This window comes from Trachypithecus francoisi, unplaced genomic scaffold, assembly GCF_009764315.1.
Source record: "Trachypithecus francoisi isolate TF-2019V2 unplaced genomic scaffold, Tfra_2.0 Lachesis_group6, whole genome shotgun sequence".
NCBI lineage: Eukaryota > Metazoa > Chordata > Mammalia > Primates > Cercopithecidae > Trachypithecus > Trachypithecus francoisi.
Window position 1 is genome coordinate 92,425,857 of NW_022681471.1, and position 144,179 is coordinate 92,570,035.

Sequence of the window (144,179 nt, forward strand, 5' to 3'; positions counted from 1 at the left end):
GGGTATTTCGTTACAGTAGGCTGAGCTAAGACAGAAACATGCCAGGTTTTAATTTTTTTCTCCCCCTTGAGTATCCTAGACTCATAGATATTATATAGTTTGAAGGAAACCTACTAAGCATCTATTTTAATTTTCTCACCTTAGAAATGAGGCAACCCAAGTTGTTTTCTATTTTAACTGTCATCAAGTCCTTTTCTTTCCTCTCCTCTCCTCTCCTCTCCTCTCTTTTCCTTTTCTTTTTTTCTGAGACAGAGTCTCACTCTGTCGCCCAGACTGGAGTGCAGTGGCATCTGCAACCTACGCCTCCTGGATTCAAGTAATTCTCCTGCCTTAGCTTCCCAAGTAGCTGGGATTACAGGCACCCGCCACTGGGCCTGACTAATTTTTGTATTTTTAGTAGAGATGGGGCTTCGTCACGTTGGCCAGGCTGGTCTCAAACTCCTGACCTCAAGTGATCTGCCCACCTCGGCCTCCCAAAGTGCTGGGATTATAGAAGTGAGCCACCATGCCCGGCCACTGTCATCAAGTTCTGCATATCTTTCTTGGCAATATGACAGATCTATCTCCTCTTCTTTATGTCCACTCCTGACACAACTTAACAGCTTTCACTACCTCATTTGTGAACTCCACTAGATCTCATTGTGTAAAATCCTATACAGCTCTACTTTGAGAATAAACCCCACAAAATACTACTTTTTTCCCATTGGCTTCCCTTTTAGGACACTTTCAGGGAGGCCCAATGGTCTCATCAATCAATTGCAGTCAGTCACACTTTTCCTTAGCTCTAAATTTTACCCTTCCATGTTTGACGGTGCCCAGAGAAAGCACTTACATCAATCTTTACTATCTCAATGGGCTCAATCATCTCAATAATGGATCCATCAGATTTAGCTGTCCTCTTGTACACTCAGGCAACATTTCAATTTGCTGATGCCAAAATGATATCTAGTTGTAAAAGATGATCACAACTGTTAGGAAGCCTTTTTAATGGAAGAGAATGTACTTGAGTTGTCTCTGGGTGACTGAGAACCAAGTGGTGGATGAACACAGCTGCCAGACAAGGCTTTGATGAGCCACGAAGGGGCAAATAAGCAGGAGAAGGTTGAGGCAGGAAGAAAAGGGCATAAAACAGTGGAAGTGTGTGTAAGAACTGCCACTTCCAGAGAGAAACAGGATTCACTACACTTGCCTTTGATTACGCTTTGTCTACCAGGTGCTCGTTTCTCTCCTCTGCCAATTCAAATTATGTGACATCTACCAAGAAGAAAGTCAAGTCCTACTCTTCTCTCCATTGCAGCTTCAGGTATTTAGCTCTTCCATTTTCTTCCATTCCATAGTATATTTTGACTGTAGGAAACATTTGACTTGGGGTTTTATTCAATTTACTATTTTGTTATAGAGACTTTTTTTGCAGCATTATTGTTTGAGATATGCAAAGCCCATTTCTTTCAAACAACGTTGAAGTTTATGAAGTCTGGTGGTGTGTCATGTAATTTTTTGGTATCACAATATGGTTTGACATTAAGAAAGTGCCAAAAGGATAGGCTGAGATTATCGAAATGTACTTGAGATTATCTCAATACAGACAAGATATATTTAACATATATAAATATATACAGGTGTAAAAATTTGCTTCAGTGTAAAATTCTCTTCAACATAATAAATTTAATATGTGAAGTATTTTATTAATAAAATTTAGCATTGTATAGGTGTTAAAAATATAAACACCCAAATTGTTTTAAAAAGCAGACATTATATTTAACATTATTTTCACCAATAGGTGGGCAAGGACTTAGGGACTCTGGTCACACACGATTTCTCTTCCATGAAAATTTATTGTATATATATCACCAAAGCAGTTTCAAATTAGGTGATCAGTCAAATCATGAAAGTAGCCTTGTTATGTAATTTTAACAGTTTGATGGTACTCCTTAAAATGAGATTCTGCCTGGAATACTACATTTTATAATGTCTTCTTTGCATTATTAACTACAACATCTGTGGAAGCATATTCTATGAATTGATGTTAATGAGTCTTACATTTAAAAGGAATTTCTTAGGTCAAACATGTTTGGGAAAGTTGAATAGACATCTCAGTGCCTTTTATATATTCATGTGCATTTTGATTCTCCAAGAAGAATATGTTACGTTCCTCAAACTACTTCAAATCATGGCTTGATGGAGCCTAAGCTAGTCATGGGGACAGGCTGCATGTAGAGACAGAGATACCTAGAGAAATCCAGTTGTTCTAGCTATCCAAGCACTGACACCGGACATGTGAGTAATGAAATCATCTTAGACATTCTAACTCCAGCTGAAGTGATGTGAAGAAGAATCAAGTAGTCCAACCAATAACTAGAGCTATATTCCCAGAATTACGGCCCCAGAACAGCCGTGCCACCCTTCCTCAGCCATTCAAGCCACTTAAGCCAAGACCATGGACCAAGAATTTGTGGAAACCAGAGAAAATAATTTTCAAGATGGTGCTATTCATGTTTTTCTTTTTTGATTCTTATCCAGGATAACATGAACTAAAGCACTTTTAAAAAATCTGTCTCTGTGCCATCTACTTAGCCTACCCTGTATGGCCAGTGAAAAGGAAATATTTTGGAGGCCCTTGAATGAAAGGAATTTCAAGGGAGGGTAGATAGATACTTAAGGTCCATAAAATCTAGACTCTTGAATGCTTATCTCTTTAATCATGTTTCTTTTCTTCTTCTTTTTAGTTATTCAGTTAATATCCAAGCTATATTTCTCTCAAGACTGATATATACATAAATCTTTGGCAAGATTGATGATAAAAAGCAAAGATACAAAAAAGATGATAAAGAATGCAGATATTAGAAAAATTATAAAATGATGTTTTGAAAAACTTTGCCAATACATTTCAAAATTTAGGTAAAATATTTACATTCCTAGAAAGTTGTCTTAGTTCTTTTTTTGCTGCGATAACAGGATACCTGAGACTGAGTAATTTATGATGAACAGAAATTTGTTGTCTCACAGCTCTGAAGGCTGGGAAGTCCAAGACTGAGGGGCCGACATCTGCCAAGGGCCTTCTTGTCACATCATCCCATGGAGGAAGGGCAGTGAGAAGTGAGAGAGAGCAAGAGGTGGAACTCACAGCCTCAAGCCTTCTTTATAGTGACATTAACCCATTCATGAGGGTGGAGCCCTCATGACCTAACCATCTCTTAAGTTCTTACTCCCACAACACTGTTGCATTGGTGAGTAAGTTTCTGACACATGCTTTTTGGGGGACACATTTAGTTTAAACCACAGCAGAAGATATAATCACTAAAATTGACTCAAGACATAAAATGCCTAATTTGTAGGTACAAAACTCTTCTCACAAAGAAAACACAAGGACAACGCAGTTTTATAGGTCATTTCAATAAACTACAAATAACAAATACACTTATATAACCAGTTCCAGGGGGAAATTTTCCAATTTTTTTAAGAGACTAGTATAAGCTTGATATCAAAACCTTACCCTGATAACATGAGAAAGGAGAGTTACAGTGCTATCTCATTGATTAATACAGATACCAAATCGTAAATAAAACATTATTAAATAGAACACTATAATATGTAATAAAGATTATACAATATGACCAAAGTTGACTTATCCCAGCACTGTAAGGTTGGTTTAAATCTAATAAAAAGTTCATATTAACAGATTAAATAAAAAGTTTTTTAATCCTCTGAATATATGTGAAAAACTGTTTAATGTAATTCAAAAACCATTCCTGATATAAAAAATTATTAAAGTAGAAACATAAGATAAGGCCGCTAATCCCATAAAGGGCATTAAAGAAAACTGAGAGCAAACTTTATACTTAATATAAGAATGTTGAAAGCATATTATTAAACAGTAGGAACAAGATAAAGGCCTCCGTTATCACCACTTCTATATTTAGAATTATTCCAACCAGCACAGTAAAGAAAAGGAATTAAATATGTGAAGACTCAAAAAGAAAAAAAAGAAAATCATTATTTCTCTGAGATGAGATTATTGTCTTTATTGAAAACCTAATTTATTAGAATTTATAAATAATTTAGCAAGATGCCAAAATCTAAAATTAGTACTCAAGAATAAATTGCCATTATACAAAATGTATTCAAGATGAATAATAGACTTAAATGTGAAGCATAAAACTACAAAACATTTAGAAGAAAACATAAAAGAAAATATGCATGGCATTAGGTTTGGCAATGAGTTTTTAGATATGATATCAAAAGCATGACCCATAAAATAAAAAATTGATAAATTAGACCTTTCCAAAATTAAAAACATTTGCTCTGTAGAAAACATAGTTAAGAAATGCCATAAAACATAAAAAGAAATGCCACAGAAAGGGAAAATATTTGCAAATCACATATCTGATAAAGAAATTTTACCTATAATATACTTAAAGCACTTAAATTTGACCATAAGCAAACAAACAACTGAATTTTTAAATAATGGACACGCCTGTAATCTTAGCACTTTGGGAGGCCAAGGAGGGTGGATCACCTGAGGTCAGGAGTTCAAGACTAGCCTGGCCAACATGGTGAAACCCCATCTCTACTAAAAATACAACTTAACAAGTTGTTAAGTGAGTACATGTAGAATCTGATTTTCTATTCCTGCATTAATTCACTTAGGATAATGGCATCCAGCTGCATCCATGCTGCTGCAAAGGACATAATTTTGTTCATTTCTATGGCTGTGTGGTATTCTATGGTGTATATATATCACATTTTCTTTATCCAATCCATCATAGCTGGGCACCATTGTTGATTCCATGTCTTTGCTACTGTGAACAGTGCTGTGATGAACATATGAATGCGTGTATCTTTTTGAAAGAATTATTTATTTTCCTTTGGGTATGTACCCAGTAATGAGATTCCTGGGTTGAATGATAGTTCCATTTTTAGTCCTTTAGGAAATCTCCAAACTTCTTTCCACAGTGGCTGAACTAAACTACATTCCCACCAGCAGTGTACAAGTGTTCCCTTTTCTTCGTAACAAAAAATCTGTTATTTTTTGACTTTTTAGTAATAGCCATTCTGGTTTGAGATGATATTTCATTGTGGTTTTGATTTGCACTTCTCTAATGATTAGTAAATTTGGGCATTTTTTCATGTTTCTTGGCTGCTTGTATGTCTACTTTTGAGAAATGTCTGTTCATGTCCTTTGTCCACTTTTTTTTATTATTATACTTTAAGTTCTAGGGTACATGTGCACAACGTGCAGGTTCGATACATAGGTATACATGTGCCATGTTGGTTTGCTGCACCCATTAACTTGTCATTTACATTAGGTATTTCTCCTAATGCTATCCCTCCCCCAGCTCCCCACCCCCTGACAGGTCCTGGGGTGTGATATTCCCCACCCTGTGTCCAAGTGTTCTCATTGTTCAACTCCCACCTATAAGTGAGAACATGTGGTGTTTGGTTTTTTGTCCCTGTGATAGTTTGCTCAGAATGATGGTTTCCAGCTGCATCCATGTCCCTGCAAAGGACATGGAACTCATCCTGTTTTATGGCTGCATAGTATTCCATGGTTGTATATGTGCCACATTTTCTTAATCCAGTCTATCATTGATGGACATTTGCATTGGGGTTGCCTTTTGCTTATTTATTTGTTTGAGTTCCTTATATATTCTGGATGTTAGATCTTTGTTACATGTATAGTTTGTGGGTATTTCCTCCCATTCTGTAGGTTGTGTGTTTATTCTGTTGATAGTTTCTTTTGCTGTGCAGAAGTTTTGCAGCTTAAATAGGTCCCACTTGTCGGGCAAAGGATATGAATAGACACTTCTCAAAAGAAGACATTCATACAGCCAACAGACACATAAAAAAATGCTCATCATCACTCGCCATCAGAGAATTGCAAATCAAAACCACAATGAGATACCATCTCACACCAGTTAGAATGGCAATCATTAAAAAGTCAGGAAACAACAGATACTGGAGAGGATGTGGAGAAATAGGAACACTTTTACACTGTTGGTGGGACTGTAAACTAGTTCATCCATTGTGGAAAACAGTGTGGCAATTCCTCAAGGATCTAGAACTAGAAATACCATTTGACCCAGCCATCCCCCTACTGGGGATATACCCAAAGGATTATAAGTCATGCTACTATAAAGACACATGCACACGTATGTTTATTGCAGCACTATTCACAATAGCGAAGACTTGGAATCAACTCAAATGTCCATCTGTGACAGACTGGATTAAGAAAATGTGGCACATATACACCATGGAATACTACACAGCCATAAAAAAGGATGAGTTCGTGTCCTTTGTAGGGACATGGATGCAGCTGGAAACCATCATTCTCAGCAAACTATTGCAAGAATAGAAAACCAAATACCGCACACTCTCACTCATAGGTGGGAACTGAACAATGAGATCACTTGGACACAGGAAAGGGAGCATCACACACCGGGTCCTATTGTGGGGAAGGGATGGGGGGAGGGATAACATTAGGAGATATACCTAATGTAAATGATGAGTTAATGGGTGCAGCACACCAACATGGCACATGTATACATATGTAACAAACCTGCACGTTGTGCACATGTACCCTAGAACTTAAAGTATAACAATAAAAAAAATAGGTCCCACTTGTCAATTTTTGATTTTGTTTCACTTGCTTTTGAGGATTTGGTCATAAATTCTTTGCCAAAGCTTATATCCAGAAGGGTATTTCCTAGGTTTTCTTCCAGGATTCTTATAGTTAAGTGCTTACATTTAAGTTTTTAATCCATTTTGAGTTAATTTTTGTAAGTGGTGACAGGTGGGGGTCCAGTTTCATTCTTCTGCATATAATTAGTTAGTTATCTCAGCACCATTTATGGAGTAGGGAGTTCTTTCCTCACTGCTTATTTTTGTTGACTTTGTCAAAGATCAGTTGGTGGTAGGTGTGATTCTGGGTTCTGTATTCTATTCCATTGGTCTATATGTATGTTTCTGTGCCCGTACCACACTGCTTTGGTTACTGTAGCCTTTAATGTCGGGTAATGTGATGCCTCCAGATTTGTTCTTTTTGATCAGGATTGCTTTGGCTATTTGGGCTCTTTTTTGCTTGCAAGCGAGTTTTAAAATAGTTTTTTTCTAATTTTGTGAAAAATGATGTTGGTAGTTTGACAGGGATAGCACTGAATCTGTAGGTTGCTTTGGGCAGTATAGACATTTTAATGATATTGATTCTTCCTATTCATGAGCATGGGATGTTTTCCCATTTGTTTGTGTTATCTCTAATTTATTTGATCAGTGTTTTATAATTCTCATTGTAGACATCTTTCTCCCCTCTGGTTAACTGTATTCCTAGATATTTTATTCTTTTTGTGGCTACTGTGAATGAGATTGCATTCTTGATTTGGTTCTCAACTTGGACATTGTTGGTGTATAGAAATGCACCTAGTTTTGTACATTAATTTTGTATCTTGAAACTACTGAAATTGTTTATCAAATCTAGGAGTTTTTTGGCAGAGACTATGGGGTTTTCTAGGTACAGAATCAGATTGTCCGCAAACAGAGATAGTCTGACTTCTTCTCTTTCTATTTGGATGACCTTTATTTATTTCTCTTGCCTGATTGCTTTGGCTAGGACATCCAGTACTATGTTGAATAGCAGTGGTGAGAATGGGCATTCTTGTCTTGTTCTGGTTCTCAAGGGGAATGTTTCCAGCTTTTGCCCATTCAATTTGATGTTGGCTGTGGGTTTGTCATAGATGGTTCTTATTATTTTGAAGTATGTTCCTTTGATGCCTAGTCTGTTGAGGGTTTTTATCATGAAGGGATGTTAAATTTTATCGAAAACTTTTTCTGCATCTATTGAGATGATTATGTGATATTTGTTTTTTATTCTGCTTCTGTGGTGAATCACATTTATTGATTTGCATATGCTGAACCAAACTTGCATCCTAGAAATGAAGCCTACTTGATTGTGATGGATTGAAGTTTGATGTACTGCTGGATTTGGATTTCTAGTAGTTTGCAGAGGAATTTTGTATCTGTGCTCATCAGGGAGCAATATACGACTATATTGGCCTGTAGTTTCCTTTTTTCATTGTGTTTTTGCCAGATTTTGGTATCTGGGTGATGATGGTTTCATAGGGTGAGTTAGGGAATAATCCTCCTCCCTGATTTTTTGGAATAGTGGTGTAAGTGGTCACTAAGAGGGGCACCAGCTCTTTATATATCTGGTAGAATTTGTCTGTGAATTCACCTGGTCCTGGGCTTCTTTTGATTGGTAGGGTTTTTAAAATTATTATTACTGACTCAATTTCAGAACTTGTTATTGGTCTGTTCAGAGTTTTAATTTCTTCCAGATTCAGTGTTGGGAAGTTGTGTGTTTCCAGGAATTTATCCATTTTCTCTAGATTTGTGTGCACAGAGGTGTTCAGAGACACTCACATCTCTGAGTAACTTCTGTGTTTCTATAGAATTGGTTTTAATGTTGTCTTTGTCATTTATGATTGTGCTTATTTGAATCTTCTCCTTTGTTTCTTTGTTAATCTAGCTAGTGTTCTATTGGTCTTGTTTATCCTTTCAAAGAACCAATTTTTGCTTTCATTGATCATTTGCATAGATTTGGGGGTCTCAATTGCATTCAGTTCTGTTCTGGTTTTAGTTATTTCTTTTCTTCTGCTAACTTTGGGGTTAGTTTTTGTTTTTCGAGTTCCTCTAGGTATGATGTTAGACTGTTGGTTTGAGGTCTAACTTCTTGATGTAGGTGTTTAGCACTATAAACTTTCCTTTTTACGCTAGTTTTGCTGCATCCCAGAGATTTTGGTATGTTGTGTCCTGGAAAATAGTAAAATGGTTTTTGACTGGAAATTTTATATATAAAGACAAAAAGAATGTTATAAATAAACATTGTATTCTGGTTGGGAATTTTTTTCCCATAAGGTTAAGGGTTAGCATTTCTGAAACCACTTCATATGCATAGTAGGATTGATCAAATAAGTAACTATATTAAAGCAAATGAGCCCACAAAAAAGAGCCTGCATTGCCAAGACAATCTTAAGCCAAAAGAACAAAGTTGGAGGCATCACGCTACCTGACTTCAAACTATACTACAAGGCTACAGTAACCAAAACAGCATAGTACTGGTGCCAAAACAGAGATATTGACCAATGAAACAGAACAGAGGCCTCAGAAATAATACCACACAGATACAACCATCTGATCTTTGACAAACCTGACAAAAACAAGAAATGAGGAAAAGATTCCCTATTGAATAAATGGTGCTGGGAAAACTTGCTAGCCATATGTAGAAAGCTGAAACTGGGTCCCTTCCTTACACCTTATACAAAAATTAATTCAAGATGGATTAAAGACTTAAATGTTAGACCTAAAACCATAAAAACCCTAGAAGAAAACCTAGGCAATACCATTCAGGACATAGGCATGGGCAAGGACTTCATGTCTAAAACAAGAAAAGCAATGGCAACAAAAACCAAAATTGACAAATGGGATCTAATTAAACTAAAGAGCTTCTGCACAGCACAAGAGACTACCATCAGAGCAAACAGGAAACCTGCAGAATGGGAGAAAATTTTTGCAGTATACTCATCTGACAAAGGGCTAATATCCAGAATCTACAAAGAACTCAAATAAACTTACAAGAAAAAAAACAAACAACCCCATCAAAAAGTGGGCGAAGGATATGAACAGACACTTCTCAAAAGAAGACATTTATGCAGCCAACAGACACATGAAAAAATCATCACTCATCATCACTCACTGTCAGAGAAATGCAAATCAAAACCACAATGAAATACCATCTCACACCAGTTAGGATGGCGATCATTAAAAAGTCAGGAAACAACAGGTGCTGGAGAGGATGTGGAGAAATAGGAACACTTTTCACTGTTGATGGGACTCTAAACTAGTTCAACCATTGTGGAAGACAGTGTGGTGATTCCTCAAGGATCTAGAACTAGAAATATCATTTGACCCAGCCATCCCATTACTGGGGATATACCCAAAGGATTATAAATCATGCTGCTATAAAGACACATGCACATGTATGTTTATTGCGGCACTATTCACAATAGCAAAGACTTGGAACCAACCCAAATGTCCATCAATGATAGACTGGATTAAGAAAATGTGGCACATCATATACACCATGGAATACTATGCAGCCATAAAAAGGATGAGTTCGTGTCCTTTGTAGGGACATGGATGCAGCTGGAAACTATCATTCTCAGCAAACTTTCACAAGAACAGAGAACCAAATAATGTGTGTTCTTACTCATAGGTAGGAATCGAACAATGAGATCACCTGGATACAGGAAGGGGATCATCACACACCGAGTCCTATTGTGGGGGGCTGGGAGGGATAGCATTAGGAGATATACCTAATGTAAATGACAAGTTAATGGATGCAGCACACCAACATGGCACATGTATACATATATAACAAACCTGCACATTGTGCACATGTACCCTAGAACTTAAAGTATAATAATAATAAAAAAAAAAAAGAAAATGTGGCACATACATGCCATGGAATACTATGTAGTCATAAAAAGGATGAGTCCATGTCCTTTGTAGGGACATGGATGAAGCTGTAAACCATCATTCTCAGCAAACTATTGCAAGGACAAAAAACCAAACACTGCATGTTCTCACACCTAGGTGGGAATTGAACAATGAGAACACTTGGACATAGGAAGGGGAACATCACACACCGGGGCCTGTCATAGGGTGAGGGAGGGGAGGGATAGCATTAGGAGATATACCTAATGTAAATGACGAGTTAATGGGTGCAGCACACCAACATGGCACATGTATACATATGTAGAAACCTGCACATTGTGCACATGTACCCTAGAACTTAAAGTATTAAAAAAAAAAAGCTAATGAGCCCAGATTTCACACTGTCAAAGAAAGAAGTTACAAGTAAATGGAGGGGTGGGGGAGGACAGAATGAATCCTGTGGTGCTACAGTAGAGTCAGAGATATCAGTATGAGCTCATGTTGATAGATAGATATACATAAAAATAGAAATAAAAACAAATATAGATGTATATTTGTATACCTGGGTTTGAGTGTGTGGGGGTTTGTAATTTTTTAGCTCTGAGCGATCCTAGAAGCAGTAACATTTCAATAGTAACAGGTATACCTAGCACCAAGATCTTCGTTTTAAAATACCACCCTTCACTAAAAGGAACCACAGCTCATTGGAGAATGGCTAATTTTAAAGCTAAAGGAAGGAAAATACCTTATCCATTTTGTAGTATTAGAAAGTAAGGAAGGGCTAAAAAAAGGGAGGGGGTTAGGAGTGGAGGCATGTCATAAGAACACAGGAGCCAAACTGAAAGAGGGTCAATAACCAATTGAGGAACACAAAAATAATGATAATAATGATAGTGTTGGGTTATAACTCTAAGGATAGAATTATCCATGAGTCCGCCTTGATATAAATAAATGATCAAAGATATGAATAATGGGGAAGAAAGGACAAATCTTCATTAAAGAATAATTCCAATTAATGAGTATAAAAGAAATGAAGAAAACAGATTATCAGCATTAGAAACATCACAGTGATAACTGCTATAGGTAGTATCTGTTGATGAATGCTAAATTGGTGGACAAAACTTTAAGGAGGAAAGTATTTGTATAGTCTCCAAGTATTTCTCCCCAACTTAGTATTACTCTGGTGGACTTAACACATTACCACAAATTTTTTTCATACTCCTTCCTCAAGGAGGTGGAGTTTAATTTCTTCCCCTTGAATGTGACTGAACTTAATGACTCACTTTTAACAAACTGAACACGGAAAAAAAACAATGAATTTACTGTGAAGAAACCTGGCAGACACCACCTTAACCAAATAATCAAGTCTAATATCACCAATGATAAGTTAATGCCATGTACTCCTTGAAATGAGGTAATGAGAAGGGCACTTTCCCTTATGCTGAATTCTTCCTCCAAATCTATAACTCAAGTCTAATCTTGAGATAACATCTTACAAACCCAAATTGTGAAACAGTCTATAAAATATCTAGCCAGTACTCTTTCAAAAGGGTTAAGGTCATGAAAGAGAAGCAAAACCAAGAAGCTGCTACACATTGGAAGAGACTAGGGAGACAACGTGATTAAATACAAGGTGGTACCCTGCATGTGATCTTCAAACAGATAAAAAGACATTGGCAGAAAAACTGAGAAAATCTAAATAACACATATAATTTAGTTGACAGTACTGTACTAATGTTAATTTCTTAGTTTGATAATTGTGCCATGGTTATGTAAGATGTTGTATTAGTCTGTTTTCATGCTGCGGACATGAAAGCATTTCATGCTTTCTGACATACCCGAGACTGGGATGAAAAAGAGGTTTAATCGGACTTACAGTTCCACATGGCTGGGAAGGCCCAGAATTATGACTGGAGGCAAAAGGCACTTCTTATATGGCAGTGGCAAAAGAAAATGAAGAGGAAGCAAAAGCAGAGACTCCCGATGAACGCATCAGATCTTGTGAGATTTATTCACTATCACGAGAACAGCATGGGAAAAAGACGAACTCCTATGATTCAATTGTCCCTCCCACAATATGTGGGAATTCTGAGAGATACAATTCAAGTTGAGATTTGGGTGAGGACACAGACAAACCATATCAGATGTGAACATTAGGCAGGGTGAAGAGTATATGGGAATTCTATATATTATCAATGTAACTCTTCTATAAATCTCAAATTATTTCAAAATAAAAAGTTTAAAATTTCAATAACATTTCTATATTCCAGTGACGGAAAATGAACTTAGCATTAAAACCCTGCAGTTCCTAGAAAAAAAAGTAGTTAAAAGGATGTAATATATTTATTGTGAAAATAAAATACTATATTGAAAGTCATTTAAACAGTTCTAAGTGGAAACTGTAGTCATGGGTAGGAAGACTTAATATTGTGATGATATCAATTTTCCTCCAGTTGATCAACAGATTCAGTGGAATTGCAACCCAAACCCAGCAGGCATGTGTGTGTGTGTAACTTGACAAAATGATTTAAAACAAATATGAAAAAACGAAGTATAAAAATAGCCAAGACACCCCTAAAGAGAAAATATCCTTACTAGATACCAATAATTAGCTATAATACTTATGGCACTGTACATAGTATTGTTAAAACGATAGGCTAATAGACAGAATAAGATGCCTAGAAACAAACCCTGCCCAACTTTATACTGCCTAAAAGGAAGATATCAATATAAAGACACAGAAAGATTTATAGCAAAAAGATTAAAAAGTATACACCAAAAGAAAATAAGGTAGCCAAAATAATATTATATAACATGCAATTCAAGGCATGAAGAATTGTTTGAGATAGAGACATTTCATACCAATAAATAGGAGAAGCGAATAAAAACTATTATTGTATATACCCAGTAATATATCTGAAAAGTATATAAAGCAGAAATGTACAGAAATAGAAAAATCCATAACTAACATTAACAAATTTATCAGTGCCTGATAGTACAAGCAAATGAAAAATAAAACAGTAAAGATATAGCAGTTGCTCACCAAGAAGCAGCTTCTCTGCTCCTTCTGGAATCTCCGCCTGGTTCAGCCTGCCTGCTTCCACTCCTGCCTCCACCATGTCCACCAGGGTGACTCAGAAGTCCTACAAGATGTCCACCTCTGGCCCCCGGGCCTTCAGCAGCTGCTCCTAGACAAGTGGGCCCAGTGCCCACATCAGTTCCCCAAGCTTCTCCTGAGTGGGCAGCAGCAGCTTCCGGGGTGGCCTGGGCAGAAGTTATGGTGGGGTCAGTGACATGGGAGGCCTCACCACCATCACAGTCAGCCAGAGCCTGCTGAGCCCCCTTCACCTGGAGGTGGACTCCAACATCCAGGCTGGGCACACCCAGGAGAAGGAGCAGATCAAGATCCTCAACAACAAGTTTGCTTCCTTCATCAACAAGATACAGTTCCTGGAGCAGCAGACCAAGATGCTGGAGACCAAGTGGAGCCTCCTGCAGCAGCAGAAGATGGCTCAGAGCAACATGGACAACATGTTCCAGAGTTATATCAACAACCTTAGATGGCAGCTGGAGACTCTGGCCCAGGAGAAGCTGAAGCCTGAGGCGGAGTTTGGCAACATGCAGGCATGCAGGGGCTGGTGGAGGACTTCAAGAATAAGTATGAGGATGAGATCAATAAGTGTACAGAGATGGAGAATGAATTTGTCCTCATCAGGGATGTGGATGAAGCTTACATGAACAAGGTAGAGCTAGAGTCTAGTCTGGAAGGACTTACTGACGAAATCAACTTCCTCAGGCAGCTGTATGAAGAGGGAATCCGTGAGCTGCAGTCCTAGATCTCAAACACGTCTGTAGTGCTGTCCATGGACAACAGCCGCTCCCTGGACATGGACAGCATCATGGCTGAGATCAAGGCGCAGTACCAGGACACTGCCAACCGCAGCCGGGCTGAGGCTGAGAGCAGGTACCAGATCAAGTATGAGGAACTGCAGACGCTGGCTGGGAAGCACGGGGATGACCTGGGGCATACAAAGGCTGAGATCTCCGAGATGAACATCAGCCGGAACATCAACCGGCTCCAGGCTGAGACTGAGGGCGGGCTTCCCTGGAGGCCGCCATCGCAGATGCCAAGCAGCGTGGGTAGCTGGCCGTTGAGGATGCCAACGCCAAGTTGTCCGAGCTGCAGGCTGCCCTGCAGCGGGCCAAGCAGGACATGGTGCGGCAGCTGCGTGAGAGTACCAGGAGCTGATGAACGTCAAGCCGGCCCTGGACATCGAGATCGCCACCTACAGGAAGCTGCTGGAGGGCAAGGAGTGCCGGCTGGAGTCTGGGATGCAGAACATGAGCACCCGTAGGAAGACCACCAGCGGCTATGCAGGTGGTCTGAGCTCTGCCTATGGCGGCCTCACAAGCCCCGGCCTCAGCTACGGCCTGGGTTCCGGCTTTGGCTCTGGTGCGGGCTCCAGCTCCTTCAGCCGCACCAGCTCCACCAGGGCCGTGGTTGTGAAGAAGATCGAGACCTGTGATGGGATGCTGGTGTTCCAGTCCTCTGACATCCTGCCCAAGGGAACAGCTGCGGCAGCCCCTCCCAGCGTGCCCCTCCTGTGGCTGTCCCAGAGCCCGGGAGGGAGGTTGCTGTGCAAGGGAGTACAGGGAACGGGAGGGAGGCCCATCTGAGGCTCAGCCCTAGCCCAGCCCTCAGCCCACTCACGGGGGAGTTTACTGCCTGAGGACCCCCCCCTTGCCCATGCCTCCAGTTACAAAACAATTCATTTGCTTTTTTTTTTTTTTGTCCAAAATAAAACCTCAGTTAGCTCTGAAAAAAAAAAAAATATATATATATATATATATAGCAGTCAAGTATAACAAAATTAATACAATTGAGTTAACTGACATGTATACAAATCTGTGGCAAACAATAGAATACACATTTTTATCAGTGAACTTGGACTATACCAAAAGCGACCATATTCTGGGTTTTCAAAGTTCCAATAAATATTAAATAATTGAAATCATTCAGAATGTGTTCTCTGACCCTAGGTAAGACAGAAATCAGTAATAAAAGATAACTATAAAAATCCTAAATTTGGAAATAAAACAATATACTTGTTTATGAGTCATGATCCCAAAAATAGCAAAAGAAATTAGAAAGTTTTACAAAAATGACTTATAATGAAAACATGACAAATAATAATTTGGGAGATGCAGCTATAGAGTTTAGAGGAAAAGTTGTAGCTTTACTTACATATATTAGAAAATAATAAAAGCCAAAATTCATGATCTAAGCTTTTATCTCAAAAAGCTGGAAAAAGAACATCAAATAAAATCGAAGGGAAATAGAAGGAAGTAAAAATAAAGACACTAGGAAAATGTTGTGAAATAAAAATTAATATAGAACAGAAAACATCAAAATAGGCAAAAGTGATGTCTGAAAAGATTAACAAAATTAATAATGCCAGTAAAACTGTTCAAGAGAGAGGAAACACATTACTAATATTAAAAATAAAAAAGTAAACATTAACTATAGATCTTACTAACGCTAAAAGAAAACTTACTACTAATATATTTGACACTTAAGTGAATAGTAAATTCCTTAAAAAACATCAGGTGCCCAAACCGACACTAAAAACATAAGAAAATTTGACTAGTTTTATACTTGTTAAAACAATTGAATCCACTAGTGAAAGCCTTCCCATAAAGAAAACTCTAGATCCAAGTGGCTTCACTGGCGGATTGTGCCAAATATGTAAAGAATTAATAATACCAATTGTAACCAAACTCAAAGAACAGAAAAAGAAAAACTGCTTCCCACTTCATTCTGTTTTTGAAAGTCAGACATAATATAAATAGTCCTTTAGTGTAAGCTTTTATATTAATCTGGCTGGGAGTTGGGCTATCTTTAATGTTTATGGTGGCTATAGGTGACAAAGGCTTCAAATTCCGTTAATGTCCTTGTTCCTGTCTCCTTTGTTGACTTTGGGTTTCCCTAAGTACTCCTGCTCAGAGAGAGTCTGTATCTTACAGCTTTTTCTGCTATAATGTATTTTACCCATATTTGTTTTTTATTGAGGTATAATTTAGGTAAAATAAAATGCACAGATTTAAGATGACAGTTCTATGTGTTTTGATGGATTTATACACCCAGAAAATTGTCACTCTAATTAAGACATGAGACATTTCCATCACCTCAATAAATTTGTTTTGTGTTTCTCTATATTCAATTCTTGTCCATATAATCTACGTTCATTATTGGGGAGCATATTAGTATATAGAATGAAAGTATTCTATAATCTTATGATGAAATCTCAGCCTTTCGGTGGGCCTGTGTTCCTGGACACTGTCCTTCACAAGTGTTTCTTCACTTTTCCCTCCCTGTTAGGTGAGACAGGAAGGTTAGAGGAAAATAGAGTGGGATCAATGCCCTTTTCCCAGGTGGGATAAGGCTCTGGAAAAGCCTATTTGTCCCTGGAGATGCCTTTGCTATGGAGCATACCTTGGGTTATTTCATAAAGATTTATTTTCTCCCCCGCTCTATCCCACCAGAACCAGTAAGGGAGAAACTAATGAGGTTTTTGGAAATAGAATCCATGAAAATATGAGGGCCCTACTAAGACGGTGGCCCCAGAAGTTTCTCAGTCTCATGCTAGTTCACACTCAGCTTCTAGCAATTTGTCAAAATTACCATCAAAATTACTATTTAAGTGTTCCTAAGAATTTATGGTTCCAAGTGGCTTCTGCTCCAGATACACAAATATTAGCTGTACTTCTCTGGATTTGCCTGTCTCTCCCAATTTCAGAGTGGTGGTCTACCTTGCAACTTCAGCTCTCTGATAGGTCCAGGAAAAATCATTGATTTTCAGTTTGTTCAGGCTTTTCTTATTATAAGGATGGAAGTGACAACTTCTTTTTTTTTTTTTTTTTTTTTTGAGACGGAGTCTTGCTCTGTCGCCGGGGCTGGAGTGCAGTGGCCGGATCTCAGCTCACTGCAAGCTCCGCCTCCCGGGTTCACGCCATTCTCCTGCCTCAGCCTCCGAGTAGCTGGACTACAGACGCCCGCCACCTCGCCCGGCTAGTTTTTTGTATTTTTTAGTAGAGACGGGGTTTCACAGTGTTCGCCAGGATGGTCTCGATCTCCTGACCTCGTGATCCGCCCGTCTCGGCCTCCCAAAGTGCTGGGATTACAGGCTTGAGCCACCGCGCCCGGCCGGAAGTGACAACTTCTAAGCTCTTTACCTGTTGGAGCTGAAACCAGAGGTTCCCAATTCATTTTATGATATGAATATAACTATGATACAAAAAACCTGCAAAAGACTTTACAAGAAATGAAAATTAATGTCAGGCCATCTCCATGAACATGAATGCCGACATTCTAAACAAAATATTAGCAAATAAAATCCAGATATATGTATAAAAGTTAATGCGCCATGACCAATGAGACTTATTCCAAGAAAAACAGACTTTAACATTTAAAAACCAATGTAATTCAACATATTAACGAATAACTGAGAAAGTAAAATGATCGCTACTCCTTAAAAACCTAAGTTCTTGAAGCCTTTCCCACCTTCAAGTGGTGTTATTTCGTACCTTCTCAGAGGACATTGGCTTCTCTTTTCTCCAAAAAGATTGGTTGCCTTTGGCTGGGGCGCCAATCCAGTTAGTAATGGTCAGGATGAAAGGTTTGGTTACCATTGGCACACATGGCATGGACCAGAGCTACATGATGAGGAAAGAACTGCTTGAGGAAGTTACAACTTAAATATCTGTAGGGGTTGGGGTGGAGGAGGTCCTAGTGAAAAGTGAGCTTATTTGCATCCCAGAGTCCCTGAGAAGCTCAGCACTTTTATTGTTGTATGACATCCCATATAACAGTAAGATGTTTCCAACAAAATAACAGCCAAATGTTTATAACAGACTCTTGGAAAAATCCACATAGACTTCATGCCAGGGTCTCAAGCAAAACATGCTCAAAACTGTCTGCACCTCTCCTCAAATAGATCCTGCCATCTGACTTCTCTCTTCCTCCCACTCACCCAGGACTGCAGACTTGATCTCTTCTACATCATCTCCCTCCTACCCTACATACAATCATTTGCCCTCAAAACTTCTATATTCATCAGCTTTTTCAGTCTCCGTGCTGGTATCTTCATTTAGTTTCCTATATGATTAAGTGAACTCATTCCTAAAGGTATATGTTTAGAATGTAACCAAGTCAATTGTACTCAGGTTAATTTGTTTCCATACATTTGTAATAGGTTAAGAATCATTGTGGAAAAATTATTATGGCAGAAGCAATATAGCAGGTTAGCATCTGTCAAGTCAGTTGGGAATCACTGGTTGGACTGGAAAAAAAAGGACAATCCTCACCATGTAAAGAAATAGTAACCTCTTGTTCCTTAACAATTCCCTAGGTCATCCCCAGGCTATCCCCTGAAATAGTGACTCAATCCTAGTCCTAATCTCCACATCTCTTGCCACCAAATCCTAGACAAATCCATATCAGAACCCACAACTACAAATCACATCTGAGGACACCCCATTCTGATGAACCTGTGAGACAAAGCAGGGACGCCTCTTAGGGGCCTGCCATGGACTCCCACCCCCCCCCCCAAGCATGGAAATAAAGGAAAATCTTGAGTTCCTTCAAAGGAAGTTCTGGAAATTCTACCTAGCTAGCCCTGAGAGTTAAATGAGCAACTTGATAAGCAAAAAGGTAATAGTAGCTTAAAACAATCGCCAAGGAAGTTAGAGTCATGAGATGTTTGTTTCCCTATAGAAACTAAAGGTAATATCTTAATATATGTCCCTAAGCTGTTTTTCAGAAACCCAGATCCCCACAGACCTCCATCAAACAGATGTGCTGGCAGGCAGACCTCAGATAAAGGGGAACTAGGGACTGAACCCTGACCACCATTCTATGTTCTGAAGTCCTTCCTGAGGGTCTGAGTCCTCGTGGGTGAGGAAGTTACACCCATGAGTCAGAGCTAACATTCCTTTTGGGTGATCACAAATTTTTAAACAAAGCTTCTCTTCCTTAACCAATTGCAAATCAGAAAGTCTTTGAATCTGCCTATGATCTATAAACCCCTGCTTAAGCTGTCCCCCCTTTAAGGCCAAACCAGTGTATAGTTTCCATGTAGTAATTTATAAGTTTGCCTGTAACTTCTGCTTTCCTGAAAATTTCCCCTGCCGTTGAAAACCCTTACTTGCAAGTCACCGAGGAGGTTGGGTCTTAAGCACGAGCTGCCCAATTCCTCCTTGTGTCCTGCAAATAAACACCCTCCTTTTCCTGCTGCAAACCTCAGTGTGGATGTTTGGCCTTACTATGCTGGATGGGAAGGCCCCAGTCCAATTCATTTCAGTAACACCTATAAGTTTTACACCTTGGAATTATTGCAACTGACTTCTCCCTTGATTAATAGTACCACTTTTATCTCTATTAAAGGTCAAGCTTTTAAAAAGTTTCCACCTTGTACATTTTCTTCATTCAGACACTTCTTTTAATCCTGACATTATTACATTTTAGCTAACTAATTATTGATACTCTCTTTTCCTGACATTGTTCACCTCTGGTTTTCCTCTTATCTCTGTAGGAGATGGATTCTCCTCTATTGGCCCATTGATAGAGTTTCCACAGGTCCAAATGTGATCTTATGCTTTCTCTCCAATATCTGACTCTCTTTTAGTGTGTGTGTGTGTTTTGTTGTTTTGCTTTTTTTTTTTTTTTTTTTTTTTTAGTTAGTAGTTCTACCAAATTGGACATGATAGAAACCCAGGAATAATCTTTGGCACCTCCATCTGTGTTACTCTCCATGGTCAATCCTTCAACAAGTCCTGTGAATTTTCCCTCCTATACTCATCCACTTCCATCTGTCTCCTCTGCTCCCACATTAGGCCAAGCTATAATCATTTCTTGCCTGGACTAATAGAGTAGTCTCTTGAAAAGTCTCCTTGAAGAACTACAAACCACTGTTGAAAGAAATCGAGATGATACAAACAAATGGGAAAACATTCAATGTTCATGGATAGGAAGAATCAATATCATTAAAATAGCTATACTCTCCAAAGCAATTTATAGATTCAATGCTATTTCCATTAAACTACGATGACATTTTTCACAGAACTAGAAAAAATTATTTTAAAATTCATATGAAACCAAAAAAGAGTCCCAATAGCCAAGGCAATCCTAAGCAAAAAGCAAATCTAGAGGCATCATGCTACCCAACTTCAAACTATTCCACAGGGCAATAGTAACCAAAAAAGCATGGTACTGGTACAAGAACAGACACATGGACTAATGGAACAGAGAAGATAACCCAGATATAAGACTGCACACCTACAACTATCTGGTCTGACAAAAACAAGCAATGGGGAAAGGATTTCCTATTCAATAAATGGTGCTGGGATAACTGACTAGCCATATGCAAAAGACTGAAACTGGACCACTTCCTTAACCATATAGAAAAATTAGTTCAAGATGGATTAAAGACTTAAATATAAAACCCAAAACTATAAAAGAAAAAACAGCAACAACTCTGGAAGACAACCTAGGCAATGCCATTCAGGACATAGGCACAGGCAATGATTTCATGACAAAGACGCCAAAAGCAATCACAACAAAAGCAGACATTGACAAATGGAATGTAATCAAACTAAAGAACTTCTGCACAGTGAAAGAAACTATCAGCAGAGTAGAAAGACAACCTGGGAGAATGGGAGAAAAAGTTTGCAAGCTACGTATCCAACAAAGATCTAATACCCAGCATCTATAAGGAACTTGAACAAATTTACAAGAAAAAAAAAAACAACCACATTAAAGAGTGGTCAAGGACTTGAATAGACACTTCTCAAAAGAAGACATATGTGTGCCAACAATCATATGAAAAAAAACCCAACATCTATATACCCAAAGGATTATAAATCATGCTACTATAAAGACACATGCACATGTATGTTTATTGCAGCACTATTCATAATAGCAAAGACTTGGAACCAACCCAAATATCCATCAATGATAGACTGGATTAAGAAAATGTAGCACACATATGCCATGGAATACTATGCAGCCATAAAAAAGGATGAATTCATGTCCTTTGCAGGGACATGGATGAAGCTGGAAACATCATTCTCAGCAAACTATCACAAAGACAGAAAACCAAACACTGCATGTTCTCACTCATAGGTGGGAATCGAACAATGAGAACACTTGGACACAGGGTGGGGGGTTGGAGAGGGATAGCATTAGGAGTAATACCTAATGTAAATGACGAGTTGATGGGTGTAGCAAACCAAAATGGCACATGTATGCCTATGTATCAAACCTGCATATTGTGCACTTGTACCCTAAAACTTAAAGTATAATAATAATAATAATAAACCAACATCACTGATCATCAGAGAAATGCAAATCAAAACCACAATGAGATACCAGCTCACACCAGTCAGATGGCTATTTTTAAAGTCAAAAAATAATGGATCCTGGTGAGGTTGTGAAGAAAAAGGAGCACTTATAGGCTGTTGGTGGAAGTGTAAATTAGTTCAGCCATTGTGGAAGATGGTGGTGATTCCTCTAAGACCTAAAGACAGAAATAGTATTCCAGCAAGCAATCCCATTACTGGATATATATCCAAAGGAATATAAATCATTCTATTATAAAGACACACACATGCGTATGTTCATTGCAGCACTATTCACAATAGCAAAGACATGGGATCAATCTAAATGCCCATCAATGATAGACTGGATAAAGAAAATGGCAGATATACACCATGGAATACTACATAGCCATAAAAGAGAATGAGATCATGTTCTTTGCAGGCACTTGGATAGAGCTGGGGGCCATCATCCTTAGCAAACTAATGCAGGAACAGAAAACCAAATACTGCGTGTTCTCACTTATAAGTGGGAGCTAAATGATGAGAACACATGGACACAAAGAAGGGAACAACACACACTGGGGCTTTTCAGAGGGTTGAGAGTGGAAGGAGGGAGAGGATCAGGAAAAACAACTAATGGGTACTAGACTTAATACCTGGGTGATGAATAATAGGTGCAACAAACCTCCATGACACAAGTTTACCTACGTAACAAACCTGCAGTTGTAGCTCTGAACTTAAAAGTTAAAAATAAAAATAAGAAGAAAAAAAGAAAAGTCTCCTTGAACCTAGTCTCTCTCCACCTTTAATTTATTCACCACAATTCATACAGACCAATCACTAAATGAGAATCTGGGCATGTAGTGTCTCCCCAAATAACTTTCACTGGCTACTCATTGTTCTGCATATAAAGCTATACAAATGAAAGTGACATGGTTTTCGGCCGGGCGCGGTGGCTCAAGCCTGTAATCCCAGCACTTTGGGAGGCCGAGACGGGCGGATCACGAGGTCAGGAGATCGAGACCATCCTGGCTAACACGGTGAAACCCCGTCTCTACTAAAAAATACAAAAAAATTAGCCGGGCGAGGTGGCGGGCGCCTGTAGTCCCAGCTACTCGGGAGGCTGAGGCAGGAGAATGGCGTGAACCCGGGAGGCGGAGCTTGCAGTGAGCTGAGATCCGGCCACTGCACTCCAGCCTGGGCGGCAGAGCCAGACTCCGTCTCAAAAAAAAAAAAAAAAAAAAGAAAGTGACATGGTTTTCAAGGCCCTGATGATCTGACACTTCAGTTACCCTTCCAGCCATTTTCTCCCTCACTTCTTGTAGTCTAGCCACACTAACCTTATTTCTGTACCTGGAATGTGCCATAATATCTCTGCCACAGAGCCTTTGCACAGCCTGTTTGCTTTGTCTGATACATTGTTTCTTTCTTCCACATACTTCAGAGCTCAGGCCAAACTTTACTTCCTGAGGGAAACCAGGTAGAAATGCTTTTCACATCAGAATATAAGCCAGAAGAGGGCTACAGAGCAGGGAAGGGGTCATTTGTAGGATCTTTGTTGTCTTCTTCTTTACGTATCTTTTATTGGCAGCTCCATAGCTCTACTTTCCAAAACCCTCCGTGTCTCCTCATATCCATATTTGAGAAGCACAAGTCTGCAGTTCTGCATCATTGCCAAGCTCTGGTTGACAACCGACTTGAGTTTGAGACATAAAGAAAAACAATGAATTCGTTCGTTGTTCCTATTGACCCTGGGATCAAGGAGTTTTTATTCTTTTTATTTATTTATTTATTTATTTTTGAGACGAAGCCTCGCTCTGTCACCCAGACTGGAGTGCAGTGGCGTAATCTCGGCTCACTGCAAGCTCCGCCTCCCGGGTTCACGCCACTCTCCTGCCTCAGCCTCCTGAGAAGCTGGGACTACAGGCGCCCGCCACCACCCCCCCGGCTAAGTTTTCTGTATTTTTTTTAGTAGAGACGGAGTTCACCGTGTTAGCCAGGCGGGTCTCGATCTCCTGACCTCGTGATCCGCCTGTCTCAGCCTCGCAAAGTGCTGGGATTACAGGCGTGAGCCACCGCACCCGGCCGAGTTTTTATTCTTATAGGCTCTGGGAGTGAAAACCAAGAAGTTTCCTTTTTCAGCCCTTGTGGACACAGAACTCCAACAGTTCAAGGTTTTATGGACATAGAACTCCCACAGTTCAACGTTGGTTCTAAATTTAGAATTGCTGAAGTTCGAGTGTTTTGTTAGTCTGACAAATACAATATTCTCCTGAGTCTAACATTTAGAGCTTACATATTTTTTCCCATTCACAACATTCTATAGGCAATGACTGCTATTTGGTTTGGGACTTTTAGTAGTGAGTTTTTAAAAACTCTCAAGTCATTCTGACTTTGACCCTCTCCAGTCGACGGCATGACCAATGCATTTTAGTTCACCAGAACTTACCATTTTCCCCATGCTGTTCTGTCTTAGATTTCATTTGGATTCTCTCCAGAGTTTAGTGTTTAAACTGCCATTTATGGGAACACATTTTGCTAATTGTGCTCCTATTTGGATAAGTCACATGAGCCACATTGCTAAGTTGTGACTACAACCTCAGCTGCTGCTGAACTGCCCAAGACAGGAAAATAAATTGCACCAATCTGCTCCAGAAATGAGAGCATGGGGGAAAATCCTTAGATTTGATTAGATGTTAGCTTTCAACTATTTATGTGGGGTTTTTTCCTTCTTAATGAAAACATCCTGTTAGTAAAAATGTAACCATCTCAAGAGCTTTGACAGGGTGTGAACAAAATGATGTCCTCCTAATGTAGGCTCCTAGAATATCCATCCATCATTCTACTCATGTCAGCAACACCCACATTTGTTGCTTGATTTACTGATTCAGTGGTTCCTTAAGCTATGTATGTATGTATGTATGTATGTATGTATGTATCTATCTATCTATCTATTATCTACCTATCTATCTATCTATATTATATCTCTTTGCTATATCTCTCTCCATTCTTTTGGTTTTAAAGCAATTGGTAGGTCAATATATACATCCATGGGTACCTATAATATGAACCCATTGTGAGAAAGATGAAATGTAGTGGTCGCAAGCAATAAAACCTTTGGGGGGACAATTGATGAATGAGACTCATTCATGACACATGGACTTTATTAAAATAATGGTGCATGTGTCATCCTCTGATGGAAGAGCTGGACTGGGATGAACTGTGAGCTTGCTTGTTTGCAGATGCGGAAGCTCATAGGCCAGATTCCTCATTTCTCACAAGTCCACATAGGTATGCCTGCAGCATGGCATCTACAAAACATGCTGCCCTAAGCACAAAAGTGGATTATCTGCTTCTTTTGGTTGATGGCAGTTATTTCAGGGAGGGACTATCAACAAGTTTCTACCTGCTACAATCTAGGGCTTGAATCCATAGGCCATACTCACCAGGCTGCAGAAAAGAACCTTGCCTTAATTAAAATGTTAAAATCTCAAGAGTCTTGCATAAGGGAGGAGGAAATAATGGACAGAGTATTCTCAAAACTGGCTTTCTGCTTACTAAGTAAGCATACACACATAAAGGTAATGTAAATATATTTTCTCTAAAGGTGAACTACTGTTACCAATGCCAGAGTGGAAAGCAAGACTGAAGTTGTTGAAGAAAATAAAGAACTAGAAGTAATAATAGCGCCACTAAAACTAGAAATGGTGCCAAGCTCCAGGTTATAAGTGCGACTTCACATGAAGCCGTAAAGCGTGTATCATTACTTCAGATTCAAGTTCCGAGCAGCTTTTAGAAAATAGAAATGACACCTTTTACAGATTTAAATTTCAACATTGCTTTTGTTTTTCATGCTGATTCACCCAGAACTTGCCAAAGAAAGTCCCAGTAAACATGTTCATGAAGTTTTTAGTAAAGTAAAAGACAAAAAAGATTTGTTTCTGAGGCTTTCCTGAGCAATTTCTCTAAATTCTTCTTGAATCATCATTCTTTGGAAAATGAGTCTGTACTCCTGCAGGCTCTGAAGGTCAGGATAGACCAGCTATGACTTTTCCAGGAAGTGAGTAATACTAAGACCAGGGGACTCATTTCTGGAGGCCTGGAGGAACTTTTCATTTCAGAAGCCGTAGGTGTGGTTTTCCCCTCCAAATGGCTTTAGAGAGCTCCAGAGGCGTGTGTACACTTGAAATAGGAACAGCCAACCTAAAGTAAACTTGCCCTGGAGGTTCTGCCAACCTCTCTCAGCTCTTACCCTGGGTTTCCCCACCCATAGTGGCTGGTCCTTTATATTCCTTCTCACTCCTTTCTTCTCTAACTATCACCCATTCCTCCAACCTTTCCTCCCCACCAACTCCAAATCTTAATACCCATTCAAAAACCTGAGAATTCTTTGAATACGTATCACTTAGAATTCTTTCTTCCTGGAAAATACGGAAGGACACTGCTACCAAATGTTGTCTGTAAGACTCACACCCAAGCTATAGCCATGGAAAATTCATAACAATCATTTTTGGGAGGGGGACACATTCATAATTCTTTAAAGATTCATATTCTTTTTGGAGAAAAATTTATAGTTTTAGTGTAAAAATGCAGGTAAGTGGCTTCATTTTCTTCATTCATTCACTCAATAAAAATTTATTGTGCACCTACTATATGCCAGATGTGGTGTTAGAAGACACAGTCACTGCCCATAAAGATTTTATGAGTTGGTGAAGAAGAGAAGTAAGAAAAACAATAATTACAATATAGTGTTATAAAGACTATGAGAGATGTTATAGTCAGTATGCCATGGGCAGTTAAAAATGGTTGAAGTCCTCAATGATGACTATGACTTAGTGAGGAGACTGTGTGTATGTGTGTGTGTATATATATATATATGTTTGTGTGTGTGTGTGTGTGTGTGTGTGCGTGTGTGTACTGGACTTGGGGAAATTGCTGGTGCTGTCCAGCTTTAGACTGGCTAAAGTTACCACCAAAAACCACTTTCTAAAGCTTCTTACACACTAATAAGGCAGAAGAGGAAAGCAGACCAAGCTTTCTTCAGTATTCTCTTTCCTCTCCATGGTGTTTCCAGTTTCTCCTCTCCTTTTCCCCATATGCTTGCTTCCAACTTTCAGGAAATAATCAATAGACTCAATTCTTCATGGTTAAGTTTCATTGCTTGTTTCCCACAGGAGCATATGCATTTCAGTAAATGTCAGTGTCTTCATTCAAAAATCTGAATCTGTAATGGAATGTGTTTGGAACTTAGGGAGGAGATGGAAGGCTCACGGCAAACACCTATTCTACTCATCCTACCCATTTCTGCAAGAAATGATCCTGGCATTTATGACATTAAGGAGTAGGGCAGAAATCTACACCATCAACTATAGCTCAAATTCCATTAAGGTGAATTTCAAGAGCTGCCCATATTCTTTAGCTCTACTGGAATGTGGTTTTATTTACTAGCAGGTGAACTGAGCAAACTCAACACTAGTTTGGAAATAGTTAATGTAATACAACAGATGATCTTAAAAGTCCCCAGTTCTAAACTGCTGTGAATTCTATGCATTAGATCTGTATTAAATTCTGCCTGTGACCAGGGGAAATGGTTAACAAAGTGGCAGAAGCTTAGCTTTACTTGCTGGCTTTCAACTATTCTTTTTTGTTAAAGTAATGCATTACATGTTATAAAATCCATTATATAATGAATATATAAAATACGAAGTAAGTCTCCCTGCCAACCCTGGATTCTCTTTCCAGAGTCAACACTGTTACTATTTTCTTATACATCTTCCCAGATATTTTCTCTTCACATATAAAATCTTGGTCTTTTTAAGATAATATATTTTTCATAATATATTACTGCTAGAAACAGACACAATAAGCACTATACTTTATATTTTGATGTATTTAACTGATTTCTTGTATCTCTTGTTAAAAATTTGTTTTAAAAATATTTTTCTCAAAATATACCTATAAGCAAGACAATATTATTCGGTTATTTAAATAAACTTGAGAATTTTTGAAATATTTGATTTTTATTGGTAGTTAAGCTCTTTTAATCCTTAGTCAAAGACATATTTACACTAAATTAAAAGTAAACAAGTTAATGACAAGAATATGTTTGTAACCTGTCCTCAGATAGGGGCACACATATCAGGTGTTTTGTATTTTGTGCTGTTTCATTAATGGAGTTCATATTATTTTATACAATACATAGTTTCAAAAACTCCTTCAGTATGGTTGATGTGCCTCCTGGAAGCTGTGACTATTTGAGATATTAGTAAGTTCCTGGCAAAACGATTTCTGAAAAAACCACCCCCAGCTCTATTCTGTGTCTTGCAAATGACAAATTGGATAATAGTGGGAAGACATTACAGCATAGTTAATAGCAATGGTCAAATAAGAAGATCTGTGAGATTTTAGCTTTGTTGATTTTTGAAGAGAAAAATCCCAGGGAAGTGACTATTTAACTTCCTGAAATGTCTCTTAACAAACTATATTTAGCCTTGCAGAAAACCTAGACTCCAAGCTCTTCATTGTTGCTAAATGCTAAGCTCTGTAAGTCAGCCAGACCTCCTGCTGTCTAAATTGATCATGTTAACCAGATAGTTGCTAGGTTTCCACTTCAACCTGAAATAATTCTTCCAGAGACCAGATGGAACATGTTGAGATGAAAAATCCAACTCTTGCACAAAGTTATTATATCAGTAGTGGATTATGTCCCTGAAAACGGTGTAAAACAGCTTGTTCTGATGAATAGTGGTTTGTTGCTTCACCTTTGTTGCACATGGAACATTTTCCAGCATAGATCCATATGCTAGGCTATAAAACAAGCCTTCATAAATTTAAAAGTATCAAAGTCATACAAAGTATGTTATCTGACCTAAATGGAGTGAAAATAGAAATCAATAGCAGAAAAATGTGGAGATATTCACAAATGAAATTAGAAAATACTTTGAGATGAACAAAAGCGAATACATAATATAAAAAATTTTATAGGATGCAGCTAAAGCAGTAATTAGAGATACAATTGTAGCTTTAAACACCTGTATTGAAAAGAAGAAAGATCTCAAATTGCTAACCTAATTTTCTACCTCTAGAAACTAGAAAAAGAAGAGAAATTAAACCCAAAGAAAGCAGACAAAAGGAAAGAATAAAGATTACAGTAGAAACTAATAAAATAGAGAATTAAAAACCAATGGAGAAAATCAACAAAAGCAAAAGTTGGGTCTTAGAAAAGATTAACAAAATGGACAAGCCTTTAGCTAGACTGACCAAGATAAAAAGAGAGAAGACTCAAATGACTAAACAGGATGAAAGAGGTGATATTACTGTCAACTTTATAGAAATAAAAAGGATTATAAGGAAATACTATGAGCAACTGTATGCCAACAAATCAGATAGCATGGATGAAATGGAAGAATTCCTAGAAAGACCCAAACTATCAACACTGATTCAAGATTAATAGAAAATCTGAATAGATGTATAAGAAGAGATTGAACTAGTAATCTAAGCTTCCCACAAAGAAAAGATCATTCCCAGATAGCTTTACTAATGAATTCCACCAAACATGTAAAGACAATTTGATACTATTTTTTCACAAAATCTTCCAAAATATAGAAGAGGAGAGCCACTGGCTAACTTATTCCATGAGGCCAATATCACTATGATACCAAAATGAGACAAAAGATCATAAATAAGAAAAAAACTACAAGCCACTATTCCTTATGAATTACATTAATCTGTTCTTACACTGCTATAAAGGACTACACGAGAGTGGGTAATTTATGAAGAAAAGAGGTTTAGTTGACTCACAGTTCCACAAGATTTACAAGAAGCATGACTGAAGAGGACTTAGGAAACTTACAATCATGGCAGAAGATGAAGGGGAAGCAAGGACATCTTCACTTGGCCAGCAGGAGAGAGGGTGAAAGAACGGGGAGGTGCTATACACCTTCAAACAACCAGATCTCATGAGAACTCTATCATGAGACAGCACTAGGGGATGGTGCTAAACCATTAGAATTCACCCTCATGATTCAATCACCTCCCACCAGGCCCCACCTCCAACACTCAGTATCACAATTCAACATGGAATTTGGGTGGGGACATAGAGCCAAACTGTATCATAAATATAGATCCTCAACAAAATGCTCACAACATATAAAAAGGATTATATCATGACCAAGTGGGACTTATCTCAGGAATTCAAGGTTAATTTAACATCAATCAATCAATGTATTACCACGTATTGACAGAATAATGGACAAAAGCCACATGATCATGTCAATAGATACAGAAAAAGCATCTGATAAAATCCTACAACCCTTCATGATAAAAAAGAACCTCTCAACACACTAGGAGTATAAGGAAACTTCATCATTCTGATAATGGGCATCTACAAAACACTGACCACTAACATTATATTTAATAATGACAACTTCTCCCCAATATCAGAAACAAAAGGAAGATGCCCACACTAACTACTTTGATCCAACATTGTGCTGGAGTTTATAGCCAGGATAACTAAACAAGAACAAGAAATAAAAGACGTCTAGATTAGAATGGTAGAAGTAAAACAATTTCTATTTTTAGATGGTCTGATCTTGTATATTGAAAATCCTAAAGAATACACCAAACAACCTATTGGAACTAATGTTAAAAATTTAGTAAGGTTTTAGGGTACAAGATCAATATATATAAATTGGATTGCTATGCATTAACACTAAACCATCTGAAAATAAAATTAAGGAAATAGTTTCATTTTTAATAGCATCAAAAAGAACAAAATACTTAGGAATAAATTTAACAAAATAAGTGCGAAACATATACTCTGAAAACTATAAAAGATTGCTAAAATAAATGAAAGAAAACCTAAATAAATGGAATGTCATTCCATGTTCATGATTTGAAAGACTAATATTGTTAACATGGCAATACTCCCCCAATTTATCTACAGATTTAATAAAATTCCTATGAAAATCCTAGCTAGCTTTGCAGAAATAGGCAAGTTAGTTCTAAAATTCATATAAAAATTCAAGCTTCTCAGAATGGTAAAACAATCTTGAATAAGATCAGAGTTAGAGAACCCACTAGCTCCAATTTCAAAACTTACTATAGAGATGCAGTAATTACAACAGCATGGTACTGGCATAAAGATAGATGTACAGATCAATAGAATAGAATTGAGAGTCTAAAGAAAACCTCACATTTATAGCCAATTGACTCTGGACAAGGGTGTCAATTCAATAGAGAAAGTATAGTATTTTTAACAAATGGGACTAGGACAATTGGGTATCCATATGCAAAAAGAATGAAGTTAGACCTCTACCTCAAACCATATACAAAAATTAATTCAGAAGGGAGCACAGACCTAAATGTAAAAGCTAAACCTATAAAACACTTAGAGGAAAATAAGGAGTAAATCTTCATGACCGTGGGTTAGGGAAAGCCTTCTTAGATATGAAATCACAAGCATGAGCAACAAAAGAATAAATAGACAAATTAGATCTCATCAGAATTAAAAGCTTTTGTGCTCCAAAGGACAGTATAAAAAAAGTGAAAACATAACCCACTGAATGGTAGAAAATATTTACAAATCATATATCTGATAAGGAACTTGTATCTAAAAAGTATGAATAACTGTTAAAACTCAACAAAAACACAAATAAACCAGCTAAAATATGGTAAACAGATTTGAATAAACATTTCTCCAAGAAGATATACAAATGTCCAATAAGCACATGAAAAATGCTCAATATCATTAGCTTTCAGGGAAATGCAAATCAAAACCACAATAAGATACTACTTCACACCCACTAGGATGGCTACAATGGAAAAGATGAATAAGAATGAGTGTAGATGAATATGTGGAGAAGCTGGAACCTAATACACTGCTGGTGGAAATGTAAAATGGTACAACTGCTTTGAAAAACATGTTTGGCAGTTTCTCAAAACATTAAACATAGAATTACCATAGGTACTAGTAACTCCACTTCATTTTTTTTCTCATTTATTTTAAAACAAATATCCAGTAGTAAGACGGATTAGTCGTTGCCTTGTGAGGAAGGAGATAGTGTGATTGAAAAAGAGACACAAAGAACCTTCTGTGAGAACTGAGTGGAGATAATACGGTATGTCCGTTTTTGTGATAATTTTCTTACGATTTGTGCAGGTACCTTTCTGTACATATGATTTACTTCAATTGAAAAAAAGGAAGGACTGTGTATGGAACACCAGACACTCTTCCATGTACCTCATAAATGTTGGCATTTTTCACAACCTTCTAAGTTAGGTACTATCGTCATCCCTATATTACACATGAGAAAATAGAGATGCAGGAGGGTTAAGGGACTTGCCACAACTGATGAATCATAAGGCTAGTATTAAAACCTGGCACCTGACTCAAGAGACCATACTTTAAACCATGAACTACACTGCCTCCCATACAAAAATAAAATATTTGACACATTTTAATAACAATTAGTCTTCCTTCAGGGACAACTAGACTTTCTTCAGGAAGCCTTTCAACACTGCTTTTCTTTCATTAGTATGTTTTATTAATTAATTACTTAATTAAAAAAAAATTTATTAATAATATTTTTTCTCACTTTTAGTGAGGTACAATTTATAAATAAAATTGTATATATTTACAGTATACATGTAATGCTTTCTTATACACCATGAAATGATTACCACAATAAAGCCAATTAACATGTTCATCACCTCATATATTTACAACATTTTTAATGGTAAGAACACTTAAGAATGACTCTTTTAGCAAATTTCAAGTATATAACAAAATATTGTTAATTATAGTCACCATGCTGTACATTAGATTTACAGAACTTATTTATCCTGCATAACAAACATTTTGTACCCTTTGACCAACATCTCTGCATTTCCCTTAACCCTGAACCCCTGGCAACAACCATTCTACTGTCTGCTTCTATGAGTTCAACTTTTCAGATTTCACATATAAATGAGATCATGTAGTATTGGTCTTTCTGTTCTTGGCTTATTTTACTTATCATAATGTCCTCTAGGTTCACCCATCTTGTTGCAAATGACAAGATTTCTTTCTTTAGAAAGGCTGAATAATATTCCTCTGTGTGTGTGTGTGCGTTTGTATCACATTGTCTTCTTTTTTTATTATTATACTTTAAGTTCTAGAGTACATGTGCACAATGTGCAGGTTTATTACATATGTATACATGTGCCATGTTGGTGTGCTGCACCCATTAATCATAGGTGGGAATTGAACAATGAGAACATTTAGACACAGGATGGGGACCATCATACACCGGGGCCTGTTGTGGGGTGGGGGGAGAGGAGAGGGATAGCATTAGGAGATATACCTAGTGTATCACATTTTCTTTATCCAGTCATGTGTTAATGAACACGTAAGTTGATTTTATATCTTGTATATTGTGAATAACCCTGCAAAGAATACGGGTGTGCAAATAGCTACATAAGATACTGATTTTATTTTCTTTGGCTATACAGACAGTCCCCAACTTATGATGGTTCAACTTAGGATTTTTCAACTTTATGATGGTGTGAAGTGATATCTATTCAGTACACTCTTCTATTTATGATGGGGTTACATCCCACAGGTGTAACTTCGCAGGTGTAACCCCATCATAAGTCGAGGATCATCTGTGTACCCAGAAGTGAGATTACTGAATCACATGGTAGCTCTATTTTTAATCTTTTGAGAAACCTCCCTATTGTTTTCTAGGACGACTGTAGCAATTTACATTTCCACCAACAGTGTACACAGGTTCTCTTTTCTCCACATCCTTGCCAAAACTTGTTATCATTTGTCTATTTGATAGTAGCCATTCTAACAGGTGTGAGGTAATATCTCATCGTGGCTTTGATTTGTATTTTTCTGATGATTAGTGTTGAGCACTTTTTCATAACCTGTTGGCCATTCATATGTCTTCTTTTGAGAAAAAACTATTCAGATTATTTGCCCATTTTTAAATTGGGTTATTTGTCTTCTTTCTATTATTTGAGGTCCTTGTATATTTTGGATATTAACTCTTTATCAGATGTATGGCTTGAAAATGTTTTCTCCCATTCCATAGGTTGTCTCTTAGCCCTGTTGGTTGTTTCCTTTGCTGTGCAGAAGCTTTATAGTTTAATGTAATCTCAATGGTCTGTTTTTGCTTTTGTTTCCTGTGCTTTTTGTGTCATATTCAAAACATCATGACCAATACCAATGTCAAGAAGCTTTTCCCTTACGTTTCCTTCTAGGAGTTTTATGGTTCAGGTCTTATGTTTAAGTCTTTAATGCATTGTAAGTTGATTTTTGTGTATGATGTGAGATAAGGGTCCAATTTCATTCTCTAGTTTGTGAATATACAGTTTTTCCACCCCCATTTATTGAAGAGACAAACCTTTCCGATTGTGTGTTCTTGGCAACTTTGATAAAGATCAACTGACTATAAATGTGTGGACTTATTTCTGGTCTCTCTATTCTGTTCTACTGGTTTATACATGTGTTTTTGTACCAGTATCATACTTCTTTGATTATTACAGCTTTGTAGTATATTTTGAGATTAGTGTGATGCTTTGGCTTTGTTCTTCTTGCTCAAAATTTGAGTAAGCTTGAGCAAGAAGAACTTGCTCAAGCTTTGTTCTTGCTCAAGATTGCTTTGGCTATTCAGATTATTTATAGTTCTATTAACATATGAATTCTAGGATAGCTTTTTCTATTTCTGTGAAAAATGCCATTGCAATTTTGACAGAAATTGCATTGAAATCTGGGGATGTGGGGACTGGTCTGGCTTTGGGGTAAGCCTAGAACTTGGGTCTGTAGGTGCCAGCTTGAGCCTGAAGCTGTGGAGACAGTCTGGCACTATGGCGGGCCTGAAGCCTGAGTCTGCAGGGGATGGCCTGGACCATGTGCTCATAAGTACTGGTCTGGTGGCTGGGGCAGCAGGGCCTGGCCTGGTGCTGGTGTGGGCCTGGAGCTTGGGTCTATGGGGGCTGGCCTGGCATTGGGATGGGCCTGGGGGTTGGGTCTGTGGAAGCCTGCCTGGAGCCTGAAGTGTCTCAAGATAGTGTCTTATTTCCCTTTGAGTTCTTTCTTGCTGCGTTGGTTGTTCAGAAGTGTGTTGTTTAATTTCTATGTATTTGTAAATTTTCTGATTTACCTCTCATTATCGATTTCTAGTTTAATGCCACTGTGGTCCAAAAAACATACTTGATATAATTTTAATCTTCTTAAATGTGTTAAGATTTGTTTTGTGGCCTACATATTATCTACCCTAGAGAATGTTTCATGTGCACTTGAAAGAATGTGTATGCTGCTGCTGTTGGAATTACCACTGCTTTTCAACATCATACTGGAAATCCTAGCTAATGCAATAAGACAAGAAAAAAATAGAAGGTATGCAGACTGGGAAGGAGGAAATTAAACTGTCTTTGTTCACTAATGAGATAATCCTCTATGTAGAAAATCCAAAAGAATCAACAAAAATCTCCTGTAACTAAAGAGCAAATATAGCAAGATTTCAGGATATGAGGTTAATATATAAAAGTTAATCACTGTCTTATATACCAGCAATGAACAAGTGGAAGTTGAAATTAAAAACATTTTGTCATTTATATTAACAGCTCCAAAAATGAAATACATAGGTATAAACCTTAAAAATGTATAATATCTATATGAGGCATACGACAAAGCTCTGATAAAATAAATCAAAGAAGAAAATAGATATCCTGTGTCAATGGATAAGAATATTCAATATTGTCAAGATATCAGTTCTTCCCAACTTCATCTGTCCAATAAATACAATCCCAATAAAAATACCAGAAAGTTATTTTGTGGATATCAACATAACTGTTTTAAAATTTATACAGAGAGGCAAAAGACTTAAAATAGCCAACTCAATATTGAAAGAGAAGAATCAAGCCAGAGGACTGACATTACCCAATCTCAAGACTTAATATAAGCCTACAGTAATCAAGACAGTGTGGTATTGGTGAAAGAACAGAGAAATAGATAAATAGAACAGAATAAGGAAGCTAGAAATAGATTCATATAAATATAGTCAATGGATATTTGATAATATAGCAAAGACAATACAACAGAACAGAGATAGCCTCTTCAAAAAATGGTGCTGGAACAACTGGACGTTCACATTCAAGGAAATGAATTTACACACAGACTTTAATATCCTTCACAAAAGTTGATTCAAAAGGATCAGAGACCTAAATGTAAAAAGAAAAACTACAAAATTCCAAAACATAACATAGGAGAATTCCTAATCGAACTTGGGTATGGCAATAAGTTTTTGAATCGAACATCAAAAGCATGTTCCATGAAAGAAAGAATTGATAAGTTAGATTTCATTAAAATTAAAAATTTCTGCTCGATGAAAGACAATGTCAAGTGAATGAGAAGACAAGCCACAGATTGGAAGAAAATGTTTGCAAAAGATACATCTGACAAAAGATTGCTATCCAAAATATACAAAAAACTCTTAAAGCTCAACAATAAGAAAATAGGAGATGCTGGGCTGAAGCAGGAGGAGGCTAGGAGCACTGCATGGGGCAACCGAGCACAGGGACTCATTCCTGGCCCCCAGAGACTCCTGGGGAAGAGGTGAGCTGAATAGGTGAGGAGCAGACTGCTCCTGACACAAACCTCTGAAATCCAGGCAGCAGGAAACCCCATGCCTGTGTGGAGCCCAGAGGGCTTGGTACTGGAATGTCTGCAGTGGAGCACAACCAGGGACACCCATTCCCCCAGGCTTACCATGCTCCTCTAGGAGAATTTGGCCATAGGATGACTGTCATAACTGAACAGAGCAAGGTGGTCTTGCCTGTGACATAGGACTAGTCCAATATCAGCTCCTCACCGCCTGCTGGCCTTTCCTAGAGTCACAGCCTGTTGTGCTCACTGGCAGGTCAGCATCAGATGCCCAATCAGGGTGCTTCCTACGGGCCCACATCATACTTCCTTCACCAGCAGACAGTGCCTGACAATCAGAGAGATCCAACAGAGCAGCTCCCACTGATGTGCACCAGCCCACCCACACCCTCCTTCCCCTGTGCCACTTTGCCAGCATGCACTCTCCTAAGGACATGCCCCTACCACTTTGATGGTGTGCACACATAAGTGGACCTAGCTTCCCCTCTCCAACTGGTGTGCATAAATCCATGCACCCTACCACTGGTGCTGGCAAGAGGGCAACTTGTTGGTTACCCCTCACTAATGTGAGGGCACTCAACTGAGCCACGGTAGCCAGCATGAACGTGCACACAGATGCTGGCAACTTCATGCCCCCCAAGAGCCATTGCCTATGTGAACATGTGCATGGATGCTGGCAACCCCACCCACTCCCATGCTGCCAGTGCTGATGGTGTAAATGGATGCACAAAGGCCAGCAGTCCTGTGCATGCCAGCACCACACTCCTGCCACTGCCAGTGCAAGTATGAACATGGACACTGGCAACCCCACTCCCATCTGTGCCCTATGGCCGGAATGAGCATACACAGAAATGACCCAACTTCACTTCTACCAGTAACCTACCCAAGCTGATGCATGTGCACTCTGCTGCACTGCTGCTGCTGCTGCTACTGATACAAGCGAATGAGCATGGATCCCACTGCCATCACCCTGACAAAATGCTTTGATTGGTACTACCCATCAGAGTGTCGCTGTCAGTGAACCTGGAACAGTCCAGCCCCTCCAATGCAGCAGGTTCCTAACCTCAAGGGGCCAGAAAATGAATCCAGGGGTCTGGTACCAGCTCCCTAGAGTTACACCACACAGACAAGGGGTGCCAACTTGAGCCTTGGCTCCCTAAAATCTTCCAGAAATGAAGCCAGTCAACTGAAACCATCTTACACCACGATCAAACAAACCCCCAAGGGCAACAAAGCTTAGTTATAAGTGAAGGAAAAATAAGATCTTTTTCAGACAAGGAAATGCTAAAGGAATTTATTACCAACAGACTTGCCTTACAAGAGGTCCTGAATGGAATGCTAAATATGGAAAGGAAAGAGCATTTCTGGCAATTACAAAAACACACTTAAGTACATAGACCATTGACACTACAAGCAATCACACAATCAATCCTGCATAGTAATCAGTTAACAACATGATGACAGGATCAGGTCTGCAAATACCAATATTAGCCTTGAAGGTAAATGGTCTAAATGCCCAAATTAAAAGGTACAGTGTGGCAAGTTAGATAAAGAAGCAAGACCCAACTGTACGCTGCCTTCAAGAGACCTGTCTCACATGTAATGACACCCAAAGTAAAGGGAAATCTACCAAGCAAAGAGAAAACAGATAAAAAGCAGCAGTTCCTATTCTAATTTCATACAAAACACACTTTAAACTAACAATGATAGAGAAAGACAAGGAATAATGCATTAAATAATGGCAAGGGTTTCAGTTCAACAAGAAGGCCTAATTATACTACGTATATATACACCCAACACAGGAGCACCCACATTCATAAAGCAAGTTCTTAGAGACCTATGAAGAGACTTAGATAATCACACAATAATAGTGGGAGACTTCAACTCTCTACTTGACAGTATCAGATAGATCCTTGAGGCAGAAAACGAATAAAAATATTCAGTACCTGAACTTGACACTTGACCTGGGCTTAATAGACATCTACAGAGCTCTGCACTCCCCCAAAACAGAATATGTATTCTTCTCATCTGCATAAGGGACATACTCTAAAATTGACCATACAATTTTCCATAAAACAATCTTCAGCAAATTAAGCAAAACCAAAATCATACTAAACACACTCTCAGACCACAGTCCAATAAAAATAGAAATCAATAGTAAGAAAATCACTCAAAACCATATAATTATATGGAAATTGAAGAACCTGCTCCTGAATGACTTTTGGGTAAACAATGAAATTAAAGCAGACATCATAAAATTATTTGAAACTAATGAGAACAAAGACAGAACATGCCAGATTATCTGGGACACAACAAAAGCCGTGTTAAGAGGAAAGTTTATAGGGCTAAACACCCACATCAAAAAGTTGGAAATATCTCAATTAACAACCTAACATCACATCTCAAAGAACTAGAGAAACAAGAGCAAACCAACCCCAAAGCTAGTAGAAGACAAGAAGCAACCAAAATCAGAGCTGAACTGAAGGAAACTGAGACGTGAAAAACATACAAAAGATCAATGAATACACCAATTTATTCTTTGAAACAATATTTAAGATAGACCACTAGCTAGACTAATAATGAAAAAAAGAGAGAAGATTCAAATAAACAGAATCAGAAATGACAAAGGGGACATCATTACCAACCCCACAGAAATACAAAACCTCTCAGAGACTACTACAACTGCCTCCATGCACACAAACTAGAAAATCTATAAGAAATGGATAAATTCCTGGAAATTTGCAACCTCCCAAACTTGAACCAGGAAGAAACTGAATCTCTAAACACACCAATAATGAGTTCTAAAATTGAATCACTAATAAAAAGTCTACCAACCGGCAAAAGCTCAAGACCAGACGGATTCACAGCTGAATTTTGCCAGCTGTATAAAGAGGAGCTGGTACCATTTCTCCTGAAACGATTCCCAAAAATTGAGGAAGAGCGATACCTCCTTAACTCATTTTATGAGGCCAGCATCATCCTGATATCAAAACCTGTCAGAGGCAGAACAAAAAATGAAAATTTCTGGCCAATATCATTGATGAACATAGATGCAAAAATTCTTAACAAAATACCAGGAATCCAAACCCAGCAGTACATCAAAAAGCTAATCCACCTGAATCAAAAATGCATTATCCATAGGATGCAAGGTGGTTCACCATATTCAAATCAATAAACATAATTCACCATATAAAAAGAATTTAAAACAAAAACAACATGGTCATCCCAACAGATGCAGAAAAGGCTTTTGATAAAATTAAACATCCCTTCATGTTAGAAACCCTGAACAAACCAGGCATTGAAGGAACGTACCTCAAAATAATAAGAGCTATCTATGACAAACCCATAGCCAATATCATCCTGAATGGGCAAAAGCTGGAAACATTCCTCTTGAGAACCAGAACAAGACAAGGATATCCACTCTTGCCATTGCTATTCAACACAGTAATGGAAGTCCTAACCAGAGCAATCAAGCAAGAAAAAGAAATAGAAGAAATTCAAATTGGAAGAGAGGAAGTGAAACTATCTTTGTGTGCAGATGATATGATTTTATACCTAGAAAATCCCATAGTCTTTGCCCAAAAGCTCCTATATCTGATAAACAACTTTGGCAAAGTTTCACAATACAAAATTGGTGTACAAAATTAGTAGCATTTCTATACACCAACAACATCCAAGCTGAGAGCCAAATTAAGAATGCAATCCCATTCCCAATAGCCACACATTGAATAAAATGCCTAGGAACACAGCTAACCAGGCAGATGAAAGATCTCTACAATGAGAATTACAAAATACTGCTGAAGGAAATCAGAGATGACACAAACAAATGAAAAAACATTCCATGCTTATATATAGGAAGAATCAATATTATTAAAATGGCTATACTGCCTGAAGCAATCTACAGATTCAACGCTATTCCACAGAATTAGAAAAATCTGTTCTAAAATGTATATGGAAGCAAAAAATAGTCCAAATAGCCAAGGCAATCCTAAGCAAAAAGAACAAAGGTGGAGGTATCACATTACCCAATTTCAAATTATACTACAAGGTTATAGTAACCAAAACAGCATGGTACTGGTACAAAAACAGATACATAGACCAATGGAACAGAATGGAAAGCCGAGAAATAATGCCATGCACTGACAACCATCTGATTTTCTACAAGGTCAACAAAACAAGAAGTGGGGGAAGGACTTCCTATTTCATAAATGGTGCTGGGATAACCGGCTTAGCCATATGCAGAAGATTGAAACTGGACCACTTCTTTACACCATATACAAAAATAAACTAAAGATGGATTAATGATATACATACAAAATGTAAAACTATAAAAACCCTGGAAGATAACCTAGGAAATATCATTCTGGGCATAGGACCTGGCAAAGATTTCATGATGAAGGTGCCAAAAGCAATTGCAACAACAACAAAAATGACAAATGGGACCTAACTAAACTAAGGAGCATCTGTACAGCAAAAGAAACTATCAACAGAGTCACAGACAACCTACAGAATGAGAGAAAATATTTGCAAACTATCCATCTGAAAAGGTCTAAAATTCAGCATCTATAAGGAACGTAAACAAATCAACATGTGCAAAACAAACCACCAAATTAAAAAGTGGGCAAAGGACATGAATAGACATTTTTCAAAAGAAAACATACTCACAGCGAGCAAGCATATAAAAAATGCTCAACATCATTAATTATTAGAGAAATATAAATAAAAACCATAATGAGATACCATCTCATACAATCAGAACATCTATTATTAAAAAGTCAAAAAATAACAGATGTTGTCAAGGTTGCAGAGAAAAGAGAGTGCTTATACACTCCTGGTGGGAATATAAATTATTTGAGCCATTGTGGACAGCAGTATGGCAATTTCTCAAAGAAGTCAAAACAGAAATACCATTTGACCCAAGAACCCCATTATTGGGTGTATACCCAAAGGAATGTCAATCATTCTACCATAAGGACACATATGCATGTATGTTCATCATGGCATTATTCACAGTAGTAAAGATATGGAATTAACCTAAGTGTCCATCAACGGTGGACTAGAAAAAGGAAATGTGGTACACACACAAAGGAATATAAATAATTCTATTATAAAGATACATGCATGCGTACGTTCATTGCAGCACTATTCACAATAGTAAAGACATGGAATCAATCCAAATGCCCATAAATGATAGACTGGGTAAAGAAAATATGCTACATATACATCATGAAATACTATGCAGCCATAAAAGAGAAGGAGATCATGTCCTTTGCAGGGACATGGATGAAGCTGGAAGCCATTATCCTCAGCAAACTAACACAAGAACAGCAAACCAAACACAACATGTTCTCACTTGTAAGTGGGAGTTGAACAATGAGAACACATAGGCATAGTGAGGGGAACAATTTACCAAGGCCTATTGGCAGAGGGCGGTGGGGAGAGCATTAGGGGAAAAAGCTGATGTATGCTGGGTTTAATACCTAGGTGATGGGTTGATAGGTGCAGCAAACCACAACGGCACATGTTTACCTATATAACAAACCTGCACATCCTGTACATGTACCCCAAAACTTAAAAAAATTAATTAGTTAAAAAAGAAAATGTGGTAGATATACACCATGGAATATTATGCAGCCGTAAACAGAAACAAGATCATATTTTTTCAGGAACATGGAAGGAGCTCACCTTCAGTCAAATAGACAGTTTGTTTACATGTAGACTAAAATGTTCTTAAAATTAGTAAGTTACGCGTTTGAAAAGCTTTGTTTAGTTAGAATTGGCATAATACAGTGACAAGAACTTCAGTTTAGGCATCAGGAGACATGGTGGTCCAACCCTAATCTGCCTTATCTGTGAATATGGACATTACGTTTCATTCCTTTGAGCCAGTATAATTGCTCCATCCACTATTCTGCCAATAAAATATGTTTTTTTTTCATGAGAAGAGCTTAAAAAATAACAAAAGCAACATCTCTTCTCTCCGCTTATAAAAAGAAAGACAAATCTTTCTTAAGCTATTTTATTCCCCTGGATTCATTTCTCTAACCTTCCCAACCTAAGCCATTGATTACCATTATTATATATTTTAAAAGGTACTCATGGAGCTTTTGGTGTTTCTCCTGTTAGCATTCTTTCCACGCATTTTTTTTTTTTTTTTTTTTGAGATAGAGTCTTGCTCTGTCACCCAGGCTGGAGTTCAGTGGCTCCATCTCGGCTCACTACAACCTCTGCCTCCTGCGTTCAAGCGATTCCCCTGCCTCAGCCTCTGGAGTAGCCGGGATTACAGGCACCTGCCACTATGCCCGGCTAATTTTTTGTACTTTTAGTAAAAACGGGGTTTCACTGTATTAGCCAGGATGGTCTTGATTTTCTGACCTCGTGATCTGCCCACCTCGGCCTCCCAAAGTGCTGGGATTACAGGCGTGAGCCACTGCGCCCGGCCCTTTCCACGCTTTTTACTTGAGGAAACTTTTCACGTTGTCTCTTAGGTTTATCTCATATTTATATATGCCAACCTCCCTCAACATACACATTTTACAATAAAACAACAAGAGGTGAGAGAGAGAGCGCGCTAGGGAGTGAGTGAGTGAGGGAGGAAAGAGGAAGGGGAAGAAAAAATAAAGAAAAGAAGAAAAAAGGAAATAATTTCCCTAAGTACTATTCTGCAAGCTGTACAAGAAGCATGTCACCAGTACCTATTTTGGTGAGAAACTCAGGAAGCTTCCACTAATGGTGGAAGGCAAAGGGAAGCAGAAATCACATGGTAAGAGGGGGGAAAAGGGACAGAGAAAGGGAGAAAGAGAGAGAGGAGAGGGAGAAAGAGAGAGAGATAGAAGGGGAGGAGGTGTGCCAGGGTCTCTTTAACAATCAGATCTGGAAGACGTTTTGCTGTTCCTGAAGGGTCTGTCCCCATGTCCCTAATACCTTCCCCCACCTCCAACATTGGAGATCACATTTCCACATGAGGTTTGGGGAGTCAAACATCCAAACTAGAGCACCTGGCAAAGATGAAAAAGGTATGTCTTGTTGGTATCCAACTTTTCTAAATCTTAGAGTTTATTCCTCTGGAGAATTCAGCATTTGTTGTATTGAATTGAGAAAATTACAAAAGACGATTAAGGGCAAAACTCTAGAAATTGCCTCCTTTTTCTCTCCATTCATGTGTAAACATCCCAAGAAGCTCTTGTATCAGTTAAAATTTGACACACAAATTTTGGCAATTAATAACAGGCAAGGAAACTTTTTTCTCCTAATTTTTGCTAGAGGCAAACAGTAGTTTCTAGACTGCTGGGAGGTCTGTAGACTGGCAGTTGCTGTGTGCTAGGATTTCCAGTCCTGGTAGTATTTTCATATTTTTTAAATCCATGGGGCTGTTATTTCCTGCTCTTGTTGTTAAGGAGAGAAGTTAGGTCTTTAAAAAGGAAATTTTCCCCCACAACCCCAGGCAGATCCTTTTGCACCATTTCATCATTTGCCAGATGCCCTACATAATGCTGCAAACATTTGGACCATGCTGAGAAATCTTTAGTTAGAGCAACACTTCCACACTGTGAAGGCATTTCACATGAAACCAATGCATCTCTAAGACTTCTGTAGGCTTCAACAGGTACCTTTGCTAGTTTTACACCAGGAGAGAGGACAATAGATGTGTGATGAGGTGATGTCAGCGACCGATAAAGAGGCAAAATGGTATGTGTGTGTGTGTGTGTGTGTGTGTGTGTGTGTGCTTGTATAGTGGGGATAGTAGGTGCTCAGTGTCAGCTCTTTTTCTTCTATTATTACTTTATTGTTATTATCTTCTATTATCTTTATTATTACTGTTGTTTTATTAACCACATGTGAAACAATGGCTTCTTTCTGAAAATAAAAATATAGTAAAGTCAAAAGCCTTGGGTCACATCAAAGTTAATATTGGCCCCAAGCTACAGTAATTAACAGATTACCTCCTTAATTCACCTCGCTCCTCTATGTTAACAAGTAAAAGTATCTGCCAGTATAATAGGGAAAATATGCAAGCAAATATGATAAGTATTCTCCATGACAGCTGAGGACATCTGGGTGTTCCGTCAAATTCGACCTCAAACTCTTGCAGTTTGACCTGCAAACAGAAAAATGCAAAGTTTAGATTAGATGAATAATTGTATACTTGTTTTTAAAAAGTCCCAGGCTTAACAAACAATGTTGCAAACACAGTCTGATCATTGGATTCTATTTTATTTGTTCCTCCTACAAGAGAAGGATGTTTTAAGCAACAGCTTCCTGAAAGCTGTTGAAAATTGTTCTCTTTGAAAAATGTTCTCTCATCACAAAAGAACACTTAGAAACTACTTATTCATTATCTTTCAGCCTTCAGTGAAATAACAGCTGAGGGTGGAAAATAAAAGCTAGCTTTCTCTTCTCTTTAATTAAAATGAGATGAAAAATAGTTAAGTGATGAATACAAAGCTGATTTGTTTTTTAAATCATTCCCCTTCATTTTTATAGCTGATTCATGCTCATTAATCCCTATTTTAACCCCTAGTTAAATAACATAAAGTTTTAGTCATAATATACATAGGTAAAATGAAACAAGTAATTTACCTTTCCACGGTCAACTCCATTACCAGATTAGAGTGGGTTTATAAAATATATGTATTAATACTTGAATTATAAGAATGACAATAATAATAATAATAATAATAATACTAGGAAATGTAATCCTTCCTACAGTGTGAATCGAAAAGAGGCCAAAGTGGATTTCACTTGTTCTAGGCATCCACATCGCGCACAGTGGCTGTGGTGGTTCTTTTAAAACGTATAATAATTAAATTCCATCCTCAAGTTAGCTGAGCTTTACCCTTGCATTCCATGAATACTCTTGGGTATGAAAAGCAGTGAGGTCTGTTAAATATAGAAGTCTAGCATGGAGATAAAAATGATATTCTTAAACTGCCATTTATTTGAAGAGCTTGGATTGTGCTGGACTGGGCTATATCAGATTACAAAAATTGTCTTTATTTCACTGTCTTCCTTTACTTACTTATTTAAAGTCATTATGCTTATCCTCTCAGTGACAGTGCAGTGTGGAGCTGCACCTACCTCCTGGATCTCCCTGAGCTGCCCACCAGCTCCCCCTCTTCCCCAAGCAAATCTTTTATTATTATTATTATTATACTTTGAGTTCTAGGGTACATGTGCATAACGTGCAGGTTTGTTACATATGTATACTTGTGCCATGTTGGTGTGCTGCACCCATCAACTCGTCATTTACATCAGGTATAACTCCCAATGCCATCCCTCCCCCCTCCTCCCTCCCCGTAATAGGCCCCAGTGTGTGATGTTCCCCTTCCCAAGTCCAAGTGATCTCGTTGTTCAGTTCCCATATATGAGTGAGAACATGCGGTGTTTGGTTTTCTGTTCTTGCGTTTTTTGCACCATTTCTTCCCTTGCTGGTCCTCTTTTGAAATGCAAATGACTCCTTGCACAATGCTGCAAGCATTTAAACCAAATTGAGGACTCTTAGTTACAGCTACATTTCTGTACCCGTGAGGGCATTTCACTTCAAACTAATGCGTTTCCAAGACTTCCATAGGCTTCAATAGGCCCCATTGTCAGTTTCTCACCAAGGGAGAGGATATGACATAATAAGAAATATGTATTTGGTCTCTGCTCCCAGTCCCAGACACAGAACTCCTAAAACCCTCATAATTTCCTTAGTGATAGGAACATTTTTTGTTATAATATTTGGTCTTAGTCCCTGGTTCCTGACACAAAAATTTCTAGAATCTCTAGAGTGATGAGTGTCTCTTGTATACTAAGGAGATGACGGTTGGCTGGGGATCCCTAGATAGCTTCGGGATGAGGTATAATTGGAGGGCTGGGACTTGCAGTGCCACCTTCTGACCTCTAGTGAGGGGAATGGTGTTGAAGGTTGAACTGGTCACCAATGGCCAATTATTTAATCAATCCTGCCTACATAATGAAGCCTCTGTGAAAACCCTAAACAATAGGATTTTGAGAACTTCTGAGTTGGTGAGTGCATCAAAGTGCTGAGGGGATGGTGCACCCAGAGAGGGCATGAAAGCTCTGCACCCCTTCCTATATATTTCACCCTATTCACCTTTCTGTCTGGCTGTTCATTTGTATCCGTTGTAAAATACTTCATAATAAGCCAGTAAATATTTTCCTGAGTTTTGTGAGGCATTATAGCAAATTATCAAAGATGAAGAGGCAGTTGTGGTAAACCCCAATTTATAGCCCATTGGTCTGACGTACAGGTGACAATCTGGGACTTAATGACTGGCATGTGAAGTCTTGTGGGACTAAACCCTTTGCCTGTGGGGTCAGATTTGAATTGTAGAACATCCTGCTGGTATCTGGAGAGTTGGATAATTGGTTGATTGGACGTTTGGTGTCCAAACCCCCAGGCGTTTGGTGTCAGAAGTGTTGTAAGTATTTTAAAAAAGTTTTTTCTTTTAGGGAAGAATGGGTGTTTGATGAGGTGATGACAGCTATAGTGGGAAAAAGAGGCAGAATTGTGTGTGTGTGTGTGTGTGCGCACGTGTACATGCTTGTGTAGTTAAGGTAGTAGATTTCCGGCTGTCAGAAACCCCTCTCCCTGTTGATTCAGTCCCTAGCACAGCCCTAAATACCCACCAGACCTCTTACAGGTGCTGCAGTGTCCTTGTCTGTCATGCTATGGAAAGAGGCAGCAGAAAGTTGAGCTCAGTTTGAAGGACTAAGTTATTGCTAACTTACCCGGTGAGGTGTTCTCTAAAGTGCAATCCTTACTTAACTGCGGCAGAATCACCCTAGGACTCTAGTTAAAAGGGCAGATTCCCACTCCAGACCTACCAGATCAGATGTGCCAACTTTGGAGCCCAGGCATCTGCATTTTAACCAAATCCTCAGGTGATTTTTAATGCACACAAACATTTAAATATTGCTAGCTAAAAGGTTGTCGTGTTGCTCATATTCAATTACCAACAGCACACGTTGTCCTAAGGAGTATGTCTTTAGTATTTCAAACTTAATATGTAGTAACATTATTCCTTGAGGACTAACTATATACTCTAAAAAGGATAATGAATTAATATGTTGAGTCTTTTAGACAAACAATGCAAAAGTATGTAAGTTAATATAAAGCTGATATATTTTATCCTTTTAAACAAACAATACAAAATGTGTTGCATCTTGCTACAGACTGAATAGTCTCCCCCATATTCACATGTTACAACATTAACCTTCAGTGTGATGAAATTAGCAGATGGGGCCTTTGAGAGGCGATTAGGTTTTGATGAAGTTGTGACGGTGGACACCAGGGAGCTTACTTTCTCTCTTTCTCTCTCTCTCTGCCATGTGAGCATACAGCAAGATGGCAGCCATCCACAAAAGGGCCCTTTACCAGAACCCAGTCATGCTGGCACTTTGATCTTAGACTTCCAGCCTCTAGAACTGTGAGAAAATAAATTTGTATTATTTAAGTCACCCAGTCTACGGCATTTTGTTACAACAGCCTGAGCTGGCTAAGACACATTTTCAAATACATGTTTGACGCTCCCTGACATCTGACTCTTTCACTGTGTTTTCCACTCCCTGAACCCCTTGCTTAAGGAGATTGCAGCATACAATACACCCTGAATCATTCTCTAAATGTCTATGACTATTTACCACTCAGTAGTCCCTCTTATCCACAGTTTCATTCCCTGTGGTTTCAATTACCCAAGGTCAATCACAGTCTGAAGATATTAAATGAAAAATTCCAGAAACAAACAGTTCAGAAGTTTCAAATTGCACACCATTCTGAGCAGTGTAATGAAATCTTACACTGTTTGGCTTCATTCAGCCCTGGATATGAATCTTCCCTTTGTCCAGTCCATCTACACTGTCTTCACTCTCCGCCCATTAGTCCCTTAGTAAGCCATCTCCGTTATCAGATGGACTGTCTCAGTATCACAGTGCTTGTGTTCAAGTAACTCTTATTTGACTTAATAATGGCCCCAAAGTGCAAGAGTAATGATGCTGGTGATTCAGATATGTCACAGAGAAGCTGTAAAATGCTTCCTTTAAGTGAAAAGGTATAAGTTCCTAACTTAATATGAAAAGAAAAACAAATTGTACGCTGAGGTTGCTGAGATCTAGGGTAAGAATGAAACTTCTATCCATAAAATTGTGAAGAAAGAGAAAAGTTGTTTTGATGTCGCACCTTAAAGTGCAAAAGTTGTGGCCGTGGTGTGTAATAAGTGCTTAGTTAAGATGAAAAAGGCATTATATTTGTGGGTGGAAGACATAAGCAGAAGTGTGTTCTGATTGATGATAATCAGGTTCAGTACTGTCCTTGGTTTTGGGCATCCACTGGGGGTCTTGGAACATATCCCCCACAAATAAGGGGATACTACTGTACTCCGAAGTTTTGTCCAACAAATCTAGGTTTATTATGTTTCAACTTATCCATTAATTCTGTTATTTATTCATTTTCGGATAATTTAGTAAGGCTTTTTAATCCTTCCCCACAGGCTGGGCCCCAGGCTAAGTGGTAGTAAAAGAGATGAATCGATTTATGCGCTTCCTGCCTTTATGGAACTCTCGGCTTCATAGGAGTCAGCAAATCAATAACAGATATGTAATCATAAATTGTGAAGTAAAGAGAAAGAAAGCAGGATGGTTTCAGCATGGTGCTGATATTTTAGCTGATTTCTGAAGAATAAAGATGAGTCACCCGTGCAAATGCCAAGGGAAAGTATACCAGATAGAAATACAAGTACATGAAATTTTCTAAAGGGAAAAAAATCTTAAGCTGAAAGTGTGTCGGAATACTGTGATGTGCCACCTAGATACCCCTTTATTGAACGACTTATTGTCCCAGCTGCTGGGAGTGCTGAGGGCAGGCAGCCTTCAGTGTTACCACATTCAGGGGCTCCCTCAGCTGCAGAGAGCCATGTTACCAAAGTTACCTCTTTCCCAAGATGGACCATATCCAGTGATGGATTCACATGGGAGTATAAGGCTTGGCCATCTCATCTCAAAGGAATATAACCCCGAAAGGCTATTTTTAGCCACACTGTTCCATATAGGATCCGCTGAGTCTATTACTGGGCCAGTCCTGCAGCTCTGTTTCTCCCTGTGCCCACTCCCTTTTCTTCTCCTCCCTTCACAGAGGTGCTCCCAAGGGCACTTCCTAATAGACACCCTGCAAGTTAAATGCTACCTCAGAGTCTACTTCTTGGGAAATTCAAACTACAGCACCTGCTGTGGCCATATCAGAGTGCATTAAGGTAAACTATGAAGTAAAATTAAGTATCAGATGATGCCAGACTTGGACATGATGTTTGATTTTATTCTTATTGAACTGGAAGCCATAGAAAGTTTTAAAATAAGGGCATATCACAATGCTTCATCCCAATCATGAGAAAATATTAGAAAAACGTAAACTGAGGGACATTTAACAAAACAATTAATATTCTTGAAATGTGTCAAGGTCATGAAAGATAAGGAAAGAATGAAGAACTTATATAGATTGGAGGAGACTAAGTAGAAAAGCAATCAAATACAATATGAGGTCCTGGATAGGATTCAGAACAGAAAAAGGATGGTAGAAAAAATAAGACTCATAGTTTAGTTAATAGTATTGTACCAATGTGAATTTCCCAGTTTTGATAATGTACTATGGTTACGTAAAATGCTGACATTAGACAAATCTGGGTAAGAAGTATAAGGGAATTCTCTTGAACTATCTCTGCAACTTTTTGCAAGTCCAAAATTAGTTTGAAATAAAAAAACAAAGTTTACTCAAGTTGCTATATAGCGTAAAGGTTGTGGTGAGAGCAAAAGTGAAAGGAGATAGACCAGAGTAGAGTATTGCAATAGTACTGTGACAGTTGATGATGGTGGATTGGAGTATAGCAGCTAGTAGAGGGAGATTTGAGAAGGTAAATAAAGAAGTCAACCATGTCAACCACACTTCATCTTTTCTATGGCAGTCTTTGTCTGAAGGAGGCATAAACTAGAAAAGAAATACAGTTTAATGCTAACTCAAGTTTGACATTTTGACTATTAAGCAAGACTGGACAATCTAATTTCTGAATTGAGACTGCCACCTAAAGTATCTTGAGGACTGTCCAGTCATAGTTAAGAGGTTTGAACTGCTGAAACTATTTTTGTTTAGAAACTATGAATCAGGCCTTTCAAACAACTACATAAAATTTTACATGAAATACATATATATAATATGTATATTTAAAGCAAGTATATAGTTAGATAATAATTCCAAACAAATTTCTATTTAGAAACAACCCAGCTCAAGAACTAGAACAGTGGTTCTTAAAACTTGGTTTTATCAGAATCAACTGGAGGGCTAATAGAGGCTTACATTCCTGGAAGGAGGATAGAACTCAGCTTTACAAATTTTTATCAAATGCCCTGCCTCATTCTGACACAGAAGAGTTTGAGAACTGCTGAACTAGAACATTTGTGGTACCTTTGAAGGCTTCTGCATACCTCTCTCCAATCGTACTCAACTCTTTCTTCCAGAGTCAATTATTCAATTTTGTTAATAATTCCCTTATTATTCTTTATACTTTTTCATTTGCACCTGTTCAGGTATCCCTAAAAAATACTTTGCTTAGTTTTGCCTGCTTTCAAGCTTTATATTATTAGAAACACAGTATGTGTTTTCTTCTGTGACTTGCTTTTTATTTGCCACATAATGTTCTTGAGATTCATCCATGTTGATGCATGTAATAATTATTCATTCATGGTCATTGGTGCTTGGTATTCAATTGCGTGACTATGCCACAATTAATTGTCCACTGTCTTATTGTTGAATATTTAAGGTGTCTCAAGGAACTACATATAAAAAACTTCATTGGTTGCTTGGGAAGCATTAGGATCTAGTGAAGAGTAGCATCTCTGCCTTCAATTGCTCCCCTGCTGGCCTCTCCTCACCTACATTCCTGGCCCCCCACCCTAGCCTAGGAAGAACAAGAAGACCCTTCTACCCAGGGGTCAATGGGAAATGAACAGAGAATGAGTAATTCCACCCTCATCCAACTGTAGTGAGGCGGCACCCTTTTATCCATGGGAGTGTTATCAGAGAAAGCCTGCTAAAATACAAGATTTAAATAAGATCCAAAGTCTTGTAACATAATATCCAAAATGTTCAATTTTCAGTTAAAAATCACTTGTCATACCAGGAACCAGAAAAATCTCAAGCTAAATTTAAAAAAGCAATCAACAGAAGCCAACACAGAAATGGCACAGATGTTAGAATTATCTGACAAAGATATTAGAGCGCCATCACAGCAATGTTTCAATAAGCAATCATGAGAAATTATGAACATGCTTGAAACAAATGAAAAAATAGTTTTAGCAAATAAATAGAAAGTCTCAACAAAGAGACATTCATATAGAAGATATTAAGAAGAACTAAGTGGACATTTTAGAACTGAAAATACAATAACTGAAATAAAAATCTCAGTGGATGGACACAGTAGCAGAATGGGCAGGAGAACAAAAGAAATAATTAGTAAACTTGAAGATAGAACAATATAAATTATCTAATCTGAGCAACAAATTGACTGAACAAAATGAAAACAGCTTCAGAGATATGTGTAACTATAACAAAAGATTTAATATTTACCTCATTAGAGTCCTTAAAAAAGAAGAGAAAGAGGGTTGGGCTGAGAAAGCATTAAAAGAAATAATGGCTGAAAATTTCCCAAAGTCGGCAAAAACACATGAACCTAAGTGTTTAAGAAGCCGATCAAACCCCAAACAGGTGAAACTCAAAACCATCCATGCTCACACATATCATAGTCACATGTCTGAAAAAAAAGACAAATTTAAAATCTCGAAAGCAGCCAGAGAGAAATGACACATTACCATAAGAAAAAAACAACAACAACAATAACAACAAACTTGAATGACAGTAGATTTCTCATCAAAACCCATGAAGACCAGAAGGAAATGGCACAATATTTTTTAAGAAAATGCTGAAAGAAAAGGTCAACCCAGACTTTTATATCTAGTGAAAATATCCTTCAGAGATGATGGAAAAATGAAGACATTTTCAAATGATGGGAAACTAGGAAAATTTGCTGGCAGCAGACATACCCTAAAAGAATAGTAAAGAAGTTCTCTAGACAGAAGAATATGGTGAAAGAAGGAATACTGGAACATCAAGAAGGAAGGAAGAACATGGAAAAAAAAAATATGGGTAAATAAAACAGACTTTCCTTCCCTTCCTGAGTTTTCTAAATTATGTTTGACAGCTGAATAAGAGTTACAAGAATCTCTAATGTGGTTCTCTGCGTAGAGGAAATATCTAAGAAATATTATAAACGTGGGAAATATTATAAATGTGGAATGTAAAAGGATATAAAAAGAGGTAATATTTCTATACTTCTCTCAAGCTGGTAAAAAATGGAAACCAGTAGACTGTAATACGTTATTTATATATAACATAAAGACTATAACAACCACACACAGAAAAAGCTATACAAAGAGATTAGCACAAAAATACTATTTATAAATAAAAATAGAATTATAAAATATGTTCAAGTTAAGCACAGGAAGGCAGGAATGAAAAAGTAAAAATAGGAATATGACAGAAAACAAAAATACAAAACGGCAGACTTAAGCCTTAATATGCCAATAAGTACATTAAATCACATTGTCTAAATACACCAATTCAAAGAAGAATATTTGCAAAGTGTATGAAAAAGACATGAACTAACTACAAGAAGCACTTCAAATAAAATGATATGCATAGGTTGAAAGTAAAATGATGGGAAAAGACATACCATGTAAACAGTAGCCAAAAGAAAACAGGAGTAGTGATAGTCACATCAGACAAAGTAAACTTCAGAGCAAAGAAAATTACCAGAGACAGAGAGGACATTACATAACGATAAAAGAGTCCATCCACCCCTTTATGTGAACTGTGTATGCCCCAGACAGCAGAGTTCCAAAATATAAAAAGCAAAAACTGAAAGAAGAAATAGGCAAATTCACAATTATAAACATATTACGGTCTACTGGTTTCAACAAATCCAAAATTTGTTTGGAATCAGACTCCAAACAAACAAGCAAACAAAAAACCTAGAGCTAGCATTATACTTAATGGTGAAAAGCTGAGTGCTTTCTCCCCTAATATTAGGAATAAGGCAAGGATGATGACTTTTCTCACTGGTCTTCAGCATAGTACCAGAAGATCTAGTCAGCAAAATAAGGCAAGAGAAGGAAATTTAAAAAACAAGCAGATCAGAGAGGAAGAAATAAAATTGTCCATTCTTCTTTTCTTGCATATGACATGATGGTCTATATTGAAAAATCCAAGGAATCTACTGAAAACAAAAACAAAAACAACACAAAACTCTTAGAAATAATAACTGAGTTCAGCAACTTTGAAGAATGCAGGCTAATGTGTAAAAATCATTTTTATTACATATACTATCAATGAATTTGTGAAAACCAAAATTAAAAATACAATATTGTCCAGTAACAATGGTTCACACCTGTAATCCCAGCACTTTGGGCAGCAAGGCAGGAGGATCAGGAGTTTGAGACCAGCCTGGGCAACATAGCAAGATCTCATATCTATTAAACATTTTAAAAACATAACCAGGTGTGGTGGTGTGTGCCAATAGTCCCAACTACTTGGGAGGCTGAGGCAGAAGGAACACTTGAGCCCAGAAGGTTGAGGCTGCAGTGAGCCATCATCATGCCAGTGTACTCCATCCAGGGCAACAAAGTGATACTCTGTCTCAAAAAAAGAGAGGGGTGCTCCAAGAGGGCAGAATAGAAGACTTCACCAATTGTCCTCCATGCACAAAGACACCAATTTCACAACTATCTGCACATATTAAAAAAAAAAAAAAGCACCTTTGTAAGAATCAAAAATTGGGTGAGCACTCACAGTAACTGGTTTTAACTTCATATTGCTGAAGGAGGCACTAAAGAGGTAGGAAAAAGTCTTGCCAATGTCACCCCTCCCCCATCCACCAGCAGCCCGCCATCGACACCAAGAGAATCTATGTGCTTGGGAGAGGGAGAATGCAGCAATTTTGAGATATTGCATTGAATTCAGTGCTGCTCTGTTATAGCAGAAAGCAAAACCAGAACAAACTCAGCTGACACCCGCCCACGGAGAGAATATTTAAGCCAGCTCTAGCCAGAGGGGCATTGCCTATCCTAGTGGTCAGAAATTGAGATCCGGCAAGGCTCACTATCTCAGGCTGGAGTGCCCTGGGGCCCTGATGAAGCTTGAAAGGCAGTTTATGCCCCAAGGACTGTAACTACTAGGCGAGTCCTAGTGCTGAACTGGGCTAAGAGCCAGTGGACTCAGGGGGATGGGTGGGGAATGTAACCTACTAAGACACCAACCAGGGTTGCTAGGGGAGTGTTGGTGCCACCCTTCCCTAACACCAGGCTGCACAGGTCTCAGCTCTAAAAGAGACTTCTTCCTTCCACTTGAGGAGAGGAGAGGGAAGAGTGGGGAGGACTTTTTCTCACATCTTGGATATCAACTCAGCCACAGTAGGATAGGGCACTGGTCAGAGGTCTTCATTTCAGGCTTCAGCTCTCAGAAGACATATCTAGACACACGCTGGGACAGGAGAGAACCTGCTGCCTTGATATAAAGGACACAGTCCGGGCAGACTTCATCACCCACTAACTGAAGAGTCCTTGGGCCCTGAATAACAAGCAGCAATAATCAGGTATTATGTGGAGGGTCTTGGGTGGCACTGAGATTTGCTGGCTTCAGGTAAGACTCAGCACATTCCTAGCTGTGGTGGCCCTGGAAAGAGATTCCTCCTGCTTGAGAAAAGTGGAGGGAAAAGTAAAGGAGACTTTGTCTTGTAGCATAAGTACTAGCTCTGCCTCAGGGGGTGAGCACAAAGCAGGCTTTTGGGGTCCCTGATTCCATGCCTTGGCTCTTGGATGGCATTTGTGGACCTGCCTTGGGCCAGAGGGGAGCCCACTGCCTTGAAGGGTGAGTCCCAGACCAGGAAACATTCACTAAAAGGTAACTGAAGAGTCCTTGGGGCTTAAAGCAACATCAGTGGTAGCCTGGCAGTAATCCTCGTGGACCTGTGGTGATGGAGGCCAAGGGATGAGGCTCCTCCACTTTTGGAAATACACTTCACCTATAAAGGCACACACAGAGTAAAAAAAAAAAAAAAAAAAAAAAAAAAACTGAGAAAAATATCCCATGCCAATGATAAAGGGGTCAATTCAGCAAGAGGGTATAACAACTTGAAATATATATGCACCCAACACTAGAGCACCCAGATATATAAAGCAAATATTATTAGAGCTAAAGTGAGAGAGAGACCTCAATACAGTAATAGCTGGAGGCCTTAACATCCCACTTTCAGCATTGGACAAATAATCCAGACACAAAATCAACAAAGAAACATCAGACTTAATCTGCCCTATAGACCAAATGGGCCTAATAGATATTTACAGAACATTTCATCCAATGCCAGCAGAATACACATTCTTTTCCTCAACACAAGGATCAATCTTAAAGATAGACTATATGTTAAGTCACAAAACAAGTCTGAAAACATTTTAAAAAATTAAAAGAATAGCAAGCACCTTCTCTGACTACAGTGGAATAAAATTACAAATCAATAACAAGAGTAATTTTGGAAACTATACAAAGATATGGAAATTAAACAATATGCTCCTGAATGACCAGTGGGTTCATGAAGAAATTAGGATGAAAATTGAAAATTTTCTTGAAACAAATGATAAGGGAAACACAGTATACCAAAACCTATGGGGTACAGCAAAAGCAGTATAAGAAAGAAGTAATAAAGATGAGAGCAGAAATTAATGAAAGTGAAGTGAAGAAAACAATACAAAAGATCATTGAAACAAGAAAGTTGTTTTTTTTAAAAGTTAAACATAACTGGCAAACCTATATCCAGACTTAAACAAAAAAATAAAGGGAGAGAGGACCCAGATAAATAAAATCAGAGATGAAAAAAAAGAGAAATATTACAACTGACATTGCAGAAATTCACAGGATCATTAGTGGCTACTGTGAACAAGTATATGCCGATAAATTTAACAATCTAGAAGAAATGGACAAATTCCTAGATATATGCAATCTACCAAGATTAAACCAGGAAGAAATCCAAAACCTGAACAGATCAATAACAAGTAATGAGATCAAAGCTGTAATAAAAACTCTCCCAGCAGAGTAAAGCCTGTGACCCAATGACTTCACTGCTGAATTCCACTAAACATTTAAAAAACTAATACCAATCCTACTCGAACTATTCCAAAAAACACAGGAGGGAATACTTTCAAACTCATTCTATGAGGTCAGTATTACCCTGCTACCAAAGCCAGACAAAGCCACATCAAAAAAACAAAATACAAAAAGCAAACAAACAAAAAACAAAAACCCTACAGGTCAATATCTCTGATGAATACTGTACAAAAATCCTCAACAAAATACTAGGAAACCAAATTTAAGAATACATTAGAATGATCATTCATCATGACCAAGTGGGACTTATCCCTGGGATGCAAAGATGGTTCAACATGCACAAATCAATCACTGTGATACATCATATCAACATAATAAAGGATAAAAACCATATAATCATTTCAATTGGTGCTGAAAAAGCATTTCATAAAATTCATGCCCCATTCATGATAAAAACTATTAAAAAACTGGGTATCGAAGGAACATGTCTTAACATAATAAAAGTCATATACAACAGACAGAGAGCTATTTATTTATTTATTTTTTTGAAGCAGAGTCTTACTTCTTCACCCAGGCTGGAATGCAATGGTGCGATCTTGGCTCACCACAACCTCCGCCTCCTGGATTCAAGCAATTCTCCTGCCTCAGCCTCCCAAGTAGTTGGGATTATAGGCAAGTGCCAGCATGCCTAGCTAATTTTTGTTTTTTTAGTAGAGGCGAGGTTTCACCATGTTGGCCAGGCTGGTCTCAAACTCCTGACCTCAAGTGATCCTCCTGCCTCGGCCTGCCAAAGTGCTGCGATTACAGGCATGAGCCACCACACCCAGCCGAGAGCTAGTATTATACTGAATGGGAAAAAACTGAAAGTCTTTTCTCTAAGATCTGGAACATCATGAGGATACTTACTTTTACCACTGTTATTCAACACAGTACTAGAAGTCCTAGCTAGAGCAATTAGACAGGAGAAAGAAAGAAAGGGCATCCCAATTGGAAAGGAAGAAGTCAAATTATCCTTGTTTGCAGATAACATGATCTTACATTTGGAAAAACCTAAAGACTCCACAAAAAAAGTATTGGAACTGATAAACAAATTCTGTAAAGTTGCGGGATATAAAATCAACAAACAAAAATCAGTAGCATTTCTATAAGTCAACAGTGAAGAATCTGGAAAAGAAATCAAGAAAGTAATCCCATTTACAGTAGCTACAAATAAAATAAAATAAAATACCTAGGAATTAACCAAAAAAGCAAAAGATCTCTACAGTGAAAATTCTAAAACACTGATGCAAGAAACTGAAGAACACACACACACACACACACACACAGATAGATTCCATGTTCATGGATTGGAAGAATCAGCACTGTTAAATGTTCATACTACCCAAAGAAATATACAGATTTAATGCACTTTCTATCAAAATACCAATTATGTTCTTCTCAGAAATAGAAAAAATTATTTTCAAATATGTATGGAACCACAAACAACCCAGAATAGTCAAAGCTACACTAAGCAGAAAGAAGAAAACTGGAGGGATTGCATTACCTGACTTTGAGTTATACTACAGAGCTATCATAATCAAAATGGCATGGTACTGGCATGAAAACAGAAAAATAATTAATGGAACAGAATTGAGAACCCAGAAATACATCCATACATCTACAGTGAACTCATTTTCGACAAGTTTCCAAGAACATACATTTGAGAAAGGACTGTCTCTTCAATAAATGGTGCTGGGAAAACTTAATATCCATATGTAGAAGAACACAACTAGAACCCTACCTCTCAGCATATACAAAAATTGGATCAAAATAGATTGAAGACTTAAATCTAAGACCTCAAACTATGAAAACTTCTACAAGAAAACATTGGGTAAAATCTCCAGAACACTGGATTGGGCAAAGTCTTCTTGAGCAATACCCCATAAGCACAGGCAACCTAAACAAAAATGAACAAATGGGATCACATCAAGTTAAAAAGTTTCTGCACAGCAAAGGATACAATCATCAAAGTGAAGAGAGAAACCACTGGTTGGGAGAAAATATTTGCAAACTACCCATGTGAAAAGGATTAATAATTAGAATATATTAGGAGCTCAAACAGCTCTACAGAAAAAAAATCTAATAATCTGATTTTAAAATGGGCAAAAGATTTAAATAGGCGTTTCTCAAAAGAAGACATACAAATGGCAAACAGGTATATAAAAACATGTTCAACCTCAGTGATCATCAGAGAAATGCAAATCAAAACTACAATGAGATATCATCTCATCCCTGGGAAAATGGCTTATATCCCCAAAACAGGCAATAACAAATGCTGGCAAGGATGCGGAGAAAAGGGAACCCTCATTCACCGTTGGTAAGGGTGTATATTAGTAGTACCGCCATCATGGAAAACAGTTTGGAAGTTCCTCAAAAAACTAAAAATAGAGCTACCATAAAATCCAGCAGTTGCACTCCTAAGTGTATACCTAAAAGAAATATCCTAAGTGTATACCTAAAAGAAATATCCTAAGTGTATACCTAAAAGGAAGGAAATCACTATATTGAAAAGATATCTGCACTCTCATGTTTATTGCAGCACTATTCACAATAACCAAGATTTGGAAGCAATGTAAGTATTCACCAACAGACAAATGAATAAGGAAAATGTGGTACAGATATGCAATGGAGTACTATTCAGCCATAAAAAAGAATGAGCTCCTGTCATTTGCAACAACATGGATGGAACTGGAGGTCATTATGTTAAGTAAAATAAGCCAGGCATAGAAAGACAAACATCACATATTCTCACTTATCTGTAGGAGCTAAAAATTAAAACAATTAAACTCATTGCAATAGTAAGTAGAAGGATGGTTACCAGAGGCTGGGAAGGGTAGTTGGGGGAGATGAGGGGAAAAGGGAGGATGGTTCATGGGAACAAAAAAATAGAAATAATAAATACGACAGTATTTGCTGACCTAATAGGGTAATTGTGGTAAAAATAATTTAGTTGTTCATTTAGAAATAACTAAAAGATTATATTTGGGTTGTTTGAAACTCAAAGGATGAATGCTTTAGGTGATGGATATCCTATTTACCCTGATGTGATCATTATGCATTGCATGCTCATATAAACATAACACATGTAACCCATAAATATACACACTCACCATGTACCCACAGGAATTAACAATAAAAATGTTTAGAAAATACCATCTTCAATAGTTCAAAAAAGACCCTGAGGTACTTACATGTAAATCTAACAAAACATATACAGACCTGTATTCTGAAAATTGTAAAATGCTGACAAAATAAATCAAAGGTTTAACTAAATGAAGAGATATACCATATTAATGACTTGGAAGACTCAGCATAGGAAAAATTGTTTAGAGCAAACCTTTGCTCTATGACTGTCTTCAATTGATATATAGTTTAATGTAACTCCTATTAACATCCCAGCAAGATTTTGTGGACATAAACAAGATTATTCTAAAATTTTTATCAAAAGGCAAAATAACTAGAATAGTTAAAACAATTTTGGAAAAGAAGAATAAAGTGAAAAGACTCACTTTACTTGATACTAAAGTTTTCTATATAGCTATAGTAATCAAGACTTCGTAGTATTGGCAGAGAGACTGACACATAGATCAATAAAAAGGAATAGAAAACTCAGAAATAGTCCCACACAAGTATGGAGAGTTGCAAAAGCAAGTTAATGAAGAACAGACTTTTTAACAAATGATGCTGGAACAATTGTGTATCCATTGGCAAAAAAAAAATGAACCTTATACAAAAACTAACTCCACGTTGATTATAGATTTATATATAAAATGCAAAACTACAAACTTTTTAGATAATAAGAAAGGAGAGAATCTTCAGGGTGTAGGTCTAGGAAAAGAGTTCTTAGACTAGACACCAATAGCATGATGAAGACAAATCAAATTTGTAAATCTCACCCAAAATTAAAAACCTTTGCTCTATGACAGACTTCATTAAGAGGATGCAACAAGAAGCTACAGATTGGAAGAAAATAGTTACCATATGTATTTGACAATGGTTTGGTATCTAGAATATATAAAGAACCCTTTAAATTTAACACTAACCAAAAAAAAAAAAAAAAACCGTCTATTTGGAAAATGGGTGAAAGATGTAAAGAGGCATTTTACCAAATTGGATATATGGATAGCAAATAAACACATGAAAAGATGTTCAGCATCACTGGAAATGTAATTAGAAACACAATGAGATATCAGTGCACATCTAATAGAAGAGCTAACATTAAACACCAGTGAAAAGTTCAAATGCTGGAAAAGATGTAGAGAAACTAGATCTCTTAAACACTCTGCTGGAGATACTGTAAAATGGTACAGCTATTCTGGAAAATAGTTTGGAAGTTTCTTAATGAGACATAAACTTACTACATAATCCAGCAAATGACACAAATTTATATACACGCATTGTACTAGTGTTTTATTCCTGGTTTTGATGTTGTACTAAAATTATGTCAGATAATCATGGGGAGAAACTAGTTGAAGGGTTCATGGGATCTTTCTCTGCTATCTTTGCAACTCTCTTTAAATCAACAATTACTTCAAAATAAAAATGTAAAAAAAATTCATGAATTATCTTGCTTTAGAAAGCATAGAAAATCAAATAATCTTTCCCTAACTTTAAGTGTATGTTATAGTGCCTTTCTGAAATTATTCCATATGTTAGCTTTTATTGCTCAAAATGATTGAAATAAAAAATATATAGAAACAAAGGATTTGACAGAGTTAAGTACTAACCTAGGACTATAACCAGTGGTGTGCTGGTAAATGTTATACAACCATCTTTCTTAGAGGAATAAGTCCTGATTTGTAGTGTTTGCCTATTTCTGTAGTGTAAATACTTGCACCATGGCCAATTTCGAGTTACTAACATGACCTTCAACTAACATATAACATTCCTAAAACTTTAATAATCAGCTCTGGTGAGTTGGTGTGAACTTGCTCCAGCATGCTACTGAAACTTTGTTGGAGTGTATTTGTATGTTTGTGTATATGTGTGTGTGTGTGTGTGCGTGTGTATGTGTATGTGTGTTTAAATGACTAATTATTAGTTAGTTTTCTTAGCATTTATCCCTTTTCTTTAAAACCTAAGCACAGTCAAAAGAATGAACCTGAGATATCAGTCCCTGCTAATTGCATTTGGATTAAGACAATGAAGTATTCATATAGCAGAGCCTCATAGAATCAGCAATTTTAGAAAATCTAAATAAAAAGTTTGCTTTTACCAGGTGCTCAAATAACTGTGTGAAATGAAGAGCATCAAAGTGAAGTTCGTTATTGGGGCTGTTGGAACCCGCCCATGCATTGACTGGGTATCATTCAGTGTCAGAGATCTGTTATATTGAGGGATAATTTCAGAAGAGGGATTTTCTATACCCCTTTCATTAGACAAAAGATTTCACTTAGACAAAAAGTTTTTGTAATGTTCCTGGCCAATTAGAGTCCATACTGTTATAATGAGTTAAAATCAGATTTGTCTAAAATTCCAAAGATGAAACAATGTTGTCCCAGCATGGAACTTTATTTTTCAAAGGGATTGTACAGGCCTATTCCCCTACCACTTAATTGGCGAGTTGGTGTTTCCCCTGGTTATAATTGCATGGTCTTAGCCTTCCCTCGAGTGACCAAGGCAGATTATGTGTGTTGGTGTCTAAATGACAGATGAATGCCAGGTTAAAGTCTGGGCCTAGAGGACTAGGTCCTAGGTCCTATTGTCAACTTCCAATGATCATCACTTCAGTTTACACAAGTTCCAAGGTGACCTTCTCTATTTTCATGGGCTTTAAACAGCAGTGGACTAGGAAAGCTTGCATGCCAATCCTAGCTTCACCATTTTCCACCAGGCAAGTTGCACTCAGACCTGTATTTTCTTGATTTGTAAATGAAGCAGCTCTGAGGCCTGCACTCCTGCCCACCTCAAAGGGCTGTTGCAAGGGTCAAGTAAGAACATATGTGAAAACTTGTGTCACCTGAAACTTGCCATATAAATGTAATTATAAACATCTCACAATATAGGTCTCTATAAATGTCATCTCTAAAGAGAACCCTTGCCTGGCCACTCTATCTAAAATAGTCATCCCACAATCAATCATTCTGCTTTATTATCTTAGTTTAGCTGTTCCTGACACTAGAATGAAAGATCTATGAAAGTAGAGCTTTATATTATTCATCATGAATTCTTAAATCCTACAACTTGCCTTGTAGAAAGTAACCTTCCATCCATATTTATTCAATGAATGAATAAATGAATGGATGAGGTAGTATTTAATTTTTGCTGAATGTTCATAAGTCACTCATTATGCATACAATATTACCTCACAATTCTTTAAATGCAAATGTAATCAATTTATAGAATTGGCTGGATTTGGTACAACACAAAATAAGCAAGTAGCTTTATTCTATGCCCACTAGTGGCTCCTTTAAGGAAGGAATGCATAAAAGAGAGCTTAGAGTTGATATTGTTCATGTTTCTCTTGACTGTTGAATACCCTCTCTCTTGTTAGGCATTTGAACCCTAAGTCTTTCATGAGATGCATTGGTGAAAACTATCACACTATACCTTTATTCTGATATGGGCAATAAACTTTCTGGCAGACCTCTTTTATAATATGCCCTCATCTCTTGCTTCCAGGGGACTACTCACAGCCTCTTTTCCTATGGGGTCTCTTTGCCACAGCAGATAGCCTTTTTGGGTGGGGTTCTTTCAAGAATATTTTCCACGGCAAAGACTTAACCTTGCTTCCCAAATGGTGGCAGTGTGGTTTGACCCAATACTGATCCTTCCTTCCACGGTATGCCATCATGAGCTACTTTACTAGTATTAATCCTCACGTGCATCCCAAACTTCTGGAGACACACGTGAGGCATCAGTTATCTATTGCTGTGTACAAATTTTGTAGGTTTAAACACTCTAGAACTTACTAGGTTAAAACAACCACTAGTTATTTGCTCAAAATTCTGTGGGTTAGCAATGTGGGATGGGCCCAGAAGCATATTTTTTGCTGCGCTTACCTATGACTATATAGCTATCATCATCTGGTGGCTTGACTGGGGCTGGATGGTCTCACAAAACCTCATTCACATGTCTGACAGTTCGTGTTGGATGTTGGCTGGGCCTCATACCTCCAAGTGATCTCTCATCTTCCAGCAGACTATCCTGGGTTTCTTCACATGATGTAACATTTCAAGATGGGATGTTTTAAAGTACAAACACTTTCTAAGCTTCTACTTGTGTCTTGCTTCTGATTTCTCATGTCTGAAAGCAAGTCACATAATTAAGCCCAGAGTCAGTGTGAGAGGAGTCTAGAAAAGGGCATAGATTCAAGGAAGTATGATTCATTGGGGGGGTGGGGGTGTGGGGGTGTGCATTACTGTAACAACATGGGGTTTACCTAAAATTAGTGCTGTTCTAGAGCTGAGAGCTAATTGTACACGTATCTTCCCAATTTTAAATCAGTGGCTTCAGGCTTGTGGCTCGAAATTGGACATAATGGGAATAATTACAGCACAGAAACTAAAACATGCTACAGGTTATTTCCCCACAGAAACTTCTGGAAAGCAAGTTGTTAAACACTTGTTAGCAGGCCATTGCTTAAACCACTCTGGAAACAGCATTAGGCGTGTCTTTGAGAGTCTGTGGCTCCTCTTGTAGAAAGCAGTACCTCACCAAGTGCTTCTCGAGATTCCAAATTTAAATGGTCAGGAGGAAACCCCTATTTTTTCCCACAGGAGGCGGAAATGCTAGATTTCTCTTCTTTTCTGTAAATTCCCTTCAATGATCACACTAAAGACTTTCTAGTTTTTTTTTTTTTTTGATGTATTCTGAATATTGTAATAGGATGGCTAACTGAAAGACCACTTAGTCAATGTCTTAGCAAATCTGGAGAGGCTGTTCCTTGTGGAGGTCTTGTCCTCAGCTTTGAGGCATTAACAAAAGCTCTGTGACAATAGGACCTATCTTATCCCATATCCTCTCCCTATCCTGTTACACAAATTTTCCCTGAGCTACACACATATATCCAACTTTTCTATATATTAATATAACAAATCCATACTGAAGGATATGTAGTCCATCCACCCTAGCAATGCTAAATCTTATCTTTGAAACAAGCCAATGCTTCAGAGAGCAATAAATCTAAACTTTGGCATTATGCCATCACCCTATATGGATGCATACCTTATTTAAAAGAAAAACAGCTAATAATTTAGTACTCTATTTCTTCTCAGAGCATGGTGAAGGATGTTGCTCACTGTTTCACCTGGGGCTTCCTACATGGTTACCTGTGGGAAATGATGCCCCTGATGGCTCAGTGCCACTTGCTTCTGCTGAGAACTGAGTGGGTTTCATCTGAAGGACACTGTGAGAGTTGTAACAAATCAAGTTTTTCAATTAGTTCTGGTCATTGAAAAGCACAGAGAGAAGAAGGAGTGGAGTAAGATGGCAGAATAGGTCTTTCCAGCAATCATCCCCACAAAGAAACATCAATTTAAATAAGTATCTGTGCACAAAAAGAGCTTCACAACGGCTCCAGAAACTAGGTGAGAGATCCCAGTACCTGGTTGTAGCATAATAACAGAAAAAACACTTTTTAGAGAGTAGGAAGGACAGTTTTTCATTACCCTCATTATACCTCTCCCAAACCCAGAAAGCACAGCACTGAGCTGTTTTCCACTTGGGAGAAAGAGAGGGAAGTGAGCACAGGACTTTGCCTTAGACCCCAACACTGGCTTAGCCACTGTAAAACCCAGCACTAGGCAGAAATCCACAGCCCCATTACTCCAGGCCATTGCCCACAAACTATTTTCAGACCTGCCCTGATACCTCACAGCCCCAGTCTTCAGGCTCATATGGCAGAACTCTGTCTCTGACCTACACGACTGCTGGGTGAACTTCAGTGGCCCTGAGCTCTGAAGAGCCTTCAGTGGGAGGCAAGCCTGAGTGACTTTGGGCTCCAAGTGTGCTCCAGCACTGCACTAGCTACGGTGCCCTTGGGCTTTGAGTATGCCTCAGTGCCAATGCCAGACACAGCTGTTCTGGGCTTCAGACCTGCCATAGTGAACTACTGCTGCAGCAACCCCAGTCTTCTGGTGCATTCCAGTGCTACAATGGCCATAGCTGCCACTTCTGGTATGCCACAGTGGTGTGTCCACTGCAATGGTCTCGACTTTAGGATCATGCCAGATAGCCTGTCCATAATCTCTAGATGGGATGAGTACTGAAGGGCTTTCCCAGCAAAGTCAGTCCTTGTAGACTGAAATAATTACCTACTTCTTAAAATACACAGATATCAACACATGACCACATGATCAAGAACAATCAGGAAACAGGATATTATCACTAAAGGGACAAAGTAGAGGGTTAGTGACTGACCTTAAAGAAATGGAGATATATGAACTTCCTGATGAAGAAATGAAGCTAATTGTTTGAAAGATGTTCAGTGAATTTCAAGAAAATGTAGAGAAGCAATTCAACAAAATGAGAAAAAAGTAAGTGATGAGAAAGGAAAATTTAATAGGTATTGAAATAACAATAATACAACAAATTCTGGAGCTGAAAACTACAATAAAAAATGAAAAATTCAACAGAGAGCATCAACAGTAGAACTGATCAAACAGAAGAAAGACTTCATGAACTCATTACAGGTTATTTGAAAATATACAGTCAGAGGAGACCAAAACAATTGAAAAGGAGTGAAGAAAGTTTACAGGATTTAGGAAAGATCATCAGAAGAGCAAGTTTTGAGTGATAAGAATTTAAGAAGGATACAGGAAAGATAAAGGGGTAGGAAGCTTATTTAAAGAAATAGTAGAAGAAAGTTTTGTAAACCTAGAAAAAGATGCAAATATCTAGGTTCAAGAAGGTCAGGGATCTTCAATCATATTTAATCCTAATAAGACTACATCAAGACATAATCATACTGCCAAAAATCAAAGCCAAAGAGAAGATCTTGAAAGCAGCAAGAGAAGAGAAGCATTTGATATATAAGGGAGTTCAATATGGCTAGCAGTAGACTTCTCAGCTTAAACCTTACAGGCCAGGAGATAGTGGGATTATATATTCAAAGTGCTGAAGGAAAGAAAATATCAACCAAGAATAGTGTATCCAGAAAATCTGTCCTTCAGAAGTGAAAAAGAGGTATAGACTTTGTCCTAGACAAACAAAAGCTGAGGAAGTTTATCAACACCATACCTGTCTTAGAAGAGATGCTAAAGGAAGTTTAAGTTGAAACAAAATGACACTAATGAGCAACACAAAAACATCTGAAAGTATACAACTTATTGGTTAAAGTATACAGACAAATTAAGATTACTCTAATACTGTAAGAGTGGTGTGTAAATAACATATCTTTAGTTTGAAGGTCAAAAGGCAAAAGAATTTAAAATAATAATAGCCACCATAATTTGTTAAGGGATTTGCAATATAAAAAGATGTAAATGGTCACATAAAAACTTCAAAATGTGGAGGGGGGAGTGGAATATAAAGACAGGAGTTTTTGTAATCAGAGGTTAAGTTGTTACCAGCTTAAAATAACCAGTTAATTATAAGATGCATTTTTGACCTAACAGACATATGCAAAACATTCCATCCAACAGCAACAGAATACACATTCTTCTCAACACAAGGAACGTTCTCCAGCATAGATCATATGGTAGGCCACAAAACAAATCTTAACAAATTTGAGAAGATTTAAACAATATCAAGTATCTTTTCTGAACACAATGATATAAAAGTAGATGTCAATAGCAAGAGGAATGTCAAAATATTCAACAAATTCACAGAAATTAAACAAAATGCTCCAGAACAATCAATGGATCAATGAAGAAATTAAAAATTTTGAGACAAATAAAAATAAAAACACAACATACAAAAACTTATGGGATACACCAAAAGCAGTACTAAGAGGAAAGTTTATGGCAATAAATGCCTACATCGAAAATGAAGAAAGATCTTCAAGTAAACAATCTAATGTTGCACCTAAAGGAACTAGAGCAACAAAAACAAATAAGACCAAAGTTAGTAGAAGAAAGGAAATAATGAAGATCAGAGCAGAAATAAATGAAATAGAGAGGAGAAAAATGGTAGAAAAATCAACAAAACTAAGCGGTGTTTTTAAAAAGATAAACAAGCCCAGGCACGGTGGCTGACAACTGTAATCCCAGCACTTTGGGAGGCTGAGAGGGGTGGATCACCTGAGGTCAGGAGTTTGAGACCAGCCTGGCCAACATGGTGAAACTCCGTGTCTACTAAAAATACAAAATTAGCTGGGCATGGTGGCCTGTAATCCCAGCTACTCAGGAGGCTGAGGAAGGAGAATCGCTTCAAACTAGGAGGTGGAGGTTGCAGTGAGCTGAGATCACACCATTGCACTCCAGCCTGGCCAACAAAAGTGAAATTCCGTCTCAAAACAAAAAACAAAAAACAAAAAAAAAGATAAACAAAACTAGAGTAAGGAAAAATGAAGACTCAAATAAAGTTAGGTATTAAAAAGGAGACAATACAGTTGATACCACTGAATTACAAAGGATTGAGGAGGCTTCAAGATGGCTGACTAGAGGCACCCTACACTCACCTCTTCCTCAAAGAAAGGCCAAAACAGCAAGTAGAGGATCACACATCTAACTGAGTTTCTAAGAGAGAATGCTGGAATTCAGCAAGGAAACGATAGAGGACCTCTGAGGTACAAAAGAGGGTGAAGTGAAGTAGCCAGCCTGACCAGGATCAGATTGGAGCCAGGAGGAACTCCCCAGCATGGCAAAAAGATAAGTGAGAGACCCCCTGTGGTCCACATTCCCACCACAGACTCCTGCAGTCCTAGCCATGAGAGAGCTCCTCAGCCTTCTGGGCACTGAGACTTGCATAGGGAGCTGCCTAGAGTTCACATGACAGCAACGTTACAGAGAAGCAGTTTTCTCTGTGTTCCACCCCCCCATCCCCCGAGACCCAAGCAGCTGCAGCAAGACACCATTTTGAGAGCTCGACCCCTACAAAACTACAACCTCCCCTAGAGTCCAGTGCCCCTGCATCTCTACATCCCTGTAGCCCTGTTGACATCCCCCACATCCACCCAGGGGCCTGCAGCATCATCATGCCAGCTGGATCCAGCATTGTGGCCAATTCCTCAGCACTCTAGCACACACAGTGTCCTACACTCCAGGGAACAAGAGGTGCAGTGTACCAAAGAGGCTCCCCCAGGACAAAGGGAGACAAAGTCTGTACTCCCCAGAGCCTGAGAGCCACCTACTCAGAGCTTCTGCCACTGACAGCAGCCCTGCCACATCCAGTGACAGGGCTGCCATGCACCTGCATGCACCTTCAGGGGGTGTGGGGACTGGCCTGCTTATTATGTGCCATCCTAGGACCTGAGGACAAGCCTGCCCTGTATACTATTGCTGGTGCCCATGTGCCAGACTTGTATAGAGCAGCTCCCTATACAAGTCTACCACCCAGGGGCATGAAGACAGGCCTGTCCCCACACTGCCACTGCCTCCAATGCCCAAACATGCTGTCTGGGGACCCGGGGATCCATCTGCCTTACCAACTGCAGCTGGTCCCCGCATGCACCCTCAGTGGGCCTAAGGATAGGCTTGCTCTGCCTGCTGCCACCACCAGTGCCTTCACACATATCTAGAAGACTCAAGGCTGGCCTACTCCATCTACCACCACCACTGCTGGCACCTGTACGCATCACCTAGATGGGGATTGCACCCATCCCACCCACCACTTCCAGCACCCATGCATGTTTTCCAGGGTCCTGAGGATGGGCCTGTCCCACCTGCTGCCATTACTCATGGGCACTGTCTGGAGACCTGGGGACAGGCTTTCCCTGCTTGCCACCAATTGTGCACTTATGCATTATCCAGGGGCATAAGGATGGGCTGACCCAGCATATCACTGGCACCTATATGTGCCTCCTGGGGACCCAAAGACCAATCCACCAAACATGCCACTGCCATCGCTGGTGCCCACTTGCACCACCTAGAAGCCCAAGAGTTAACCTGTTGCTGGTATAGCCAATGCCAATGTCATGTGTGCTGCCCAGGAAAGCAAGAACACAACTGTCCAGCCCATCACTGAAACCACCACCACCTGACCGTGCCACCTGGAGGCTCAAGGACTAGCCCACCCAGACCTGCCATTGCCAATGCCTTCATATGCCACTTAGGGGCCTAAGGATCTGCATGTCTGGTCCACCACTGGCACCACCAGTGTCTGAGGACTGGCTTGCCTGGTGGCCCTGTCCTCAACAAAGACTTGCCACAGCCTCCACTAATGAGTGCAACCTAAACCACTGAGGAAACTCACAGATACCACTGATGCTATTTACAGCTGAAGAAATCATATGGAAACTAGACTACTGTATCCACCCAAAATCAAAGATGAGGTCCTTTACCTAACCCACACTCTCAATAAATCTGCAGGCAAATGCATTTCTCTATGTGTCAGTTTATTCTTGCATTGCTATAAAGAAATACCTGGGACTGGGTAATTTATAAAGAAAAGAAGTTTAATTGGCTCACAGTTCTGCAGGCTTTACAGACAGCATAGCGTCTTCTGCTTCTGGGGAGGCTTCAGGAACCTTCCAATTGTGGCAAAAGGCAAAGAGGGGAGCTTGCACGTCATATGGCAAAAGCAGGAGCAAGAGCGAGAGAGGGGATGGGAGGTGTCACACACTTAAATGACCAGGACTCACGAGAACTCACTCAGTATTGTGAGAACAGTACCAAGAGGATGGTACTAAAGAATTCATAAGAATTCCACCCCCATGATCCAATCACCTCCCAACAGGCCCCACCTCCAACATTGGGGATTACAATTCAACATGAGATTTGGTGGGGACACACAGATTTAACCATACCTCCCTATAAAAGGCAATCCTTAAAATGAAAAGAAGTGACTGCTACACTAGTTGTGCAGATATCAACATAAGGATACAAGAAACATGAAAAAAGCAAGTAAACATGACACTCTCAAAGAAACACAGCAATTCTTCAGTAACAGATTGCAAAGAAAGGGAAATCTATGAAATGCCTGAAAAATAATAAAAAATAATGACATTAAAATATCTCAGTGAAATATAAGAAAACAGTCAAGAGCCCCAATCAACAAACTACGTTAATCAGAAGAAAGAATTTCTGAACTTCAAGAAAGGTCTTATAAAATATCTCAGTCAGATAAAGAAAAACTGGAAAAAGGAATAAAAAAGGATAAATAAACCCTACAAGACACATGGGATACCATAAAGCAACCACATATTTGAATTTTGGGAGTTCCAGAAGGAGAAGAGATGGGCAAGGGAGTAGAATATTTGTTTAACAAAATGATATTTGAAAACTTCCCAGTCTTGTAAGAGATATAGACATCTTGATACAGGAAGCCCGAAGATCCCCAAATAGATTCAAACCAAAAAGGTCTTCACCAAGGTACATTACAGTTAAATTGTCAAAAGTCAAAGACTTCAAACAGAAAAAGAAATAAAGTCTTTCCCAGACAAGGAAAAACTTAGGGAATTCATCACTACTAGACTGGCCCCAAAAGACATGTTTAAGGGAGTCTTACACCTGGATGCAAAAGGATAATATATACAATCATGAAATCACAGGAGAGTGTAAAACTTACTGGTTAGAGCAGATATGTAAATGATAAAGAGAAAAGAGTCAAAGAGTATGACTAAAAAATTCCACCAAATCATAAAGGTAAACAATAAAAGAGGAAGAAAGGAAAAAATGATATACGAAATAATCAGAAAACAATAAAAAAAGACGGAAGCAAGCTCTCACCTAACAATAACAACCTTGAATGTAACTATTAGGTTGGCGCAAAAGTAATTTCGCTTATTGCCTTTACTTTTAATTACAAAAACAGCGATTACTTTTGCATAAATTCCCCAGTTACAAGATGTAGACTGGTTGAATGAATAAAAAAAAACAAGACCCAACTGTATGCTGCGTTAAGAAAATCAATTCACCCTTAAAGACATACATAAACTGAAAGTGCAGGCATGGAAAAAAATATTCCACACTAACAAAAAGCAAAAGCATGAAGGAGTAGCTATATTTGTATCAGATAAAATAGACTTTAAGTCAAAAAGTATAAAAAGAGAAAAAGACCAAATGGACCTAACAGACATTTACAGATATTTCATAGCTACAGAATACACATTCTTCTCATCAGCACATGGAACATTCTCCAGGATAGACCATATGTTGGTACACAAAATAAATCTCAACAAAATTTAAAAACCAAAATCATATCAAATATCTTCTTATTTTCTCAGACCACAATGAAATAAACCAGAAATAAATAACAAGAAAGCAATCTCATTAAAATAGCTACAAACAAAATAAAGTACCTAGGAGTAAATCTAACCAGGGAGGTGAAAAATCTCCACAATTAAAGCTATAAAACACTCATGAGGCTGGGGATGGTGGCACACATCTGTAATCCTGGCACTTTGGGAGGCCAAAGCAGGAGAATTGCTTGAGGCCGGGAGTTTGAGATCAGCCTGAGCAACATAGAAAAACCTAGTCTCTACAAAAAAATTAATAATTAGCTCGGTGTGGTGGCACATGCCTGTAGCCCCAGCTACTTGGGAGGCAGGATGATTGCTTGAGTCCAGTAGGTCGAGGCCACAGTGAGTGTTATCATGCCACTGCACTCCAGCTTGGGTGGCAAAGTGAGATCTTGTCTATATAAAACAAAACATGAATGAAAGAAATTGAAGAGAATATAAGCAAATGGAAAGATATCTCATGCTCATGGATCAGAAGAATTAATGTTGTTAATGACCATATTGTACAAAGCAATCTACAGATTCAGGAAATCTGTATCAAAATAACAATGTCATTTTTCACAGAAACGGGGAAGCAAATCTACAGAAGGCCCCCAAAAATAGCCAAAGCAATCCTGAGCAAAATGAAAAAAAGCTGGAAACATCACATTATCTGACTTCAAAAGGTACTATAAAGGCTGAGTGTGGTGGCTCACGCCTGTAATCCCAGCACTTTGGGAGGCGGAGGTGGGAGGATGCTTGAGCCAGGTGTTTAAGACCAGCCTGGGCAATACTGAGACTCCTGTCTCTATAAAAAAAATTTTTTTTAAAACTCCAAAATACACTACACAGCTATAGTGACCAAAACATCATGATATTGGTATAAAAACAGGTACACAGACCAATGGAACAGAATAGAGTACCCAAAAATAAATCCATGTATCTACAGCCAACTAATTTTCAATAAAGGTACCGAGAACATACACTGGGGAAAAGGCATCCTCTTTAATAAATGGTGCTGAGAAAACTGTGTATCTCTTTGCAGAATAATGAAACTAGGCCCCTATATCTCACCATATACAAAAATAAACTCAAAATGGATTAAAGATCTAAATGTAAGACTCCAGATTATAAAGCTACTATAAGAAAACATAGGGGAAATGCTTCAGGACATGGGTTTAGGCAAAGATTTTATGGCTAAGACTTCAAAAGCACAGGCAAAAAAAAAAAAAAAACCCAAAAAACAAAACAAAACAAAAAACCCGAAAATAAACAATGGGACTATATAATCTAAAAAACTTCTACATAGCAAAGGAAATAACAGAATGAAGAGACAACCTATAAAATCGGAGAAAATATTTACCAACTATTCCCCTGATAAGGAGTTAATATCCAAAATATATAGGAAACCCAACTCAATAGGAAGAAAACAAATAACCTGACTAAAAAATGAGCAAAGAACCTCCACAGGCATTTCTTAAAAGACACACAAATGATCAACAGGTATATGGAAAAACATGCTCAACATTAGTAATCATCAGGGAAATGCAAATTAAGACTACAATGAGAGGTCATCTCATGCCCATTAGGATAGCTATTATCAAAAAGACAAAAGACAACCAGTGTTGGTGACAATGTGGAGAAAAGGGAACCCTCTCACATTGCTGGTGGGGATATAAGTTAATACAGCCATTATGGAAAACATTACAGAGGTTCCTCAGAAAATTAAAAATAAAACTTGTCATATGATCCAACAATCCCACTACTGGGTATACAGCCAAAGTAAGAAAAATCTGTGGGTTGAAGAGATGTTTATTGCAGCATTATTCACAATAGCCAAGAATCAATCTGTGTCCATCGACAAATGAATGAATAAAAAAATGTGGTACATAAACAAAATGGAATACTATTCAGCCATAAAAGAAGGCATTCTCGTCATTTATGTAATATGGATGAACCTAGAGGATGTCATATTAAGTGAAATAAGCAAGGCACAAAAAGACAAATACTGCATGAACTCACTTATATGTGAAAGCTAAAAAAGTTGATCTTATAGAAGTAGTGAATAGAATGTTGGTTACCAGGGGCTAGGGTGTTTGGGGAAGGGGTGGAGAGATGTTGGTCAATAGATACAAAGTTTCAGTTAGATAGAAAGAATAAGTTTAAGAGATCTATTGTGCAACATGGTGACTATAGTTAACAATATTCTTGAAGAATGCCAAGAGAGTGGATGTAAAGTGAGGTAATGTACATGCTAATTAGCTAGATTTATCCTTCCAGAATGCATATATACTTCAAAACATCATATTGTATATGATAAATACAAATTTTTCTGCAAATTTAAAATAAAGAAATTTTTGAAAGCACAGAGAGAAACACTTTTTCTCCTACCACAATTGTTCAGGGCACAATAATTTACATGTCAACTGACTTTCCCAGCCTTATGCTCTTTTCCTTTCCTATTTTTGTCACTTAACCTCAATTTCTTCCTTTATTTAATTTTTTATCTTGTTTTCTTTTCCATAACTTTATAAATGGCAACAAGTTTTTTTTTTCTTGGAACAAAGAGTATGCAAACAAATACATCATTTAAAGTAGCCTTCATTAGCCATTGTGTTTACAAAGACTTGCTACTGAAAGTGTGGTTCTATCAGCATCACCCAGGAGCTTGTTAGAAATGTAGAATCACCTTATACCTGCTGAATCAAAATCTACATTTGACAAGATCCCCAGGTGATTCTTGTGCACATTAAAATTTGAGAGGCACTGTGCTAGTGCACCCGTCTATTTAGTACCTTGGAATCCTCATGAATAAACTGCCTCATCTTTATACATCTACAGGTGCATATCCCATACCCATGAAGCTTTGTTTGCCTCTTCTTTCTCAGGGCTCTGTCTCCTCGTAGGGTAAGGGCCCTGCCAATCCTTAGGATCACGTTCCTAGGAGTCCCGAACAAAGCACTGAGAATGTTCTGCAATTGTTGGGTAGCCAGCATGCATTGCTTTGTTGTGAAAAATGTGCTGCTTTAGCCATAAAACTTTTTTTAACACCTTTCAAATAGACTCCATCAAGTCACACAGCTTTAAAATGGTAAATAGAATATAGGACAAGAGAAATTACAAAGTACAGACAGAGAACAAAAGATTAATTTTAAAATGGGAAGCAATGAGATAGAAAGACAAGAAAGCTTTTCCAGATGGGAGAGACTATAAAGAGAAAGTTCTCACAGTAGAAAGTTGACGTGAATTGACACCAAATTCACTCCTGAAACTTTACTCCTTGAATTACAATTTCTAAATGATGTGTCTGAATAATGTGATGTCACTTACAAAGAAAAGTGGTGGGAATATTAATTCTATAACTTCATTAGGCTCTGATTTTGAAGGGATAGGAGGCAAAAGTAAACGTATTGCCAATCACTATTGATTTTATGACCTCTAAAGCCATTCAGCCTTTAAAAGTGCAAGCCCAACATCAATACCAGTATCTTTCTTTGACTACCCTTCCTAATATTTTAAATCTCAGCAACTCTACATGGTTCTGGTTCTCTAATCCATTCTTAATTAGGGGCCCCTGTCACCTCATGTGAGAATCTTTACTGAATTGTCATCAGGCCAGTCCCCAGCTCCCTACAGATCTAGAATTTCTTCTCACAAGATAGGACACAATTCCCAGGATGGCTCACATGGTGGCTTCACAATTCACCTTCCAGTTGCATATTGACTTGTAAGATAGGGCTCTATGACACCTTAACCCTACTAACCATAGTTTGGGTCAATGTAATGGGCCTGTAAGTCAGGCTTCTTAAATTCGAACCTCAGGATAGGGCTCCTCCCATATGTAAGGGATTGCTAAAATTGATGTTATTTATATGTAATATTCTTTTGCTATGTGTCCCCAATACTGTCCTCTCACTTTGGATGCTCTTCCACATCCTTTTTGGGGAGGTCAGTGTTCTCACTGTTTGGCTTCTATCTGATTGGGCAGACATGGATAGCCTGCTAACTAAGCATGGCATCATGGTGACAAAGACTCTTGCCTTAAGTTTCAGACTCTTCCTCAAAGTTCTGGAAAAAAAGCCAAATCCTGTCTTGGAATGAAGGACTTTCTTCAGAAACACATTCATTCCCCCCAAACCTACCTTAGTCTTTTGTTTTTCATTATAAGGGATATCCTAAAACAGAAATTGCAAGTATGACTGTTTGGCAGGGACTGTCTTATTTGTCCCTCTATCCCCAGTACTTGATGCAGTGCCTGTCACATAGTAGATGTTCAACAAATATTTATGGAAGGCAAGAAAGAGGAGGTGAATTTAAACCTGGGAGCTAAGTTCAGCTTTTAATTTTATATTTTGGGACCGTTTGTTGGTTTTATGAATGTGGGACCCCTTTAACCTAAGATATACCAAGATGCTATTAATAGGGACATTATTCTGGGTCTCAGGGTCATTCCTCCAGTGGTTTGGCCAGAAGGGTGTTTCACAGTAGAAGGGTCTACTAGAGTTCTTTGCCTAAAACTTGGAAGAGAAAAGGGGACTTTTATTTATTCTTTTAGCCTGCAGCTTTCAATGTAGTTCCAAGATGGGAAGAAGCAATGTGCCTCTCAAAAGAGAAAGAAGTAGAGGCTAGATATTAAAGAAAGACACACTGGAATTGATGTTGGGCCTGCACTTTTAAAGGTGGAATGGACTTAGCAGTTATAAAAACAATCAATAGGTAAATGGAAAAAGAGATAAAATTCACACAAAAATTTACTCCTTTAATAAATATACATAAGATGAAATGTTCAACCTTGATTGAAATTGAAGCTATGCAAATAAAAATCAAATAGGAGATATCAAAGGCTACTAACTGATACCATGTTTTATCTATTAAACGAACCAAAGAGTATTATGATTGAAATAATTAAGTACTAGAAGAGAGCTGAGGAGATTGTGGCAGGTCTCGAACATATTCACGCTGGTGAGATGTCATTTGAATACAGTACTTTTAAAGAGCAATTTGACAAGAGGAGTCACCTGCCATAAAAGTACTGATGTCAAACATAAAAGTATTAATAGGAATGTATCCTAAGGGAACAATCCACTAAGAAAGTGAATGCTACACTTGTAAAAATAGTTTTGACACAGTATGCCTAATGTTGAAAAATAGGAAACAGTCTAGCTAGTCAACAGTAGGATCACCCTCAAAGAAATTATGGTATATCCACTTAATGGAATGCTATCAGCCTTTAAGAGTTATAATATTGAAAAATATATATATCTTTATTGTAAAATATTTAGAAGGTAAGTAAAAGGCCCTCAACCGCACATATGCTTTTATTGCAACGACGTGAAAATGCATGACACGGAACAAAGACTGAAAGGCAGTACACAGAACTGAAAATAATTGATGTTGGAAGACAGTGAGATTTTAGGTGTTTTCTTCCCCCATCATTTTGCCAAATTTTCTGCAATGCTTTTATTCTATCTTTAAATGAAAAGGAGAAATATGACACAATCAGCCTCACTGATACAATATTGTAAGTATTCTATTCTGGAAAAATAAGCAACCATGATGAAATGAAAGAAAGGGGAAATAGCTGCAGTAAGAAATTCTTATTGACCAGAATAACCAAGGGCAGCGTGATACTTAGATGCCTGTGAATACGCATGAAAACATACTTGAATATGGAAGTCCAGAATTTGTATTCACAGGAAAAAAAAATGGCACCAAGATTATTCCTTTCTAATAAAAATCTTTTAGTGTTTACTTTCTCTTTTTCCCCAAGTTTGGAATGAGCTGAACTCAGGATTCAATGAAATGGTACAATACCTGGCAGAGAGCAGGGATCCAAGAAATATCAGTTTCCTTCTTCTTACGAAATACAAGATACTCTGAAATAAAGTAGCTTTATGGCCCTAAAGAAACAACAGTTCAAGAATCAAAGTCAACCTCATCTCATATTCCCTATTACAATAAACTCTTTTAGTTTTAATATTTTTAAAAGGAAAATACCCCAAACTCTAATAATTGAGATGGTTTTCCTGCATTTTAGTTTTAAGAGAAAGAGACATATTACAATTCTTAAGAGTCGATCAGGTATTTTTGTAATGATCCTGAGAGACTGCAGATTCAGTCCAATATTATATCTTCTCCCCACTGGGTACATCATCAAAGAAAGAACCAGTATAATTTAGTGTTACTATTTTATTTCTTTTAGTGAAAATAGTGGTGATTGGACATTGTTGCTGGAATATCTGGAATTTTTAATAGATATTACAGGAAACCTGGGGCTTTCTGGGCAGCATTCATGATTTTGAAGGGACAGAAATAATCCACTTTTCTGGAAACACTCACTTACGTAGAATATACTGCTCTTCTTAATGATGTGTTAATGAGGTGGCTCCAAAAGCCTGATGCTGCTGGCCCAAGTGAGTGGGCTGCGTGGCCTCCTATGCGCTTGCTCCATTTTATTCAGGAGAAGGAATATCCCTGCCTGCTGCCTCACTGGTACTCTCTCCTTTCTTTCTTGTTCAGGGTCTGACCTCTCTATGCACATGGGATCTGCCTCCACAGCCTGGCATAAGAACCAGTCTCCATCCCACTCCAGAGACCAATAAACCCAAGCGAGGCTGTGGCTTCTTATCTGGTCTTAGTATTTATTCCCCATCTAAAACACCATCCATTTATTTTGTACACTTAAAATACTTGTGATATTTAATGGAAAAAACTAGAGACATTTTGATTTTGTGAACAACATATTCTCAGGATTAATTTGGTTATTCGAGACTGAGCCCCTTTTTGTCTTCTAATTATCTTGCACCCTGCACCCAGGATAATATTTGAGCCCCTTCCATTTGGTTTGCTCCTCAAATGTTGCACAAGCTGAGAAGATGGGATAATTTCAACGTCTAAGAATAGTGTAAGGATCTTTCCTATACTCTTTACCCAGATTCACCAGTTGTTCACATTTTGCCCCATCCTTTTTATTTTCTTTCTGTCTCTCTTTCTCTCTGAAAATATATGTGTTGTGTGTATATATATATATGTATGTATATAATTTTTTTCTGAACTAAATACTCTCAAGTGAAAATAAGTTGACAATATCAAACCTCTTTACAACACACTTGAGTGTGTATTTTCTAAGAACAAGGACATTCTCTTAAATAATCACACCACAATAATCAAAATCGGGACATTAACATTGCTACAATGCTGTTGTTTAATCCACACCACTTATCCAAATCTTATCATTGTTCCAGTACTGACCTTCATAGTTATTTTGTTTCTCCTAATCCCGAATTTGATTCAGGATCATGCATTGCATTTGGTTGTCATATTTTCCCAGTCTCCTTTAATCTGAACAGCTCCCCAGCATTTCTTGTCTCTTTTCTTTTTTCTTTTTAAAGCTTTTCTTTATTTTTTGTTTATTTTTTAATTTGTAATTTTTGTGGGTACATAGCAGGTATATATGGGGTATATGAAATATTTTGAACAGGCATTCAATGTATAATAATCACATCAGATGTAAATGGGGTATTCATTATCTCAAGCATTTATCCTTTGTGTTACAAACAATCAATTATTATCTTTTAGTTATTTTTAAATCTACAATTAAGTTATTATTGACTATAGTTACCCTGTTGTGCTATCAAATACTAGATCTTATTCATTCTTTCTAATTATTTTTTGCACCCATTAAGCATTCCCCACCACTACCCTTCAAAGCCTCTGGTAATCATCCTTCTACTCTCTATTTCTATGGGTTCAATTGTTTTAATTCTCAGTTCTTATAAATAAGTGAGAACGTGTGATGTTTGTCATTCTGTGCCTGGCTTATTTGAAGTAACATAGTGACCTCCAGTCGCATCCATGTTGTTGCAAATGACGGAGTCTCATTCTTTTGTATGGCTGAATAGTACTTCATTGTGTATCTGTACCACATTTTCTTTATCCATTCATCTGTTGATGAGCGCTTAGGTTCTTTCAAAATCTTGGCTATTGTGATTAGTGCTACAATAAACATGGGAGTGCAGACATCTCTGCAATACAGTGATTTCCTTTCTTTGGGGTATATAGATGCAGGGGGATTGCTGGATCATATGGTAGCTCTATTTTTAGTCTTTTTGAGGAAGCTCTAAACAGCACTTCTTGTTGTTTATCACCGTGCCACATGGCAATGTATAGGCCAGTTGTTTTGTAGATTGTCCTTCAACTTGTTTTGTAGATTGATGTTTCTTCATCAGACAAATTCAAGTTAGAATTTTTGGCAGGTTTATTACTTAAGTAATGTCCCGTTTTTAGCATATCATATATATTAGGAGGCTCACGATAATACATGTCCCAGTTTTGTTAATGTTAATCATTCGGTTAAGCTAGTGTTTTCCAGGTTTGTCAACTTTAAGGTCATTATTTTGAGTATGTAATTTGTGAAGAGATATTTTGAAACTATGTAAAAGGCCTGTTCCTCATCAAAGTTTCAACAAATTGGGATTTCTAAGTGGCCATTAAAATTGGAATCCAATTTTGAAAATTGAAGGTGGCTATTTCTGTATTCCATCTGTAACTTGATACCTCTTCACACTTTTCTTCACCCCTTCCTTTCCGTGCCCAAAGTCCAACGTCCCAACCCACCCTCTCAGCTAACTTCCCTTCATTCACTACCTTTAACTTTTTTGGTAGACAGGTGTCTGCGCCTACTGACTAATTTGTGTCTACCCTCAGTCCTGCCTCTCACCTTTAACATCTAGCATGTATCAGGAGTAAATATTTGTGCAAACTTCAATGAACTGTGTTCAAAAGTTGCTTGAAATAATGTTTATTTTTCTCTGTGTACTTATGTTACCAGTTGATGTATAGCAAGGTTTATCTGTTTCTGCTTATGGTCAATATTAGGGTTTGCTTTTTCTATTTTGTAATGCAATTTTATTTTCAAACATGTAAAATATTAATGTATCTCAAAAATGAGAACTATACAGAAAGACAGACTCAGAAGTATCAGCCCCATCTTGACACTCTTTTCCCCATCCATACCTCCATAGTAGCAGCTTTTATTAGTGTCTGATTTTCTTGGGTTTCTTTTTCTTTTGAAAATATAAGCTTATGTGTACATATTTGTATATATATGTATGTTATATAGGTATATATAGCTATATATAGTTATCTATTGTTTTATATATTATATTATATATATACAATGTATAGCATGTATACACACAATGTTGCTTTATATATATATATATAATGCACGTGTATGCATAGTTATTTTCACCTCTTTCGCACACAAAATGTAGCAGGCCATATAGATTATTCTGTATCTTTACTTTTTAAAAACTTCATACATTTTAGAAATTGCTCCATATCCACTCATAGAGATTGCCCTCATTCTTTCTTTATGGCTGCATAGTACTCCATTATGTGGATGGTTCATTCAACCAGTTCATATGAACAGATTTTGCATTGCTTTCAACTTTCTGCTCTTATGAATAATGCATGACTAATAAATTTATACATATACTGTTTTACTTTTGTGTCGGTATATTTTCAGTACTGCTTAGTAAAAGAATAAATACATGTTTAATTTCATCAGTGATTGCCAAATTCCCCTCCTAAGGGCCTGTGCCATTTTGCACTGCCCACTAGCAAAACATGAGAGCATATGTTTCTGCACAGCCTTGCCAACAGCATGTTTTGTCAAGCATTTCATTTTTGCCAATCTGATAAGTATAAAATAGAATACTTTGTCAAGAAGCATGTTTTGTCAAGCATGTCATTTTTGTCAAGTTGATATGCATAAAATATCTTTGAGTGATAATTTGTTTTGTATTATAAGTGATTTTCAGCATATTTTCATATGTTTAAGATCCATTTCACTTTCCTGTGTCTTTTTTTTTTATCATTTTTTGATTAGGCCTTTGGTATTTTTCCTCTCAGTTTTTAAATTTTTTTGATACATTATTATTTGTACATGGATCTTTTATATCAGGGAGATTAGCCCTATACGTTGCAAATACCTTTCATTTTACTTTGTCACTTTTTAAACTTTACTTATGGTGTTTTTTCAAGCAATTTTTTTCCAGTTTTATTGAGGTATAATTGACAAATAAAATAGTATATGTTAAAAGTGTACAACTTGATGTTTTGATCTACATATACATTGTACAATAATCATGACTATCAAGCCAATTAGCACATCTATCACCTCACATAGTTTCTTCTTTTTTCTCTTTTGGTAAAAACACTTAAGAATTACCCTCTTAGTGAATTTCAAGCATGCAATACAGTGTTATTAACTGTAGTCACATTGCTATGCATTAGATTTCCATCATGCATAACTGAAACTTTGTACCCTTCGGCCAACATCTCCCCATTTCCCTATCCCCTCAGCCCCTGTAAATCACCATTCTATTTCAAGCAAGCTCTATTTTCACTTTTATGTAGTTGAATTTATTAATCTTTCCTTTTCTTTGCTTCTTGATTTTAAGTAATAGTAAGAAACGCTTTTCCCACTCCCATATTATGAAGTAATGCATCCATACTTTCTCTTAGTACCTAAATGGTTGGTCACATGTTTTTGTTTTAAGAAGTTACATTTTCAACTTTATCCTCAAAATTTTTATTTAGATGAACTTCCCTTTAATAGTTACCTGATGCCCTGTCTTAGGCTGAATTCTCCAGAAGCATGCCCTAAGTTGAGTATTCACGTACCTGTGGTTTATTTAAAAAGTGCTTCCAGGAGAGACTAGGAAGGGAGTGGGGAAGCAGGACAGAAAAGAGGAAGAAGTCAAACCAGGGGACAGTTTCAGGCAAGGCCTCACAGAGGGTAGATTCATCCTAATCTCTCAGGGGAACTTTGGCATATAAGTTATGACTTCAAGTTGACCCAACATCAGGCAAGGAAGCTTAGCTTTCATATTGCCACACTCACCAGTCCCTGGCTAAAGGCTGTCCCAGGCAAAGACAACAGTCATCAGAAGAGTCTTGGATGTGGCCATTGGAAGAAAAAGCACACCAAAATGTGCAGAAACAGTAAGAACAATCCAAAGGAATCTGAATGAATATCAACAAATCTCTCACCACAGCTGGCAAAACCTAGAAAGCAGAAGGCTATGGGAGGGGCACAACTAGTGGTAGGAGAAAGGGAGAGAAAAGAACCCAAAGAATCACTCCTTGTCTCTTCAGTCCTGTTGTTGCTAATTCCAGAGCTTGGAGAGCAGACCCTTGATTATCTCTATTTACTTAGTACTGAATTCCTGGCTTTGTCAAAAGCTATGATAAAAAAGAAACTTCTAACATCCCATTGATGACATGGAGCCAGGAATACCTTTGATAAGCAATTCCTAAGTATACTTCCCAACAGAGAGCCTTGACCAACAAGAGCTTCTCTGGATATTCTTCTTGAGGAGTCTTTGTGAACTGAATGCTTAAGTGTAAGAAGGATTAGAGCCATTTGTGAGAAGCCTTGAATATGTTCCTTCAAACACATTCCATCTGGAACTCTCAGGATAGGCAACTGATTCTGATCAGGGGCTTCTGCCATCCACCAGATCCAATAAACACATGCCTGGATTCTTACAGTTGATTAGATCCATGATGTCTCCCATCCTGTCATCAGAGGCCCCTTCCCAAAATGGTAGCTCCATGGTACTTTCTCCTCTTGCATCCTCTTATTCCAATCTGGGTTAGTGGTTAAGAGACCAGGTCTTGAAGTCAGATCTAAAACCAACTCAGTCACTTTTTAGATACATCACTTTAGAGGAGTTTCTAAATGCCCTCAGTGTCAGTTTATTAATATGCAAAAGACAGATAGCACCTACATTGCAGAATTAGTGTAATGATTAAATAAAATAAATTCTCACACCCTTGGCATGGTGCTAGACATGCATTATTATCAGTCATTATTTTCATTCCACTCGGATGTTTCTCACACTGCTGACTTGCCTCCTCAGAGACCCCCATTCCTTTGTAAAAACCTGCCTTATATCCTCAACCACTTCACAGAACTCCATCTCCAGGCTCTCCCCAGAGCACAATAACTCTGCTGCAACGTCTATGGAAGAGGCTGATTCTTCTACACCCATGTATCACGAGCTGTGGACTGCTTGGTCTCCTAGCTCCCCATTACAATGGGCAGGTGATTACCCCTCTGTCCTGGGGCAAAAAACCTTCTTTTATTAAGACTTGTGCCAACAATGTATACTTCCTTCTACACCTCTTCATTTTGTCTTTGAACCTCCCACCTTTCCCTGTGTATTCGTTAATGGCTTGGATACAAACTCAGTGTTTCTTCTCCTCATATACTGCCTTCATGCTGGGCAGCAACTATATCCACATGAAGTCTTTCAGAACTCTGGCTCATGACTTTTTTTTTTTCTTTTTTTCAATAGAGTCTCGCTCTGTCGCCCAGGCTGGAGTGCAGTGGCGCGATCTCGGCTCGCTGCAAGCTCCACCTCCCGGGTTCACGCCATTCTCCTGCTTCAGCCTCCTGAGTAGCTGGAACTACAGGCGCCCACCACCACGCCTGGCTAATTCTTTTTGTATTTTTAGTAGAGATGGGATTTCACCGTGTTAGCCAGGATGGTCTCATGGCTTAAAAAAAAAAGAAAAAAAAAATCATCAACACCAACAGTCTTCATTTGTAACTACCTCCTTGACCGACTGATTGTCATGACCTAGACCTTGATATCACTTAGAATGGCTCCACCTCTGAACTCACACAGTCATGCATTGCTTAACAAGGCGGATACATTCTGAAAAATACATTGTTAGGTGATTTTGTCATGTGGAAGCACCATAGAGTGCACTTACACAAATCTAGGTGGTAGAGCCTACTACATACCTAGGCTATATGGTATAGCTTATAGCTCCTGGGCTACAAACCTGTACAGGATGTTACTGTACTGAATTCTGTAGGCAACTGTAAGACAACAGTAAGCATTTGTATATCCAAACATGGAAAAGGTACAGTAAAAATACAGTATTATAATATGATGGGACCACCATTGTACATGTGGTCCATCATTGACTGAAATGTCATTATTCAGTGCATGGCTGTATTCTAATGTACCATGTGGATCTCATCCTTCTATCCTTCCAGTCTTTACTTTTTTTTTTTTTTTTAGACAGAGTCTCACTCTTGTTGCCCAGGCTGGAGTGCAATGGCACAATCTCAGTTCACTGCAACCTCCGCCTCCTGGGTTCAAGCAATTTTCCTGTCTCAGCCTCTTGAGTAGCTGGTATTACAGGTGCCTGCCACCACACCCAGCTAATTTTTGTATTTTTAGAAGAGATGGGGTTTCACCATGTTGGCAGGCTGGTCTCGAACTCCTGACCTCAGGTGATACACCCGCCTCGGCCTCCCAAAGTGCTGGGATTACAGGCGTTAGCCACCCTTTACTCTCTCTTACTTCAGCTCTTTAATCTTACACTCAGAGACCTCAAAGCCATTTTACTTTCAGTCCATCAGCCTTCTTTGACTTCACTTCCTCCCCTATTCAAACTTGAACACCTACTGCACTCAACCACCAGATTCCTACACTCAAAACCAAGCCCATTGTCTTTCCACCACATCTCTCCTGCAGTTTGAATTTTAGATTAATCCTACCATCTGCCTTTATTGCTCAAAACTTGTGCTGCTGAATGCTGCTGCAGAAAATCAAATCTTTGAATGGATTAGGGTCACCACCCATTTATGATCTTCAGCACCTCTTGGATCCTCAGTATCCCTCAGTTTGTTACCTTATCTCTGACCCACATCCCCTCTCATTTCTCTCAATGGCTGCTCCGAGTCTTCACTAACTTCAAGTCTTCTATCCCATCGATGTCATCCTCTCAGTGCACATGACCTTACTTCCTATTTCACCAAGAATATCATGGCTATCAGGTTTTGAACTTCCATAATTTTCCCCCATACCTACAAGTCATTTTTATCTGCACTTACCTTCAAGTTTGGTCATTTATGCTAAAGAAGAAGAGAGTAGGCTCTGGAGACTGTTCTGTCTCCTATTCAAGGAAACTCCTTCCACATCCTCCCTTATCTCCTGCATATCCATGGCCTCATCCCACTCATTTATCACTCTTTTTTATATTTTCAACTTCTTTTCTCTTTGAGGTAATTTCTGTAGCCTCTAAATTTTCCAATAACACTATATATTATCTTCCTGCACTAAACCTATCTTTCCCCTTCTTTTTGTAGCCAAGATACTAAAAAAAAGTTCTAGATTTCTGTTGCCCTCTTCTTACTCCCAGTATGTTCTTCAACGCACTGTAGCTAGGTTTTACCTTCCACAGTCTATGCAGACTGTCCTGTCTGAGGTCACAAGTGGCCTCATGACTTCTAAGTCTATTGATTGATTTTCATATTTATTTCATGAACTCTCTGCAACATAAAACACTGTTTGTATTAAATCTCTTCCCTCACTAGAGAAGCAAGAACAAACTAACCCCAAAGCTAGCAGAAGAAATAACCAAAATCAGAGCAGAACTGAATGAAATTGAGACCCAAAAATTCATACAAAGAATCAAGGAAATCAAAAATTGTTTTTTTGAAAGGATAAACAAGATCATTAGATAGCAAGATAGATTTAAAAAGAAAATAGAGAGAAGATCCAAATAAGCATGATTAGAAAAAACAAAGGTTATGTTACAACTGAAATAGAAAAGATCCTCAAAGACTGTTGTGAACACTTCTACACACACACAAACTAGAAAATCTAGAGGAAATGGATAAATTCCTAGAAACACACCATCTCCCAAAATTGAAACGGGAAGAAACTGAAGTCATAAATAGACCCAATAGTGAGTTTCAAAATTGAATCAGTAATAAAAAAATGATACCAATCGAAAAAGTCATGGAATGGATGGATTCAAAGCCAAATTCTATCAGATGTACGAATAAGATGTAGTACCAATTCTACTGAAACTATTCCAAAAAATTGAGGATGAGGGACTCCATCCTAACTCATTTTATTAAACCAGCATCACTTTGGCAACAAAACTTGGCAAAAACACAATAAAAATAACTCCAGGCCAATATCCTTGACAGACAAAGACACAAACGTTTTCAACAAAACACCAACAAACTGAATCCAGCAGCACATCAAAAAGTTAATTCACTATGATCGAGAAGGATTCATTCTTGGATGCAAGGTTGATTCAACATACACAAATCAATACATCTGATTCACTGCATTAAACAGAATTAAAAATGAAAATGATACAATTATCTCAACAGATGCAGCAAAAGCTTTTAATAACATCCAACATCGCTTTATGGTAAAAACCTTCAAGAAACTAGGCATTGAAGGAACATACCTCAAAATAGTGAGAGCCATCTATGACAACACAGACAACATCAGAGTGAATGGGCAAAAGCTGGAACCATTTCCTTTGAGAACTGAAACAAGACAAAAATGCCCACCTCATTACTGCTATTCAACGTAGTACTGGAAGTGCTAGCCAGGGCAAACAGACAAAAGAAAGAAATAAAAGGAATTCAAGTAAGAAAAGAAGAAGTCAAACTATCTCTCTTTACTGATGATAGGACTCTATATCTAGAAAACCCTAAAGACTCCATCAAATGGCTCCTGGAGCTGATAAATGACTTCAGTAAAATCTCAGGGTACAAAATCAATGTACAAAAATTAGTTGCATTTCTATACACCAATAACATTCAAGCTGAGAGCCAAATCAAGAATGCAATCCCATTTACACTAGCCATAATAAAATAAAACACTGAGGAATGCATCTAACCAAAGGGGTGAAAGATCTCTGCAAAGAACTACAAAACACTCCTGAAAGAAATCGTAAGTGAGACAAATAAATGGAACAACATTTATGAAATGGAAGGATCAATATCATTAAAAAGGCCATCCTGTCCAAAGCAATCTGCAGATTCAACACTGTATTAGTCCATTCTCATGCTGTCATGAAGAAATACCTAAGATTGGGTAATTTATAAAGAAAGGGGTTTAATTGACTCACACTTCTGCATGGCTGGGGGGGCCCCAGGAAACTTACAGTCAGGACAAAAGGCACCTCTTCACAAGGCAGCAGGAGACAGAGTGAGTGCAAGCAGGGGAAATGCTAGATACGTATAAAACCATCAGATCTTGTGAAACTCACTCACTACCACAAGAACAGCATGGGGGAAACTGCCCCCATGATTCAATTACCTCCACCTGGTCCTGCCCTTGACACATGGGATTATGGGGTTACAATTCAAGATGAGATTTTTGGGTAGGAAAACAGTCAAACCTTATCTAACAATATTCCTATCAAACTACCAATGTAATTTTCCACAGAATTGGAAAAAATTATTCTAAAATTATTTTGGAACCAAAAAAGAGCACAAGAAGCCAAAGCAATCCTAAGCAAAAAGAATAAAGCCAGGGGCATTATATTACCTGATTTCATAGTATACTATATGGCCAAAGTAACCAAAACAGCATGGTACTGGTAAAAACAGACATATAAACCAATGGAACAGAATAAAGAACCCAGGAATAAATCTGCACACTTACATTCATCTGATCTTCAACAATGTCAACACAAATAAGCAATTGGGAAAGGACTTCCTATTCAATAAATGGTGCTGGAATAGCTGGCTAGCCATATGCAGAAGATTGAAACTGAACCCCTTCCTTATACCATATATAAAAATTACTCACAATGAATTAAAGATTTAAGTGTAAGACCTCAAACTATAAGAATCATAGAAGATAAACTAGGAAATACCCTTCTGGACATAGGCCTTGGCAAAGAATTTATGACTAAGTCCTCAAAAGCAATTGCAATAAAAACAGTAATTGACAAGTGGCACGTAATTAAACTTAAGAGCTTCTGCACAGCAAAAGAAACTCTCAACAGAGTAAACAGACAACCTACAGAATGGGAGAAAATATTTGCAAACTATACATCCAGCAAAGGTCTAATATCCAGAATCTATAAGGAACTTAAACAAACTATTTGACAAGCAAACATAAATAACCCCATTATTAAACAGGCAAAAGACATAAACAAACATTTCTCAAAAGAAGACATATGAGTGGGCAACAAACATATGTAAACATGTTCAACATCAGCAGTCATCAGAAAAATGCAAATCAAATCCACAATGGAGTAGAATAGAGAGTACAGAACTAAATCCATACATCTATGGCCAATTGATTTGCAACAAGGGTACCATGACCATTCAATGGGAAAATAATAGACTCTTCAACAAATGATGCTGGTACAACTGTATATCTGCATGCAAAAGAATGAAGTTGGACTCCTACCTTCCACTATATATGAAAGTTAACTAAAAATGGACCAAAGATCTGAATAAATATAAGAGCTAAAACCATAAAACTATTAGAAGAAAACACAGGGGTAAATCATCATGTCCTTGGATTCAGAAAATGGATTTTTAGATGACACCAGAAACATGAGCAACAAAAGACAAAATAGATAAATTGAACTTCTTTAAAATTAACAACTTGTTTGTCAAAGGATACTATCAAGAGATCGAAAAAGACAACCCACAGAATGGGAGAAAATATTTGCAAATCACATATCTAATAAGGATCTATTATTCAGAATACATAAGGGACCCTTACAGCTCAATAACAAAAGGGCAAATAACCCAATTTTAAAATGGGTAAAGGACTTGAAAAACATTTCTCCAAAGAATATATACAAATGGCCAAGAAGTACATGAAAATATGCTCAACATCCCTGACATTAGGGAAAGGTAAATCAAAACCTCAATGAGATATCACTTCATACCCATAGGAGAGCTATAATGAAAAATTAATGAAAATTAACAAATGTGGGAGAGAATGTGGAGAAATTGGAATCCTTATACATTGTTGGTGGGAATGTAAAATTATATAGCTGCTGTGGAAAACAGTTTGGCAGTTCCTTAAAAAGTTTAAAAACATATGAGGCCGGGCGTGGTGGCTCAAGCCTGTAATCCCAGCACTTTGGGAGGCGGAGACGGGCGGATCACGAGGTCAGGAGATCAAGACCATTCTGGCTAACACGGTGAAACCCCGTCTCTACTAAAAAAATACAAAAAAACTAGCCTGGCGAGGTGGCGGGCGCCTGTAGTCCCAGCTACTCGGGAGGCTGAGGCAGGAGAATGGCGTGAACCCGGAAGGCGGAGCTTGCAGTGAGCTGAGATCCGGCCACTGCACTCCAGCCTGGGCGACAGAGCAAGACTCCATCTCAAAAAAAAAAAAAAAAAAAAGAAAGTTAAACATATGATTACCATATGACCCCACAATTCTGCTCCTAGGTGTATACACAAAGGAACTGAAAACAGGTTCTCAAATAGATGTAAATGCATGCTTATAGAAGCACTATTCACAATAGCCAGAAGGTGGAAACAGATGTCTATCAATGGACGAATGGATAAACAAATAGTGATATATACGTGCAAGGGATTATTATTCAGCCATTAAAAGGAATGAAGTACTTACTGATATATATTCCCATGCAGATAAAGCTGAAAAACATTGCTAAGTGAAAGAAGCCAGGCATGAATGATGACATATTATATGATTCTATTTACATGAAATATACAGAATAGGTAAATCTATATAAACAGAATGCAAATTGGCGTTTGCCAGGATCGGGGGGAGGAGAGAATGGAGAAAAAATGCTGAATGAGCATGGGGTTTTATTTTAGAATGATAGAAATGTTTGTAACTGAATAGAGATGGTGGTCACACAACACTGTGAATATACTAAATGCCACTGAGTTGTTCACTTTAAAATGATTAATCTTATGTTATGTGAATTTCACCTCAATACATTTTTTAAAATCTGCTTTTTCTCCTATACTTCTAAGGCTTAGTTAATGGCACCACTATTCACACATTCATCCAAATCAGAAATCTGGAAATAATTCTAGATATCTTATTTCCTTCATTGAGAACATCCTATTGATGATGAAGTCTTTTTGGCCCTCTATCCATTGAATTTCTTGCATTTTTCCTTCTACTCCATCTGCTTGCAGTGTCTCAGCTTAGGTTATATACTACTGCAATAGTGTCCAACTGAACTCCTTTTCTTTAAATTTCAACCCCTTGAATCCCTCCTTCACACAACAGCATGAATTATCTAGGATATTGATTCTCAAATCTTAGAGTGCATCAGAATTACCTGGAGGGTTTGTTAAAATGTAGATTGCTAGGCCCTATACTCAGAGGTTCTGATTCAGCAAGTCTGAGGTGTGGCTCTAGAATTTGCATTTCTGACAAATTCCCATATAATGCTGATAATGTTGGCCTGGAGGACCACACTTTGAGAATGACTGATCCATAACTTTATTGATTGATTACTTTTCAGTTTAAAATCCTCTTGTCCTTGTCATAAGATGCTCCAGGGTCCTGCACCTATCTGCAACTTCAACTTTCCCTATGGCCTATCTTAACCATATCTATGTTAATAGTCAACTCTTCCATGAAAATGTATTATTTAGAGTTATCTGCTTGTAAGCAACAGAAAGCAACTAGAGCTTATTTAAAGAAAAAATGAAAGGTATTAGAAGTTCATCACAGACATAATAGGAAGTTTGGAAGACCAGACTCAGAAATAGACAAGAATGAAGACAGATCAGGTATTCCGGCAGCAGGGATTAGAATATGACCATCTGGTCCAGGAAGTAGTTCTGGAATGATTGCACTAGATGCTCCTCTACTTGTGATAGAGTTATGTCTCAATTAAATCCATTGTAAGTTGAAAATATGTCAAATATGTATTTAATGCATTGTAGAGTATTGGTTGTTTACTCTTGTGATCACGAAGCTAGCTTGGAGTTATGGCTCACTGCTGCTGCCCAATATCATGAGAGAATATCATACTACACATTACTAGCCTAAGAAAAAATTAAAATTCAGAATTTGAAGTACAATTTTTACTGAATGCATATCACTTTTGCACTATTTTAAAGTTAAAATATTATAAGTTGAATCATCATAAGTTGGGGACCATTTGTATATCTATTTTTCCATCCTTAGGTTTCTCAAGACAGAAAATTCATGGAAAAAACTCTCAAGCATCTCAGCTTGGGTTACATGCTTCCTGGTAAAGAAAGGCACAGTCACCTGTTGCACTGAGACAGCACACAGTGGAGAAAAATAATTCCCCACAAGAAAATCAGGCTGTGGTTATCAAATTAGGGTGGCTGAATACTCAGGGAACAGAAAACAAAATATTTTCAGCACCATTTCCTTCTTTGTGTTTTATTGTACATTGCACCAACTTCCATATTACTTAAGACTCCTAGCCATTTTTGTGCATATGTCTTACTAGACTACAAGTGCCTTGGAAACAGAAACCAAGCTTCTTTTTTATTTCTAAAATTTAGCATAGCATGTGACATTAAGCAGGTGTTCAACAAATGTTTGTTGAACGAACAAATAAACAAAGAAATAAAATCAAATGGATCCAAAACACAGCTGAATTACAGGATGAAAGGGGGAAGCCAAGCATTCAAGTGAGGTGAAGAGAGGAGAGTGTAGTGGTTTGGGTAGTTTGTCAGAAGCTGTGAACACACAAAAAGCTGTTCCTGGACATGAGAAAGTGGAAAAGTCACCTTGAGCCAGAGGAAACTTATTTTTCCCTAGGACCAGAGATGCTTAGGGAGAGAATACAGAATAACTTTTTTAAACAGTTTAATTGAGGTATAACTAACATTCAAGAAACTTTCCATATTTAAGGTGTACAATTTGATACATTTTGACACATGTATGAGCCCATGAAACAACCACTGTAATGAAAATAATGAGAATGTCCATCACCCTGAAAACTTTCCTCATGCTCCTTTATAGTCACTCCCTCTAATCCCTGCCAGCACACCCCATCCCCAGTGCTTTCTGTCACTATGAATTAGCTTACATTTTCTAGAAGTTTATATAGGAATCATACAGTATGTGTCACACATGTTGTGTGTATCAATAGTTCATTCTATTTTATTGTTGTGTAGTATTCTAATGCACAGATACATCACAGTTAATTCATCTGCTGACCTGTTGATGGGCATTTTACTTATTTCCAGTTTGGGGCTATTAAAAATAAGGTTGTTGGGAACACTTGTGTACAAGTTTTTGTGGAGACATATACTTTCTTTTCTCTTGGTTAGATAACTAAGTGTGGAATGACTAAGTCATATGGTGTATGTATATATAACTTGTTCAAAAAACTGCTGGATTTCTACTTCTGGCATGGCAGCATGAGGGGCTACATGGATTTGTTTCCAGTAAAACTGGTAAAAATTATTTTTAAAGCAACCATTTAAAGTCTCTGGAAATTGTTCTAAGGGAATATAGAAAATGAAGAATATTTATTCAAGAAAATCAACTAAACTTAGTAGAAACTGCTAGAGTCTGTGGTATTTGAATCAAGATCTGTGCCCTCCACTGCCCATCTCAACTCAGCAAGATGGAAACTGTATTCCAGCCTGGTACAGCCAAGAACACAGGGTTCCGTTTCTCTCCAGCTCCCAGTCAGAGGGCTATCTTCCTGGGAGAGGTGAGGTGTCAGTATTTCTCACCCTGCCTCCAGCTACCCCTTGCTGAAGTTAAGATCCAGGTGAATGTGGCCAAGAGGTAGGCGCTCCATTCTTCCATGCAGGTCCCAATCATGAGATGGAGGCTCTAGGCTGCAACATTGCCAAGAATACTAGGGCCCAGTTTTCTTTGCTCCAACTCATGGGAAGGGAGTTTTCCAGTTGACAGAGGCAAGACAAGAAGACCTAGGGCTGTTGGCTTCTCTCCATCTATCAGATATCCAGCTCATAAAGTGAGATGTCACTCAGAGAAGCGTGCCATTTTCCATGCCCCAAGTATAAGAGCTATGTCTCACAGATTTTGTCCAGGGGAGAAGCCGGTGGTACAACAGAGAGCTCCAAATCCCTACCTCAAGGAACTAAATTCATTTGTCCCAGAGTGTGGAGAAGTTCAAACCTGGTAATACTCTCAAAAACAGTAAAAACTGCAATGAAAGGCAATTGGGAGGAGATTGGTAGATTAACTGGAAATAAGGTCAAAACTATAGGCTGACTAGGTTGCTGGAGAAAAACAAGGGAAAGAGACAGCTAAGAAATATCCTATAGTCCAAACAAATTCTAAACACTGAGCTCAGGAATTATCTTTTCAAAGGAGCCTGAATTGGATAGGATTAGTCTATGAAGCAATTTATGCTTAGACACTGTTGAAAACAATGGAACAATCAACTGGCAATTAGTGGAACTTAACATCAGGTGTGGTTAGGGAAAGAGAAGATCAAAGAGAACCCTACCCAAACCACTCTCATCCCAAGGTAACTGCTGGCATAACCAAGGCTGTGCCCTCTGAGGAGCAACATCAGAGGCTTCATGTTGGAGGCATGGAGGAAACAGACTTTGCTAAAATAGCCTAGTCAGTCACTAAACAAGTAAACAAGTAAATAACAATAACAAGTCCTGGAAGGAGAATTCCAGAACCCAGAGTTGATAAAATATATTATCTAAAATGTCCAATTTTTAATAAAAAATTATGAAACATGCAAAGAAACAGGAAAGATCATATGGAAAACAGGCAACAGAAACTGCCTGTGAGAACTACTACTTGTTGGATTTAGCAGAGAAGACTTCAAGGTTGCCATTAGAAATATGTTCAAAGGTGAAACCCCGTCTCTACAAAAAATAACAAAAAACTAGCCGGGCGAGGTGGTGGGCGCCTGTAGTCCCAGCTACTCGGGAGGCTGAGGCGGGAGAATGGCATAACCCGGGAGGCGGAGCTTGCAGTGAGCTGAGATCCGGCCACTGCACTCCAGCCTGGGCGACAGAGCAAGACTCCGTCTCAAAAAAAAAAAAAAAAAAGAAGAAAAGAAAACATGATTACAGAAGTAAAGGGAGGTGCAATGACACTGTCTCATCAAATACAGAATATCAATAAAGTGATAGAAAATATTTTAATGGGAATTTGGGAATTTAAAAGTATAATAATGAAAATTAAAAATTCACTACAGGGGCTCAATAATGGATTAGAATTGGAGAAAGAAACAATTGGTGAACTTGTATATTCATAAAAATTATCTAAGCTGAAGAACAGAGCAAAAAGAATCAAGAAAAATGAACAAAGGACAAATGTGGGTCACTACTACCTTCATCACATACACATAACAGGAATACCAGAAGAAGAAGATGATGAGGAAGAAACATATTTTTAAAATGAGTGGCTGAAAACTTCACAAATTTATTGTAAAACATGAATCTGTACAACCAGGAGGCTCCATGAACTCCAACTAGGATAAAGGCAAAGAGGTCCACAGATAGACACATCATAATAAAACTGCTAAAAGGCAAAGATAGGGAGAAAACCTTGAAAGTAGCAAGAGAAAAATGACTATACTTTCAAGAGAACCCCTTGTAAGGTTAACAGTTGACTTCTTATTAGAAACAGTAAAGGTCAGAAAGTAGTGGGATAACATTGAGAGTGCTCAAGGAAAGAAATTGCTAAAAAATGATTCCTATATTCAGCAAAGCTAGATTTCAAAAATGAAAGTGAAATTAAGACATTCCCAGATAAACAAAAACTGAATTTGTTGCTAGCAGATCCTCCTTACATATATACTAAGAAAAATGCTTCAGGCTGTAAGCATGTGACTTCAGATAGCAATTTGAATTCACACACAAAAACCAAAAAGCACTGGTAAAAGTAATTATACAATTATAAAAGAAATATAAAACCATAATTTCTTCTTCTTTCTTCTTAATGGATTTTTAAGTAAAACAATATGTATCTCATAGATTGCTGGGCCTTGACCATATAGAAATGTGATGTATTTGCCAATAACCACATAAAGTAGGTGGATGGGAGAAGGGCTACATTGAGCTAAGGAAATGACTCCAGATGGTAACTTCAATTACGGGAACAAAAGAAAAGAACCAGAAATGATAAACAAGAAGGTATATGTATATACATATAATTTCTTCTCTTAGCTTTCTAAAAAGACATAAAACTATAAAACAATAATTATAACAATGCATTGAGCTAAAAAGCTAAGAGAAGAAACTACTGGAACTTAGAAGAGGAAGAAACACTTCCCAACTCATTCTATTAGGATATTAGTGTTAACCTAATACCAAAACAAGGTAACTACATCACAAGCAAACTACAGGCCAATATCTTTTATGAATATGCAAAAATACACAGCAAAATATACTAAACAAACTCTGGCCAATACATAAAAAGGATTATACAACAAGACCAAATGGGATTTATGTCAGGAATGCAAATTTGGTTTAAATTCCAAAAGAAAAAAGAAAAAAGAAACACCAATTAATGTAGTAGATAAAGAGAATAACAGAAAACAATTATCGTCTCAATAGAAGCAGAAAAATATATGATAAAATCTAACATTTATTCACAAGGGTAAAAAACACTCAACAAACTAGGAATAGAAGAGAATTTCCTCAACTTCATAAGGGCATCTATGAAAAACACAATGAGATACCACCTCACGTCCTCTAATATAGCTATCACTAAAAAGTCAGAAGATAACCAGGGTTGGTGAAGATGTAGAAAAACTGGATCCCTCATACACTGCTGATGGACATGTAAAATGGTGCAGCCGCATTGAAAAATAGTTTGGTAGATCCTCAAGCAGTTAAACATATATTTATTATGCTCAGAAGTTCCACTCTTCAGTATATACCCAAATAAATGAACACATATGTCCACATGAGAACTTGTAAACAAGCATTATTCATAACATCCAAAAGGAGGAAACAACCCACACGTCCATCAACAGATAAATGAATGAACACAATGTCGTATGTTATAGTAATACAATGGAATATAATTTGGCAATGAAAAGGAATGAAGTTCTGATACTGGATGAACATTGGAAACATTATGTTAAGTGAAAGAAGCTAGTCACAAAAGACAATGTACATGTGTCCATTTATATAACATGCACAGAAAGGCAAATTTACAGAGCTAGAAAGATTAGTGGTTGTTTAAGGTTGGGGGAGTAGGGGAGTAAAGGATAATACCTAAAGGAACAGCATTTCTTTTTGAAGTGATGAAAATGTTCTAAAATTGACTGTGGTGATGATTACATGTATCTGTGGATATACTAAAAAACATTGAATTGTATATACTTGAAATGGGTGAATCATGTGGCATGTGAGTTATGTCTCAAGAAGGCTCTTTTAAAAGTACATTTTTTAAAAGCTGCTCATTAAAAAAAGAAACTAACCATTTTGAAAGTGGATGAACAATTTCACATTTCTACTAACAGTGTATGAAAGCCGCAGTTACTCCACAACCTTAACAACACTAGGTATGGTCAGTTATTTGTTTTTTTTTTAAATTATAGTGGTCTCATTGTGTTTAAATTTTCACTTTCCTAATGACTACAGGTACTGAGCATGTTTTCATGTTCTTATTTACCACCTGCCGAGTTTTTGTTGAAGCTCATTGCCGATTTTTAATTGGGAATTTAATTTTCTTATAACTGAGTTTGGGGAGTTTTTAATATATTTCATATACAAATTATTAAAATCAGATAAAAGTTGTGATTTTATAACATTTTCTCCTAGTCTTTAGTTTGTCTTTTCATTCTCTTAGCATTGTCTTTGGAAGTGGAGTGGCAGCCTTTACTTATGAAGTCCAAATTTATTATTTAAAAAATAGATAAAATTTATTAGATGGTGATTTTAGTGATCAAAGACATTTGTATCTAAAATGTCTTTGCCTAACCCAAGGTCATTAAGATGGATTATGATTTCTTTCTAGAAGTTTTATAGCTTTAGGTTGTATATTTAGGTCTGTGGTCCACTTTGAGTGAATTGAGTTATAGATGAAAGTTCTTCTTTTTCAAATGGATATGTACCATTTGTTGAAAAGGCTGTCTTTTGTCCACTGTATTGCCTTCACACCTTCACAGAAAATCAGTTGTATACATACATGGATCTATTTCTGAACTCTGTATTTTTTTCCATTGATCTGTTTGTATAGTTTTATAGCAATATTATACTGTATTGATTACTGTATCTTTATAGTAAGTCTTGAAGTAAAGTAGTGTATATCTTTCAACTTCGTTTTTCTCTTTCAATTTTTTTTGGCTATTTTCATCCTTTATAAATTCATATTAATTTTAGAATCAGCTTTCCAATTTCTACAAAAATGCCTGATGAAATTTTTAATGGAATTTCCTTGAAACTGTAGATCAATTGAGGAGACCTGAATTTTAACAAAATTGAGTCTTCTAAACTTTAAATATGGTATACTTGTTCATTTATTGCCTTCTTTACTTGTCCTCAGTAATGTTTTGTTCATTTCAGTGTACAAATCTTGCATATATTATGTCAGATTTATCCCTAGGTATTTCCTATATTTTATTCTACTGTAAATAGTATTGTTTTTGAGTTTCAATTTCTTATTTTTGTTGTCAGTGTATAGAAATACAATTGATTTTTGTATATTGAATTTAAATTTTATAACTTTGCTTAAACTCACCTATTCTTCTAGTTTTTTTATTTCATATGATTTTCTTGATAAATGATTATATTGTTTGCAAATATAGTTTACCTCTTTCTTTCCTATCTGCAGGCTCTGTCTGAAGGTGAATGAATGTTTAGAATTGTTACGTTCTCTTGATAGGTGAATTGACTTACCTATCATTATAAAATTACTGTCTTTATCCTTGGTAATATTATTTGCTCTGAAGTCTTACTTTTTGTGATATTAATATATTCACTCCAGCTCTATTTTGATTCATGTTACCATAGTATATATTTTTTCATCTTTTATTTTTAACCTATTAGTAGGCAGCATATAGTTGAATTTTGCTTTTTAAAATCTAATCTGAAAAATCTATGATTTTTAAGTACAGTATTTAGGTCTTTTATATTTAACTTGATTATTGATATGATTGTATGTAAATCAACATCTTGCTATTTGTTTTATTCTATGTATTCTTTGTTCACTTCTCCTTTTTGCCTTCTTTAGGATTTGGTATCTTTACTATTCCATTTTATCACGTTTTTTGAATTATTGGCTGTAATGCTTTGTTGTGTTATTTAGTGGCTATTCTAAGGTTTATAACAAACATCCTTATGTTATCATAGCCTATCTTCACGTGATGTTATAACACTTCACATGCAGCATAACTGCACTGTCATATATTCCCATTTATCCCCTCCAGTCCTCATGCTCTTCTTGGCATCTATTTTACTTTTATGTATGTTATAAACCCTATAATATATTGATATTACTTCTGCTTTGAACCAAGATTTGACAAATTATAGCCCATGAAGCAAACCCAGATCACTACTTATTTTTGTAAATAAATTTTTTTTGACACTGAGTCTTGCTCTGTCACTCAGGCTGGAGTGCAGTGGCATGATCTCAGCTCACTACAACCTCCGCCTCCTGGATTCAAGCAGTTCTCCTGCCTCAGCCTCCCAAGTAATAGTGATTACAGGCATGCACCACCATGCCTGGCTGATTTTTGAATTTTTAGTAGAGATGGGGTTTCACCATGTTGGCCAGGCAGGTCTTGAGCTCCTGACCTCAAGTGATCCACCCACTTTGGCCTCTCAAAGTGCTGGTATTACAAGTGTGAGTCACCATGCCCAGCCAAAATAAAATTTTATTGGAAAACAGTTACATCTTTTCATTTGTATATTATTTATGGCTGCTTTCATGCAATAACAGCAGAATTGACTAATGTGATTGATATAGTTTGGATATCTATTTCTGTCAAAGTCCCATGTTGAATTGTAATCCCCAATGCTAATTACAGCTGAGGTGGGGCCTGGTGGGAGGTGTTTAGATCGTGGGGGTAGATCTCTCATAGCTTGGTGCTGTTGTTGTGATAGTGAGTGAGTTCTCACAAGATCTACTGTGTGACACCTCGCCTTCCCCCACTCCTGCTTTTGCCGTGAAGTACCTGCTCCCAATTCACTTTCTGCCATGAGTTAAAAACTTCCTGAGGCCTATCTGGAAGCTAAGCAGAAGCCAGTGTCATGCTTACTGTACAGCCTGCAGAACTGTGAGCCAACTAAACCTCTTTTCTTAATAAATTATCCAGTCTCAGGTATTTCTTTCTAGCAATGCATGAATAGCCTAACACAGAAAATGTGTACCAGGAGTGGGGCACTGGTATAAATATACCTGAAAATGTGGAAGCAACTATGGAACTGGGTAACAGATAGAGGTTGGAAGAGTTTAGGGGGCTCAGAAGACAGGAAGGTGAGGGAAAGTTTGGAACTTCTGTTTTTTTTTTTTTTTTTTTGAGATGGAGTCTTGCTCTGTTGCCAAGCTGGAGTGCAGTGGTGTGATCTTGGCTCACTGCAACCTCTGGCTCCTGGGTTCAAGCGATTCTCCTGCCTCAGCCTCCCGAGTGGCTGGGACTACAACTGTATGCCACCATGCCCAGCTAATTTTTGTATTTTTAGTAGAGACAGGGTTTCACCATGTTGGCCAGGATGCTCAATCTCTTGACCTTGTGACCTGCCTGCCTTGGCCTCCCAAAGTGCTGGGATTACAGGAATGAGTCACTGCACCCAGCCAGTTTGGAACTTCTTAGAGACTGGTTAAATGGTTGTGACCAAAATGCTGATAGTGATATACACAGTAAAGTCCAGGCTGCTGAGGTCTCAGATGGAAATGAGAAACTTATTGGGAACTGGAGCAAAGGTGACACATGTTATGTCTTAGCAAACAACTTGGCTGCATTGTGTTTACGTCCTAGGGATCTGTGGAAGTTTGAACTAAAGAGTCAGAACCTAGGGTATTTGGCAGAGGAAATTTCTAAGCAGCAAAGTGTTTGTTCAAGATATGGCCTGGCTGCTTCTAACAACCCATTTTCAGATATGAGAGCAAAGAAATGATTTAATGTTGGAATTGATATTTATACAAGAAATAAGCATAAAAGTTTGGAAAATCTGCAGCCAAGGCATGTGGCAAACAAATAAAAAGCTTGTTTGGGAGAAGAATTCAAGCAGTCTGTGGAATATTCACTTGCTAGAGATATTTGCATAATCAAAAGGGAGGCAAGTGCTATGTCCAAGATAATGAGAAAAAGGTCTTGAAGACATTTCAGAGACCTTCACATCAACCCCTCCCATCACAGGCCCAGAGGCTCAGGAGGACCGAATGGTTTCATAGGCCCTTGGACCCTCCCAAACCCCATGGTCTTTTCACATTGCAAAATAAAACCATGCCTTCCCAATAGTCCCCCAAAGTCTTAACTCATTCCAGCATTAACTCAAAAGTCCAAAATCCAAAGTCTCATCTGAGACAAGGCAAGTTCCTTCCATCTATGAGCCTGTAAAATCAAAAACAAGTTAGTTACTTTGAAGACACAGTGGAGGTATAGACATTGGGTAAACATTCTCATTCCAAAATGGATAAATCAGCTAAATGAAAGGTACTACAGGCTCCTTTAATGACTGCCCTGCTGAATCTCATGCAAATTTGAAACCCAGAAGGACAGTCATTCAATCTGAGAGCTCCAAAATAACCTCCCTTGCAAGGGACTCTCAAGGCCTTGGGCAGCTCTGTCCCTGTGGTTTTCCAGGGTTCAGCCCTCGGGGGGCTGCTCTCACAGGTTGGTATTGAGTGTCTGTGTCTTTTCCAGGTGCAGGGTGCAAGCTACTGGTAGATCTGCCATTCTGGGGTCTGGAGGATGATGGCCACCTTCTCACAGCTCCACTAGGCAGTGCTTTGTTGGGTCTGCCTGTAAGGGCTGCAACCCTACATTTCTCCCTTGGCACTGTCCTAGTAGAGGTTCTCTGTGAGGGCTACACCTGTGTAGCAGAGTTCTGCATGGACATCCAGGCTTTCTCATACATCTTCTGAAGTCTAGGAAAAGACTTCCATGAATTCACTCTTGCATTTTGCACCCTTATAGGCTTAATGTCACATGTAAGCCACCAAGGCTTAGAGCTTGCATCCTCTGGAGTTGCAGCCCAAGCTGTACCTGGGCCCCTTTAAGCCATGGCTGGAGCTGGAGCAGCTGGGATGTGGGGAGCTGTGCCCTGAGGCTACACAGGGCAGCAAAGACCTGAAGGGATTTCAGAAAGGGGCCTGTAGCCCCTTTCATTTAACTTATTTCTCCCTTTTGAAATGGGAATGTTTACCCATTGTCTATACCTCCATTGTACCTTGGAAGGCATGGTTGTATTTTGCAGTGTGAGAAGACCATGAGATTTTGGAGGGGCCAGAGGTGGAATGATATGGTTTAGATATTTGCCCCTGCCCAAATCTCACGTTGAATTGTAATCCCCAGTGCTGGAGGTGGGGCCTGGTGGGAGGGGTTTAGATCCTGAGGGCATATCCCTCATAGCTTGGTGCTGTTCTTATGATGGTGCATAAGTTCTTGTGAGATTTGGTCATTTAAAATTGTGTGACACCTCTCCACTACTCTCTCTATTGTTTGCTCATGCTTTCATCATGTGAAATGCCTGCTCATGCTCTGCCTTCCACAATGGTTAAAGGCTCCCTGAGGTTTCATGAGAAGCTGAGCAGATGCCAGAACCATGCCTCCTGTAAAGTCTACAGAACCATGAGCCAAATAACCTCTTTTGTTTATAAATTACCCAGTCTCAGGCATTCCTTTATAGAAGTGTAAGAATGGCCTAACACAATGACAGAGCCCATATGACCTACAAATCATCATATTTTTAATCAGGCCCTTAACAGAAAAGGTTTTCTAACTCCAACTTTAGATATTTACCTCTTAAAGGGATTTAAATAATAAGAGTTTATTTTAAATAATTATCCATGTAAGTTATCAGTTTAGGTGCTCTTTATTACTTTGTATAGGTCCAGATTTTCATATTGCATCATTTTTATTCTTCTTGGATAAAGTTCTTTAACATTTTTTAGAATGCAGGCCTGCTAGTGATTAATACTTTCAGCTTTTATGTGTCTAGAAATGCCTTTATTTTGTATTCATTTTTTAAAATGTGTTTTCACTGGGAAAGAATTCTTTGTTGACCGTTGTTTTATTGTAATACTGTAAATATGTTGTCCTACTGTCTTATTGTTTGCATTATTTCTGAATAGCAAACTGCTGACATCCTTATTTGTGTTTCTTTTTACCTAATGTGTTTTTTCTCTACTTTTCAGATTTTTTAATCACTGATTTTGAGAAATTTGATTATGACATTCTTTAATGTAGGCTTTGTTCTTGTTACTTGTGATAAAAATTTGTTGATCCTTAATAAGTAGATTTATAATTTTAATCATATTTAGAAAGTTTTCTGCTATTATTTCTTCAGTACTATTTTCTCTTCCCTACCTATAAATCTTATCTTTTGAGGACTTCAATTACACATATATTAGGCTGCCAGAAGTTGTTGTACAACTCACTAATCTCTACTCATTTTTCCCCATACTCTTAGATATTTTCTATTGCTATTTTTTCAAGTTCACCAATATTTTCTTCTGCAATGTCTAATCTGCCATAATTCTATGTCATGCCTTTTTGTCTCATACATGATAGTTTTTTATCTCTAGAAGTTTAATTTATGTCTTTGTTATATCTTCCATTATCTATTTAACATGTTCAATTTGTCATCTAATTTCTTGAACATATGAAGTACAGTTATCATAACAAGTTAAAATGTCTTTGTTTATTAATCTGTATCATTTCTGGGCTTCTTTTGGTTGATATTTCTTCTCATTATGAGTAGAATTTTTCTGTTCCTTTGCATGCCTGGTAATTTTTATTGGAGTAAGGACCTGTGGTAGGGGCCAATTTTTATGGTGACTGGGAAAAGGGTAGTGTATCTATCAGCTATGCCATAATAATGTTGTATGACAAACATTCCAAACTCAGTGTTCTAAGAGAGCCAGCATTTATTCTTGTGGATTTATGGATCAGTGAATGTGGCTCTACTGATCTAGGTCAGGCTCAACTTGGCAATTCTGCTTCATGCTCTCATGGCTGGGACAGCTATGCTTCTAACTGTAGGTCTGTGAGTCAACTGAGGTGGGTTCTGTTCTGTATGTGTTCATTCTGGGGTCCAGGGGAAAGGGGAAGCTATAAGGGAAAGCTTTATTATGGTAATGAGAGTGGTCCATGAACACAAATGAAAACCAGTCAGGCACCCATCCAAAAACCTATGCGTGATCCTTCAGACCTGACCATTCAGGCAATTTTAAAAAACTTTACCTAGCAGATCTCATTGAGGAAAGCTTCCCCCTCCACACCAGACTTGGTGAATAGCTGTTATACTAGTCTATTGTAATGCTGCTATAAAAATACTACCTGAGGTTGGGTAATTTATAAACAAGAAAGGTTTAATTGACTCAGTTCTGCATGGTTGGGGAGGCCTCAGGAAACTTACGACCATGGGAGAAGGTGAAGGGGAAGCAGGCACCTCCTTCACAGGTGGCAGGAGAGAGAGAGTGCGCAGGGGAAACTTCCACTTTTAAAACCATCAGATCTCATGAGAACTCCTTCACTGTCATAAGAATAGCATGGGGGAAACTGCTCCCATCAGCCAATCACCTCCCACCAGGTTCCTCCCTACACATATGGGGATTACAACTAGAGATGAGATTTGGGTAAAGACACACAGCCAAACCATATAATTCCACCCTGGCCCCATCCCAAATCCCATGTCTTTTTCACATTTCAAAACCAATCATGCCTTCCCCACAGTCATCCAAAGTCTTAACTCATTCCAGCATTAACCCAAAAGTCCAAGTCCAAAATCTCATCTAAGACAGGGCAGTCCCTTCTGCCTATAAGCCTGTAAAATCAAATCAAGCTAGTTACTTCCAAGATACAATGGAGGTACAGGCATTGGGTAAATATTCCCATTCCCAAAGGGAGAAATTGGCCAAAACAAAGGGGCCAAAGGCCCCATGCAAGTCCAAAGCCAGTCCAGGCAGTCATTAAATCTTAAAACTCCAAAACCTCCTTTGATTCCATGTCTCACATTTAGAGCATGCTGATGCAAGGGGTGGGCTCCCATGGTCTTGGGCAGCTCTGCCCTGTGGCTCTTCAGGGTACACCCCCTGAGGCTATTTTCACAGGCTGGTGCTGAGTGCCTTCAGCTCTTCCAGACACATGGTGCAAGCTGTCAGTGGATCTACCATTCTGGAGGACGGTGACCCTCTTCTCACAGCTCCACTAGGCAGTGCCCCAGTAGGGACTCTATGTGGTGGCTCCAACCCCACATTTCCCTTTGGACTGCCCTAGCAGAGGCTCTCCATGAGGACTCCACCCCTGCAGCAAACTTCTGCCTTAATGTTGAGGTGTTTCTATAAATCCTCTGAAATCTAGGTGAAGGTTCCCAAGCCTCAACTCTTGCCTTCTGCACACCTGCAGGCCCAACACCACACAGAAGCTACCAAGGCATGGGTTTTGCACCTTCTGAAGCAACAACCTGAGCTGTACCTTGGCCCCTTTTAGCCACAGCTAGAGCTGGAGCAGCTGAGATGCAGGGCACCATGTCCCAGGGTTGCACAGAGCACTGGGGCCCTGGGCCCAGCCTATGAAACCATTTTTCCCACCTAGGCCTCTGGGCCTGTGATGGGAAGGGCTGCCGCAAAGATCTCTGACATGCCCTGGACATTTTTTCTCCACTGTCTTGGCTATTAACATTTGGCTCCTCATTACTTATACAAACTTTTGCTTGAATTTCTCCCCAAAAAATCAGATTTTCTTTTCTACCACATTGTCAGGCTGCACATTTTCCAAACTTCTATTCTCTGCTTTCCTTTTAAACATAAGTTTCAGTTTCAAACCACCTCTTTGTGTACATGTATGACTGAATACTTTCAGAATCAGTCAGTTCACCTCTTGAATGCTTTGCTGCTTATAAATTTCTTCTGCCAGATACCCTAAATCATCTCTCTGAAGTTTAAAGTTCCACAGATCTCTAAAGCCAGAGCAAAATGCTGTCAGTCTCTTTGCTAAAGTACAGCAAGAGTGACCTTTACTCCAATTCCCAACAAGTTCCTCATCTCCATCTGACAGCACCTCAGCCTGGACTTTATTATTCATATTACTATCAGCATTTTGGTCAAAACCACTCAGCAAGTCTCTAGGAAGTTCCAAACTTTCCCACATCTTCCTGTCTTCTTGTGAGTCCTCCAAACTGTTGCAACCTCCACCTGCTACCCAGTTCCAAAGTCACTTCCACATTTTCAGGTTAACTTTATAGCAGTGCCCCACTCACAGTACCAATTCTTTGTATAAGTCTGTTCTCACACTGCTATAAAGATACTCCTCAAGACTGGGTAATTTATTAAGGAATGTGGTTTAATTGACTCACAATTCCACATGGCTGAAGAGACCTCAGGAAATTACAGTCAGGGTGGAAGGTGAAGGGGAAGCAGACACCTTCTTCACAAGGCAGTAAAAGAGAGATAGAGTGTACTGGGGAAACTGCCACCTTAAAAATCATCAGATATCATGAGAACTTCCTCACTATATGAGAACAATATGGGGAAAACTGTCCCCATGATCCAATCATCTCCCACCAGTTCCCTCCCTTGACAAGTTTGGATTACAATTTGAGACGTGATTTGGGTGGGGACACAAAGCCAAACCATATCAGGGGTGCACTGCAATCTCTGAAGGAAGCTGTAGTCAAGGACTCACACTCTCCAGCTCGCCATGCTTGTTTGCATATCTGAATTCCTAGGCCAGGCACCTCCATTCAGAGATTTCTTTATTGGAGGTCCTTGGCCAAGGCTTCTCTCAAGCACTTCTGCTGACACTGCCTGATCAGGGTGACTTTGACTCAGTATTCAGTACTTTCCCACTCTTAGCCTTTACTTCTCTCTTCCTATTACCAACCCCAGGTCCGGAAAATGGCAAGAGCCTTTTGCTTGATAATCCCTCAGGGGTGAAACAATTGCTATTATCTGCACTGATACATCTGACCCTCACCTGGTGCTGTTTCATAGGCAAAAATGGAACATTGCGGGAGCCAGCACTTCTTGTTTAGTTTCTTGCTTATACTATCACAATAAGTGATTAAAAGCTTGACTGTTACTTTCATTTTGTCTTATTGTCTTAATTAACTACCTGGCAGCTCAGCTTTTTCAAAAACAGCTCACCTCTTGAGAGAAATATGCAAAGCCTCTGAAGTCCTAGGCTCAGAATTGACCCAGCATCACATCTAGCCACACTGGCTAAAGCAAGACATGACTAAATCTGAAAGGCCACAGGAAGAGTGAAGATGGGAAGGGTAAAGACCTGGACTCAATGATTTAGTCCACCATGGGTGGGATGGGGCAAATTTCCTGACCATAGCCAAGACAACCTCATGGCAGAGTCAGCATCCTGAATCCAGGTGACTTTTGACGCTTCTGGGCCACATGTAGACATTAGTCTTTTTTCCTGGAGAGCTACCCATGAGCGGCAGAATCCTAATCTCCAAGCTCATTCTAGGTTACTTACCTAATCAATTAACACGTGTTTATGGGTTAACTCTGCCAGAACCAGTTAGTTATTGGGAATGACACAGAAATCATAAGAATCATAGTCATTGCCCTGACAGAGCTAAAATGAAACTTAAATACAAGAAAATAAACAAATACATACTACAACTTCAAGAGAAATAAGTTCTGTGAAGGAAACAAATAATATATTGATATAAAGGATAAATGGAGTGCTTCATTAGATAAGGTGGTTGAAAGCAGCACAGTATTAGGTAAATCATTTTAAGTATAGCCAGAGCTCCTCCAGAGAGGCTGACGAGGGGGGCAATCTGTATATAGCTGTTTGGTATAGCAAGTTCTAAGATGTTGCTATAGTCTAAATGTTTAGATTCCCCCAAGCTTATATGCTGATACCTAATCCCTAATAAATAGTGTTAGAAGGTGGGGACTTGGGAGGTGAGTAGGTCACAAAGGCAGATCCCTTGTGAATAGGATTGGTGTTCTTATAAAAGAGGCCTAAAGGAGACTGTTTGCCCTTCTGCCATGTGAGGACACATACGGGGTGCCATCTGCGAGGGGCAGGCCAGTGCCAGACACTGGATCAGATTGTGCCTTGATCTTAGGTTTCCCAGTTTCTAGATCTGTGCACATGAATCTCGGTTGTTTATAAATTTCCCAGTTTAAAGTATTTTGTTATGGCAGCCCAAACAGACTAAGATAGATGTATACTAAGGACAGATTACTCATCATGGGAAGTAAACCTTTTAACAGGATGCAGGGATTCACTTTATTTTAAGGAAAAATTTCCCCTTTTTTATCTTGAGTGCATTAGACACAACTATTTGTCCTTATACAGAAAGTCTATCTTCTCCAGGAGAAGAGTCTCTAGGGAAGACCTACCAATTAATTATGTTGCTGGAGAAGAATGCTCCTTGCCCTTAAGTAAGGGAAATCCAATTTCCATTGATGAAAATTTGGGTTCCATATTTACTGATGAATCAAAGCTCCTCTCAATAGCCATCAAGGGCACCCATGATGAAAAGAAGATAGGAGGGAGTTTTGGGTGAGGTAAAGGAGGTGTGGGTGGAAAACGAGAAAATCTGGGGCAAGAGTAAGAAGGAGAGTCCGAGTTGGGAGAGAGGTTACTAAGTGGAACCACTGCCTGGAAGGTGCGGAGAGTGTAAGCTGAAAAGATGATATCCCAGGACTAGTTTGGAGCTGAGACTTTGCCATCTAACTGCCTCGTCTTTGGGGAGAGAAAATATAATGATAATTCACTGGGATTTCCAGATTTGTAGCTGAAACTATGGTACCATCTAAATAGTATGCCTGGCACAGGTCAGGCTAGGAAATTCCAAAATCAGATTTATCCACTAATCTGTAAAATCCTTTCAAAATGTAAATCAATTGCTTCAATACTGTCTATTTCTTCATTCATTCTTTGCCATATATCAAGAAGCGGAGCACTTTCCATAGAAATCACATGTGGAAATTTACTTGCCTGCCTCCCAAGGACCTAAGATTTTTTAAATGACTCTGCTTGCATAACTTCATTGAGCTTGCATTTCCTTATGTGTAAAATGAATGGGACAGGAAGATTGTGTGTAGAAGGACTGCATTATCCATACTTGAGGAGGATGGACAGAATAAACAGCAAACCCAATGATCCATATTCCAACAAGCTTGCTCCAGTACAAATGGAAACAAGTTGTGTAGCTGAGTTGTGTAGCTTCTATTTCCATCCGGGTTAGTGTGGATAAAGCTAGATACTTTTATGAATGATATTATTGTGTTTTTCTCCCCTGTAAGCAGAAGGTATAATTTTTAACCCCAAGTCAATGGTGAAGCATTCCCTGTTCTCTTGCTATCTATGCCCAGCTCCATTAGCCCAGGCTGCCCCAGTCTCCCAGCTTAGCTGAATGGTTCCCTCTTATTTTCTGTGCACCATCCCTTTTGTCTGTGATCAAAGCAGGGATCCTTACATCCTCCAGCCTGATCCTTTCTGCCATTCTACATCTTACATGCTCATTATTTCAGCTGTATTTTCAACGCTGTCTCATTTCCCCTCCTATGTGTCCACCCACATTTCCACCTACAGTGTCTATAATGTGCTTTCTATGTACTGTAGCTTAATAAAGGGAAATTATGCTAATTTTATTCAAACTTTAAAAAGTAAAACCTGTACCATTATTATTCTGCCCCTCTCCCTTTTATTATTCATTTCAAAAGAAAAAGTGTCTAATCATCTGAGAAAATTGTACTTGCACAATGTTAACCACTTTCCAATTTTTTCCTTCTAATTAAGTAGATTTTTCCAATAGAGTTTGTATGGAATAAGAAAGCCAGCCTTCTGAGTAGATCGGTTCCTGATGAAATTAGGGGCCTGGGTCCAGCACAACTTTGGTATCAGTTAATGATCTTGGTGCCTGGAAGGTAGCCTGAAAAGTCTGCTGCAAATGCTTTATGGGAAATGAGGGGCACAATTCCAGGAGACAAGTGTCCAAGGATTTGTACATACATAATCAAGACCTAGAGCCAAGAAAGCTGATTCCCATATCAAATACAATCTCCAACAGGCTAGGGATCTTTGCTTGTAAATGCCTAAAGGTAGAAAAATTGATGTTAGTGTCTACAAGAAAAATGTCTTTGTAGGCAGAAACCAGCTTTGTTGAGAAGATACTTGGATAAGGACACTGAGAGGGAAGGCTGAGTCTCCAAGGCCCAGAGTCCTCAATGAAGAAAGAATCTACTCCACAAAAAAGAGGACCAAGAATAAGAAGCTAACTGAGCACTGTTTGAAGCACTGTTTGTGTAAGGAGAGAGAGCCAGTGGCTGGAAGCTCAAAGAAGAGACTTAGAAGCGAGATGGTTCTATTGCAGGTATTCACATGAAATGCTGTAAAGAATCAGCTTTTCAACCTGATTCTTCTCTGTGGCCCATAAAATTATACATAAAACCTAGAATACATTTGGAATTATTGAGTTTCTTGCAGGTGTTGGTTAAGAGGCCAAGAGTTCATCAAGTTCAGCTCAGGAAAAAACATACTCAAAACTCATGAATGAGACCTGCAGCTGGCACTTGCATTTATTTTTCTTTCTTAGAAGATGAGCGTTAGCACTGTCAAGGAGGTCTTTTAAAGGTCTTGATGTATGGAGAATATTATGCCGGGGACTGCATAATTGAGTCAGATTAACATTCATTGGGTCCACATGATGCCAGAACAAACATGCAATTGTGTTCTTCTTTGAGAAAATGTCAATCACATCAATACCTAACATCACAGAATTGAAAACACATATTTAACTGAATTTTTTACATTTTCATGAATTACATTTTCATAAAATTATAATTTTATGTACTTCTTCATCAATCACCTTTGTTCTTTTTTTCCAATTCTTTTTTTATTTTTAATTTTCATGGATACACATTGTATATATTTAAGTGTATATATTTATGGGGTACATGAGATATTTTGATATAGGCAGGAAATGCATAATAATCATATCAATGAAAATGGGATATCCATCCCTTCAAGCATTTATCCTTTGTGTTACAAATAATCCAATTATACTTTTAGTTATTTTAAATGTACAATTAATTTATAATTGACTATAATGACCCTGTTGTGCTATCAAATAGTAGATCTTACTCATTCTTTCTATTCTTTTGGTACTCATGAACTATCCCCACCTCCCCCTCGTTTCCCCCACCCAACAACCTTCCCCACCTCTGGTAATCATCCTTCTACTCTCTATATCCATAACCTTACTCTCTATGTCTTTCTAACTGTTTTTTTACCCATTAACCATCCCCACCTACCCTTTACCCCACCCCAACTACTCTTCCTAGCCTCTGGTAACCATCCTTATATTCTCTATCTCCATGAGTTCAATTGTTGTGATTTTTAGATCCCACAAATAAGTGAGAACATGTGATGTTTGTGTTTCCGTGCCTGGCTTATTTCACGTAACATGATGACTTTCAGTTCCATTCATGTTGTTGCAAATGACAGGATCTCATTTTTTTTAATGGCTGGATAGTACTCCATTGTTTATAGATATGACATTTCCTTTATCCATTCATCTGCTGATGGACACTTAGGTTGCTTCCAAATCTTGGCTATTGTGAACAGTGCTGCAACAAACATGGGAGTGCAGATATTTCTTCAATATACTGTTGGGAGCAAGCCCCCCAAAATCTAGCCATAAACTGGCCCCAAAACTGGCCATAAACAAAACCTCTGCAGCACTGTGACATGTTCATGATGGCCATAACACCCACACTGGAAGGTTGTGGGTTTACAGGAATCAGGGCAAGGAACACCTGGCCCACCCAGGGTGGAAAACCGCTTAAAGGCATTCTTAAGCCACAAACAATAGCATGAGCAATCTGTGCCTTAAGGACATGTTCCTGCTGCAGTTAACTAGCCCAACCTATTCCTTTAATTTGGCCCATCCCTTGGTTTCTCATTCTCATAAGGGATACTTTTAGTTAATTTGATATCTATAGAAACAATGCTAATGACTGGCTTATTGTTAATAAATACGTGGGTAAATCTCTGTTTGGGGCTCTCAGCACTGAAGGCTGTGAGACCCCTGATTTCCCACTTCACACCTCTATATTTCTGTGTGTGTGTCTTTAGTTCCACTAGCGCCACTGGGTTAGGGTCTCCTCGACCGAGCTGGTCTCAGCAATATACAGATTTCCTTCCTTTTGGGTATATGCCTAGCAATGGGATTTCTGGATCATATGGTAGCTCTATTTCTACTTTTTGAGAAACCTGCAAACTCTTCTCCATACTGGTTGTACTAATTTACATTCCCACCAACAGTGTATGAGGGTTCCCTTTTCTCCACATTCTCACCAGCATTTGCCATTGCCTGTCTTTTGAATATAAGCCATTTTAACTGAGGCGAGATGACATCTCATTGTAGTTTTGCTTTGCATTTCTCTGATGATCAGTGATGTTCAGTACCTTTTCATATGCCTGTTTGTCATTTGTGTGTCTTCCTTGAGAAATGTCTATTCAAATCTTTTGCCCATTATTCAATTGAATTATAGACTGTTTCCTGTAGAGCTGTTTGAACTCCTTATATATTCTGGTTACTAATTCCTTGTCAGATGAGTAGTTGGCAAATATTTTCTCCCATCGTGTCAGTTTTCTCTTCATTTTGTTGATTGTTTCCTTTGCTATGCAGAAGCTTTTAAACTTGATGTGATCCTATTTGTCCAGTTTTGTTTTGGTTGTCTGTGCTTATCTGGTATTATTCAAGATGTTTTTTATCAGACTAATATCCTGGAGATTTTCCACAGTGTTTTCTTGTAGGAGTTTCACAATTTGAGGTGCCCAATGTATGTTCTTGGCACCTTTGTAAAAAATGAGTTCACTGTAGGTATATGGATTTTTTTCTGGGCTCTCTGTTCTGTTCCATATGTCTGTGTACCTGTTTTTATGCCAGTACCATGTTGTTTTGCTTGCTATAGCTCTGTAGTATAATTTGAAGTCAGGTAATGTGATTCTTCCAGTTTTGTTCTTTTTGCTCAAATAGCTTTGGCTATTGTGGGTATTTTGTGGTTCCATATACATTTTAGGATTTTTTTTTCTATTCTGTGAAGAATGACATTGTTATTTTGATAGGGATGGCATTGAATCTGTAGATTGCTTTGGGTAGTATGGACATTTTAACAATATTGATGCTTCCAATCTATGAACATGGAATATCTTTCCATTTTCTTGTGTCTTCTTCAATTTCTTTCATTGGTGTTTTATAGGTTTAATTATAGAGATCTTTTGCTTCTTTGGTTAATTCCTAGGTATTTAATTTTATTTGTGGCTATTGTAAATGGAATTTTTTTTGATTTCTTGTTCAGATTGTTCACTATTGGCATATAGAAATACTACTAATTTTTGTATGCTGATTTTGTAGCTTGCAACTTTACTGAATTTGTTTATCAGTTCTAATAGATTTTTTGGTGGAGTCTTTAGGTTTTTCCAAATATAAGATCATGCCATCTGCAAACAAGGATAATTTGAGTGCTTCCTTTCAAATTTGGATGCCAACCAGGTATCCTTGTCATGTTCCATATCTTAAAGAAAAGGTTTTCAGGTTTCCCCCATTCAGTATGCTACTAGCTCTGAGTCTCCCGTATATGGCTTTTATTATGCTGAGATATGTTTCTTCTATACCCAGTTTTTTGAGAGTTTTATCATGAAGGGATGTTGAATTTTATCAAATGCCTTTTCAGCATCAATAAAAATAATCATATGGCTTTTGCCCTTTATTATGTTGATATGATGTATCACATGATTGATTTGCATTTGTTGAACTATCCTTTCATCCCTGGGATAAATCCTACTGGGTCTTATCAAATGATCTTTTTATTGTGGTATTGAATTTGGTATACCGGTATTTTCTTGAGGATTTTCAAATCAATATTTATCAGAGATATTGGCATGTAGTTTTCTTTTTTAGGGTGTCTTTGTCTGGTTTTGGTATCAGGGTAACACTGGCCTCAGAGAATGAGTTTGAAAATATTTCCTCCTGCACTATTTTTTTGAATAGTTTGAGTAGGATTGGTATTAGTCTTTAAATGTTTGGTAGAATTCAGCAGTGAAGCCATCAAGCTCCATGCTTTTCTTTACTGGCAGACTTTTTATTATAGCTTCAATCTCATTACTTGTTAGTCTGTTCAGGTTTTGGGTTTCTTCATGGTTCAATCTTATTAAGTTTTATGTATCTAAGAATGTATGCATTTCCTCTAGATTTTCCAATTTATTAGCATATAATTTCTCATAGTAACCACTAAAGAGCCTCTTAATTTCTGTTGTGTTGGTTGTAATGCCTCCTTTTTCAGCTCTGATTTTATTCATTTGGGTCTTCTCTCTCTTTTTTTCAATTAGTATGTGTAAGGATTCATTAATTTTTTTTTTTTTTTTTTTTTTTTTTTTTTTTTTTTGAGACGGAGTCTCGCTCTGTCACCCAGGCTGGAGTGCTGTGGCCGGATCTCAGCTCACTGCAAGCTCCGCCTCCTGGGTTCATGCCATTCTCCTGCCTCAGCCTCCCGGGTAGCTGGGACTACAGGCGCCGCCATGTCGCCTGGCTAGTTTTTTGTAGTTTTTTTAGTAGATACAGGGTTTCACCATGTTAGCCAGGATGGTCTCGATCTCCTGACCTCGTGATTCGCCCGTCTCGGCCTCCCAAAGTGGGATTCATTAATTTTATCTTTTCAAAAAAACAAGTTTTTGTTTTGTTGATTTTTTATATTGTATTCATTTCAAGTTCATTTATTTCTGCTGTGATATTTGTTATTTCTTTTCTTCTACTAATTTTGGGATTGGTGTGCTCTTGCTTTTTGATTTCTTTGGAATGCACCATTAGATTATCGATTTGTAGTTTTTTTTCTTTCTTGATGTAAGCATGTGTATCTATAAACTTCCATCTTAGTACTGGTTTTGCTGGTTTATTGTTGTTGTTGTTGTATTGGTATGTTGTGTTTTCATTATCATTTGTCTCAATATATTTTTCAATTTTCTTCTTAATTTCTTCAATGACCTACTGGTCATTTCATAGCATATTGTTTAATTTCCACATGTTTAAATAGTTTCCAAAATTCCTCTAGTTATTAATTTGTAGTTTTATTCCATTGTGGTTAGAGAAGATGCTTGTTATTAATTCCATTTTTTGAATGTTTTAAGACTCATTTTTTGTATAACATATGCTCTATCCTTGAGAAATGAGCCATGTGCTGAGGAGAAGACTGTGTATTCTGCAACTGTGGATAAAAGGTTCTTTAAATATGTATTAGGTCTATTTGTTCTATAGTGCAGATTAAGTCTGATGTTTCTTTGTTAGATTTCTGTCTGGGAGATCTGTCCAGTGCTGAAAGTGTGGTGTTGAAATCTCTAGCTATTATCATATTGATATCTCTCTCTTTGGCTCTAATAATATTTGCTTTACATATCTGGGTGCTCCAGTGTTATGTGCATATATATTTGCAATGATTATATCCTCCTGCTGAATTTTCCCCTTTATCATTATATAATGGTCTTTGTCTCTTCTTACAGTTTTTAATCTTGAAATCTATTTTGCTTGATATAAGTATAGCTACTCCTGCTCTGTTTTGGTTTCCATTCCCATGAAATATCATTTTCCATCTCTTTATTTTTAGTGAATGTGTGTCTTTATAGGTGAAGTGTGTTTCTGTAGGTTAAAGATCATTGGGTTGTTTTTACATCCATTCAGCCACTCTTTGTTTTTTGTTTGTTTGTTTTGTGTGTGTGTGTGTGTTTGTTTGTTTTTTGAGGCAGTCTTCCTCTGTTTCTTGGGCTGTGGTGAAGTGGCACAATCATGACTCACTGCAGCCTCAATGTCCCAGGCTCAAGAGATCCTCCCACCTCAGCCTCATGAGTAGCTGCAACTAAAGGCATGTGCTACCATGACTGGCTAATTTTTCATTTTTTATGGAGATGGAGGTCTCACTCTGTTGCTCAGACTAGTCTTGAACTCCTGATCTCAAGTGATCCTCCCACCTCAGCCTCCCAAAGTCCTGGGTTTACAGGCATAAGCCACCATGCCTGGCAAACTATGTGCCTTTTGATTGAAAAGTTTAGTCCATTCACATTAAGTGTTATTGATAAGTAGGGAATTACTCCTGCCATTTTGTTATTTATTTGTTAATTGTTCTGTGATTTTCTCTTTTTTTTTTTCCTTCATCCTGTCTTCCTTTTAGTTAAGGTGATTTTCTCTGGTGGTATGGTTTAATTTCTTGCTTTTTGTTTTCTGTGTATCCATTGTATGATTTTTGATTTGATGTTACTCTGAGGCTTGCAAATACTATCTTATAATTCATTGTTTTAAACTAAAGGCAACTTAACACTGATTGCAGTAAGAAAAAATGGATAAAGAAAACTAATAATAAAAATGCTATACCTTAACTTCATCCTTCTCGCTTTTTAACTTTTTGTTCTTTCTATGTCTTATATGTCTATGTCTTGAAAAGTTGTTGTAGTTATTATTTTTGATTGGTTAATCACTTAGTCTTTCTACTTAAGGTAAGAGTATTTTACACAATACAATTACAGTGTTATAATATTCTACGTTTTTCTGTGCGCTTACTGTTCCCAGTTAGTTTTGTTACCTTCAGATGATTTTTTCTTGCACCTTAATATCCTTTTTTTTTTCAAACCAAAGACCTCCCTTTAGCACTTCTTGAATGACAGGTCTGATGTTGATGAAATCCCTCAGCTTTTATTTGTCTGGGAAAGTATTTCTCCTTCATGTGTAAAGAATATTTTCACTGAATATACTATTCTAGGTTAAAAGATTTTTTCCTTCAGCACTTTAAATATGCCATGCCACTCTCTTGGCCTGTAAGGTTTTCACTGAAAAGTCTGCTGCCATTGGAACTCCATTGTATGTTATTTGTTTCTTCTCTTGCTGCTTTTAGGATCCTTTCTTTATGCTTGACCTCTGGGAATTTGATTACTAAATGCCTTAAGGTAGTTTTCTTTGGGTTAAATCTGCTTGGTGTTCTATAAGCTTCTTCCTCTTGTATATTGATACCTTTCTCTAGATTTGGGAAGTTCTCTGTTATTATCCCTTTGAATAAACTTTCTAGCCTTATCTCTTTCTCTACCTCCTAAGGCCAATGACTCTTAGATTTGCCCTTTTGAGGCTATTTTCTGTATCCTGTAGGCATGCTTCACTCTTTTTATTCCTTTTCTTTTGTCTCTTCTGACTGTGTATTTTCAATAGCCTGTCTTCAAGCTAATTCTTTCTTCTGCTTGATCAATTCTACTACTTAGCAACTGTGATGCATTCTTCAGTATGTCAATTGCATTTTTCAGCTCTAGGTTTTCTGCTTGATTCTTTTTAATTATTTCTACCTCTTTGTTAATTGTATAGGATAGAATTCTGAATTCACTCTCTCTGCTATCTTGAATTTCTTTGAGTTTCTTCAAAACGGCTATTTTGAATTCTGTCTGAAAGGTCACATATCTATGTTTCTCCACATATCATTGGTCCCTAGTGCCTTATTTAGTTCATTTGGTGAAATCTTGTTTTCCTGGATGGCCTTGATGCTTGTAGATGCTCATCTGTGTCGGGCCATTGAAGAATTAGGTCTTCATTATAGTCTTCACATTTTGGGCTTGTTTGTTCCTGTCATTATTGAGAAGGCTTTCCAGGTATTCCAAGGGACTTGGGCCCCAAGCCCAGTAATGCTGTGGTTTTTACAGACTCATAGAAGTCACTGCCTCGGTGGTCTTGGATAAGATCTGGAAGAATTCTCTGGATTACCAGGCAGAGACTCTTGTTCTTTTCTCTCACTCTCAAACAGTCTCTCTCTCCATGTGCTGAGCCACCTAGAATTGGGGTTGTGGTGATGCAAGCACCCCTGTGGCTGAGAAACTCAAGTTCCCCTCTGGCTAGGTCTAGTGCAAGTGCTCCCCCACATGCAGGCACTGGCTGAGCCCAGCATGGCTTTGTTCTCCACTATGACAGGGCAGCACTGAGTTCAATGTAAATTCCTCCAATTGCTGTACTCTCCCCATCCAAGTGCACAGGCTCTCTCTCCATACTGCATGGCCTTTCGGGCATGCTACTGTCACTTGTTTGTCTATTTGTTTAGTGACTGGCTGAATTATTTCGATGAAGTCTAATTCCCCTTAAAGATGTTGGCTGGGCAAAAGAAGGGAGACACTTCTCTCTGCTGCTCCCATCCAGAACTTAGCCTGTACAACAGGTAGCTGGGGTTCAAGATGAGAAATGCTGACATTCATCCCTCTTGGAAAGATATAATACCACAGCACTGGATTGGAAGTCGAGGGGAGAGGAAACACCATCTTCCTAGCCACACCTGCCCAGAGTTTCTGCCACTCTGAGCAGAAGCAGGAAGGGTGAAAGTAGGCTTATAGATCAAATACCACAGACCCCTGCTGTTCTTACCAAGTTTTGGTATATTTTCCTGAATAAATGTTTCCTCTTTTGCTATATACCCTTAGGACAATTTCCACTAACTTTAAATGGTTATTTTAAAATAATTTTCATCAGTTTCACTGTTGATTGTGTCCATGGAACCTCTCATGTTGCCATTCCAGAAATAGAACTTCTTTATTTTTTGAATTCTGTATAACTGCTTTTTATACTCTCAAATATCTATTTAAAGGGATGTTTGTCACATTTTATCTGGAATTTTAAGATTGTCAGTCTGTTTTCTGTCTCCAATTTGTCCTTCAAAACACTTCAAATATCAGCTTCTGTGAAGTCCTTCTTCCCCCAGATAAACAAGGAGTCTCCTTCCTCTGCTTTCATGATTATCTTTTATTATTCATCTATAACATTACATTGTAATTAATTACTAGCATATGTAACTTAATTCAAATGTAAGATTCTTGAAGGCAAGAAAAAGATGTCTTATTCTAAAAAAAGTGCTTCAGTAACTAGTAAAGAGTTTGGCATATAGTAGAGAACTCAATTGATATTTGTAACTTAATCAATAACTGAATTAATTATATTTAGTTGTCTAAATAATATATGATGAAGGTCTGAAACAGATCAGCAATTTATCTAGGAAGGTAATATCATAGCAGTGTTAACCCTCAAACAATGTGGGAGTTAGGGGTACTGACAGCTTATTCAATCAAAAGTTCATGTATAACTTATTACTTTCCCCCAGAACATAACTACTAATAGCCTACTATTGGCTGGAAACCTTACTGATAACATAAACAGTTGATTAGCATATATTTTGTATACAATGTACTGTATACTCTACTTTTACAATAAAGAAAGCCAGAGAAAAGAAAATGTTATTAAGAAAATTATAAGATAGGCATATATATTTGCTAGTCATTAAGAGGAAGTGGATCATTATGAAGGTCTTCATCTTTGTCGTCTTCATGTTGAGTAGGCTGAGGAAGAGGAGGAAGATGAGGGGTTAGTTTTGCTGTTTCAAGGTGGCAAAGGTGGAAGAGGTGAAAGGGAAGGCAAGAAAGGCAGGCACAATTGATGTAGCTTTATGGAAATACATCGCAATGTGACTTTCTTGCTTTTTCATTTTTATAAAAAGTTTCTATATGATACCAATCCTTCTCCCACTGTTTGCTTTAATTTCAGTGCCCATATTATAGAAGGGCTCATGTTGTAAAAGAAGTCAAAATAAGTCTTGAAAAATTGGGATGCTTCCATCAGATTGTCTGATGTCAATTTGTTTTCTGGCACTGCTTCTTCTACATCTTCTTTTCATCGTCTGGCACTGGTTCAGAAGCACTCATCTCCATCAAGTTGTCTTCTATTAGTTCCTTCGGTGTGGTGTCTATTAGCTCTTGAATTTCTGCAAGATCCGTATCTTGAAATTCTTCATCCTCCATCATTTTTTGTTATGTTCACAATGTCTTTTATGATTTCCTTGATTTGACTCTGTCAAAAATCCTATGAAGTCATTCACAACATCTGGAAACAGTTTCCTTTAGCAGCAATTTAGTTGGGCTTGATGGCTTTGACAGCTTTTTCTATAACAACAATGTTATATTCAATGGTGTAATCCTTCCAGATTTTCAAGATGCTACCTCTATCGATATTCTCTTCCATAGTATTGACAGTCCTTTCCATAGAGAACCATGTGTAATGAGGCTTAAAGACCCTTATAACTTCTGATCTAGAGGCTTAATTAGAGAAATTGTGTTTTCAGGCAAGCAGACCACTTAGACACCTTAGGTGTTGAACTCATGTGGTTTTGAGTGGCCAGGAGCATTGTCCAATATCAAAAGAACTTTAAAAGACCATCGCTTAATGGCAAGATAGTTGCTGACTTCAAAGATGAAGCATAGATGCAACCAGTCCAGAAAAAGTGTTCTCATTGTCCAGGCTTTCTTGTTGTACAGCTGAAATACTGGCAACTGGTGTTTACCTTCCCTTTCAAGGCTCAGAGGTTAGTGGCTTTATAGACAAAGGAAGTCCTGATCATAAACCCAACTGCATTTGCAAAATAAATGTCCTTTGTGGCACTTTTTAAAAATAGAATATGGCTCTTTTGTCTGCATTAAAAACCTGTTCAGGGAGATGCCCTTTCTCTTTAACAATTTTCTTAATGGTGTCTGGCAGCTTATCTTCTGTCTCTTGGTTGGCAGAAGCTGCTTCTCCTATTATCTTGACATTTTTAAAGCCAAATCTCTTTCTAAAATTATCAAACCATCTTTTGCTGACATTAAATTCTCCAGTTTTAGATCTTTCACCTTCATTTTGCTTTAAACTGTCATATAATGACTTTGCTTTTTCTCAAATCTTAAATTAAATTTAATCTCAAAGTCTATAGGTATGCCTTTCTTATGGCAATCCTGCACACACATAAAAGCTGCATTTTTCAATATGAGATAAAAAGGTATTTCACAAAAAGTGCAAGGTTTTCGTGCCTGCTGGTATAGCTGCAGTGACAGCTTCACAGATTTTCTTTTCTTTTTATATAATGGTCCTTACAGTGGATTGATTTGAAATGGTGGGCAACTGCAGCTGCCTAGTGGCACTTTGTATAGCTCTCATGACGTTACTCAAAGTTTACAATGTTGCACTAAACATGATGAAAAATACACAAGAAATGTGAGAGATCACTTTTGACTGTCATACGCAATTTACTAGAGAGATGAACTGCTCCTGTAGAGATAATTAGCGCCAAATGGTGTTTTAAGTGAATATGGAACACTTGAGCTCACGGCAGTAGCAACAATAGGTGGCTACGAAATGATTACAGTAGTAAAGTAGGTACTACAGTTAATTTTATGCAATTATGATTTAATATTGCATCTTTACATTTGTTTACATTTCTCTCATGTGCTTGTGTGTGTACATTTTAGCAAACTTTAACTTTTATAACAGATTCATGTACACTTTATGGTAGTAAAAGATAAAATGGACTAGTGTCTACATATATTTTATGCATTCATGACATATATAACTTTAGAAAATATTTTAGATATTTCTAGGCTACAAGGTTCATCTTCAAGTTTTTTTCAAATTGTCATAAATGTCTAAAACATTTTCAAATATATTTACTGAGAAAAATTCATGTATAAGTTGAGCCATACAGTTCAAACTCACGTTGTTTAAAAGTCAACTATAATACCCTACATTTACAAGGAATTGTCATTCTTTAAAATTGTATCCATTATTTCATTTGTGCCTCAAAGATTATAGCTGGAAAAGCATTTATATTAAATACAAATGTTATTCTTCCAACTCAGTATCGTTTAATGCTATTTTAGTTATATTACCTTGATGAAGTATGGTGAGGCCAGATGCAGAGCAACAGAGAGAAACCAGAAAGAGTTTTACAGTTTCTTATACTGACAGTTCCCTGGGAAGACCACAACATGCCACACAGGGCCACTCAGGGGAAGCACCAAGGTTGGTCATGAGGCAAAGGGAGAGGGAAGAACTGTGGACAAGTGTCTTTATTGTGGTTTCTGCAGGAACGAATGGATGAGGCAAGATAAGCAGACTTAGGATTGACTAATTTGAACACTTTCGGTGGGCTCCAGAGTATAGGAGCTGTCTCTGGTTATCTGATACCTGGCCTTAGAGCAATTAGGAAATGTGTCTGGTGGCCAGGAGGGTGAGACTCTCATAAGGGAGGTAGTTGGGGATATGGGCTTAGCCGATTGCTCAATAATAACTGACTAACCCCTACATAGGGCCTCAAAACTGTGTCAAGACAGCATTTTGTCGTTGTTGTTGTTGATCCATATTTTCAGTTTACTGGCATACAGAAAACATTTTAGAAAGTAATACGGTAGACTTCCATTTCAACATATTCATGTAAAAACATCACAGTGCAAGAAAGTGATTACGACTAAGCATGAAGACATTAAAAGCCAGCCGGTATTTTAACTACAGGGCAGAATATTCTTGCTGTCCCTTCCTAGGGAAACGTTGGCACTTTCATTAACTGCCCAGGTTACAAAAATCACTTTGTATCCACTTCTTGTCCTTCAATATATTTTCATAACTACACTGTGTCACATTAATGCTGGTAGACAAAATAGCTCCTATAAAATCTAAAAACCTTTCAGGTAGCACAGTGATTTAAAACCAACTAGGAGAACGCTCTCTCAGAATATTTTTGTATGTAATTTTCTGTCCATTACCACAATAACAGAGTAAAAAGTTGTTTTACCTTAAAAAGAAGCTAAAGGAAAGTAATTTTGTTTTTCCTTTAAACATCATTTCTTAGCTTTTAAATAGAGAGAAAAAGTTTTAATTTTCTTGGGGGAGAAGGATATTTCATAAGTAAAACATCAACTGTTGTACAAATGTTTCATTTAGGAAACAAGTAAATACTTGGATTCAAAGGATTCTAAAACATTTCATCATTATAAGAAAACTGTAATTTAAAGCTAAAAAATTGTAATAATCAAACTAATATAAATTATTTATTAACATGTTCTATTGTTTTTCACAAAAATCCACAATTAAGGAATAGGGGTTAGGTGAGATATTTTTCCCAACATTTGGTCAGATTAGCTAAGAAGCTCTGGGCAAAGGATGCTTCCTCTGAGTCAGGATCTTGGCCTCTTAAACGAGGGCACTGAATTCACTGCCCGTTCACATCCCTCTAAACCACAGATTTATATGCAATTGTTTATCATATACAATCCTTCCAAGGATGAAATGTTTCAACTCAATGTATTTTCCAGACAAAGCTCCCCCATTTAAGTGGCAAAGCTCTTCTTTAAACTTTACAATTTTTACTTTAAAATGTTATTTCCAGGGCCTCAAAACTGTGTCAAGACAGCATTTTTAAAACTACTGTTACAAATAAATACTAAATAACACCTAAGTTCTCATTTCTTGTCTTCTCCTCTCTGTGCTAGGTTGTAGTGTGTAGTATCATGCATACAAGCTCAAGGAATGGATGATATCTGAACTTGAATTCGGACAACGTGAGTCTCATCCACAAACATAGAGAAGGTTGATTGGACAACACCAAGGTCTCTCTTATTAATAGTGTTCTTTACTTTCTTTCAAAACAAACAGACCAATCTGGCTTAATTTCAGTGTATGAGGCAAAGAAGATGAGTTGTCCCCAATATCTGTTTTGTGCTTTTTTTTTTTTTTTTTTTGTGATAGCTCCCCTGATTTCCATCTGGACATACAACTACACAAAATAACGACTACAGCTCTCATCTTCTCTTGAAGCTAGGCGTGGCCAAGTAGGTAAGTTGTGGCTAAGTAGGTAAGTTGTGGCCAAAAGAATGCAAACAGAATTGGTATGTGCAACTTCCAGGAAGTGTTCTTAAAATACAAGCAAGAGCTTCAGTTATTCCTTTTGTGGTTGCTTGTTTGTTTTTGTTTGGTTGGTTGGTTGTTTGCTGACTGGATGGGGATAGGAAGCTCAAGAAACCATTTTAGACCATAAGAAGCTCAAGCAGTCATCATGATTCATGTGATAAAGATGGCAAAGTCATAGATAAAAGAAACCTGGGACCCTGACACCATGGAGCCTCACACCAGCTACATATCAGACAGACATTTTGTTTGAGGGAGTAAACATTGTATGTTTAAGCTGCTGCTCATTAGGGTTTTCTGTCACTCATAGTTGAAATGAATTTCAACTTACATAATGTGTACCTTCCTATCTGTAAATTCATTTTAAAATGGACGGTCTTAGAGACAAGACCCAGGAAACACTTTTTGGGTCTTCATAGTCCATCAATAGAGCCCTTAGTGGTAGGACTTAGGAGTACCCTCATTTTTTCTACCCATTGGATTACAGGTTTGCTAGCAGCAGCAACTATCTATAACCAAAATTTTGAAATAATGTTGGGCCTGGAAGAAAATGCTTGATGTTGGGTTACTTGCTATCCTTCCTCTCCTCTAATCCTTTACTTTTTTCCCCCCTAAGTCCTGCTTTGACTCAGGGCCACTCCTGGGGGTTACACAGAATGCTGATGATCTAAGACTAAGGTTGTTTTAGGCTCAGCTGAATCACAAAGTAATGAACTCATGGTTCTATGTCCCAAATCTGGTCTGTCATGCACAAGCTGGGCAATCCTGAGCAAATTAAACTCCCTGAGCCTACTTCCTCATCAGCAAAGAGGTGGTGAAAATGCTTATATCATAGGCTTGTTGTGAGGATTCAATTGTAACTAAATATGTTAGGTGCCTATCATATAATAAGTACTCAGTTAATTATACCCACTAATAGTAGTAATTGAAATAGTAATAATAGTACCTGGACCTGCCTCAATTTCCACCAGTTTCCAGCTGGGAGAAGATAGCAGAATTCACCACAGGACCTTTTTTTCCCTTCAAAGTGTTGTCTATTTGACAATGATGACAATAAAGACAACACTTCTACTTCCAGGGTTACTGAGTCATGTTATTTACCTGTCTTTGCAGCACTTAGTGTTCAAAATAATACAGACTTATTTTAGGTGAACATTAATTGCCAACTAATTCAACTTCCAAAAATAAAAAGAAGAGTAGCATAAAGAAGGTGGGAGGTAATTACTGCTTGAACATCAAATACTTTCCACAGCATCAGATTTTTATTAAGTGCAAATGGAATTTAAAAATACCACATAGACTAATTTCTCTCTCTCTCTCTCTTTTTTTTTTTGTTGTTGTTTTGTTTTGTTTTGTTTTTGAGATGGAGTTTCGCTTTTGCCACCAAGGCTGGGGTGCAATGGCGCAATCTTGGCTTACTGCAACCTCTGCCTCCCGGGTTCAAGCGATTCTCCTGCCTCAGCCTCCCAAGTAGCTGGGATTGCAGGTGCCTGCCACCACGCCTGGCTAATTTTTAAATTTGTAGTAGAGATGTGGTCTCAACATGTTGGCCAGGCTGGTCTTGAACTCCTGACCTCAGCTAATCCACCCGCCTCGGCCTCCCAAAGTGCTGGGATTACAGGCGTGAGCCACTGTGCCTGGACTAATTTCTTTTTAATAAATAGAGGTATAATAATTAAAAGATAGAGTCTTTGCAAAGTCCATTTGTTGTTCTGCCAAAATCTAAACATTTGCAAAGTGGTGTGCAATATCTGGATTCCCTAAAACACATTTATCCCACTCAATATTAATCTTTAGAAAGATTTATAGACCTTTTAGAAAGTGCTATATCTGGCCAGGTGCGGTGACTCACGCCTGTAATCCTAGCACTTTGGGAGGCCGAGGTGGGTGGATCACAAGGTCAGGAGATGGAGACCATCCTGGCCAACATGGTGAAACCCCGTCTCTACTAAAAATACAAAAATTAGCCGGGCGTGGTGGCATGCACCTGTAGTTCCAGCTACTCAGGAAGCTGAAGCAGAAGAATAGCTTGAACCCGGGAGGCGGAGATTTCAGTGAGCCAAGATTGCTCCACTGCACTCCAGCCTGGGTGACAGAGTGAGACTCTGTCTCAAAGAATAAAAAAGAAAGTGCTATATCTTTGTGCTTCCCCACCTCCTAAATGTGTAAAGAAAAAGCTACCAAACCACAAAAGTAAGTGAGGAAGTAAGTATATTTGATAAAGTGGTTTGAAATTCCCATTCCAAGAAAATTTCTTAATGACATATATTGTTAAGGTTATTAAGCACTTTCTACATAGCAGGTATCATGCTAAGCAATTTAAATGGATATTTCAATAAATCCTTACAACATCCTTGGGTCTGGTGCCTTATACCACTCAGCCATTCTGACACTAATCTTCACAACATCCTTGGGAAACACATGCTATGATTACCTGCACTTTTAAAACGGAGAAATTGAGTCTTAGAGAGATTAGGTAAAAATGTAAAAGCCAGGTCTCCAACCCAGGTCAGTATAGCCTCAGATCTTAACTAGAGCCACTACTAAATGTGATTGTGTTCGTTTGATAACGAAGTTGTTCTTAACAGCTTTAATGCAGAAAGATCAAGTGAGACTAGGTCTCATCTGTATATGAAAATTCCCTTGACCATAGGCTGGTGTTCTTGATTAAGACATGTAGTTGGGGGCATTTGCCCCACATACCTCCATTTTTATATCCTTCCCAAGTTCTCTGAACCCTTCTCCACTCCCCATCATCCCTCATTAGCTACAACAAATCAATGAGTGAAAAATTTATCAATTTACCAATTACTTCGAAACTTGTTTTATTTAACCATTTACAAAATTTACAGCAAATAAGCTGTATAGTTTTAGCAGCTTTGGGAGATTTTTGAGCACTTGGTTTTGGCACAAAGATTTAATTGAATCTAGTTTCAGCTTTTCTGCAGCTGTTTTGCCACTGCCTTTCACCATGGATAGCTAAAGTTTAATGTATTCTAGATTTTTCAATACTTTGGATATATGACCTTTTAAATAGAGAATTACTTGTGTATTTCAAATTGCAAATGTTACACATATCTCAACTATCAAGAATTTCAGAACCAAGGTAGAGGATATTGTCCATCCAATATATTACAAATTCAGTCCTTAGAATTCTTTAATTTTTTAATTCATAGATTTTTTTCAAACTGACTTGATAAAAGGAATATGCATGTATTTTAGTCAGTGTCAAGAACTGGGAAGCATCCAATATTTTACCCCACTTATAATCTAACAATTTAGCCTCATAGTTTCATGGGTGCCAGTAGAAGACACAAGACTTCTGGGTCAGAAACAATTTATTACTCATAGAAATAGTAGTAGCTAGACTATCAGAATTTCTATGAAGGTTCCCTGAGCTCCAATACCCACCGGGTAATGGGAAGAATGCCAGGTGATACCTGCACACACAATGCGTTGCATTACAGAATAATTCTGAGCTTAGGGAATTTGAATCTTTTAAAATGGAAAGTAAGCATTTATGCCCTTCACTCAGGAAGAAGACACTGTTCACTATATGAGTATTCTTGAAAATATAATCCAGAAGATAAGAGAGTCTTGTCTTGCTTACAAGATGTGCAGAAACATGAGAGAGCTGTGGAAATTGTCTCCCAATAGGCAGTTGAAGAGTACTTGATGTCTAAAATGTGAATCACACAGAAAATAAGGTTCAACTGAGTTGAACTGACAAATCTATTGCAAAAAGGCTATGGTAAAATGGCTGCAGCAAATTAAAAATGAAACCTAAGCTGAACTACACTAACTAAAATAAAACATTAAAAAAACTTCAGTGGCTGGTGAACTGTCTCATTCAGCATAGATTGCTACAAATTTTATACTGATAAACAGAAACAATGTTTGGCAACTCAATGATACTACAATTGGCAATTTATCATGCTGATGATTCTGCAAGTTGAGTAGATTTTTTGGCAAATGGATCTTTGTTTGAATTGGCCTGCTTCCTAGGCCCATGTTCAGGGTCCTATTGCTTATTAGATTTCAATTACAGCTAGCTATAAGTTAAGGTGCTAACTGAAAAGAACATAGATTCCCCCCCCCCCCCCTTCAAGAGTATGTATTTCAACAAGAAACTTGACAAATCGACAAGGTCTTCCCAAAGTAACTCATCTACATTACCAAATTTTCTAGCTCTTGATGAATGCATATTTGGGCACATGCTACCTTCCCAAAATCTCACACATAGATTACCACTTTTCAGCCTGATTGATTATTGACTCTTCCACTTTGATACAATTGATTCTGACTTCACTTCTTGTCCAGCTTAGCTCCCTCAGTCATCATTATATAAATTCATATACATTCTCTTGGAAATTCTGTTATCTCCTTTGCTTCTCTCTCCCTTACTCCAAATGGTAAGTACTGGAAATTTTCAAACATTTGCCCACTTTGTGCCATACCCACGCAGCTAAACTTTGCTAGGGAATTACACTACCAGACAAATTGCTATGCTTATAAGTTGATGAATACCAACCCCAAATGGGCATTTGATACCACCTGGCAGTCTTACAGAAAATCTTACATTTCTGTCTTAAAACTACTTTCCCACTGCCCACAGGGATATTTCACACTTTATCCACTCCAAATTTCCTGTTCCTCCTCTTCCTCCTTAAAAGGGCTGCATTATGAATTTTGTGGGCCCTGGATTCTTCTGCCTTCATGGGTCCCTTCCTCTATTAAAAAATACTAAAAATTATGTTTCATCATTAAGTTGTTGTAAAGACAAACACAATCCAAGTATGATTTACTATTATACATTCATTGTTGCAATATTCATTTTCTCCTTCTGATTTCAAAAGAAATGAAAATTAAAACATTTTTCATGGGCCCTTGAAAATATAGTGGGTCCGAGGCAGACACTTAGACTACTGTGCTTAATGGATAAGCCAATCTTGCTCCCAACACCTCTTCATCTGATGACCTTGCTTTTTACTCTATTTAGAATATAGATTAAAGATTCCTCATCTTCACTGTGGAGCCTGGGAGTGAAACCTGGGCAGAGGATGTGAAATGGGAGTTGTCTCTATACAGCAGGATTTCTCAAACTTAGCACTATTGACATTATGGGTTGAATGATTCTTTGTTGTGGGGGACTGTCTTGTACATTGTAGGATGTTTAGCAGCATCCCTGGGCTTTCTCCTCTAGATGCTGGTACCAATTCTCCAGTCATGACAACCAAAAAGTCTTCAGACATTGCCAAACGTCCCCTGGGTGGCAAAACAGCTCCTGGTTGAGAACCACTTCTATAGAGGCATAACTGAATGAGTTCTGGGGGAGATTCATAAGAAGGAAGAGAAGAAGATAATAGTGAACCCCAACATGTGAGGGACTAGCAAAAAGAAAGGAGCCACCAGAGAATACTATCCTACTCTTAATCTGAAGTAGACCTGGAAGATTTAGTTAGAAAGATTCCAATGTCTCCAACCTCTTAGTGAAACAGCTGAACAAAGGATTGTGTAAAACCACTTACCTGGGCCATCTCAAAGGTGGAAATGTTCCCCACACTCAGGGTGATTGGATGCATCCCTGTCTAACGATGAAAGGTTGGCATAGACAACCTCTGAGAATTTGCCTAAGCCCCTGAGGTTCTGTGAGATAGTTCTAGTCATTATAAGCAAGAGCCAGATACTATAAAACCACAGAGCTTCTTGATTCTTTTAAAAAATTAAAGACCAGATCTATGACTTTTGTGGGTCATGTAGAATTGTGCAGACACAAAATTCTTTGCCAAATCCTGTGTCCTCACAGGTGTTACTTCCCAATATACCTTTTGCCCTTCTAATTCAATTTCAGCATCTGCTTCTCAGAAAATCCAACTAACACAGGAGTATAAGTTATTTCTTCTTTCCACAATATGAAAAAATATAAAATTTGGTTTATCCTCAATTCCCACATCATAACCCATAATCCTGTTTATGTACATGAACAAATGCAAAAGATGCTGCATACAGAATAATGCACAGTTTTGTTTTGTTTTGTTTTTTACATCAGACAGGTAGCACAGGTATGCTTTCAAAAGGCAGAGAACTGTAGTCCTTTATTTACATATCTTACTACCTACCACATTATATTTTTTTCTGACATGAAGAGTGTTTACCTTCACTTCTGTTCAAGTCTCCTAATGAGATGACTAAACTCATTGCTAACATTCAAGGAAGACTGTGCTTGCGGTGAATGAACCAGACCCTGTGGTCCCCTTAGGGTCTCAATGCCTGTTCACTTGAGTAGGGGTAATTCGTCAGTGGTGCCACAAACAGGATTGCTGTGCATGATGTATTCAAGTGTGTCCCTATACACAGTGGACAGGGATGGACTCAGCAGCCCTCGTTTGGCCAGAGCTGCAAACTGGCCAGGGCCACAGCAATGCTGTGTGCCCTGTTAGATTTTGCATAGCAAAGAGTACCTTTTTACCATGTTCTCTTTAAATCTTTGAAATACTGGGGAATCTTGTGCTTACTAATCTTACAGCTGTAAAGTCCAACAGGTATGTTAATCAAAAGGTGCTAAAAGTGTATCCAAGATAAACTCTCTATCTTGGATTTCATTGGCATTTTAAGAAATACTGTTTCACCTGTAAAGTGGGCAGAATTCTAAGACAGCCCCCATGTTCACACCCTGTATAATCTCCTCCCCTTGAGTGCAGGTGGAACTGGTGACTTGTTTGTAACCAACAGAATATGGCAAAGATGATGGTATGTCTCTCATGTGATGACCTTATGAATTGTATAGAAGTCTCTGAGTAGACTTGCTCTCCACTCTCCTGATGCCCTTGAAGAAGAAAGCTGCTGTGAGCTTAGCCACAAGAAAATGAATCCTTCCAACAACCTGAGGGAACTTGGAAGCAGATCCTCTCCTAGTCGAGCCTCTGATGAGAACTGAGTCTGGCTGACATCTTGATTGTAGCCTTCTGAGAGGATCCAGCTAAGCTGTGACTGGAATCCTGACTTATGGAAGCTGTAATATAATAAATAAGTATTGTTTTAAGCTGCTAAATTTGTGACAATTTGTTCCACAACAACACAAAACTAATACAAACTGTCTCTTTATTTTAAATTCTTCTTGCTTTTTTTTTTCTTTTACCTCCCTCGCTGTTTATTGGAGACTGTAAATCTCATTTTTTGTTTGTTTCAGAATAAGCCTTTTCAGTGTAACATTTTTATGGAAAGGCATTATATTTTAATAATTTTTCTCAAACTAGCAATAAAAACTGCAAAATATTCAAATCCTTTACTATCACGAAACTGTTTTAGTAAAGTTCAGAAGCTTACTAGTCAGAATAAAGTTGGTCTTATTCATATTTCACATTGACATTTCGTTTGACCTCTGTCTCCTAAATGTTTCATTTGCATTCACTGATGAAAAACAAAGACCCCATCCCCTCCTCCCAAAAAATCTAAACAGTATAAAACAAGACTTCAGCTCATGGCTTATTTTAGTCCAAACATTTCAATAGTATATTTTCACTGAATTGCCTATTAATTATATTTCTTAAGGTAAGTGGAGGATAATTCAAACATTTAAAATGACTGTTACACTGATTATTATGTGAGTAGCTGAGTTTGGTATTTTAGTGATACAGAGATAAATCTTTTTGTGGTGATTTCATGGTTTATATCTCTCAGGGGAAGCCTGCCATATTATTTTATTCACAAAATCATTTTCTAGAGTGACCTTTTGGTATATTTATTTTATTGTTCCTGATAATGTTTAATAAACACATTTCGATATTTCTTCACATATGGTAAAGTGATCTTTGTCTACCATTTGAAATTAAAATTATTATCCACATTTCATTTGAAAGAGTGTATTCATTCAGTAAGCAGCATAAAGGGACATAAGGCATAGTGTAGGGCAAACTAAAGAGGTTTGATATAAATTACAAATGTTCTGCAATATTTTCATAAGTCTACAAGAGTGAATGTCTTATCTCCTTAGTCTGCCTTTTTTTTTCCTTCTTTTTAAATAGAAAGTAGATGGCTCACTATGTTCGCTTAGTAAAAATAACATGCCCACAATTGTAAAATTACTGCAGAGTGAGTTAGTGTATATCAGTTAACATCATCTTTTTGTAGCATCTGAGATGCATCCTTCTTCATCAAGGGAAGCATATATGCCTTAGAAAAGTATTTTTTAAATGAGAGAAAATTGTAGAGCAAAGAAATATTGCATCAAAGAATGGCTTAGAATAAAACTGTTTCAGAAAAACTTTAAGGTGGTACGCATGTTCTCACTCATAAGTGGGAGTTGAACAATGAGAACACATGGACACAGGTAGGGGAACATCACACACCGGGCCTGTCAGGGGGTTGGGGGGGGAGGGCAAAGGGAGGGAGAGCATTAGGACAAATATCTAATGCCTGCGGGGTTTAAAACCTAGATGACGGATTGATAGGCGCAGCAAACCACTATGGCACATGTATACCTATGTAATAAACCTGCATGTTCTGCACATGTATCCCAGAACTTAAAGTAAAATTAAAAAAAGGAAAAAAGAAAAGGAAAAACTACAAGGTGGTAGACCAGGGGAGGCTGAGAAGAAGAGGGAATGCTATTACATGGGGAAGACCTCTAAGATGATTGAGAGGTTTGAAGGTTTTAGAGAGGATCTAGAAGATAAAAGATATTAAAGCAAGATAAAATAGTATAGCTGAACTACAACAACAACAAAACTAAAAGAATTGCAATTTTTGGCCAGGCACGGTGGCTCATGCCTGTAATCCTAGCACTTTGGGAGGCCGAGGCGGGCAGATCACAAGGTCAGGAGATCGAGAACATCTTGGCCAACATGGTGAAACCCGGTCTCTACTAAAAATACAAAAATTAGCTGGGCAGGGTGGCGTGCACTTGTAATCCCAGCTACTCGGGAGGCTGAGGCTGGAGAATCACTTGAATCGGGGAGGTGGTGCTTGCAGTGAGCGGAGATCACACCATTGCACTCTAGCCTGGGTTACGAGAGTGAAACTCTGTCTAAAAAAAAAAAAGATTGCAATTTTTTTAACCTTAGAAGAAATGAACAAATTGTTCATAGTATGGAGGTAAAAATGTCAGCTGTGCTTTCCCTTTCATACAGTCTAGGAATTCCTTCAAAGATCATTTTAGATTTAAAGATATGTTAATAAACACATGTCATAATTTGCAGCCTTCCAGACTTTGGAACACCTGAGTTTGAGGAATGGTTTGCCTTATGAACTTTGCTTTCCCAACACAGGAGTCCCAAACTCACTTTCCCAGCCTTCCTTGAAGTTAGGGTGTAAATATTTGTATTAGACTCAGCCAATGAGGTGCACTCACATGAGTTTAAAAGAGACAAATATGAGGAAACAGACACTGTGGAGTCTCTAAACACTGGAGTCTCTAAACACTGTGGAGCCTCACCAATCTCTGAAGAAAATGATGGCAGAAGCAATGGCTTTCAGGGGCAGTGATGGCACAGTTCAGCATCCATTGTCCAGGATCAATGGGACAATTTGTGGTGTCTGTGCCCAGTGGGCACAATGGTGGCATACTTTCTGGACCCATCCTGCAGCATCATTTTGGTGTTGTGCCTTCCCACATATCTTTGAGGCTGGGTCTGGTCCTCCAGGAAGTTCTATTGAGACATCTAATAATATATGTTAGATATATTTTCTGCCTAACCAGCCATAGTGAGTTCTAATGTCTGCAACCAAGAACTCCGACTGATGTGAATCCTTTTCTAAAGAGAAGAGCTATGAAACCCTAGATACAAAGGAATCATTAAGAGAGAATCTTTCTAAAATTATTGCAATGTTACTTAATCCAGAGTCAGAAAAAATAGCACCCTGGGGATATTGTTTGCAATTTGGTAATTTACTGAAAAATTGGGAAACTGAAACACCACAAATGAGTACACTAGGATAAGATAAGCAGAATACTAAACAGTTAATAGCTTCTGTTTATTAGATGAGGGGGAAATCTGCTTTAAAATATAATCACATATAGTCCACTGGGAATAAGAAGTAGTGAAAGCATAAATGAAACTAAAGTTGTAGAGTGTTGATAATTACTGAATCTGGGTAAGGGATATTCTATTTACTTTGGGTGTTGGAATTTTTTCTTTAAAAAAGTTTAAATAAAAAATCGTAAGTTAAGGAATTAACATTAATCGGGAAAAATGTATGCTGCCTTATTTATCTTTAAAATGAGAAAGAGAAGCAAGACTAAGTATTGTTTAGAAATTTGGATATCAGTGTCTGCCAATGCAATAAAACTGAGAAAAACTTGTAAAAACAAAAGATAAGGACAGACTTATAGTGGATACGACTACTTTTTAGGTCACTTTTCCCCTAGGTTTTTCAGGAATTGCTTATTAATGTAATCTACAAGTATTTTTATTAGTGCCTGCCACGTGTTGGCATTGCTCAAAATGCTTGGGATAGATCAGGAAATAAAACAAAGATCCTTGCCATTTCCTACATTTTTTTTTCTATAGGTATTACCTAACTTCAATAACAGATTTTATACATACTTCAGTTTACAAGCCTAGTTATCTAATTTTTAAAATTTAAAACTATCTTCTGTTTTCATGGTTTAGGATCACAAGATTTCATAGCTGAAAGGAAGTTTAGATTTCATAAAGTACAACTGCTAATTTTCTTATAATTCACAACAATATTTTGCCTTTGTAAAATCCTTTATAAGTTAGAATACGTCTTCTTGAGACCCAGGGAGGATAAGTGACTTGCCAGGTTTATACTACCTGTTAGTAGCTGAACAAAGACCTTCCAGTTTGTGTTTTGGTACCCTTTCTGCTACATCAAACTTTGCTTGTTTCAATGTAACGGTTGTGGTTGACTGGAAAGATTTTAACCTAAAAATGCTACCATTTATACATCCTAGGTCTGTTCCTCTTGACTCCCTTGCTCTCTGTGCCCCTTCTTCTCCCTCTCTCATTGGTTCTAATCCAGTCCTACAAATGACTAATATGTGTCTTTCTCTTTGGCACTAACATTCTCACATGCTGCCATTCCTTAACCATTGTTCAGCTAGACTCTCCTGATACAGAACTTTTAATCTTTTTTGATAACATTCTCTCTTCATTACTCTAATAACTTGTCAGGACATTTTTTCTCATCTTCCAGTTACCTACATGTTTCAGATGGCTTGGTACCCAATAATAAATGAAGAATGGATGCCCCACAGCTGACAAGTGTACTGCTGTGTTTAATTACTTCCAGGTTCTCTGCTACTCCTTAGCTTCATAGAGTATGCCCCAATCTCATGCAGCACCAAAGAGCGTTTTTAAATTCACTGTGTTATATATACTCATGAGTTTCTGTTCATCGTATCACTAGAGTTTAAGGTCCCCCAGAAAATATTTGAGGTTCAAGCCACAACAAAAGTGCTTCCAACTACTAGTTTTAACAAATCTGCCTATCAGTTATTGTTTAGCCACTTGATTTCTCTCTGTGGATCTCTCTCTCTCTCTCTCGGTGTGTGTGTGTGTGTGTAAAGTGTCACAGTATTTAAGTTATCTATGTTTTGTGGAAAACATCATAGTGGCTTAAAATAATTTACAGATGCTTCTTGACTTACCATGGGGCTACATCTAGATAAACCCATTGTAAGTTTAAAATGTACTTTTGACTCATAATATTTTCAACTTATGATGGGTTTATTCAGACTTAGCGCCAAGATGAGTCAAGGAGTCTACTGAATGTGAATGATTTTGCCCCATCTTAAAGTTGAAAAATCATGAGTCAAACCACAATAAGTCAGGGACCGTCTGTATTATAATCTGTCATGGTTCTGTGGGTTGACTGGGCTCAGCTAGGTAGTTCTTGGGTTCTCTCAGGTGGTTGCAGTAGATGGTGGCTGGAGTCATCAGAAGACTCAACTAGGCTGGATGTTCAAGATGGCTTCTTTAGTCACATCTTGTTCAACAGCCTGAAACACCTAGGAGCTTGCCAGGAATTTCTCTCTCCATGCAGTTTCTTCATGTGACATGTGACTTCCTCAAAACATAGAGGTCTCAGGGTAGTCGGACTTCCTACATAGCAGCGGGTCTTCCAGAGCAAGTGTTCCAGGAGACCCAGGTGAAAGCTCAAAGACTTCTTTTGACCTGAAAAAGGAGGATACTACACAAAGGTGTAAATATTGGGAGGTGCAGTTCATTGGTGGGGGGTGGAGATGAGGGAGAAATCTTTGGTGACTAGCTATCAGATGAAGGAAAGTAGAATCTGCAGCTAATAATCAAGTTATCTGTTAGTCCACCTGACTGACAGGGCTCTTTTTTTAAAACAAGTACAATTGCCTGTAATACAGCCTTTATTTTTTGGTGAAGTGTAGCAGATCCGGAGTTCTTTTAATTAAACAAAAGATAAAAAGAAAAACTTTGAACTTAAACGACTTGTATCTCTTTAAACTGTATTTAGTCTCTTAATTTTTAGAGCATATGACGGCTCTGTTGATGGCTGGAGGCAGATCTACAACCATTCTAGGGCTGACCAGCCAAAACAGGTGAGCCCATGTTCTGTGATTCACCTTGGTAGAAGTGATTACTACCCAGCTCTAGGCTGGCAGACCACCTGCTCCCTTTCACCTACACAGGCTTCCCCATAGCCTGAAACATACCCTGTATCCTTTCAGAGACAGTGGATTGAACATGTGTGGAAAGACATCCAAACGCGTTTTTTTTTTTTTTTTTTTTCCAACGAGAGAGACATTTTATGAAGTTTTGGCAGCATGCTGGCTGGCAAAGTAATCTGGTTGGCACACTCCTCCTGCATGGAGTTATGGCACTGCCACCTCTACTCTGGAGAGTTTCGAAATTTCATTTTGCACACTCTGTAAGATGTGAGTCATTCGGCTCGCAAAGGAGGATGAGGAGGAGGCGGCCATCTGCTAGTCATGAGCAGATGACAAATACCCTGCACTGCGAATTTCCATCCTCGTTTCACAATATTTAAGTAAACACATTTTGTAGCCATTTTTCCCAGAGTTCCTTAGTGCTTAAGATGGATTTTTTTTTTCAATAAACAATATGTAAAAGCTGCTTTCTCTCCTGCAAACAACTGTGTTAGCAAAGTGACATAAAGGTAACCATCACAAAGTGCTGTCTGTTGAATGACCAGAGCAAAAAGTATACTCATCTAAATTGAATGATTAAACCTCATGCAATTTCAGACCAATGCAGCTAAATTACCAGGTCCATGAGAGGCTGTTCCATCATGCACAGCTCCATGGTGACCTCTACTGTCTGCCTGCAAGAATCCCCAAAATATCTTCCATCAAAAACAAAGTTTCCAAATAGCATCTATTTAACATGTCTTTGTGCTATGTTATGGGAAGGAAGGAAATTGAAGAAAGAAAAGATAGCTGCTCTCCCCTTAAATTATGAGAGGCACATTACATTCATAAAATAACTGGAAACTAATGCAAGATCTAATTTTTTGTTCACTTCAAGCTGTGCAACATGGCTCAATGCAGAATTTATTCATTCCTTCGCCAATTTGATCTGAAGAAGCCAACAACAAAAAAATAGCCAAATAGAAATAGAAAATTAATATCAGGGAGAAAATTGAATGCATATGTGCAAACCAAAAAGGTCAAAGGAGCTTCAAATATGGTTCTGGGCATCCTAAAAGGCAGACGAAGAAGAAGAAAAAAAAAAGTAGGATGTGTTGCCTAGACCTTGCTATCATGAAGAAGAAAGACTATCATTCCTTAAGTAGATATTTTTTCTTAGTATTAAATTTTGAATGAAATTCCCATGAGATATTTTGTGCCACATTCCAGGTGGCACAAGGGCTATTGCTCCTTAGAATTTGTACTGCTGCTGTAGAACTAGTAGGACTGTTTCTTTTAACTTTGATGAGAAAAAAGTGTATACCATTGAGGAAGGAAATAAAATACATCCCTGCCGACAACCAGACAGAGTGAGAAATGGTCCTGCTGGCAGCCAGACCGTGATGTTCTCAACTAACATAAACAGTGCTGGGACAAGACCATTCCATGATCATATTTGGAACAAGATAAAGATAAAGTTATCCAGTTATCACAAAAATAACTAAACATTCTCCTTCTCTGAATAACATGAGTGACTGCTGTTCCTTTACCTGTGACAGCTCCAGCCTTATTTGTTCTGTATAAAAACTATTGAGATGCCCAAACACAAAATTGCCCCTGCTTCTTGAGAGCGCCCAATCCATAATTGGTCCCTGCTTCCTAATTCCTCCTGAGAATCTCTTGGAGCAAGCCTAATCCCAGTGAGAGGCCCCTACCTGCTCCTCTTTCCAAGGGCCTTAAGATGCCTTTATATTCTCTCTTTTGTAGCAACTAGCTCAACAAACCTAATGTTTCTTAATACAATGTGTTTCTAGATGTCTTTGATTGCTGGTCTTTCATAGCATCAAGCACCACACAGTGAAGGCGATTCTGAAAGGGGTTACATTAATATGGACCATTCAGTGTGTCTATTCTCTGACTCATTCCAGGACAGAGTACAATGTGCTTATTGGAAGAAAGAAATGGTTTTTCCCTTAGACAATCTTCCCTAAATGTTCCTTTCTTTGTCCAGGCTTTCAATATGAGATCACTTACAGATAGTTGAAGATTTTACTCTCTTATGGAGGTCTAGGGGCATGAGCCGGTACTCTGTTCCTGGTTGAAAGCAGATCCATGTGATTTGGATAATCCATAATGAATACCTGACCAGTACAAATATTGTTTTCACCGTAGAAGACACTGTAATTTTTAGTTTCTGGTCCAGATCCTTTAATTCCTTATATTTTTTTCTATGAACTCCTCTCCCAGCTTAAGTGTCCTTTGGCTCCTAACAGCCCACACCAAACCTGGAGCCATTCCTCAGATACAGAGAACTGGAAATGCCTGGGAGTTTACATTCACCACCACCCCTTACCTTCAGGCCTTTGGCCAGTAACTGACTAGAACAGGAAAGCCAACACTCTCCAAGTTGAGTTAATTGAGTGTATAATGTACCCTGTTGAGCTCTCCTGCAGGATCAAGCTGAAGCTGAGACTTGCTTAGCTTCTTTCTCACCCCTGTCTTACTTTCCCCGCTGCCTGGCTGATCTCCCCTGGGGGCACGTTCTTAATAAATCATTGGCACAGAATTATCACTGCAGGCTCTACTTCTGCAGAACACAACCTGTGATGCTCATCTAGCCCTCACTGTATCCCTACAAAGTAGAAATCATATCATAATCTTTCAGATGAAGACAAAGGCTCAGAGAGGTTGAAAGACCAGCCCAAGGTCACACAGTTGGTAAACAGTGGACTAGAAGTAAAATCCTCACCTAGTGCCCCCATTTTTTAGTATGCTATATTGCCTGTCCTTTGGGGCCTTGCATCTGGCCTTATCTTCTGTCTGTGGGCACTCAGAGGGAAGGTTATGATGCCTGGGGAAGAAAGCAAGGACCCAAATGTCCTCTGCCAAGCATCTGATGCATAATTGAATGTTTATGCTGCCGTCTGGGGCATGGTTTTCCCGTCCGCAGCATTCAGGCAAGGCTTTATTGCCACTCCATTCTCCCTGATCACTGAACTGATTGCCCCTTGTTGCTTATGGCAGGTAACTCCCCCTCTTCCAATCTACCGCCCCTCTCAGACTTCCTGAGACAAACATAAAAGTCATGGCCTCAGGAGAATGCTTGATTTCTGTCCAGTCTGTCACACCGAAGTGTCATTGTTAAGTCCTGGGTGGCTTTTCCCACCAATCACCCCAGAAAAATGGGGTAATCCCCATGCACAGTGACATTCATTATGAGGCTACCTTTTCAAATTAAGGTTGGCATTTGAAACAATACTACTTACTACTCCCGAACCACTCACTGCTGAGGTAACTCTCCATCATAAACTTCCTCTCATCTCCACAGACAGTGCTTAAGGGAAGGGTGAGGGAACTTCAGCATCTGCCTCTCACATTCCATTGTCAGCCTCACTCAGGAGGGCCAGTCATTGGTGAAGCTGAGAGGTGAGAGGCAGGAAGGTTCACAGAATCTCAAGACTGGGGGGAACTTTAACCACAACTGAATTATATTGTGATGCAGAAGCAGACATCCTTTCAGCAGCAGACTAACCATGCAGAGTTGCTGCATGGGCTATGACCGAGCACCTTCACAGGCAATGAAGCCTGCTAGTAAGCCACAGAGAGAGATTGTTCCCTACCTGTGCCAAGTCCCCATCACTGACCATGGGGTCAAGTCTGAAGAAACTGAAAGGAAACAATGTACAGTCAGGGAGATCAGGGAGAATGGAGTGATGCACACTGGACAGAATGGGTTGAAAACCGTAAATGAAGGTGGGATGCATTTCACTTCCCTGATCCTTAATCTTAACCATCACATTTTTTTTTTTTTCTACAAGAGTTTCCTTAAAATTTTAGTAGTACCTGGATTCACTTCACTTGTTTAGCTTTATTACTTAAAGACAGCTTACATACGAATAATCTTTTTTTTCCTAGTGAGTACCTGGGTTTTTAAATTTTGTTTTGTTTTTTGTTTTTTCTTTGCTTTAAGTTCTGGGATACATGTGCAGAATGTACAGGTGTGTTACATAGGTATACATGTGCCATGGTGGTTGCTGCACTCATCAACCCGTCATTTAGGTTTTAAGCCCCGATGCATTAGGTATTTGTCCTAATGCTCTCCCTCCCCTTGGCCCTCACCCTCCGACAAGCCCCAGTGTGTGAAGTTCCCCTCCATGTGTCCATGTGTCCTCATTGTTCAGCTCCCACTTATGAGTGAGGACATCCAACCACCACATTGTACTACCTCTCTAGAGTTTTCATCAAAAAAGCTTATGTCTTTGTTTACATAGGAATTCAGAGTTGGTTCTATGGGTGGGCAGAAGAGTAAGTATTCTGGGTAGAATAATTTGAAAGGCATTGGGGTCTACACCAGTGCCTGAAATTCCATCATTAGCTTCAATTTTTCAGGTTAAGGTTTTGCTTCCAGAAAGCTCTGACTAACATGACGAAGGTGACATTCAAATCCATGATCATTGACACCACAAAGCCCTATGAGAATTTGCTCACCAGGTTAGAAAGCACAAAGCCAAATCCAGAGAACAGTAGTCATTCAAGTGTGGGTATAATATTTGTATTTTGAGGAGGACTCTGGTCAGAAAGCAGGGGATGGGGGCAGCATAAGGGACCAAGGGCTAGCTGGACAGCACAGAGTGACACCAATGCAGCAGACTTTCCATGTGCTGGGACTCTTATAGCAAGCATCTCCTCTCCATGCAGCAACTATCCAGCCATGGAACTTAAGAAAATGTCCTATGGCCAAAGAGATGAAACCTGATCTGGAACCATAAGCAAGGGAACCCCAATTGCCTTCCTAGAAGCAAAAGGCACATCCCCAAAACCCAAACATCTCTTTTCTCCCAGAGTCCTTTGTTGGATCTCAAGGCAGATTTCCGTGCAGCACAAGGCCAAGTCCAGCCCCTCCAGTCACTCTCTAACTAGGCCTCTCCAATCCATCAGCCCTCATATCTCTTCTACTTAGTGCTGAAAGTAAAAGGCCAAGCTCTGGATTTAGTCTAAACTTACTGCCTAAAATATTAGATGTGAGGTTCGTGATCTGGGCTCAGCATTGCCATAAAAAACAACATTCATGATAAAGCAGTCTCTAGTCCTGTTACCTTTATCATTCCCTGAAAATCCCACATAGGAAATGGTCTGGCTCTTGGCCCTGGAAAGCAGGCTTTAGTGAGTCCCTAAAGCCATAAATGTGAAATGGAGCGAAAAGGGGAGAAGGAGGGAGCAGAGTCTATAGAGGGTTACTTCTTCATCATCTTCCAAAGAAGCACATGGAGAAAATAGGTCTCTGCTTATGTGGACAGCAAGAGATTCAAGAATTTAGGTCAGGCGACACCAAATTAGGGAGCCCAAGGGTGTGTCTCTGTGGGTAGCAGGGTAGGTACGGGTGTGCATATGTTGGAAAGAGCTCTGGAATATTAGTCAAAAACCTACCATAACTGGCTATATAGGCTTGATCTAGTCATTTCATCTTTCTGGCCTCAGTTTCCACATCGTTTACAAGGGGACAATACCTGCCCCATCAACTTCAAAATTAAACGGAGTAACTCATCTGCAAGCTTAAAACATACTGGCATTTCCACAAATAAACGTAAAGCAATATCACCAGGAAATCTCTGGAAATAAGTGGCTGACTGACTAGACGAAAAGAAGCTCTGAAAAATGAAAATCAATTTAATTCCGTTGAAACAGGTAGTAACATGAACAAGTATTTACTAAGCACTTACTGTGTGTCAGGCATTTTACTAAGTGTTGTGCAAACATCACCTTATTTAATATGCACAACAAACCAATGAGGTAAAGACCATTATCACTTCCATGTTACAGATTAAGGAACTGACACATAGAGAGATTAAGTAACTTGTCTAATATCTCACAGCTAATGAGTAGGAGAATCAGTATTTGAACCGAGGCTTCCAGAACTGGAACTGTGCTAAACTGTTTCTTCACAGGTGCTTAAGCCATCTGCAAGTATTATAGGAGTGGAGCACTAGCTAATAATAATAATAACAACAATTATTATTTTACATGGTATATTTAGTGCTAGCCACTTCCTTCATTTTCTCATTGGCATGCTAGCAAAAGAGGTAATGTAGCAAAGTACATTATTCTGGGGGATTTGTATCTGACTCTGCCACTTACTGCGGGTGTGACCTTAAGCAAGTTAGCTAATCTGTGTCTTCATTTCCTGATCTGTAAAATGAAGATAATATTAGTGCTACATCATATAGTTGTGATGAATTCGATGAGTTATTATTTATAAAGCCCTTAGGATAATGCCTAGGATATAGTCAATCCTATGTGTGTTCATTAAGTACATAAACAAATGCTAAATACATCATTGATAATTATATATATGGTCAACTTATATTCACGCTTTGCTTTGTATGTTCTCTAAGAAGAAGGAGTGTGTATGGAGCTGATTACAGCCAGCTCTGTAGTTCATAGCTTGGCTAGAAGCCAGATGCTCAGCTTCACAATCCCCTCTCCTTTTCCCTCCCCACAGACTGTGCTGTGGCTGCTGCTCCTTTGTCCCCTCCAGGGCTCTGTACCAGAAACTGCTGCCCTCCTCTCTCTCGTCTATTCTCCAAACTATGTAAAACCAGCCACTGTCAGCTCAACCTTCACCTGGGGGCTGCCTGTCCCTTGCCAGCATCCACCTCTGCTCTGAATCGGGAGAGCCCATGACAGGCTGAAGAGGCAGCAGAGTATGTTGGAAATGACTGGGGCGATGTCTTCAATCAGCTAGGTTTTAGAAAAGGGTAAAAGAAAATAAATCACAAAAGATGCTACTTCCATCGATCTGGCATGAGGGCTAGGGAGACAGTGGTCAGGGAGATGCGGAGAAACAAAGGAAGACAGGAGGCACCACCGAAGCCATAAGGGACCAGAGGAAAATCACTCCCAAATGTTTCCCCAACCCCCTCCTGAACATACACATGCATCAGTCCTTCATATAGAGGTCTGTGTTGAGTCTCCAAATCCCCCACCTGAGAATGAAGGGAACACCCAGGTTTCTCTGGAGAATCATCAGCTGAGGCCATGTGTACACTCAGGGCTTGCCAAGAATATTCCCATAAAGTACAGCTCTCAAAAACCTCTTCCAGTATATGTTCCCCAACATATCCACCGAAGAGGTAATAAAAGGGAAAGTGAAGACTCTGACAAAATATTCATTAAAAGAAAATTTTACCTGCAGGTGCGTGAACACATGATACACACCCCATCACCACCAAAACTCAATTGACAGCCCAGATGTGAACCTTTAAAAGATGCTCCCCAACTGCTCACTCTCACTGTTGCTCCCACAGATGAGCTCTGGTGAATTTAACTTCCATCTTTCTACTTGAGACTCCCTTCTAGAGCTTTGTACCCCACCACTGAGAAGGGGCCTTCCTGCTTCCCAAGGACTGCCCTCCACCTGGAACTGCTTTCCCTAAATTGTTCCTGCCCCAGAACTTTCCATCATACCCAGTTTCAGTGAGGTGCGCCAGTCTAGCCCACTGGGATCCATCCCACTGGGCCCTCACCCAGGTTCTTTCTGCTCCATAAGATGATGACTAATTACCAGATGAAACAATCTAGGGAAAATCTGATACAGACTATTGAGTTCCCCTTCCAGAGGCCCTGTATTTTCAATGGAGCCTCTGGAAACTCCAGCATTTCATCTCAAGGGATATCTCAAGGGATAACTGGGATGGACTTCTGCTATGCATGTCATGTCGCTGGAGTTCAAGTTTCTGGCCCTATTCACTCACAGGCCCAACTTTGTATCTTTTTTTTTTTTTTTTGAGACGGAGTCTCGCTCTGTCGCCCAGGCTGGAGTGCAGTGGCCGGATCTCAGCTCACTGCAAGCTCCGCCTCCCGGTTTACGCCATTCTCTCGCCTCAGCCTCCCGAGTAGCTGGGACTACAGGCGCCCGCCATCTCGCCCGGCTAGTTTTGTATT

The 144,179-nt window shown here is 38.2% G+C and overlaps 1 pseudogene; it reads left to right on the forward strand.

The window, feature by feature from the left end:
* The first annotated feature begins 13,587 nt into the window (after positions 1-13,587).
* Positions 13,588-15,162, forward strand: LOC117077797 (annotated as a pseudogene).
* The last annotated feature ends 129,017 nt before the right edge of the window (positions 15,163-144,179 follow it).